Consider the following 137,365-nt stretch of genomic DNA (forward strand, 5'->3'; position numbering starts at 1 on the left):
ACATCAACATGTAATTGTACAACATCTTAAAATCAAACCACACTAAAAGACACATGCATGTTGATGTCTTCTTCCAAATTTTTTCGTGATCTCAAAATTTCTTGAAACATTCTTAAACATATGGCCGAAGTCATTCCCAAACCTTCATAATCGAGGTACATGACTCAGTTTGCCAATGAATTTATCATAACCATTTTGACATTGTTATTGTCCAAGATGCAAAGAGATGCAATACATGCATGAGCTGCTTGTGTGCAAAATAACAAAAGAGAAACCATACATACGTCAGGTTAACCATTTAATTTTACATAACCATAGGGAACTTGCCCTTTTGTGGTCAACATTTTCTCTTGCAATGATGGAGGTGTTTGCCATCTAACGTTGTTTTATCTTTGAGAGTAAAAGAACTTGTCATATTTCTTTACTACCTTGTTTAGGCGTCTTCTTTGCACCTTGGGTGCTACCCTCTCACCCAACCTCCAACCAAGATGGGGAAAGTCATAGCCATAGAAAAGAACTCCCCTACACTCAAAATGGCTCTCTTCTTACTCAAGACAATAGTCTTCTCTTTGATCCTCTAGTTCCCTCCTCCTTTGACTAGATAGCCTTTCCTCTTTGGCATCAAAACCCCCTCTTCTTTGAGTAAGCAATTGGTCTAAGATATGCTCATAGCTTGTACCCTTGCTTTCTTTAATATTGCAACCCTCCAAAGATTGTGTATAGTGCTTCACATGCTTTGCTTTGGCAGTGGATATCCATCCAATAGCTTTCTACCTTGTAGAGATCTACACACACAACTAGCTAGACCTCCCATTTGTAACTTGTCAGATTGCTACCGTTGTCTCTCGCCTTGGGTCTTCGACGCACCACGCATGATCGTCTGTTTATTGTACACTCTCCAATCATGTACGTTTCAATATGATCGTTTGTTTATTGTACATTCTCCAATCATGTACGCTTCAATATACTCTTCTAAGAGCTCTCTTGACCTTTCTAAGCATGACATGACAACCTCCACTCGAATTTTTTTTGATATGCCTCCCCTCACCTCATGGCTTGCTCTTTGGTTTTACTTCTTTTACGTTCGGATAGTAGTGCCTTGCATAGCTCCCCTCCCGCACACCATGTTGCTTGGACAACGGTAAAAGATTTCTTACGAGGGGATAATGTAAGCTTGTTTGTTTAATTAATAGTCCAAATTATGTTAAAACCAAAACTATTGGTGGGGAATCCTATAAATTTTTTTCCCATGAATTATCTATTAGAGGCAAATGCATAGGTAACTTTACTTTTGTAGCTCTTTATTTTTTGATCGGTTAAGCATTATGCAACAACAAGTAGCTACAATGACGTTAAATTTAGGCTAGAAGAAATCTTGAATTATGGTTTGATAGGTGGCAACAACATCTTTACATTGCTTGTAAGGTGTTTGATGCACCTCTTCTAATATTAAACCCCAAAAATCTCCAATCATGGACAATTTATTCTTGTAAAATAAATTTTCATCATGGAGGAATTAAAAAGGTGTACAATTCACTCTTGGATTTTGTGATTTTATGCCAAATAATTCACAGTCATTGGCATATTCTTCTTCGATTAACTTGACTAGATTGGATCATAGGCTTAAAGTTATCAATGATAGTCACCCACTTAATGTGGTGATCCCCCAGTGATCCAAAATGATTGCAAAGTTAAGAAGGCTATTGATGCGGATTACATTTGGATTATATTTTGGATCATCAAAGGTTATTTCCCACTTGTCAACTTGTAATGGTCTCTGCTTTCTTATGATTATCTTTATGTCATCAATCAGAATAATGCAATCTAGACATCAAATTGAAAATTTCTTTGTATTGACATGGAACTAGTTTTTGCATAGAAGAGAAAGATAATATCCACATGTTTCTCATTTTCCTCTCTACTCTTACTAAGTGCTAGGATGTCAAGCCTTGAAGTTTTTAGTCATGTGGCTAAATGTGTTATGGGTATTGGTCAACTCGAAAGGCACAACAAAAAATCCATAAATTATCATCTTGCCTACGAAAGATAGTCCTAAAAACATATTTTTTAGCTATACCCATGTGATGATAGACACTTTTTTAATTTATTTTCATGAAGATTGTTGCACCCTTAAACTTATTGAAAGGTTATTGATCACCTCAAGAATGGTATATTAATTCTTTTTTTTTCCTGAGAAAAAGATCCTTCCATTAGTTAATAAAGCTACCCATAGGGCTACAAACCACCTCTAGAAGAGATGGCGACAACAAAGACATGGGGAGACTCTCCCAATGAGAAAACCTAAATCACAAAATGAGAGGAGGGAAAATCAGAAACCCTCATAGTCATACATAGCCGCATGAACTTGTAATACATGATAAGATCGGTCATTGTGCACACAAGGGGCCTCATATCCTTTGTAGAATTTTGTGGAAAATAGGCACGATACTTTACTTCAAGTGAGATCCAGTTTTAAGAAGTTTATTGTATGTATGTTATTTTCATGTATTAGTTATCGTTTAATCACACATTTTATCATCATACGTTTTGTGGTGTCCAAAGCAGGTATGCATTTGGTTGTTGTCACTTTGTTAAGCTCTTACATTGGTGAGAGAAACATTGGATTTTCTTAGCATTAACACATCTAAGGATTACTTTGTGGTAGCTAATAAGACACACACATTGCTTGCAATTGAACTACCCCATGGCTTTATGATCTCATTGTATATTGCAAATGCATAGGTTTCTGCCCAGGCTTTTGCAGTAGAAAGGCAAGATTTGAGGATCAAAACATGCTTTCTAAGATCAGTCCTGAGACAAAACGTGGATTTCCATGCAAAGACAGGGCAGGGCTGGTGGTATAGAACTTCGCCAATGTTGACTGCATCCGAGATCTTATTAGCCACAAGGTTAATCAGATTGAAAGTATCAACCTCTTTATTGTTTTGATTTTATAGACCAAACTAGATTTCTGTCTTGCATTCTTCCTAGACCCATGATTATGAACAAAGATGATTGTACCTAATTTTTGTTTCCCAACAAAGCAGTGAACTTTATATTAACAAAAGAAGAGAGAAGACAAAAATGACATCAGTGCCATGATCCATCACATATTGCATGACTCTCATGTTCAAGTGCATACCCAAGGAGACTCTCCCTTGAGACAAAACTTGGCTTGTCCATATTGCCAACTAGATATAGCATAACATGGATTGTAATGCCGAGCAGATACAACATAAACTGTAATGCCGACCAGAAGCACATGGAAATGGATGATGAGGATCTCGAGCTTTCTATCAACAAGAGAAAACTATTGGAAATAAAGAACATGCTGGCTACCAAACAGGAAGCCTCTCAGGACGCTTATGAGGCGGTCTCCAAAGTTGGAAAATTCATGGAAAAGATACAGGACATGATCAATGCCTTGATGTACCTATTTTGATACTTGCTCAATGGGCATCACCATTAGTGTGGCAAAGCGTTTATGATTATTTATGAATCTATAAAGTACGGTTTTCACCACCTTCCTTATGCTAAGTGAGTATAGAGGGGTATATTAAAGAATTGAACTGTCAGGAGGAATCGCATTAGCGTCTACATCAGCCTTGCCTTCTTCCTCCACTAGGGATATGGGGAGGAAATTTGCTAGCATGACAATAGGGGCTTAGGCTAATCGAGAGTGGCCGTGCAACGCTCACCTGCGTGAGCTAGTTACATTTTGTCTGGACTCGGACGGTAGATACCAATCGCGGTATAAGAAGTCATGCCATAGACGAAACATTAACGAATGTTGCACAAATATGCATTCGGTATCCACGCACCATAAAGCTGTCACTCGTGGCACAACAACGTCTCCTAATTTCTTGAGCATGTTGACGAACAGCAGTAGCGATCAACTCTCCCGTCAAAAAGACCAGTGCTCAGCTTCGAACAAAATTTGCTAGTATTTGAAACATCAGGTATATATATGTGCTGAGGATCCTATAGAACTCACGCCAAATAGCCTGCTCCTTCAAGCTGCAGCGTTTCCATCTCAGATCCCCCTGCATTAGCACTAGTTTGCAGTATCCCAGCCGACCAATTGTCCGAGATCCTAGTGCATCGAGGAGACGCCCGGTCAATACCACAGTCTGTATATAAGCCGGCAACATGATCAGGTCTCTTGACAATATTCCAAACGTCCAAGAGAAGAGTGGAGTTGTTGCATGCTAAGAAGCATCACAAATTAAGAGCACTTCCTTGACAAGGTGGTTGTAAATGAGGATGTGTAGCAGAACTCAACCATGGCATTTTGCAGCATCAGGTAGGCCCTGTAATTGCAATTGCATATACCTAGTAAGAACTAAGTGAATTGTTGACCTGTAGACGTATATTTGATCAATATAACACTAATTAATACCGGCATCATCAGCAGGTGATCAGCAAGGGGGTGGCAAATGGAACAGAGGAGCTTATAACTCGGTGCGGGGGGGGGGTGGGGGGGGGGGGGGGGGGGGTGGTCCAGCTTATACTTTTGTTGCAGCACCAAGTATACGAAGAGGGGAAACATGACAACAAACAAGATGACAAATGAGGGGGGCAGGTGGAAGCAGCAGGGCATGGTGCCATGCGGCTCCTTTCTCCATCGAAAGTGCAGTTCCTTTCTCCATCTCCCTGTCACCTGCAGCATAGCCTTTCCACACAAAAGGACCTCTAAGTTGCACACACTTCACACCCAGCAAAAATCACAAGAACATTTAGGAATTTTCTCATGTAAGAAAACGGAGTCTTTTACAATGTTTTTCATACAATGCACAACATCATGAGCTTCTGCTCGAGAGGCACCGCATATCTAGCTAGGTACGATTGGGGGCAGGGACCGCCAACCCCCCCACCGGGCCGGCGGTCCCCTACCCCTCGTACCTAGCTAGGTATGGAGTGCCTCCCTCACCAAAGCTCATGTTGTTGAGGTAAGTCACAATGTGGGAATTATTGTGAGAATTTGTCCAAAACTTCTTGGGATCTAGGAATCTCTTCATCAAAGTGATGAACATGGAGCAGCAAATTCCAAACCCATAAGAGACCAAGTGAAGTTTGCGCCGTAAATCGGTGACAGACATGTAGTTATGTCATTCCATTCACAATCTAGATTTTAATCTAGTGAAGCACATGCACACAAATTATAGACTTACACCAAAGGAAAGAAATTGAGACCTTCCCCATTTGGAGAATCTGGAGAAAATGTCTTTCATAGTAAAAAAATAATAATAATGGAACTTCAAATCATACATGCTTAGTTTTAGTTTTTTTCTTTTTGAGATGCACTTTGTTGTCCTATTCATAGGACGTATTTGTGAAGGAAAAAATAGAAAAAAAAACAAAAAATATGCTTACAGGCAAATTTTGGTGACACAATAGCCCCTCATGTGTTCAATATTGTTGCTCCTTTAAACTAGGCAAGCACGGCCGATTCTAAAAAAGTTGAAGAGGCTTCTTGTAGATATGCTTAACTGCAAACCCATGATTCCAAATCTATGCAATGATTTGTTGTCCCTTGCTTGCTAAGCAAAAGGAGGAGGATACACAGGGATTTTGATCCTTTCTCCCTCCCTATTACCTAGTGCATTGCCATTTTCGACATAGAAAAAGACCCTTTAGTTTGCAAACACACTTTCCACGTTTACATGCCCAACATCTACCCAGTGGACCTAAGAAAAATAGTAATTTCATGCATGTCATCCACCTAAAACAATAGTATTTTTCCAGACCACAATTTATATCATTTGCTACCGTGAACCGTCAAGCATAAACTAGTCTGGCCTTAGAATATAAGAGGACATATAGAAATTGACATTTAGCATCTAGCACTGAAGGGAACAAGAGCATGATTAATTTGGAAAGGGCGGCACTGCGTGAAAGGGACATACATTTGAAAATTGCTATAATGTTTCCGGGAGGAGACAAAGTTAAGTGCATCAATTGTTAGAGATAATAGGGATGGTTACAATTGAGATTATATCCAAGTGAAGTTGTACTACTATGTCTACTAATGATTTTTTTTTCTAGTATACGTGCTACATGTAAGTTCTGCAAACAAAAATTATTTCAAAAATATATTTTCCATTGAATGGTTGGTAGCTCGTCTATAATTATAATATATGCCTCTTTTATGTCCAAATATTGCTCATCGATCTCATGAATAGAGAGGGGATACTATTGATTTGTGGTTGGTATCTTGAAATGGTAATGGACTATAGATGCAATGCTGCTACTAAGTCTTGTTATTGTTGCTCCGATGGCAAAAAGAATCCAATATAATACAAAAGTGAGAATAGCAAAAGTGTCTATTTCACTTGTCTACCAACCTCGTTTATCACTATATATGTGAGGTATACCATGACCTAGCATATGGACGATAAGCTAGTTTCAAGTTGGCTACAGTTTTCTCCCTATCTTATTGACGCTTGGACTGTAATCTTCTAGGTCTTCAAAACTTCATACTGACACCTAGTATGGGAGAAACGAGGATATATATAGTATGGCATCAGTTATTTAGACACGTAGTATGGTATCAATTATTTAGAGCTGAAGTAAAGATGCACAAGGTGAATTCACTAATGTGATACACCACATGCATTCACTACTTGTGTATTCACTATTGTAATACATCACATGCATCGGCTAGCAACAGTATGCAAAGAGTTGTGTGTGTAAGTAACATGTATAGATATTGATCAATTGAGTGTATAAATTTGAAAATGAGATCCAAAGAAACCGAAGCAAAAGAAGTAATGCGAAAAAATCTAAAACAAGTAAATAGATAAAGCATGAATAAACTGCAACAATAAATAAGGTGCTTAACTGACCTGCAATATTGTACTGCTGCTTTTCGATTGTCCAATCTAGTACATGCCGATATTTGAGTCAAGCTACAAAAAAGCAATGTGAATAGTTAAACATATCGTCTTGCAATAAAACATCACATACTGAAAGTGCAAAGTATATAGTGCACGTCATATAGAGGTGACATACAAAAGTATGGTGGAGAGCTGGCACTGTGGTCTCTCCAGAAATTTATAAGAAACAGAAGTCGTGCCGTGTCCCATAGCGTTTATGTGTTGCGCCAAGCAAATGCATGCGCATGGAAAATTGGATGCAAATAACGGACCTTGTAGTGTTGTCGAGCTAGAGTCGCACTTGTGCAATTGGAACATGTAGTGTTGTGAATATATGTCCTCCCTGCCACACACAAAACACGCAGATGTAAGTTTATGGTCTACGTCCTCTGATCAGTATTACCTTCTCTCTCTCTCTCTCTCTCTCTCTCTCTCTCTCTCTCTCTCTCGCTCGGGCCTCCAATAACCACTTTCCACGTGGAGGGGACGAAACAACCATCCATTAGAAACTAATATTTTCTAGTGAAAAGATGCAACTTGAAGGATGTCAAGGTGAAATCCCTCCAAAACATGCAGAAGCCAATGCTTACGAGACAGAGGTACTAGTAGTTCTATTAATGATGCAATTGAGGTGGCGGCGTGAAGCCTGCGAAAAAACTAGCCCTTTTTTGCATACAAGCTATTGGACTGTCGCCGCCACCATCCCGTGCGGCCAACTTGTTTTCTCAAGTGCTAGCGGCCTTCCAATCCACAGCACCCCAGCCAACCCCTCTGTCCAGACATCCCTCCTTGAATTTTTACCGATGTAATGGATCTTAGGCCATGGTCATGCGAGGCTTAATTTCCACCTGAGTGCAACCATAAAGCTTGCAACCTCCAGTTAGTAGTGCTACGGGTATCGGCAGCTCTCGCGTGACCATGTAATCATTCAGCCACTAAATTTATTAATATAAATTTCCTTACTCGACAAAATTATCCATTACGGAAAATTATGCCTCGTGTGGCTCTTAGATGCTAAGCGAATAAGAGATGCAAAGAAAGCTGACTCATCTCTAAAAGATAACCGAGATAAGATGTAGTATCATGAGGAATGTACTTGCACAAGAGGGCGCTTGGTACCCAACATATATGATATATTGAGTGTATAACTAAATAAAATAATAATTGAATCTTGAGGTTGCAAAATTCAGTCAACAATAGACAAACTATGTACAATCATCTTGACGCTAAAATTGGTTCCGTGCTCAGACAATATATTAATAGTAGTATGCCTTGCGCTATGTAACGTTAAGTCATTGTTGGTGATAATCTCACTCAGCTTGTTCGGCATACTATAGCTGCTAAATGGAGTTTCTACCTCAATCGTTTGTTGCACAAAAGACCTTTGAGAAGATGTGAATAGATTTTAACTGCCTACCCTAGAGTAGCTTTCCTCCAAGGGAAAATTTGTGTTGGCTACCAAACTGATGTTTGCCATCTACAGCCATCTTAACTTGATTCAATAGCTCTGCGTACATGGACCTTTGTTCATAGGATCCACCCCTGAATCGTGGTTATTGGCAAGAAGAGAGCTCTGAAGCAATAACTATTGTGCGTTAAAATCCACACCACCAGCATTTCTTGCTTCGTATGCAGCTGCTAAAGAGCAACGCTGCAGTATATTGTTGTTGCTAAATATCTAAATACTACAATCAAATCAATGGCCATACACAACATGCAACTTAGACGTGGATGGTCATGCTCTCTCTCTCTCTCTCTCTCTCTCTCTCTCTCTCTCTCTCTCTCTCTCTCTCGGAGACAAACTTGCATAAAAAGCTCCGATCCAAACTGCAATCTACACAAAAAGCTCTACTCCGATCACTCCCCCTGCAAAAAAAAAGCGTCAAACTGCTCTGACCTCGTTCGAACCTGCTTTTGGAGAAGATTAAGCACACGGTGCAAAGAAGTAGCGTGGGGTGCTTTTGACGACGATGTCGATAGCTTTTGACGCCAGTGTTTTTAGGTTGTTTTTTTTCACGTGGTTGCTTTAGCGTCAAGATAGGAAAGAGAGAGCCTTTGACTCACCAAGTAATTATGTCTATATGATTTCTCATACATATAGTTCCAACAACATTTCTAACTAGCAATTCCAATTTTTAATTGGAGGCAGTGCCCTCGTCTGTTGTAGATGACCAAGTGTGCAGCTCGCTTTGGATGCTATATATTAAGCGTCTTTTTTATTGTCATCTTCACAGCACTGACGGTTATCAGATATTCATCATCATTTTATTCTCAAGCTTAGACTTGTGTGTGTGTGTGTGTGTGTGTGTTGGGGGGTCGGAGGGGCGGGGGGGTCTCACCGGAAGATTCCGATTGGGAATGGACCCGTACAGTGGAGGTGGCACCTCCAGGGAGGGGTTGAATCTAGAGGGCAGTGGCCCTTAGGTATGGACTTCGTGTTTACAGCGGAAGGTAGAAAAAGATTCTACCATTGAGATGGAGGTAGGTGCTAGAGCCAGCCAATGACCACTAGACAAGAACTAGGAGATTGTAGATTTTATTGTTTAAGAGTGTTCTCTTATCCCTCCTAGTTGCACCAGACCCTTGACTTGTGCATATTGACTATGATGCACTACACACATACGCATATACTAGAAGCACTTTTTTTATTCAATATTTTTCCCTCTAGACATTCAAGTTTGAAACATTAATATAGGATTTTTTTTTTATTTGTATTTAGGTAATAACTATCACTTCTATGTTGACATATCTTTCTAAGTGATAGTCTTTGTCTTATGATTTTCTAGCATAGATGGACTTGATCTTTCACACAACATGGATATATTGTGTTTGAGCATTGCATGTTTATTTTCACAACTATCAAAGAGACATATCGCATATCTCTAGGTCTACTACTATTTATGCTTCATATTTGTGAACATTTTGTATTCGTGGTTTTTCATAGTTTGATTGAATCAATTTAATTATGTTTTGTTATCCAAAATTATAGATGTATAAACTTATCTTTGATTTGATTAATTGGCTTAGAGTTTAGTCTTATCCATGAGCCTTGAGGTTAGTAAGCCGTGACTTTAGGTTAACGCTGTTAGGCAAAAGAAAAAGTGGGACGCCTCTATAGCTTGATAGCCCAAGAGCATTCAAACTTCAACATCAAAACCAAAAATTATACCAAAATAACTCTTCATAACCCCCAACCAAAAGGCCTATACTTGACTACGAGTCCTAGTTGGTAAAATTACTTGAATGTTTGAGACACCTTAGGAATATTTTAGGCATAGAAAATCTTGCTCACTCATACAACAAAAAGAACACTAGTAAAAATACAAAGGAAATGGAAGCAAAAACAAAAATTCAATAAGCGTAAAGCTTAAGCTAAAAGAGAAATCCCAATTGGGATTTACTACCTCGCTCACATATATTACCTATGGTACTAGAGCATTAAAGTTTCCCTGTGTAGGTGCTTTTCTTTGAGAAGAAAATATCCCTGGACATATAGAATAAGCACACATGTCAAATTATTTTGAATTAATGTGGAAAAAATGAAAAACGAGAAAAAGAAACGGCAAGAAAAATGAAATGATAAAGAATTATATTGAGCTTGTGGAAAAAAATTCAAGCTTTTGTTTGGAGTTGTGTGTGCTACTTGGATATTGGGAAGGAAATGACATATTTTTGTGGGATTTTTCTCTATTTTTTTCATTCCAAAATTTCAAAAGTTGTCAACAAAAAAGTTGTAGGCGTTAAGTTGAACTTTTTGTCCCTATTTTGTTTATATTTTTTGAAGCTACGGTTTGGGAGATATGGCCAAAATGATGGAGCTTATCTGTCCACATGTGGAAGGAGTCGCGATTATACAACTCCACACACACACACGCATCCTCTTCTCTGTCACTCTCATGTCTTTTGCAAGCTCTCCATAGCTGAAAATTAATGTTTTTTAGCACATAAACACGCACACATCCACACATATACGCATACATACATACACACTTCTCTCTCTCTCAGCTTCTCTACCTCAATGGTGAGCTCTGTCTCCCTCCTCTCAAGCCCAATTACCCACTCTCTCTCTCTCCCGTTTTTATTCCGTCTTGGATCAGCCATAAGATGCAAAGAAGCTGATTTTCAGCCACACACACATGCATACACATGCGCACACACCGCCTACACACACACGCACACTTTTCCTCGCATAATCACCTCCAAAAACCTTCTCAAATCAGTCCATAAGTAAAAGAAAACAAAATTTCGACCATTTCTCATTCATATACTTGCACACACTTGCATGAATACGCACTCGTCAATGAAGGTCTCGACAAAGAATGACGACATCAAATTGAATGAAAGCTAAGGGTGTACTTGGATGAGCGTCACAATAACGGGCTTATCACAACCCTCTTGCACAAGTGTTTGGCGTTGTTTTCAATGGCACGATCACTTGTAAATCTCTCGTTTTATCATCCTTACCTTTTCCTCTTTTAATTTTAAGACCAAGATATTTATTGTATATTTCCGTTCTCTCTCTAATGGTGGCCACTCACCGATTAGAAGGCATCTAGTCTGCATCATCATCCCTAAATAACGCCAGGGCAATGGTCTTCTTGGTGGGGTCGGTCCATGTGCCAAGGCCCTCTCTGTCTGTCATTGAAAAATTGTGGACGATTCCTTCTCTCCACACCTATATAAGGAGGGGTAGAGGTCACTATCGGGGCATCAGATCATCAAACAGGACCATCACACCACTATCGTCACACTATCACTTTGAGGGAGAGGATCACTGTTAGCGGATTGATCGAACGGGCATCCACCTGGCCAGACATGTAGCCGAACACCACATTTGCAGTGTGTTATTTTTTCAAGCTAGTGTAGTGGTACTCTGTGTAAATCCTGATTCCAGAGGAGCAAGTCGATTCCCTGAGTTGTAATTCTGTCATGATATTTATAAAGGTCCATGCGAGTCGGCCACTAGCCATTTAGAAAGCCCTAGGTACAAAGGTCAATAACTTTAATGTGAATAGGAGGCTTATCTTTGAAGAAGAAAAGAGCTCTGCAAAATGTACGCTCAAGCTACAAAGCTGCTCCAACTTGTAATCAACTTTTTTAATAATTGGGTAATATGATTTCGATTTTGAAACTTGCATTGTGTTCCTCTATCTTTGCTCTTTCATTCAAGTGTAAGCATTGTTAGTTTTGTTGAAGTTCACGACTACGCGAGTGCTTAAATCACTATTTTTTGACATTTTGACCATAGGAAAGTGTTTCTAGACCATAGGTGACCTTTATGGATTGTTCTGTTACAGTTTTCAGGAGCTTTTTCATGATGGATTGTGATTTTGGGACCTTGTCGGATTGCGACCAAACTTGGTAGGATAGTGCCCCTAGATGTCTTAGACCTCCTCCTACTCCGTTTGAGTGCCGAAATGGCGTGATGACCTAGAGCGGTGAGAGAAAGATATAAGCAGATTTTTTATCATTGAGTGATTGATTTGCTTGTTGAGTTGTTGCATTTGCTTCTTAGGTTCACTTTTTGAGGACTGACGATCACAAAGAGTCTACGTGCCCCATCCGATTCGCTTCCCTGAGTATTAAAATTATGTTAGTACAAGACAACTATGTTGTGCAGGCGTTCATCGTGGAGACCTGCCGCTAACATTGGCTCCGTTGCCAAGGATAATAATCCTTAGATGGTGAGTGACCTAGTGCATTTTTAGAGCGTTCTTTTTCAAAGATTTGTCTTTCTATTCCATTTACACCTTAGCAATGAAGCAAGTAGACATGGGTATTAGTGCTTCGTAGAGTTTAAAAGTCGAGGACTTGCTAGATCTATTCTTGAGGGGTAAAGAGGGGGTGAGTAAGATAACCAAAACCATTTTCATTCTTCAATTTTATCATTACTTTTAGAGTGTTGTATCGTTTTTCATTACTATTTTATTTTGTATCATTTTGTTTGTTTTTGTTTCATGTTCCATTTTAGTACTTATGAGTAGGGTAAGTAGAAACTACAACCATCAAATTTGAGCTAAAGATTAGAGGGAAAAAAGGGTAAAAATCATATTTTGGTCAAAATGACCATAACTCTAAAATTTTGAAAATTTGATGGTAGAAACCTCAAAAGTGATCCAAATTCAAAAATTTGTGGATCAAGGGCATAAGCAAACTCTCTAGAAGCAATCTAAAAAGTTTGAGCAGATTCTGTGGAGGAACATGGATCGCGATCCATGACCCCCAAATACCATTTTTGCTAAAAAGTGACCAGTGACCATGTGTATCAGTGGGACATTGCTCTGATCAAGTTTTCTTGAAAGAAAAACTCAAAAAACACATCAGAATTGGTTGATAGAGCAAAAACTGTAAAATAGGCATTTCATACACAAAATATGGGAATTTTCAACTTTTGGGGATCCAAATCAAAAAATAAGTGAAAATTTGATATCCACAGAGTGCAGAAATACTCCTGACCAGATTTCATGTTCAGAAGTGGTGGAACATGGATCGCCCCTTGACCATATGGAGCTAAGATTTGACCAGTAGGTAGCTGATACCATTTGGAACAACTTTCCCAAAAGGCACCATGGCAAAAACCTTTTAAAAATGGGTCAAAATAGTCAAACACATAAATTGATCAAAAACTACAGGGCAGACAAAAAAACTTGCTTTTGAATGAGAAAAAGTTGTCCAAATTCAAAATTATGTTGTGGAGTAGACCACTGACACTGCAAGGAATCATCATACCAAATTTGGTGTTCAAATTTGATGGAACATGGATCGCGATCCATGATCCCCATCAAGATTTTTGACTGAGATTTGAGAAGTAAGATGCTAAAACATTAACAAACACCTTTTCCAAAAGAACCATTTGCAAAAAAATTGAAAATAGTGGTCAAAAGAGCCAAAAACAAAACATTCTCAAAACCGCCACAACAAACTGTAGAATCCACTTTTAATAGGGTAAAATTGATCCAAATCCAAAAATTCGTTGTGGAGCGAGCTACAAACCTCATAAGCTATCAACGCACCAAATTTCAGATCCAAAAGTGGTGGAGCATGGATCACGATCCATGAACCCCTAAAATTGTTTTGGACAAAAACTATACTAGCCTGTAGCAGAGACCATTGTGAACAAACGTCCCCAAAGAAACATTGTCAAAAAATTTCAAAAAGCGGGTGAAAAGTGCCAAAAACAATGCAAGGTAAAAACCCTAAAACAGACCTGGAGATTTACTTTTGCTTGACCTTATCAAGTCCAAACCACACAAAAACCATATAGCAAAGATCAGTGGACCAAGGGACAGCTGTATGTCAAGTTTCATCACTATCTTACACATGCGATTATGGATCGCAATCCATATCCCCTTGTCTCACAGACTGAGACCAAGACTAAGACCAAACTTACATCATAGGTAGAGCACATCTCAAGGAGTCTAGTCTTTTCAAAACTGAATTTGGATATCAAAAACCAAGCCAAAAGCCCAAAACTAATAAATACTCTGACAAGTACGAGAACTGACCTAACTTCCTATCCAGACGTCCAAATCCAAAAATAATTGATACCACAGCACCTTCTAATCATGTTGATTTTGATGATACCAAGAAAAGTCAATTTGGACTCCAAGCATGGATTGCGATCCATGACCCCATGGTGACAACTTGACCTAAAAGTTTCCAGATCAATAGTGCAAACATAAGAAAATATATCCCTAAGCTTAATTTTGGGAAAGTTTGAGCAAATTTGGGTCAAAAGGGAGAAAAACAAGTGACACAGTAAAAGCCGTAGTGCAGACCTAGAGTTGGGTATTTGACCTAGCAAAACAAGTCCAAATTCAAAAAGAGTTGAGATTTAGCTTGTGGACATAGTGAGGAACAAGCTGCCAAGAGATCATGTCCAGGTGTGGTTGAACATGGATCGGAATCCATGTCCTCCAACCTCAAAATTTGATGAAATTGGTACAGAGCCTGCATATGACCTTGTCTACATACTCAAAATCCGGACAATAAAGTGAAACCCATGCAAACAGAGAAAGAAGAGCCACTTCCTACTGAAACTATTGCAAATACAACAGACGAGGGTAAATCTCTAGAGATGCAACCAATTCCAAAAGTAGAAGAACCATGGCCACAATCCTTATGGGAGATAATAAGAGACCAAAAAGATGGTAGTGCTACTTTGTTGTTAGCACCTATCCCTGATATCAACATGGATCATGAGTTCTATCCTGGAGATATACAATCTCTATATGGAGATGCAGGTCTGTTGCATCTAAAGAGAGAAAACCACACTCTCTACAGACTTTGCAATCTTTTATAGGAGAACTCAAAACAAAATATGAGGTTATAGTGGTACCTTCTCAATAAAAAGTAACACCAAAAATGGTGGATATCAAAAGCTTGCACAAAGTGATGTCCTCCCCTATAACATGCACCATTACTCTAGCAGAGTTATTGAAAATTAGACCACATCTATGGGGCCAATTTGTAAGACATAGGAAACTGGAACATGCTCATCACCACCCAGCCATGCCCTATATAGACCCTTGGCATGCTAAATATAGGGACCCCCTTGACTCCATGTCCATCTAGCCTTTGGCCGTGCCTGGTCCTACCCTTGGCATGACATTACTCCCCCCTTGGAGAAGCATTTTCGTCCTCGAAAACAAGAGTGATGATACACTAATGTTTTCTATAGTGGCATCCTTCATGGATCCAGCTGTTTGGTTGACAGGAACACGGTTCAACAGGAGGTTCAATGAAACCAAGAGTAACATCTTGATTTTTCACATTGTTGTCCATTTGCAACCATCTTCTGTTAGCGATTCCTATCCAATCATAGTGTGAAGACTCCATTTAGAACACACATGAGTATGCAAAATGAGTTATCACACCAAGATGTACCCTAAAGAGTACCTCTTTTCACTTTCCATGAAAGTAACTTGCTAACATAACTCATCAACCAAGTTTAAGTCCTTGACTTGTTTTCCAATTTCATCAGTAAATAACCCCACCATAACTAGTGTTCAAGGTTGAGAACTTGATTTATACATGAAGAGACTACACCTAGTCGCAAACATGCTTTAACTTATGGTAACCAAACTCCAAGTAGAGCAATAAATGCTTACTAATTGGATCGCGTGGTGCTAACGTACGCACTTTGCATATCCTTCAGCACAAGATTACACTTTGTAATCCGCCTATCCCCGTGGATAATTGACACTACTGAGGTGTCTTCCCCTCGATTTACAGGCAGTCTTCCCAGATGGCCCGTAACGAGGATCACAATATCATACAACATTGGTGAGCAAACCACAATGTCTTGATGAATAACCATCTTGGTTAACGTGAAAAATCCACAAGCACCCAAACCGAGCCATGACCTCTATTGGTGATTGGTAGATCCAAAAGTAAGCTCAGAGAGATACTGCACATAGAGTGCAAAATCCTTCATAAGCAACAACTTGATGAATATGCATGCCGTTCCAAATCAGCCTTTGCTAAACACTAGGGCCCATAACACCTAGTGTGCATGCATTTAGCAAAAAACAGATCCAAACCTATATATCCATGATCATCCTTGCCAATACTTATAGCGAATGTGATGTGCGTAGCACACAGTAAAGAGGAATCTAAATTGTTCCGAAAAGAAACTAAATACTTTCTGCTGCAATCATTTGCAAGCCTTGCTAAAACGTTTGAACCATAATAGAAGGTCAAACAGTAATCACTTCTAGGTACAAACAATGAAACTTTTTCATTAACAACTTAGAGCCTTGCTATATGTATAAACAACCATTTGTAATGTTGTTTAGCAGTACTTGTACCTGAACAAGTCATTCTAAGTATCCGAAAAATTTTTGCCATCGAAATTGCTCCTGATATGTCGTGTTGAAAATGGTCTAGAAAACAGATGTGACCAGCACCTAGGGACTTTGACGTGACACATATTTGAAATAGTGGGCGCCAGTGTCAGTCCCAGAGACTCATATTCGCCACATGTGGAATATGTCTCAACTAAGGATGTCTGAAAAAAGAACATCCTACAAGTACAAGATGTACTTGTGTGTGGAGGTAACTGCAAATACTCTACGACGGGAGTGAGAGGGACCCTCATTAGCCTTGCTCCACACTGGCTAAACCAAATTCCTCAAGTCCCTAGACCATGTTGTATCCCATGTGACAACGTGTGCCAAATCGAATCCGACAAGTGGGTTCATAACAGCATAATGTACGTTGGACATTACGACCCAAAATACTTGTTCCGACATGCCCTTGGCATGGCCCTAGGGATTGAATTGAAACTTCAGTTACCCGTATTCAAATGCACAGGAGCACGTCTCCCACCTGTGAAAAAACCAAGCAACATTGCACTAAAAACCCAGGGTGTTGCCTTCGCAATCCAAGCCCGTTGCGTAGAATCTATGTAGTCAAACGCCTTGGTAAGACCCTTTGTAGAAACTGCTCAACTAGCAGGTAACGGTAACCAACATAGTTAACCGTGTACAGAATGATGAGAATCAACTTGAAAAGTTGAATTTTTTCACTACCCCCTAGTAGATTGCTGACTTCTTTCCTTGAAAGTACAACTGGGATAGATCAAACTGTGATCCTGAATGCCTAAACACCCGTTGGGTCGTACCCCAAAACTGTGATGCCATCATAGATACTCGTAGTGCTACAAAGAGAGCACGAAATCCACACAAGTGAGATGTCTAGCTCGTATGAACAGCCATGATGTCTCTAGATTCTGTGGTATAGATTAGCTGATGTGAGTTTAAGATTATCAAAAACTCAACTTGAGCGTCGCACAAAAAACATGTAGTGCAACATTGACACCCTGAACATTTGTAATGACAAGATTCGTGCTTGTCCATTAACATCTATGTGTTCGATGTGTACTCCACCGGGCAGATCTGTTCGATCTTAAGAGCAATCACCCAAGGAATGCGAACAGTTGGGTCTTACCCGAGATCTGACAATGACTCTTAGCCAACGTGTGTGGCTCATAGCCCTTATGGCCATTAGTGTTCAATTAACGAACCGATGAAGACTAATGTAGATGGCATCTTGCCCTATATCTAGCTGAGAGTTAGAGCACCTTGGCTCAGGCTGACTCCCAAACAAACATGTTCAAAAGCTTCTTAGAAAGTTTTCATTATTCTTTGAGAGAAATAAGAAAGAGAGAGAAAAAGAGCATGCGGGTTGAGGAAGGTTTCTTAACCTAATGTAGTGCATACCCAATCCATGTGCTCATGTGCATCTTATGCCTGGGTTGCAAATTATTCTATAAGCATACAACAATCTGTCTGTATGATGCTCTCATCGAGAGAGGCAACAGAAAACACAAGTCAAATCTTGACCATCTACCGTGTATGGGGTCGTGATTGTACGAGGATGACTTGAATAGGGCACTTTGCCAGTGAATCAAGTCCAAGTTTAAGGTTCTTTTTAGTGGTGTTGTGCGTTGACAACAACCAAAAATCATGTCAAACAATCCATAACTTATCTTGTTCGTTCAAAGTGTCTGGTGTTATAGTGGAAGCATATTGCATAAGGCGGTAGAATTGAATCTACCTAGCTAGCATGACGTGCATGCAGAAATTTAAGCCCTTGGCCAAAGTGATGGCCTCAAATGGGAGAGCCAAAACCATAAGTGCCTTGCACAGATGTACTGGTAGGGAGTGATATTCCCTACTTTGCCAGTTCCCCAAACTTGTGTGCCACTGCCCGTGATGCCAAGTCATTGGGCAGTATCTTGGCACAAGGGAGAAGCCTTGCTTCATGTAAAATTGTCAAAGAACTTTGCTTTGCACAAAAGCATTAGTTTCTAATGTAAATGTATAAACATGGAAAAATAAACAATACTGAACATGGTCTAACCTGGTCATCCTGCTGTAACCAGTTGTCTGGAGGTGTCGGAAGAAAAGCTCGCTCAAATGTAGATCATAACCATCTCTGTTGCGCGAGAGAAAGTTGGCCTGAAATATCCTACAAGCATATGGAGAAATTCCCCAAAGGCATGTGCTCATAGCATACCCCAAACGGGAAAATATCAATGCAAGAGTCGTAAATTGAAGCCTTGCTTCACATAAATATGTTTGTGCTGAGAGCCAACGGATGTGGCGGCAGATATCGTGACAAAAAGAATCGACCATGTCGAGCAATTTCAATTGAAATTAACCAGTACTGTGTGGTAAGCATCCTCCATCAGCGTGTAGAAACCGTGACAAGGAGTCGTCCATGCTGAGCAACTTACTTCCTTCAACAAGTCCAATAAGAGGCCTTGCAAAAATTGGCCCTTTCCATCAATGTATGCAACAAAATTTGAGTGCTTATGTGAACTGTCAGAAGCCATGCCTGTGCTTGGAGTGGAGAAAGTGCATCACCTTTGATGCATGTTAGAGATTTGCAATAGAGGTGATACATGCTCCATCTAGGTCAAATGCTTCATAAGCAATTGACAGCCCTACTGTTATTACATCAATTCATGGTCAACAATCAAAAGATGTATGCTAAGTGCCTCATGCCAGTCTCATACATTACGGCCAAAATTGTGTAACCAGTTATGCAGATGACAATAAAGTACAAGCATCCTAATGCACAGACAAAGCCTACCTGAAAGGATTTGCTGCTACATGGATTATCTATTGAAAATCCTTAATGACGGAATACATCTAATCGTGCCTAGCTATGCTTATGCTAACCATAGCAGCACCTTGTGTGTGGTACAAGCCTTGCTTGTGGATGCACTTACACGGCTAGTGCATACGAGAGTTTAACGGCATGACTCAAAAAATTTGGCAAACAAAAACCTAAACTATGCATACCTTACCTTTGAAGGTCAAACACGAATTGTAGTCATGTCATTCAAAAGCTACATCAGTTGTTGTTGCCCTTATTCATTGCCTTTATGACTGCTTACTTGCTTTGGATTTTTTGCAATTGCTACTTGCCTCGGACATTCAGCAAATGCAATTTCTGCTCCTTGCTATCGAGCTTTAAGTGTTTTAGGCCTTGCTTTGCATTCAATCATCTTGCCCAATAGCAATGTTGGAAGAAGATGATCTGCCAATTATTTGCCCAAAGTCGATTTTCCAAAGCTCTGCAATTTCCTTGAATTTGTGGTTGTCGGATGTGTCAAGATGCACGACCTTGCCGTACTGTGTAGGTAGAGGTTGTAATTGGAATGGGGTGTATGCCGGGGTGGGCATGCACCCTATCATAAGTAAATTGCCCAAGGCCAAAGTCCTTAGGGCATTTTAATGTGAAACTGTCGTGAAGCTAGGCGATGGAGTTTGCTGCAGAGCCGTCGCGAGAGAGAAAGGAAGGTCGGGCTCAATGCGTTGCTCGGATGTGCCCACCACAGGGTCGGGTTCTCTCCAGCTCCGCCTCACGCTCCCATGAAGCCTCCCCACGAGCAGATTGGAGGCGGTCGACGAGCCACCTCCTCTTGCCTCAAGAGGCCTTGCACACGCCGCGGCCAACCATCGTCTTCCCCCCACCTGTCTAGGGGTCACTTCCACGGCTCCCTGTTCATGCACATGCAAAAGCATGAGAGGACCACGCCTGTCTTTCCCAAAAAAGTACTTGTCTCTTGACAGCAGTGTAAGACATAGGGAACTGGAACATGCTCATCACCACCCAGCCATGCCCTATATAGACCCTTGGCCTGCTAAATATAGGGACCCCCCTGACCCTTGGCCGTGCCTGGTCCTACCCTTGGCATGACACAATTGGGAAAAACCTAGAAAAGATGGGGTTGAAAATCCCATCACATGACAAATCCTCAGATAACAACCTGGGTAAGACTCAATCCGAGAGACCAAATTTAAAGCCTGTACCGGTGAATAAGGTGGGTGACTATTGTGAAGGCAAAGATGGGAGCACTACCTTACCACTAGAGTACAAGGGGCTAAAGATAATAACCGTACTTGATAGTGGGGCTGGAATAGCCATTGCTACAAAAGGGATCTAGGAGAAGTGGGGAAGACCAGCTCTCACAAAACCACGCATGAAGTTGCAATTAGCTGACGGATATGTAGAGAGACCCTTAGGGATTTTGAAACAAATTATTGTATCCACTTGCGGAATAGAATACGAGCACACTTTTGTTGTAGATGACTTTGGAAAAGGCAATAACTTTGAGGTTATTTTGGGATGACCATTCATGCATGAACTCAAAATAGTTCAAGATTGGAGCTATGACAATCTCTACTTGAGGCATAAGGATTGTTGGAATAAGGGTTGCAGAGAAACGCACACAGCTTGGAGAAGACGAAGGAAGCTCAAGGCACACAGTAGAGAGTGTGTTACTTAGTGTGCAATGGAAATATAGATAGCCCTAGAGTGATGGGCATATGTACAATGCTCGGGGGGGAAAACCTCCTAAAGAGGGAAAAAATGCCCCGGCGGTCCTAGTTTCACACACATCACTACCACATGTATATGGTAACAAATCCCCCCTGGAGTGATGCGGTGAACGAGAGCTGGCACATGAGTAAAGGGAAGTGCCATGCCCTGAGGACATGATCAGTCCACAAAGGGGAGTAACCCCAAATCTTTGCAGAAAGCTTCAAGCTTCTCACGAGACAATGCCTTTGTGAAAAGATCTGCAAGGTTGTCCCGTGTTGGTACATAAGCCAAGCTAATCTCTCCTGTTGAGAACCTCTCACTGACATAGTGGTAATGCACCTCAATGTGCTTTGTGCGAGCATGAAAAACTGGGTTCCTCACAACTGCCAATGCGCTCTGACTGTCATTGTAGATAATGTTGGCAGTGTCCTATCCAACACCCAAATCAGCCATAAGGCGTCTAAGCCATACACACTCAACCGTAGGTGTGAAGACTACCCTGTACTCAGTCTCACAACTTGAAGTGGCCATAGTAGGTTGCTTCGTGCTCAACCATGATATACATGAACTACCAAGCATGAAACAAAAACCACTTGTGGACACTCGTGTGTCAAAACAACCAGCCCAATCTGAGTCCGAAAAAGCATGTAAGTCTGGCGGCAATGATCCCCCCTTGGGATAAAACAAGCCAAGATGTAAACTGCCACTAAGGTAGCGGAAAATCCTCTTGACATCCTTTCAATGCTTAGACCCTGGGCTATGCATAAATATGCTGACCTGTGAGACTGAAAACTGAATATCTAGCCTCGTGTTGCATACATAAATGAGGCAGCCAACAGCAGTTTGGTAAAGAGTGACATCAGCAGGATCGCCAGCATCATGCAGACTCAACTTCAAACCTGTTTCCATTGGAGTGGCAATAGGTTTGCAATCCTCAAGTCCAAATTTACATAGCAATGTTTCTATGTAACTTTTCTGACAAGGCAATACCAACATCACATTGCTTAAACTGTATACCCAAGTAATGACGCAACAGCCCCAAATCTTCATCTTGAAAGTAGCATTCAAATCATACTTAAATTCAGCAATATGTCTCTCATTTGGTCTAGTGATTCGCAAATCATCGACATAAAGAACCACAATGAGAAGTACATCATCCTCATGCTTTACATACAATGTGCTTTATGTTGGACTGTTACAAAAGCCTCGTTTCACCAAATGAGTGTCAGCTTTCTCATACCAAGCACGAGGAGATTGCTTCAACCCATACAAAGCCTTCTTACATCTGCACACTTTGTCCTCTTGTCCTTTTATGACAAAACCGCGAGGCTGCGTTACATAAACTTCCTCAAATATGTCACCATTCAAGAAAGCAGTAACAATGTCTAATTGATGTACATCCCAACCAAAATGAGCTGCCAATGCACATAGAAAATGCACAGTAGTCATACGACAAGTGGGAGCAAAAGTCTCTTCATAATCAATGCCTTTCTGATGTGCATAACCCTTTGCAACAAGTCGAGCCTTATGGCAATCAATCTCACCATCCAGCTTGCGTTTTAACTTGTAAACCCACTTTGTACCAATGGCCTTTTTGCTAGGAGGCAAATCACATAAACTCCATGTGTCATTTTCTATAAGTGCATCATATTCTGATTGCATGGTAGCCATCCAATTTTCTGAATTCTGTGCTTCATCAAAAGACAGAGGCTCCTCAACATCATGTAAGCTAGACACAACCAAAGTATAACAATCTGATGCATAAGATGCATGGCGAGAGCCTGAACGAGTACGACTAGACAAAGGTGCATCCAATTTACTGTCACGCAAAGTGTGCACCAGCCATTTTGGCATACCTCTAGCCTGCTCATTTTCAGCCCTTTCCTCATCAAGTACATCATGTACATCTGCATCAATAATAGGCTGATCTAAAACATTTTCAGAAACCCCCATAGGCTGTACATTTGCCTCATTGGAAATTACATTCGTATTTCCACCACTGAAAAGAGGCAACAAAGTGTCATAAATGTCATGTGAGCTTACATTACTGTATCTAGTACATGACAGCAAGGGCTGAACAGAATCTTCCACAAACACTACATCCCGAGAAACCAGAATACATTTTGTTTGCGGATGATACAACCTGTAACCTTTGCTCTCAGCACTATAACCAACAAAAATACATTTCACAGCCTTATCATCCAATTTTTTGCGTTGCACTTGTGGCACCAAAGCATATGCCAAACAGCCAAAAACACTCATGTGCTCAATAGAAGGCTTTCTATCATGCCATGCTTCATATGGAGTAATAGACTGCAAAGCTTTCGTAGGACACCTGTTAAGTACATAAGTGGCACACATAATGGCCTCAAGCCAAAAAGAATGCGGCAAAGCTTGACTTTTGACCATACATCATGTCATTTCCGTCAATGATCTGTTTTTCCTCTCAGCAACACCATTTTGTTGAGGCGTATAAGGCGCTGTACATTGGTGTTTTATCCCACGACTAGCCAAAAATGCATTAAATTCATGAGACATATACTCCCCCCTCTATCGGAATGGAGGGTGCCCATAGTACATTTCGAGACATTTTCAGCCATAGCCAGAAATTGTTTGAAGCACATAAAAGCTTCGGACTTCGCTTTAAGCGAAAATACCCATGCATGCCTGGAGTAATCATCAATGAAAGTCACGAAGTACAGGTAATTGCCCAAGGACGGAGTTTGCATGGGCCCACAAACATCACTATGCACAAGCTGCAACCTGCATGTGGCCCGAACTGAACCATCCTTTGGAAATTTAGAACGTTGCATCTTACCCAAAATACAGCCTTCACAAACATGTTTGACAGGTGCTTGAAGAGGCGGCAAAGAAGCAACCATATCAGATTTTTGCAAACGCAACAAACTGGCAAAATTCAGATGACCAAAACGTGCATGCCAAAGTTTTGCATCTGAAATAGCCCTTGAATCTGCAACAGCATTTGCAAAATTTTTTCCACACTTGTCATACAAAGTGAGCTTATATAGCCCACGGCACAAAAGCCCAGATGCAACAATTTCATCACCAAAACTGAGATCATGAACTGTACATCTGTCATCCACAAATTTGACTACAAGCCCAAGTCTAGCAAGTGCGGATACAGACAAGAGATTCTTCTTGATCCCAGGTACATAAAGTGCATCAACAAGTGTGCCAGCAGAAGCATTAGGAACAGAATTTTTGCCACTCGCAGCAGAACCATAAGAAGTGGCTGCATTGCTATTACCACCCTTTCTTTGAGAAGCAATAAAATCCTGCTCAACTGCACGATGTCTAGTCCTTTTTTTTTTGGAAAGTGACTCTTGCAATAGCAATGTGCATAATGCATCAAACTTGACAACTTCTGGATTTCCTTGGGTCATAAGTCTCCAAGTACTAGCAAAAGTCTGGTAAGAATCTGGTAAGGCATCAAGAACAGTTTGTACAAGGGAACTGCCTGAAATAACTTCACCTACAGAAATAAGTTGCTCATTGATATCCTTGATACTAGCAAGGAAAGTGTCCATATCATCTTCCTCATGCATAATCTTTGACTCCAGCTCTTTACGCACCAAAGCAATTTTAGCCTCATTGCGGCTTGCATAAAGACCTGCTAGAATATCCCAAGCCTGTTTTGCAGGTTTGGCTGAACGGATGTGAGGAACAATGGTGCGCTTCACAGACAACGCAATCAATGCATGAGCCTGCGCATCCTTAACATCCCAATGAGCTTGTTCTGCCGTAGGCAAAACAACTCTAACAGCTGCAATCCTTGCAGTAAGACCTGCAACATCCTCAACATCGCCTACATCCTCAGAACCAGGACGTACATCAATGCCCTGCACAATATTCTAGACACCCTTTGACACAAGAACGTGTTGCATCATATAAGCCCACATAGGGTAATTGTCCCCATCCAACCTGTTCTCAGCAGCAAACATCTTGAACACATCTGTGTTGCTGTTGTCAGCCATGGTAAATGATGCACCTGATGTGAAAACTACCCGAAAATAGGAGAAACAGAGCGGGAACAACACGTGCTATATAGCACAAACCGTAGAAGACTGTAAGGCACCTGTTATGCAGAAAATGGCGTTGACAAAAATTTTGCACAAAATGACAAAATAGCATGTGCAGTACTGCTTGTAGTGGAAACGGAGGCCGAAATGAGCCCGAATCAGAAATCTGAGTAGACTTAGCTCTACGAGTTATCCCAAAACATTTGTCGACCTACGAACGCTCGCCAAAGCTCACTGAAATCGGAGAAAGTGAGCAGGCGTGTACTGGAGCAGTTGGCGACCAATCCCGGGAGGATGCAACCTGGTCTGATACCAATTGTTGGAATTAGGGTTGAGAAACACACACAGCTTGTAGAAGACGAAGGAAGCTCAAGGCACACAGTAGAGAGTGTGTTACTTAGTGTGCAATGGAAAGATAGAAATCCCTAGAGTGATGGGCGTATGTACAATGCTCGCGGGAAAAAACCTCCTAAAGAGGGAAAAAATGCCTCGGCGGTCCTAGTGTGTTCACACACATCACTACCACATGTATATGGTAACAAGGATGTCATAGCCAAGGTCAACACCAAGGACCATAGATGTAAACCAAACTCCGATAGAAGAATTTTCTGTCACTACGGACGATGGAACACACGTACCTGCTTGGTTAGTGAAAGATACGTATGTTTGGATGCACGGAGCATCTGAATGCAAAAGTCTTAGAAAGGAAGATTTCATCCTAGAATGTTCGGTAGAAGATGAATCTTACATGAAAGATCCATTTCTAGACAATTTATTTGAACCCTGTGAATGGGATCAAATAATACTGGTGACTCTCGACGTCTGTGTAAGTGAGGTGACCAATACTCAGTTTTGTGACAAAAATGGTTACGACATCCAAACCTTTCTAATGGTATCTGTAGTCCATGAAACCAAAAATAAAATTGAAATAACTGAGATTGGACAAACAAGCAATTGCAAACAAATAGTGGACAAACCTTCCTTACAGGATCTTCCACATGATGATGAGAACAAACACCATGATTTGAGGAGTGATGATTTAGGAAACGATGCTGAAGTCGAACTTTCAAATTTTTGTAACATAACTCTCTTATTTGCGATAAAGGTGTTGAAGGGAGCTAATGAGATTTGTGAGTATGACAACAGACAAAGTGAGACAGATAGATACATCATAGACCATGATGCCAAATTGCAAATGAATGAAGTGGAGCAACCACAAGAATATGTCATCATTGACATACCTGAAGAATCGACCAAGATTGTTTCTAAGAAGCTGACTCTAGAAAAGAAGCAAATGAATGCAGATGAAGGAGCAAATTTTCCATGTTCAACATCAAATGTTCAACAAATGCAAGATTAAGAGAAGAACAAGGATAACAAAGAAGATCGATTGTCGCTTACAAAGATTAAATTTTGAATATGTGGAGAAATAGAACTCAAAATCACATGTTCAGCTGTGATAAATCAACATGCAACAAAGAATCTAATGTTTTATGGCACATGGATATGATGGGAAATCCATCAATCACTCAGCTAGAGAAGACTATGTACACAAGTTCTAAAACGGCAATACCTAGCTTTGGAGTGGCAGAAGCCGTACTCAAGTTGAGTATTGGGGAGTTTAAGGATACATTCTACATAGTCAACTCCCATCACATCAAAGAAAGTCTGATCTTGACAAAAAACTGGAGAGACATCTTTTTTCAACCACTAGGAAAAGCTTCAACAAAAACACCAGCACAAGCCCTAGGATCACCTCAAGAATATGAAAAAAAGGAGCAACCAAACATTGAGGAAAAAGATAAAGCTAAGGTAAACACTAAAGTAGATCGACCTCGCAAGACGACTTTACCTTCAGCGAGCCTCCATCAAACTTTCAACATAACCTCTACATCAAGAGCCACACCATCAATAATGCAATTTAGACCCAAGGAAAAAGTATACCAACCAAAGTTTCCATCACAAAGAAAACTCCAAAAGAAGCTGAAGTAAGTCAACCAAGTGTTGGTATCCAAAGAGCACATCAAAGTCAAAGACCCAGTTTGGATACACCAACCACAAGTTCAACTTCAACAACCAAAGGTTATCGGGTTTGTTGCATCAAAAGTGTAAGCATTGTCAGTTTTGTTGAGGTTCACGACTACGCATTAGTGAGCCTAATCTTCATATTTGTGTGCTTAAATCACTATCTTTTGACGTTTTGACCATAGGAGAGTGCTCCTAAACCATAGGGCGACCTTTCAGGATTGTTATGTTGCAATTTTCAGGACCTTTTTCATGATGGATTGTGATTTTGGTACCTTGTTTGATTGGAACTTTGTAGGATAGTGCCTCTAGGTGTCTTAGACCTCCTCCTAAAGTTTCGTTGCATTTCGACTCCGTTCAAGTGCCGAAATGGCATGATGATCGAGAGCGGTGAGAGAAGGACATAGGCAAATTTTTTATCATTGAGTAATCAATTTGCTTATTGAGTTGTTGCATTTTCTTGTTAGGTTCACTTCTTGAGGACTACCAATCTCAAAGAGTCTCCGTGCCCCATTCGAGTCGCTTCCCTGAGTATTGACATTATGTTAGTGCTAGATAGCTATGTTGCAGAAGTCCGTTGTGGAGACCCAATAACAATCACCCAAGAGCACACCACCATAAAGACACCATGCATGACATGAGGTGAGATTAAGGTAGCACAACAACACCATGGATGCATGACCACCCACCACATGCACTCACACAAAAGCTACACTATGGTTGTAGGCAAGTATTGGAAGGCACCATGAGTACTCTAGGGCAGTGAGCAATAACTCCAATCTTTTCTGGGGCACTCCTAGCACTAGTCATCACTCACAATGCTGCCGGTGTTCCCATTGTCATGGTGATTCTTATACCAATCTTTCCGATAATCCACTAACCTGCTAACTCTGGAGATTGACATGCACCGTGTTTCCACAAGTGAAGTATGCTTGTATTTGATTTTTTTTTGTTGACTTCAAATCCATAATGCATAAGATTCTTCACCCTTTCACTATTGACTCTTATTCTTCACATGTAATGATGGTCAAGTAGAATCAGCATTCGTCAATGAAATTTTATTTTTGTAGGGTTTGTTCCTATCTCTCTTTATTTCCAAGATCCAAATGTGTCAAAAACATAGCTATGTACATCTGCAAAGCCTTGGAGTCTTGTGGTCAAGTGCATAATAAGAGAGAGATGGACCAAAAAATTTAAAAAGTGGCCCTCACTAGCATGAAGTGGCTATGGTGAGTACTTGCAATGTCACCTTGGCATATTTGAAAGTCCTAGGCCTCTCAACACACCTATCCCTCTCCAGCCACATAGCTCATTGACATAGCCGCTCCTAACAAAACCTGTCAAAGTGGGAATTTGAACTCAACCACTGTCAAAGTGGGAGTAAAAGCTCAACCACTAAACCATCAAAGAGTAAACTATAGACATGCACAAAGCATGGCAAGAATTTGGGAAAATTTTGATAGAGTTTCCCTTGAATCTTGAGAAAAATCTCAAAAATCTCACCAAAATCACATAAACTATGAACAGACACTCAATGTCTCCGTAGTAAAACCACATATGGTATACATAAACTGCCAAAAGCCTAGCAATCTAGCTCATTCCTGAATGAGTGGCTATGGACAAATGTACCTATCCAAAATCCTTGTAAACTTGTGAATCTGTCACCTACGAGCTGTAACTAACTCACTCAATATTCGCATAAATATACATAGAAAAATCACATAAAACCATGCTCAAACTACTCTCTCAAGTGACCCACATAGTCATACATGAGTGCTACCAAGTGTGCCACATAACTTGTATTGGAAAGAAATGCAACCTGAGCAAAATGTTGAATCTAGCACACTACCTTGTTGGTTGGAAAACTTGTTAACCAAAAATCAGACACTAAGAACAACCAGCCACATGTGGCCGTAAAGACCATCCAAAACCCAAACTTGCTCGTGGAATCCAAATTTTGGAGCCGTATGTGTCTAAAATTTGTTGCCAAGGTAGAATCGTCAAAGCCAAAATCATCGAGGAGACAACATCAGAGCCAATCCACTCCAAATGCAGGCTAGAGGAGAGCCAATGATGCTCTCTCTTGATACGTCTCTTGCTAAGTCAAAGCCAGGATGTTGAGATGAGTTTGTAGGAGCCAAATTGCTGTGGAATGGGCATGGGAGGCGAGCCAATGCGAGGAGATGCCGAAGGAGAATAGCCGATGTTGAGGCTCTTGAGCTATGATCCAATTGTTGAGTGTGCATGCATAGATGCATGCATGCGTGTGGGGGAAGGAGAGGAGCAGGAGAGCCTGTGTTGTCAAAGTCGATGATGCAAAAGTGTACAGACCAAGGGAAGAGAGAGAGAGAGAGAGAGAGAGAGAGAGAGAGAGAGAGAGAGAGAGAGAGTCTCTTGAACGAACCAACCTTGGCAAAAAATAACTAATGTACAATACAATGGGGGCTGAGGGTTGCTTATATAGCAACCATAGTAAAGTGCCCCAGCTAGACTTTGACAAATAAGTAAAATCAATACCTAAAAGCCATAGTAAATAATGGGATCACATTGGGCATTTCACTTGAGATGCCAAAACTCTAACACCCTCTCTGCAACTCATAGTGTAAATAAATAGTGAGACCAAGTCAATGAAGAAGCCACCATGGACACCCCAGCAAAGGATCCTTTCCATTGGATACACCTTGATTATGCTACCCTCAACTTTGTACCTTAAAAAGAATGCCATCTTGAGCATCATTTGCCTTGTAGAAAATTGATATGTAGACCACACTACGTCCAAGAATCCCCATTCATGAACTATGAACACATCATGTCCAAAATTTTCTAGACAATGAACTTTGAAACACATTCTATCCATAGTCGACCAACAACAATGAATTGGTGCACTCATCCATAGTGTTTTAGATACGTTTGTTTGGTTCCTTGCCAGCTGCATGTGCATTGAACTCCGACCTATGGGTTCAAACACCGATAACTTGAACTCCAACACAAGGGTTCAAATTAATTATACGTAGCACTTCTTTTCCCTCTCTGCCACTCACAAGCCTCTCTCTCGCAGAAGCTAGTGGCGACAACTACCCTCTGACTAGAAATATGGTGTTGTGGCCATTGTGGTTGCCATCACGTTGTCAGGCATTTTTGGATGAGTATAAAGTCACTAAGTCGTGCCAAAAAGCTTGCCCACTAGCCTCATGTATATATGTGTACATAGCTCTGCAAGTTTTGGAAGTGGCCCTATAAAAATTCATGTACAAAGGTGTGATTTTTCCGAGCTTGTGTGCTGATATTTTGGATTGTTCAAGTCCCCAAAACATGGTTTTTAATAAATATTTTCACCCGTGCTTTATAGCTCGTGAATCGAACTTGTACATCATGAGTTATGAGCACCCGAAGTGGGCGGTCTCAACTTAGAAAGTGATTACGGGGTGCATGCGACAAAGGAAATTGGGCCAACTTGATAATTGGAATTAGAAATGTTGAGGCTTAAGAATTCTACATGTAGCCGAGATGATGGGCTTCGAGTCGTGTGTTACGGTGTGTCATTCGGTGATCGGAGCAGCAAGTTATGCTTGAGGAAAGTTCTCGGGGGATTCACCTTATATACAAAATGGGACGCCACTTGCGAGCGAACAACTTTGATAAAACCCCTATACATTACTCATAATAGGTAATATGACCCCCCTTTCTATGCTTATATGATAATCAATGCATAAAACTATCATACCGCTATCTTACATATAAAATTTAGGTCTCACATGATCTAACTAAGTAAAACTAGTCAAAGAGCGTGTAGCGTAGTGATTGGAAACATACAAAAGAACCACTTCTGTTGATAACTAGATGTGCCATTAATGTGTCTTAGTTTGACTTTCAAACTATGTGCCCATTCAGCCTGCACTCTAGCTACTCGTCCAATTTGGACCCATCTAAATTACTCAAAAAACATGGTTATAAAGTTGTGTTAGGTTCTCCATGTAAATTTGCATCTATACTAGGCTCAAGATGAAAATAAATGAGCTTCTACGATGTGTCTCTTTGGATGCCATTGCTTGGAGGCAATGACAAACATGTGCATGGGGGATGCTTAAAAGTTTTTCAAATAGCTTCAACTTGGAGGCTTCCTACCCAATGCAATCATTTTTTGCATCTTAAATTACATAGGTGCTCCAAAAACATTTAAAAATAGGATAGGAAATGCAGATGGATGACTCATTGGGTTGTCTTCAAAAACCCAACCATCATCTTCAAACAGAACATATAGAACAAAGAAAAATAGGAGTTATTTATAGCCCATTGCTATTTGCTGTAAACGGTTTTCGTTATCATTTGACTATTTTACAAAAATAAGTTGTCAAAGGGCTAGGCCAAAGTTTCCAAATTTTCGTGGTTTTCGGAGATAGTTTGTTAAAATTACAATGTAAAATACCAATTTTGTCCAAAATTTCAAAATATATACCCCAAATCTTATGCTTCTAGGTTTAAAGTAAGACGTATTTATCAAACTATCTACAGTTAGAAATTTTCAAAAGGGTCATCTTTTTTACGTTATTATTATGGACCCAATAACTTACAAATCCACCAAGCTATGTCACCAACTATAAAAGAGAGCAAAGATGCAACATGCCGAGGATCCAACAAAACTCCTCACAACTCAATCCTTCCCACGTTGGGAGAATTGGGGAGCCACCCTTTACTTCAAAATTTCAATTACACCATAAATCAATGAAATAATACTTAGAGGGTGCATCAAGTATGTGCCCCATAAGCCAAAACCACAGCTCTAAGACATCCAAGGGTAGATCGGTGCTATCACGTGTGCATGTTGCCAAAGAACATAAGGATCCTACGAATACATATAATCCGTGTAGTAGATTGGTGCTATCAGGTGTGCTTGTTGCTAAGGAACATAAGGATCCTACGAATACATATCCCAAAGTTTTTGATTCTCATGATATGGATGGTCCTCAACCATGCATATATAATGGGAGCTTTGATACGTAAAATGGATAGAGAGACAAGTTTCTTTCATGGTGATATTTACAAGGAGTTGGCAACTAGTAAATGAAAACTGTGTTTATGAGGCAATGTCCACTAGGCCATGTGTTACCTAAAACGCATGGTGATATTGACAAGGAGTTACTAGTCAATGAAAACTATGTTTATGAGGCCATGTCCACTAGGCCGTGTGTTATTTAAAACACACTGGAATTTTAATTGATTATAAAGCTAAATGTTGTGGCTTATCACCCTTAGATATGCACTAAAGTGTGATATGCACTTTGAACAAGTGTCTTTAATGCAAATTAAATGGTAGTCAAGGAACAAAGTCGTGCTCAAAAGATAGTGCTTTAAGAGTTTTTCCTTTTCAAAAATGTACATAGATTAAGTAGGTTGACGAGTCTAGAACGCTTTTCAAAAATGTACATAGATTAAGTAGGTTGACGAGTCTAGAACGCTATTAAAATTGAAGCATAACTTGAACTTGAAGTATAGCTATGAAGGAAAAAATGTATAATCACTAGAATAAGAGCATAAGATGTGTAACCTACCAAACTCTCTTTTCTAAATCTCCAAATTAGGTCTCCCTAATCTCAGGAAAAAAAAATTCGAAACATATTAAATGCATAAATGAAGGGTGAGTTTAGAAAACGAAAAGACAAATGAAGATAGAAAGTCAAAAGACCTTTTGTGTCCATATAAATAGGTGTTTCTCTGTTCTTTTTTTTTTTTACATTTTCCTCTCTCTCTCTCTCTCTCTCTCTCTCTCTCAATGTTGTATTCATCTTTCTTAGGTAATATTGTTGCAAATCTATGTGCTTCATCATTGCCTGCCATTATGTGCTATAAATTAACGCAATGTTTTTCTTGTTTTTGAGTGGAATCTTTGAATTAAGAGCACCTTTTAAATTTTTTGAAATTACCTTTTAATTTTAGAGAAAGGTATGTATGTGAGAAAGCCAAAAATAAAATAAAATAGGATGTACGTTAATGCATGTGATAGATAACATATGTAGCTAAAGGGTGTGAGCGAGTAGCTTGTGTGTCTTTGCAAAAGTAACTATATGTGAGCTTAGTATTTTTAGAGTACTTATACAGGAAGTTTGAAGTACATGCAGGCGCATCCAACATACAGATTGAAATATTTTTATAGCTTTGTTGGTTCAAACCTCTCATGTCTTGTTAGGTTAGTATTGCCCCAATTGCATGTTCCATTTGAGTAATCTCCAAATCGTTTGACATGAAAGACATGGGTGAGGCAAGTCATGTACTTGGTATGCGCATTGAGAGAGACAGATCAAAGAAGTTGATTTGGTTATCTCAAACAGAGTATATTGACAAGGTTTTGCAACGTTTCAATATGGAGCAGGGAAAGGCATTGAGTGCTCCATTGCCACCATATGTGAAACTTAGCAAACAAGATTGTCATGTGTCTGAGGAAGAACGGGCTGAAATGGATAAGATTCCATATGCGTCTGCAGTGGGTATTTTAATGTATGCAATGATTGCTACTCGCCCAGACATTGCATTTGCAGTGGGAGTAGTTAGTCGATACATGTCAAACCCAGGCAAGAAACATTGGGAGGCAGTGAAAGGAATATTGAGATACCTGAAAGCTACAAAGAGTATGCGTATATGCTATGGGAGTCAGGAGCTAAGTGTAAAGGGTTTTACAGACTCAGATGCAGGTGACTTAGACAATCGAACGTCTACGTCAGGGTATGTCTTTACATTGGCTGGTGGAGCAGTATCATGGCGTTCTAGATTACAAGACTGTGTTACTCAGTCTACTATAGAGGTTGAATATGTTGCAGCATCAGAGGCATGCAAAGAATCAATTTGGCTTAGTCGACTAGTAACAGATTTGAGAATTGAAGAAGAGATGCCCGTGTTATATTGTGATAGTCAAAGTGCTATACAATTGGCTCGCAAGCCAGTTTATCACTCAAAGACAAAGCATGTGGATGTGAAGTATCATTTCATCAAGGAAATGCTCGAGGATAAGCAACTTCAGCTAGTCAAAGTTCACACCACAAAAAATCCTGTTGATCTACTTACAAAAGGACTTCCCTCAGAGAGCTTTGCGCATTTTTGCAAGCAGTTAGGTGTAGGGTAGTACATCACTTCTCTACATCTCTTGTATATTTGCTTGTATAGTAGCTTCTCTCACACTTAAAGTACCACATTGGACTTTAAGTGGGAGGTTGTTGGGGTATAAAGCCCAATGTGGTCGCCCAGGTAAGTGGGCGGGCCGCCAGGTATGTACATATATTCTTTTGTAAAAACCTAATAAGAAATCACTATGCTCTACACATTACAGTAGAGTGAGTTCACCATATCGTCGTGCTCTTCTTCTTGCACTCTCTCTCGCGTCACACTTCCGCTCGTACTCCTTCAGAACATACATACTCGGACCTCTCTAGATGCTTTGGACATAGTAGTCATCACCAACATAACTTCCTTTAGCATAGGTTGTGAAAGAGGTATCAATCACCATGAACATGCCCACCAATTAGTCAAGGTGCCACACTCAAAAATCGATGTAGCAAGAAAAGGCTCATGTGAGAATTACAAAAGATAGACCTTTGGCTATTGTAAGGAGGAAGAACTTCATGTGTACAGGCTAAAGAATTACAACTACTGTTAGGATCAAGTAAAGCTCAAAATGAAGATTCAGACTCGGCAGTGTATTCAATTTGCAGATTCAGACTCAGCAGTCTGTCAGATTTAGACTCAATAGTCTGCAGAATTAGACCCAGCAATAAAGTGATGGAGATGCACACAACAGAAGTTAGAGATGGAGAGGATAGCTTCAACATAGCATTTGTGGGCACAAAGGGGTTGTATCTCTTTAGGTTTTTTCCTTATAGATATAGTGTAGGATTAGACAACCACCCGATAAGGGTGCAAATATACAACCGCCTCATAACAATGCGAATGGGCACGTGGCCATTTATCCCAACAACCTTCCACCTAAAGGCAACGTGCCTACAGTGGAGAAAAGAATCAACTATGCACAAAGTTGAAAACACCTATATATGTCCAACCCCCATCATGTGTCGGCAATAAGCAAACTTTTGAGCTGGAAGACCCTTCGTGAGAAGGTCTGCATGATTATCATTTGTATGTACCTTGACAAGATCAATGCTCTACTATCAAGTACATCCCAAATAAAGTGATACTTCACTTGTATGTGCTTTGTCTTTGCATAAAAAAGAGAATTTTGAGCTAGCATGGTAGCACTCTCACTGTCAGAATGGAGAATTGAAATTTTTGAGATACCAAGCTCTCCCACCAAGCGTGAAAGCCACCTTGCATGCTTGAGTAGTAACATATTGAGCCTCTGTAGTAGACAATGAAACACACTTTTGTAGCCTAGATTTCCAAGAGGCTGCTACCTCTGTGAACATGAATGCATACCCTGAAGTAGACTTCTTGCAGTCTGCATGACTAACATAGTCTACATTTGTAAAGCCCGCCACATATGGATTTTGCTTGCCAAAGTAGATGCACAAATCCTTTGTGCGCTTGAGATACCTCATGATACCCTCCATTGTTTCCCAATGTTTTTTGCTGGGATTTGCCATGTACTTGTTAACCACTCCCACCGCAAATGCAATAACAGAATGTGTAGCCACCATAGCATACATCAAACTACCAACATATGAAGCATACATAATCTTGGTCATTTTAGCCTTTTCATCATCAGATGTAGGGTTGTTTGTTGCATTAAGTTTCACATATGGAGGTAATGGTACACCAATTGCTTTCCCCCCCTTCATATGGAAACGTCCAAAATCTTGGATACATATTCCTGCTGCGATAGATAAAGGAGACCTTTTGACGTGTCCCTGAATATACGCATTCCAAGAATATGATTGGCCTCACCGAGATCCTTCATATCAAAATTGTTGTGTAGGCTTTGCCTCAACATGTCCAATGTATGAACATTCCGACCTGCAATCAGCAGTGATCAATCTGACTCCGGTTGAACCCTCGAGATTGCATGAATGTATCAAATTTTTGATACCATTCCCAAGGTGCCTGTTTCAACCCATACGGACTCTTTTTGAGTTTACATACCATCTTTTCCTTCCCTTTTGCGATAAAACCTTCAAGCTGCTGCATATAGATTTCCTCATGCAAATCACCATTTAAAAATGCGATTTTTACATCCATCTGTATATGAGTTCCCAATCCCCTGATGCAACCAAGCCCAAAACGATCCGCAAAGCAGTCACCTTGACTACGGGATAAAGATCTCATCCAAATCAATTCCATGTTCCTACTTGTACCCTTTGACAACCAACCGTGCCTTGTACTTTATCAAGGAACCAGAAGTGACTTTCTTTTTGTAAACCCATTTGCATGGTAAAGCTTTTTGCGCTTTTGGAAAATGCACCAAATCCAAAGTATCATTCTTCTCCAGAGATTCCATTTTTGATAGCATGGCCCTATACCATTTCTCATTGTCCAAACTAGCCAATGCTTCCTTGAAGTAAGATAGCTTACTACAATCTATCAACATGACATAATCAACATCATGAAAAAATCTATCCGACTGCCTTGATGGGCAAGTTGAGCTCCACATCAAAGGCTCCATATTTCCAGCTTATTGTCTAGCCTGCAAATCTGCAGCTTGCTATCCTGACATTTCAGACTGACCAATTTTAGACTGACCAGCTGATTCAGATTGTCCAAAGTGTGACTGTCCTCCATGCGGGTCTACCAGTTCCGATTTTCCTGATTTGTGTTGTTCCGACTGTGCACTATGACAGGCAATTTTTGGCTGAGCATTTTCAAAAACATTTCCTGCACTTTTGGAAACATCATCAGCAATTTGTTGTTGACCATTGCGCATATACTACTTACCATTCCCGAAAAATATCTCTCTTGAATTCTTTAGTCCTTTGAGGTTGTTTGTGTATGCAATCCTCCTGAAAGATTACATCATGGTTGTAAACAATTCTCCTCTTTTTGGGATCCCATAATCTATACCCCATTTCACCATCATCACCATATCCTACGAATATACACTTACATGACTTTGGCTCCAACTTGTTGCGGTCTTCCTTACATATGTGCGTTATATCTTTGCAACCAAACACTCTCAAATGAGCGTACGAAGGTGGATTGCCTGACCACACTTCTTGGGGAACTCCCCCACCCAAAGACCTATGTGGTGATCGATTAATCAAATGTACGGCGGTCATAATAGCCTCTGCCCAAAAACCATGGGGTAATGTAGCATGAGATAGCATACATCGGACTATTTCTTGAATAGTTCGATTCACCCACTCTGCAGGATCATTTCGGGGTGGATTATGAGTGTTAGTCAGCTCCCTCTCTATCCCTTTACTAACACAAAAGTCTCGAAAAGACTTTGACACATACTCACCCCCATTGTCAGAGCACAGACACTTTACCTTACTGTTGACCTGATTTTCAGCAAATATCACGAATTGTTTAAACTTATTTAGGGACTCATCCTTATGTTGGATCGGATATACCTACACCTTGCGGGTAGCATCATCCACAAAGGTAACAAAATATTGCTTTCCCCCTAGAGATAGCCCTGGCATCTGACATACATCGGAATGTACCAATTCCAAGGGAGAAGCCTTCAATGAAGAGATTTCTTGTGAGGAGTTTGAGCATGCTTGCCATAGATAGAATGATCATAATGGTCAAAATCAGCATACCTCAAACATGATATATACCCCAAATGAGAAAGCATCTTCATTGCCACAATGATGGCACTCAACATCTCTCCCACGAGATTTGTTGTTGCCTTTGTTTTTTGATTTCCCCCTTTGTTGAGATCTACCTCTGGTATGCAATGCAATTTTTTGTCTATTCAGCTCTTTCATTAGCAAAGAGATCTCCACATCAGAACATAACAGCATAGCATTGGAGTTGCTCATGGTTGTCCTAAATATATCCCAACTTTCAGGCAAAGTGTATAGTAGGAAAGTAGCTTTGAATTCATCACATCAATGTTGAACTTCAAAGCAACCAACTAGCTAAAAACCGAGTTGAAATTATTTAGATGTACAGTCATTGATGTACCTTCCTTCATTCGAATGTCCATCAACTTCTTCAACCAGTAAACCTTACTAGCAGCATTTTTTTGAGCATACAACTCCTCAAGTCTAGTCCACATAGCATAGTCCCTGTAGGTGAAGTAGATTCTCCTTTCAGGGGACTTCATGTTGGCAGCCCTGCGGTTGAACCATGGTGGCCCTAGATTGGCCTAAGAATCCTACGGGCCACCAAAAGTACTATGCTAAACTAGCAAAAAGGTACTATGGTCCCTTCCAGATTCTTAGGCCAATCAATGAGATGGCCTATCAACTTAAGTTGCCCAATCATTGGCTCATACACAATGCTTTTCATGTGAGCCTCTTAAAGCCTTACAAAGGAGAGCCACCTCAAGAACCAACTATTGAAGACCCACCGGAGATCGAGGACCACGAGGAGGTGCTGCAGCCCGAGTCCATTCTCCGACATGAAGACAAGGTATTAAGAGGCGGTAAGACTATCCGACGATATCTTATTAAGTTTAAGAATTATCCTTTTGAAGATGCTAGATGGATGCAAGGCATACAATTAAAGGATAACCTAAACCTTGTCAATGCTTACAATGCTTCCCAAGAGTAAGCAAATGTACAAAATGTTAAAAATGAACAAAAATTTTTGTCTTATAAGACTCTCTTTTTCTTTATTTGTGCACAAAAATGAAGTAGTATGCATGCTTAGATCAAGTTTGCGGAGACGACGTCTCCCGAACACCAAGTAGAGCTTGTCACTCTACTATGGAAGACTGATAGGACTAATGTGCAGACATGCTTGCGGCAGCCTCAGGCTCTCAAGCGCCAAATGGACTAGTCATCCATTATGGAATGATGTCGTAGGGTAACATAGGGATCCTCTACCCGCTAAAGAAAAGGACTCATGCATATGCTTTATCTTCTCTACACCATAGTCGAGGACGACTATGATTTCAAGAGAGAGGTAATGTCATAATAATCAATATCTAATTCTCCTAAATGATTTTCTCATATTAAACTGATCATTTAATGTGGGGAAGTGCCAAGGGAGAAAAAGCTAGAATATTGGTTAAGCTAGCAGACCGGCCACAGTAGGGATCCAAAGGAGGGAAAATAGGGATCCAAAGGGGGGGCCATCTGCAAAAGAGCCATGTGAAACAATGGGCCAAAAAGACCCTAAGGTTCAGCCCATTAAGACTTCCAAAATGCTAAGGTTCCAAAATTCAAAGGTTGTGTCCAAAGGTCAACCCTAGGGAAAATTGGATGCTTAGTGTGTGCCCTAAAAAGTCTTTGCACATCCCTACATGGGAGGGGGCGAGCCCCAAAGCTAGGGGATGAGAGAGAAAGCCACACACACACACAGGCTCCCTTTACACAAAGGGAATGAGGGACACATGTCAGCTCCCTAGGCCAGATGCCCACAAGGTGTGCCCAATTCCTATTGGAAGACCCTTGAAGTGGACCAATGAGAATTAAGCTAGAGTAAATCTAGTTTAATTAATTTAAAAACATTTAATAAAAGAAACCAATGAGAATTAAGTCTCCTAGAAGACTATTGGGCAGTCTCCCAAGGGGTCCAATGAGCATTCAGGAGCCCCATGGCTTGCCTGATTCCTATTGGCCAGGAGGCAAAGGGGTCCAATGAGAGTTTAGTTTAATTATTTAATTACCTGAAGCTCTCACAAAAGGGGAAAGGGGGACACATGTCAGAAGGCTATCACTTATGCTGCTTAATTCCTATTGGCTTGACCTGGGGAGGTCCAATGAGGCAAAAGCCAGACCTAATTAGCAGCTAGGGCTCGCCCAAGAGAGAGGGGGGCTGATTTTTGCTTGGCATTGACACACACACACTCACACTTGACCATGTGTGAAGGAAGAATACTCTATCTCCTCCCAAGATTTAATGGAGAGCTCATCACCTACTCCAAGCTTGTGAGATAGAAGCCTACATCAACACTCTCTTGGCATGTGGATGCAAATCCAACCAAGAGCCAAGCTTCAATGCATGCTCATCTTCTCTACCAAGCTAATTACTAAGCTAAGCTATGCTAATATGAGTGATTATGTGAGGAGATGTACATCTTTCTCGTAAGATACTTCTTTTTCTTCTCAATCTACTCTCATACCCTGCTAGCTCTCACCATCTTCGAAGGTGTGTGAGGTCTTGGGTCTGAGAACGGGGATAATTCAAGTTGTGTTTGATTAAGTGTTTTGCTTGGTGTATGAAGCTTCCATCTTCATTGCACTAGCTAGTCTTGAAGGAACACAAAGAATTGTATTGTACAATGTCTCTCTTGATGGGAGAAACCATAATACAAAGCCTTTTGGAGGGGGGACCGGCTCCATGCAAATCCGGTCCTCAACTGTTGTCAATAGCTTAATTGCTCTCTCTTTTGAAAGTATTGTCGATGCTATCTAACTAGGTGTTATGCTTTTTGTTGCTCTCTCCACCCAAGCACTCTTGTAATTCTCATTAGGAATCTATTCTAATGAAATGCCCACTATGTTCATGCTAATTTCCGCTACACATAAGATTTTAGGCCATTAAATGTTACATTGGTATCAGAGCTCAAGGTTTCTCTTTTCTTGCTCAAGAAGGGAGGTCCTCAAGCTAGCTACAAATGGTTGGTATTATTAATTGCCTGTGAGTAAGTAGAATAGGGATTTTTCAGCCTTGCAGTGCGCCTGCCTTTGTGCAGTTAACGGGGCATCACCGTCGAGAGCTATGGTCTTAATAGTGGAGTCCTACGGGGCTTGCCTATGGCTTAACCACTATTGAGCTATTAGAAGCTTGACAGGAGCCGGTGCTGTCTTGGTGTCGAAAGACCCTCTCTTCTATTCCTTGCAATTAATGGTATTCGAGCCGCGGGTACAGTAGCTTGAGTGCTTTTTCTAAAGGGGTAAAGAGGAGTAGCAACTAGGGCTTGAAGTGCCAAAGTACACCTAAAAAGTTTACACCTAAAAGTTGTTATAATGGCTGACAATAGTAAAGAGAGTGAAATTAATGTTGATAACTTTGATTTTGCTCATGAGCAAGCTACTAATGATGCTTCAATGCTTGTTAACTATCTTGTTTCTAGGCTTCAACAAGCCATGGGCAATCCATCTCTCCAAAGTGAAGTGCAACGGCAGCTCCGTGCTCACGGGATTCTCCAAGCTCATCACCATGACGAGAGAACACCTAGGAAGCCTCCTTGTGAGACTACCAAAAGAGGTCTCTCTCCGATTCGGGAAGAAGAAGAGAATCCATATGAAGGGCTCAAGAACTTACTTCTTGATGATGCATCTCCTTCCCAAAGGAGAACTCAAGAGCCTCCACCGAAGGAACGAGAAAGAAGCGAGTCTCCCGCCACCTCGGCGGAGATGGCTCCACGAAGACGGCGGGCTAAACGCTCTCCATCACCACCAAAGCGGAGAAGACCATCACACTCTTCTCCACGCCATAATTCAAAGAGGGATGATAAAAAGCAAGAGAAGAAAAAGGCGAGAAAGAGGACACCCTCTTCTCCATCTTCTTCATCCTCTTCCTCTTATGAAAGCTATCGTGAAGACGACAAAGATCAAGACAAGAAAAAGGCGAGAAAGAGGTCACCCTCTTCTCCACCTTCTTCAAATTCTTCATCTTCTGAAGAAAGTGATGGTGCAACTTTTGAACCATCAAAAAGAAGAGGCCATAGGAAATCCTATGCCGCATGGAAGAGGTCGTCCAAGCTGAAGAAATTCAAAGAGGGAGGGAAGAGCATCTCTTTCCTTACCTATGATGGCACCTTCGGTGCTACAGACAAAGTTTTGGCCTTTATCCAACAATTCGATGCGGCGTTTGGAGATGAGGGCTTCACAGAGTCCTCTAAGCTACGCCATGTAGCTATGCACTTTCAAAAGTCCGCCAGACAATGGTGGTCTATCCTACGAGCCAACGGTGAAGCTCCACGAACATGGAAGGCTTTAAGAGCTTCCATTATGAAGCAGTTTTTGGCCACCGATGCCAAAGATAAAGTACTCACCGAATGGCGAAGCTTAAAGCTCTCTCCCAATGAATCCATCCACAAATATGTAGACAAGTTTTGGGACCTACAACTCAAAGCCACTGTCTTCAAAAATTTGGATTTTGGAGAGCAAAAGCAACAATTTTGTGCGGGCTTAACCGAAGAAATGGCGGAGTATGTCAACTCCCAAAGGCCACGTACCATATCGGCGGTAATACACCATACTATGGTGGCCTCGCGAATCAATTTCCAAACGGGGGGTAAAAGAAATAATAAGCCCCCGGAAAACAAGGGTTCCAATGAGCCTAAGGGGAAGGACAATGTCCAAAAGTCTCCTAAGGGCAATTCCAACGAAGCTAAAGAGAAGGGAGTTTACAAAGGAAAGAATAAACTCTCTCCTGAAGAGCTTGAGCGTTATCGTAAAGATAACCGGTGTTTCAAGTGCGGCGAACAAGGGCATGCGTACCGCGCTTGTCCCCAAAAGAACAACCGCCAAGATCCTCCTAGAGCTTCTTTGGTTGAAATCCAAGAGGAGGAGATTCATCAAACTCACCACAAAGGATCTCCTCTATGCCATGCTTGGGGAAAGGTAAGAGAACATGATGCTTTTATTCTCTTTGACCCTGGTTCTACTCACAATTTCATATCTATGGAGTTAGCCACCAAGCTAGGCATACAATCCTACGAGATGGGAGATATCCTACCCGCAGACAGTGCCTTCAAGGGGCAAGAAGCTTCAGTCACTCCCTTAATCGGGAAATTGAGGCTTCATGTCCAAGGCTATGTGGACAAAGAGGACTTCTTTATCTCTCCTCTCAAGCATGAGGATGTAATCCTAGGGGCACCATGGTTTGACCGCCTGGCTGCCCATGTTAAATTTCCTGAAAGGAGAATCTCCTTTAAGTTCAGGGAAAAGGACATGTATATAGATGCTAAGGAGATGGGTAACACCATCCCCATTGTACATACACCAGCTTTCAACAAGTCAATAAAGAGCTCTATTTCCGTGTACATGATTTTTGTTAAAGATTCTCAAAATGAACCTAATGCTTTAGCAAAAGAAAATAAAAGCAACCAAAAGGAATTAGAGTTATCCAATTTTCTCAAGGGGTTTCAAGATGTCTTTATTGACGACATCCCTTGTGAGCTACCTCCTAAACGAGGTAATGACGACCATGCAATTGGACTTCTTCCAGGAAGTTCATCGCCTAACAAACCTCCTTATAGAGTTTCTCAAGCTCAACAAGAGGAGATTATCCGGCAAGTGCATGAGTTAGTTGAGAAGGGCATGGTTAGGCCTAGCTCATCTCCATTTTGCTCACCTGTGCTATTAGTGCAAAAGAAAGACGGCACATATCGTATGTGTGTCGACTATAGAGCACTAAATAGGATCACTATCAAGAATAGGTTTCCCGTTCCACGGGTAGAAGACCTATTTGATAAGCTACAAGGATCGACCTACTTCAGTAGGATTGACCTAAAAAGTGGCTATCATCAGATAAGGATAGTGGATCAAGACATTGTAAAGACCGCATTTCGTACTACATTTGGTCTTTACGAATACATTGTCATGCCTTTTGGCTTGACTAATGCACCAGCCACATTCAACCGCTTGATGGAGAAGCTGTTCAGGCCTCATCGAACCTTCACTGGAGTGTTCTTTGATGATATTATCATCTACTCTAATTCATTGGAGGAACACAAGCAACACCTCCAGGTAATATTTCAAGTTTTAAGAGAGAATAAACTTTATGTTAATCAAAAGAAAAGTGAATTTTTCTTGCAAGAGATTCAATATTTAGGTCACATTATCTCTCAAGATGGAATCGAAATGGATCCATCTAAGTTAGAGGTAATAAAAGGATGGCCTAAACCAAGGAATCTTCATGAACTAAGAAGCTTTATAGGTATGTGTGCATACTATAGACGCTTCATAGAAAAGTTCTCACAAATTACGGGACCATTACATGACCTAACAAAGAAAAATGTTAGGTATACGTGGTCTGCTAAAGAGAACAATGCGTTCGAAAAGCTTAAAGAAAAGCTTATCTCTCAACCTGTGCTTACACTACCGGATCTCTCAAAACCATTTGAGGTCCAATGTGATGCTTGTGGTGATTGCCTTGGGGCTGTTCTGCTCCAAGAAGGGCACGCCATAGGCTATGAGAGTCGAAGGCTCGACCCTGTTGAGCAAGCTCTAGGCATATACGAAAAAGAACTCCTTGCAGTTCTACATGCCTTAGACTCATGGAAGCACTATTTATTGGGGACTCCTTTCATTCTGCGAACGGATCACCAAAGTCTTAAGTACTTCATGACGCAGACCAAGCTTTCCGACAAACAAATGAGGTGGGCAAATTTCCTTTCGCAATTTCATTTTCATATTGCTCACATTGCTGGCAAGCATAATCAAGTAGCCGATGCACTCTCAAGACGACCGAGAGTGAATGCGGTTTCCATAGCAACTCACAATGATCTATCTTCAATGATAGATGAGTATGCTATTGATCCCGATTTTAGAGATGTGATTTCAGCCCTTGCATTAGGGAAGAAAGAAGAACCATTTACTTTACAAGATGGTTATCTTCTCTATGGCAATAGACTATGCGTTACTAACTCACTACGTGAGAAAGTAATGTATGAATCTCATGCTCCCCCATATGCGGGGCATAGAGGGATTCAGTCTACCCTAAAGGGAATTGAAACATATTTCTATTGGCCTACCATGAAAGTGAACATACACGAGTATGTTTCCAAATGTGTGGTATGTCAAAAGACAAAATTTGATAGAGGGAAGCAACTTGGATTGCTTCAACCCTTGCCAATCCCTAATTCACCGTGGGAGAGCATATCCATGGATTTTATCTTTGGATTGCCTAAGTCTATCCATGGGAATACGGGAATATGGACGATAGTAGACAGGTTCAGTAAACAAGCTCATTTTATACCTGTCAAAAAGACTATCAAAGCCCATCAAATGGCAACCCTCTTCATTTCACAAATTTTCAAGTACCATGGCTTGCCAATGTCCATAGTGTGGGATAGAGATCCTAGAATGACCAATAATTTCTGGAAGGGTCTCTTTGAGAATTTAGGAACAAGGCTAAACTTCTCTTCGGCCTATCATCCACAAACTGATGGCCAAAGTGAAATAGCTAACCTAACCATTCTTGATCTACTAAAAGCCTATGTAACGGAAGTAGATCAAAGATCCCAATGGGAGAAGTACTTACCTTTAGTAGAGTATGCTTACAATAACACTGTACATACTTCCACAGGAAAAGCACCTTTCGAGGTAATTGAGGGAAGATCAAAAAGTCCCTTGCTACTTAAGGTACATGGGAAGATCTTCGCTGCAGATGAGTATAGCCGAGACCCACAAGAATCTTTCCAAAAGATTAAGGATGCTATCTCTATCTCACACCAAAGGCAAAAGGCTGTTGCTGACAAGCACAGAAGAGCCCAAGCCTTTAAAGAAAACGATTGGGTCTTGTTAAAGTTTCCCAAGGCTCGATTAAGGCACACGACGGGCAAGAATCCTACGGGCCACCAAAAGTACTATGCTAAACTAGCAAAAAGGTACTATGGTCCCTTCCAGATTCTTAGGCCAATCAATGAGATGGCCTATCAACTTAAGTTGCCCAATCATTGGCTCATACACAATGCTTTTCATGTGAGCCTCTTAAAGCCTTACAAAGGAGAGCCACCTCAAGAACCAACTATTGAAGACCCACCGGAGATCGAGGACCACGAGGAGGTGCTGCAGCCCGAGTCCATTCTCCGACATGAAGACAAGGTATTAAGAGGCGGTAAGACTATCCGACGATATCTTATTAAGTTTAAGAATTATCCTTTTGAAGATGCTAGATGGATGCAAGGCATACAATTAAAGGATAACCTAAACCTTGTCAATGCTTACAATGCTTCCCAAGAGTAAGCAAATGTACAAAATGTTAAAAATGAACAAAAATTTTTGTCTTATAAGACTCTCTTTTTCTTTATTTGTGCACAAAAATGAAGTAGTATGCATGCTTAGATCAAGTTTGCGGAGACGACGTCTCCCGAACACCAAGTAGAGCTTGTCACTCTACTATGGAAGACTGATAGGACTAATGTGCAGACATGCTTGCGGCAGCCTCAGGCTCTCAAGCGCCAAATGGACTAGTCATCCATTATGGAATGATGTCGTAGGGTAACATAGGGATCCTCTACCCGCTAAAGAAAAGGACTCATGCATATGCTTTATCTTCTCTACACCATAGTCGAGGACGACTATGATTTCAAGAGAGAGGTAATGTCATAATAATCAATATCTAATTCTCCTAAATGATTTTCTCATATTAAACTGATCATTTAATGTGGGGAAGTGCCAAGGGAGAAAAAGCTAGAATATTGGTTAAGCTAGCAGACCGGCCACAGTAGGGATCCAAAGGAGGGAAAATAGGGATCCAAAGGGGGGGCCATCTGCAAAAGAGCCATGTGAAACAATGCGCCAAAAAGACCCTAAGGTTCAGCCCATTAAGACTTCCAAAATGCTAAGGTTCCAAAATTCAAAGGTTGTGTCCAAAGGTCAACCCTAGGGAAAATTGGATGCTTAGTGTGTGCCCTAAAAAGTCTTTGCACATCCCTACATGGGAGGGGGCGAGCCCCAAAGCTAGGGGATGAGAGAGAAAGCCACACACACACACACACAGGCTCCCTTTACACAAAGGGAATGAGGGACACATGTCAGCTCCCTAGGCCAGATGCCCACAAGGTGTGCCCAATTCCTATTGGAAGACCCTTGAAGTGGACCAATGAGAATTAAGCTAGAGTAAATCTAGTTTAATTAATTTAAAAACATTTAATAAAAGAAACCAATGAGAATTAAGTCTCCTAGAAGACTATTGGGCAGTCTCCCAAGGGGTCCAATGAGCATTCAGGAGCCCCATGGCTTGCCTGATTCCTATTGGCCAGGAGGCAAAGGGGTCCAATGAGAGTTTAGTTTAATTATTTAATTACCTGAAGCTCTCACAAAAGGGGAAAGGGGGACACATGTCAGAAGGCTATCACTTATGCTGCTTAATTCCTATTGGCTTGACCTGGGGAGGTCCAATGAGGCAAAAGCCAGACCTAATTAGCAGCTAGGGCTCGCCCAAGAGAGAGGGGGGGCTGATTTTTGCTTGGCATTGACACACACACACTCACACTTGACCATGTGTGAAGGAAGAATACTCTATCTCCTCCCAAGCTTTAATGGAGAGCTCATCACCTACTCCAAGCTTGTGAGATAGAAGCCTACATCAACACTCTCTTGGCATGTGGATGCAAATCCAACCAAGAGCCAAGCTTCAATGCATGCTCATCTTCTCTACCAAGCTAATTACTAAGCTAAGCTATGCTAATATGAGTGATTATGTGAGGAGATGTACATCTTTCTCGTAAGATACTTCTTTTTCTTCTCAATCTACTCTCATACCCTGCTAGCTCTCACCATCTTCGAAGGTGTGTGAGGTCTTGGGTCTGAGAACGGGGATAATTCAAGTTGTGTTTGATTAAGTGTTTTGCTTGGTGTATGAAGCTTCCATCTTCATTGCACTAGCTAGTCTTGAAGGAACACAAAGAATTGTATTGTACAATGTCTCTCTTGATGGGAGAAACCATAATACAAAGCCTTTTGGAGGGGGGACCGGCTCCATGCAAATCCGGTCCTCAACTGTTGTCAATAGCTTAATTGCTCTCTCTTTTGAAAGTATTGTCGATGCTATCTAACTAGGTGTTATGCTTTTTGTTGCTCTCTCCACCCAAGCACTCTTGTAATTCTCATTAGGAATCTATTCTAATGAAATGCCCACTATGTTCATGCTAATTTCCGCTACACATAAGATTTTAGGCCATTAAATGTTACACAAGGTGTGTTTTGGGCAGTTTTGTTGAAAGCCGTAACTGGCCTATTAACACAAGCAATTGGCAACACAAAGTGTTAGCCAACTTTCAAGAAAAAACTCGACAAATAACATGTTCTAAAGATGCTCCAAGGGATGTGCTCGTGGTTTGACTAGACCAAGGTTCAACAAGAGCACAAGGATTCAGACTAATCCACAGGTTTGAGGTTTCATGTTTTTAAGGTTTTCTCATTTTATGTATGATTTCAATTGCAGGGAATATTCCCGATATTTGCACAAGTTAATTCTTGTTTCAAGAATTATTCTTGTCCAATCAAGGTAGCCGTGAATGATGATACAACGCAGGTTGCTTCTTTGCCGGTGGTCGACCGACATGTTAACCAGGCCTGTGGCTCATTTCGATCATGGATGCAACGTTGTTCTGCATAGCTGGATTGATGGTCGGCATGGCCGATTTTAGGAAGACGGGCAAGAGCCCCGAGTTTGGGGTTGCGGAGAAGCATGGCTTCTATCCCTCTACATCATTCAACCACATTATGTGGTGATTGTTACGAACAATGGCATACCAATCTCGCAGGTAAGATATATCTCCACTCGAAGTATTTTTTCTAACTTCTTAATCAGATATACATTTAGCTACAGTCATTTATACGTGCATGATTGACAAGGTCGACTTCTCTTTGCTATGACATCTGTCATCAATAGCATTTGTTGGCAATGAGGACAGACATAATCAAATCAAGCAAGGCTTGACTATCATTACAACATGGCAAGTATTGAATTTATAATTGGAAAAGCATAATTATAATTGGAAAAGCATAGCACGTTTGCCATGTTTCAGACTCTCAACGAAATTGGCGCATCCTATTGCTAGATTGGATGTAGGGGGGAAGGTTGCTCGGCATGGCCGACTCCTTGTCACCATTTCTCAAAGCGGATCGAGGATGTTTGCCACATAGTATTGGTTACTTTCAGTTGAAATCACTCGACAAGGTCGATTCTTTTCGTCATGATATCTGTATCTTAACAACCGACTCCGTCGGCTAGGATCACAACATTATTTATACGAAGCAAGGCTTCAAGCCAGGCATCTGGCATTGAGACTCCCCACATTCGGCATATGCTATGAGCATACAAACTTGGGAAGGAGTTGGCAATATGCTTGCAGGTTATTTCAATACATGCCAGACGGGTGTATAGGATATACGAGGCGTCTGTGATGATATGGCTATGAGCCGATTTGGAATGAGTTTTTTCCTTCCAAATCTCATGACAATTGGTTGCAGCAACAACGACCAGGTTAGCCAAGTTTTAGTTTTTTTTTTTTTTCCATGTTTACACTTTACTTAGCAGTTACTGTCATTGTGAAAAGCAAAGTGTTTTGGCAATTTTATACGAAGCAAGGCTTCTCCCTTGTGCCGAGATACTGCCCATTGATTTGGAATCAAGGGCATTGGCACCCAAGGACTTATTTCATGGGCAAAGTGCCAATGCTAAGTTGTACAATCACGACCCCTGCAAGGTAGGTGGATCGGAATGAGTTTTATGTTTTTTTGTTACCTCTCTCGATGAGAGAGTCATACCAGCAAATGGGGGAATGCTTATAGGATAAGCTACAATTCAAGCATAAGATGTCTAAGAGCACACACTCTACACATTTAAGGAAAGTTCCTTAGCCCAGCATGCTCTTCTTCTCTCTCTTTTTTTATTTCTCTCAAGAATAATGAAAACTTTCTAAGAAGCTTTCCATACATGTTTTGTTTGGGAGTCGGCATGAGCCAAGGTGCTCTAACTCTCACCTAGACATGGGCATCACATTAGTTTTCATCAGTTTATCGATTGACCGTTGATGGCCGTAAGAGCTAGGAGCCACACACGCAGGCTGGCTCAGAGCCATGGAGGATCTTGGGTAAGACCCAACTATTGGCATTCTTTGGGTGATTGTTTTCAAGATCTACCCAAGGAAGTACACATCGGCGTTAATGGACAAGCAAGAGTCTTGTCATTAAGGATGTTTAGGGTGTCATTTTGGCACTACATGTTTTCAGTGCGACACTCAAGTTGAGTTTTTGATAATCTTAAACTCACAACAGTTGATCTCTACAAGGAAGTATAGATGCAGCAATCAGTTACAAACAGCATGGCTGACCATAAGAGCTCGGCAGTTCACTTGTGTGGCTCTCCTGCTCTCTCTATAGCACTACGGAGTGTCTATAAACATATTATTTTGGGGTAAGACCCGACGGGTGATTGCTACATCACCCCATAGGCATTAAGGATCACAGTGTGATCTGCATTGAGGATCACAATTGATCTCTCCCAGTTATACTTTCAAGGAAAGAATTCCGCAATCTACCACGTGAAGGGGATCGGGGAGCACCACAGACGGAGAGTGTGAGAGAGAGAAGGAGACACACACACGATGTGGGTGGGGAGACTCAAAGAGTGAGCAGCCCCCTATACACTTATGATATGTATAAGGTATACAAGTCAGTGGGCGCCCAGACTATGGGCGGCCGGGCAAGGCACAGACGCCTATACCCCAACAACCTCCCACTTAAAGGCGATTGTGCCTTTAAGCAAGGGAACCTAGTCTAAAGACTACAAAAGGTGAGAGAAAACCGCTCTCAACCGATGCCCACTGGCTGGCTGTGATCGTGTGCATTCGGCTGTCCTGCTTCCGTGTAAGTCCATACACCACCAGACGTACCGCACACGTACTGCAAGTATGTACGCAATACCTGCATATCTCCCTCGTGCACTATGCCATCATTAGTCAACAAACGACTGACAACCCCAACTGCAAATGCTCCCACTGCAGCTGCGATATCCGGTCTCAAGATCAACATCTCATACATGAGACCACCGAATGCCGATGCAATGCTAGCGGGCCCTGCTAGCTCTACGGAGCATGCATCAACATATATATCCCTGCAATAGGCATCTCTGACTGACAAGGCGTGTCAGCCACATGCATCTCCTGACTGTCCGCAAAAGACGCATCAACCTGTCGTGCAACCTCAGGGCAAACCAGCTGCTCTAGGTGTCTGCTGGAAGACATATCCTGCACAACTATATCCCCATGCTCACTGTCAAGCATAGAAAGGAATGACTGCATAATCGCTGACATCTCAGCCTCCTCTGCAATCATCCACTGCAAACATGACCACTCAATCTGTTGTGACTCACTAGAGCTCTCATGCTCTAACTCCGTATGCATAGACTCTTGCACGACGTCCTCCTGTCGTGACTCACTAGAGCAAGACCGCTCTACCTGTCTATCCTGCATAGAAGTATCTCGCACAACTAACTCTCTGCTTTGCTCAGTCACTAGCAAAGCATGCATGTCTGACTCTGTCACCTCTCTGTGTGACTGCTCAAGTCGTGCCCCAACTGTGTGCACAACGAGCTCACTACTCTGTACTCCATGCAAAGTACCCTGCAACCTACAAGCAAAAGAGACTCTCCTGCTCTCTCGCTGTCTACCTGGCTACGTGATCACAGAGACAACACCGTCTCTCCCGTGATCCACATGCAATGGGTAACCTGTACCACTCCTAGCACCTCTTGCAATCACTAGCGAACCCAAATGCATCACAAAATCTCGCTCTCGTAGCGAAATCTAACATCCACAATCTCTAAGCTGACCAATCGAGATCAAACTCACTGTCAAATCTGGTACATAACGCACATGACGTAGGGTAAATCTCATACCACTGGGCAAGGACAAGCATACGTCTCCTGTACCCTCAATGTCATACACAGCACCATCAGCCATGTGCACACAACCAAGTCTCCCACTAGAAAACGTGCTAAACCACTCACGATGCGACGTGACATGGAAAGTAGCATCTGAATCTAGTAACCAATGTGAAGACAATGTGCAATCCGATATGCAATCCGTAGACATAAGATTGTCTGAAGACAAGCTAGATGTAAATGTGACATCGCCGTCACAAGCATACTCAGTAACCACCGTACTGATCTCACGAGCATCTGTCGTGCCCAAATCTGCATCACACATCTGTCGCCTCCATTGTCTCAAACGCCTGAAACATCGACGCCTAATGTGCCCTCTATGTCCACAATGCCAACATGTCAAGTCTCTATGCCGTCGAGACTTGTGTGTGGGACCAATCTCTCCCATGGACATAGAAGTGGGACTAGACTCCCCTGTAGACATGGATGTCGCGTACATAGCATGTAAACTCTGCCATAAAGCATGAGTTGTAGTCTCCCTCGAGACCTGCCAGTAAACAGACTCAACCAGATGCAAACGAATCGTAGACATGGCTAACTCATCAAGATCCTGCCAATCATCATCACGCATAGACTTGGGCTTCGCCGATAAACCACGCAAGGGTTTATCCTGCCCCAAATCCGCCAATGCAACAAGCATATGCTCCTTCCAAGCAACAAAAAATCTGCACCATCAAACTATGTCAGACCATAACGCTGGAAGTCAAATGAAAAATCAGCCATAATGCTCGCAAAAGAGCAACCAACAATGAGTAGCAAATGTCAACCAAATTAGCCCTAAACTGGCTCGAATTGCATCAACAAAAGTCTGCAAATATGACTGTAAAATATGGCTGCAAAACAGCCCCAAAATTCAGCTCTTAAACAGCTGCATAAACAAGTCACAAACGTGTCCCAGATCAGCCTACAACTGAGCCATACATGGACACTTGCAAAGAGGAAACAATGGCTGAAAATTCAGCACCCAAATAAGCCCTCAAACCTGCTTGTAAACTTGTAAACATGTAGCTGAAACCTGCTGAAAAACCTCAAGCCATTAGTGCTCGAATCCGGCTACCTAGCTCGTAGCCACACAAGCATACATCACAATACTCACTCTTGTGAGTGTGCCAAGATAACTGCACGCCTGTCAAACCCGTGAGCTAATCACCAAGCCCACAATGTGCGGTATCGATGCATACACACGCACAAATCTCCCACCTGCAGAGAACACCGCACGCAAATGCTGAGTGCAACCCGCAATCTCTACCTAGATCGCATAAATGATACACATAAAACTCCTGGGAAAATTTCGCCAGAGTTTTGACGCACAATGGCTATCAACACAAAATAACCATTGTCCTGCAAGCTCAATACAATGAGCAATCAATGCGCATCAAACCGCACTCCAAATGCATGCACCAATCTCCACACTTTGCATACATCATTGCAAACACATGCAAATCTAGTACACAAATATCTGCTCTACCTGTGACTGCCAAAAAACATGCTCGAGGCATACATTGCCGAGCTCAAAATGCAATCACATTAGTCTCCCTGAGCATCAAACCACATAAGGCATACATTGTATCCTCCCACCTGTGAGGAAACTTGCAGCAAATATCATTCTCACATCTGAGAGCAAACCATGTGTGGAATCCTCGACACACAATAAACAACTGCTGCTGCAGAAAATTCAGCGTTCAGAATTTTAAAATTCTGATATGACGAGCACGTCCGGAGCGTGCCAAAACCCCAAGGTAGACTCCTGGATCACATGTATCCGAGTCCGGGTGTGAAAGCTATGCCAAAAAACCTTTGTTTCGACTCAAAAACGCAGCATAAACTGCCAAAAGAGGGCTGAAAAATGCAGCTCCTCAACCGTAGCTCGAATGAAGTTTTTGATGGCTCGAATGGCTTCGAAAGGGGGGTAAAACGCCAGGACTGCTGGTGGAAACACTCTCGGAAAGCTGAATTTTTCGATGCCGAAGTCAAAACCCTGTTTGCACTCTTGAAAGTGCGAGCACGCGCGGACGCGATTTCGGGAATGAAACTGGCTCTCCGCTGTCGTCGTGACTGTGCACACACGCGCTCCCTCCGCACCTATGCTCTGATACCAATTGAAGGGGGTCGGGGAGCACCACAGACGGAGAGTGTGAGAGAGAGAAGGAGACACACACACGATGTGGGTGGGGAGACTCAAAGAGTGAGCAGCCCCCTATACACTTATGCTATGTATAAGGTATACAAGTCAGTGGGCGCCCAAACTATGGGCGGCCGGGCAAGGCACAGACGCCTATACCCCAACACCACACGGTAGCGGACGCACACACTTTTCAAGTTGATTCCAATCATTCTGTACACGGTTGACTATGTTGGTTACTGTTATCTGCTAGTTGAGCAGTTTCTACAAAGAGTCTTACCAAGGGGTTTGACTATGTAGATTCTAATCCAAGGGCTTGGATTGCAAAGGCAACACCCAAGGTTCTAAGTGCAACGCTGTTTGTTTTTTCAGGTAGGGGACGTGCTCCTCTCCATTTGAATACGGGTAAGTGAACATTACGTTCAAATCTCCAGGTACGCATCTATGGATTTGGGGTTATTCCCTTTTTATTATGCTTTGCTTGGTTTTTCAAGGCGTATAAGTACGCTTGAATATTACAGAGCCATGCCAAGGGCATGTTGGCACAAAGTATTTTGGGCCAAGGGTCCAATATATCTTTCTGCCTTATGCTGTTACGAACCTACTTGTAGGGTTCAATCTGGCACATGTTGTCACATGGGATACAACATGGTCTAGGAACTCAAGGAGTTCGGTTTAGCCAGTGTGGAGCAATGAATGAGGGTCCCTCTCACTCTTGTCACGAGTGTTTAGAGTTACCTCCATACACAAGTACGTCTTGTACTTGAAGAATGTTCTTTTTTAGACTTTCTTACATGAGACATATTCCACATGTGGAGGATATGAGTCTCTAGGACTGACACTGGCGCCCACTATTTCAAATATATGTCACGATAAAGTCCTTAGGTGCTGGTCACATCTGTTTTCTAGACCATTTCTAGCACGACGTATCAAGAGCAATTTCGGTGGCCAGAAATTGTTGGATACTTAGAATGGCTTGTTAAGGTACAAGTGCTACTAAACAACATTACAAATGGTTGTTTATACATATAGGAAATGAAAAAGTTTCATTGTCTGTACATAGAAGGGATCATTGTTTCACCTTCTATTCTGGTTCAGACATTTCACCAAAGCTTGCAAAGGTTTGCAAATGAAAGTATTTAGTTCAGAACTATTTACATTCCTCTTTAATGTGTGCTAGGTGCATCACATTTGCCATAAGTATTGGCAAGGATCATTATGGATATACAGGTTCGGGTTAGTTTTTGCTAAATGCATGCACACTAGGTGTTATGGGCCCTAGTGTTTAGCAAAGGCTGATTTGGAACGGCATGCATATTCCTCAGGTTGTTGCTTATGAAGCATTTGGCACTCCATGTGCACTATCTCTATGAGATTACTTTGAGTCTACTAATCACCAATAGAGGTCATGGCTCGGCTTGAGTGTTTGTGGATTTTTAAGTTAACCACGACGGTTATTTTGCACATTGTTGATTCCTCAACAATGTTATACGCTATTGTGATTTCTCGTTTAGCAGTCGTCTGGGAAGACTATCTGTAAACCATGGGGGAAACACACCTCAGTACTGTCAGTATCCAAGGGGATTGACAGATTACAAAGTGTAATCTTGGGCTAAAGGATATGCAAAGTGCGTACATTAGCACCAAGCAATCAAATTCATAAGCATTTATTGCTCTTTTTGGAGTTTACTTACTATCAGTTAACGTATGTTGCGACTAGGTAGTCTCTTCATGCATAACTCAGGTTCTCAACCTTGAACACTCGTTAGGGTGGGGTTGTTTACTGATGATGAAAATTGGGACAAAGTCAAGGACTTAAACTTGGCTGATGAGTTATGTCAACATGCTACTTTCATGGAAAGTGACAAGAGGTACTCTTTTTGGTACACCTGTGTTGTGATAAACTCGTTTACCATGCTCCTGAGTGTTCTAAATGGAGTCTACACACTACGTTTGGATAGGAACCGGTACCATCAGATGGTTACAAATGGACAACAATGTAGAAAATCAAGATGTTACTCTTGGTTTCATTGAACCTCCTACTGAACCGGGTTCCGCTCCAACCGACTTGAAGAAGGTGCCACTTGGGAAAACATTAGTGTTCTTAAGAAGAAGTTTCCCACTTTTGTTTTCGAGGACGAAAACTCTTCTTTAAGGGAGGAGTAATGTCAAGACACGGGTCCGGGCCAAGGGCCAGGACGGACATGCAGTCAAAGGGGTCCCTATATTTAGAAGGCCAGGGTCTATATAGGGCATGGCTGGGTGCAGATTAGCATGTTCAGTTCCCTAGGCTTTACACAGGGTAAGATCTATGATGTCCTCCCCTCTTGTATTCTCTAGGAGAATAGCCATAGCTTTCATTGGAAGAGGAGGAAGGTGAAGAAGAAGGAGAAGAGGGTGACCTCTTTCTTGGCCTTTTTTTTCCTTTGTTTTCTCTCTTCCCTTTCGGAGTGACGAGGAGAAGGACTATGGGTTGATCATTTCCTCTTGGGAGGAGTTGGCAACTGTCTAGACCGCCGTCTTCATGGATCCAAATCTTCAGAGGAACTTAAAGATTCATTACTTTCTTGCTCTTTGGATTCCTCCTCTCGTATGGAGAGAGTCTTCTTTTGGGGGTCTCTTCAAGAGGCCTCCTAAGCTCTCTCTCCTCTCGGAGAGGAAGGGAAATTCCATAAGCACGAAGTTGTTGAGAAACTTCGGCTTGCAAAGCAGGGTTGCCCATAGCTTGCTGCAACCTAGTAATAAGATAATTGACAAACATGGGGGCATCATCATTAGCACCTTCATGTGCAAAATCAAAGTTATCAATGCTCATTCTACTCTCTTGGTTATTGTCATCCATGTTAATGGAATTTGAGTGCTTGCTTAGTGTATTCTTTGGCAATTCAACTCCTTAGTTGCTACTCCTCTTAGCCTTTGAAAATCAGCACTTAAGTATCTACACCCAAGGCTCGAATTGGTTAATTATAGAGAGTAATGGAGTGGGTCTAATATTGTAGAATTGCCGAGGGCTAGCTCCTTTTGGATTTCTTATGGCTCAATAATGGTAAAATCATAGGCAAGTCTAAAAAGACCCCATTATTAAGACCAAAGCTCCTGAGGTATGCACCAAACAAAGCCGATAATAGATTCCAGTCCCACTTACCCTAATATAATTAACAAAATCAACCATTAATAGGATACTTAAGGACCTCTCTTCTTAAGCAAAAAATGAGGAACCAAATAATCTGATATCAATGTAATGAAAATGGCCTATGAACTTTGAGAATAGCGGAATTAAGAGAATTAGAGATAACATTTTTGTGAGGCTACTTTGAGAGCATAGAGGGTGAACTTAATTGACCGTAGCAACATAATCATAGTACTTAGTTAACTTGGCATGAACAATACTTTTGCAAGAGAGAGAGTTTAGAGAACATGACAACAATTGAGGACCGGATTTATGTGGAGCTGGTCCCCCCTCCAATAGGCATTTTTATTATAGATTCTCCCATCAAGAGAGACTTGGTACTATACAATCTTTGTATTCCTTGTGACCTAGGTGATGCAATGAAGATGGAAAGCTTCATGCATCACTAGCATAGCATAAACTTTGTAAAAAGCATTAAGTAACTCAAGCCTCGGTCCTAAGGCCTCAAACACCTTCGAAGGTGGAGAGAGCTAGCGGGGAATGAGGGTAGGGAAGAGGAAGAAGAAACATTCTATAGGAGAAAGAAATAGTTCCTCACTTATCATCACTCTTCTTGCTAGCATACATAATAGTATAGTAATGAAGATGGAGAAGATGGCAAGTTTAAGCATTGAAGCATGGCTCTTGGTTGGATTTGCATTCCATAGCCAAGAGTGTTGGTGTAGGCTCTCAACTTCTCTACTAGCTTGGAGATGGAAATGGAGCTGCTTTGGTCGACCCCCCCTTTTAGCTCATGCTTGAAGCTCATTGGACCCTTCCAGGCCTAGCCAATCACATGCAAGAGGCATATCAAGCAACAAGGGTAGACTTGGGACAAGTGTCCCCCTTTCCCCTTTGAGAGAGAGGACTTCATAAATGCAAAAACAATTAATCAAATTAACCAATTTATCATTGGACCCCTTGGGAGGCCAACTAATAGGCTTTAGGCATGCCATGAGGGCAAGATGAGTAGGGACTTGACATGTGTCCTTGATGCCTCTTGAGGCTTGGGCTTTCCTTGTGTGTGTGTGTGTGTGTGTGTGTTCTCTCTCATCCCCCTAGCTTTAGGGCTCACCCCCTCTTGAATAAAGATTGGATTTGACTTTTAGACACCTTACCCTCAAGCACCTTAGTCAGCAAGCATGACAAAGCACCTCAAGCTTGGGTAGTGTTCCCACAAGCACCTCAAGCTCCCTAGTCGGCAAGCACGACAAGCACTCAAGCATCTTAGCTAGCAAGCACGACAAGCACCTTAGTCAGCAAGCACGACAAGCACCTCAAGCTTGGGTCGGGTCCCACCTCAAGCTTAGCCCTAGCTTACCTAAGGTCAAAGGACTTTTAACACTAACCTTTGGAGGTATTTAATGAAGCTAACCCTAAGGCCTTTTAAGCTCCATTGGCTAGCCTTGCTCTTTGACATGCCATCTCTCATTTGGATCCCTTTACCATTGGCCCGGTGTTGTGATAGATGTGTAAGCACATGTCAATATTCTAACCCTTGTTCCCGTTTATTCTCCCGCATTGAATGATCAGTTTAATATGAGAAAATCATTTGGGTTGGTTAGATATTAGATTTTATGACACAACGGCGAATACAACTATGTGTGATGGTGGTAGTCTAGTGCGTGTCTGGACGATAGCTTGCCTATTTGGCTTAGCAATGATTTGGAGCCTCAGTTATCTGTTTTCAATGTAGACCCATTTTTAAGATAGAGACAAATATAGATATAGATTCCTCCAGATCAAGATGCCGGTTGTTTCATCGTTTTCTTGGCATCCACTAACTTGTCCACCAATCAAAAAATTGACTATTTAAAAAGAAAATTCTCCTTTTTCATTAGCAAAAAGGGGAGGCATCACTAAGGGGTAGGCCAAAAATTGTTTGTAGAGATGTTTGGGAGGTCAGCACGAGGGGTACATTCAATTTTTTTGAAATTTGAGGGGGTATGTTGGGAATTTTCACAAATTTCCCTTTAGAATAATATCTTGGCCGCCCATCGCCAAATCGATGGGCAGGAATTGAGTCGGTGGGCACTGGGTATCCAGCCGCTCCATGGCACTAAGCGACACAAAGGTGCACGTGGGGGCGAGTAATGGGATCAACGACGGAGGCAGGCATGTAGGCATTCGAAGGTGGACGTCCCCCCCCACCCCCCCCCCCCAAAAAAAAAAAAGGTGGCGCCCTTGAGCGACCCAGACTGGAACCCACGACCTCATGCCCCATTTCCTTTTGAGGCTTGGGCTAACCACATCGACCATCTGCGTGCATGTAAATGGATTGTCATTTTACTTAATGTTATAAACGATAAACTTGGGCTAGCCTAGAACTAAACCGAAGCAGCCCCCTGTCTGGGTTTAGTTCTTTGCGAGTTCAGTTTTAACAGTCGTCTACAACATAGATCACTTCGATGGCAGCGCGTGGAGTTCCCATCCATAGAATCCCCCCCCCCCCCCCCCCCCCCTCCCCTTAAATGCACTATGCCACTTAGTCATGTCTTGGGGACCTCTCTCTCTTTCTTAAAAGGTCTTGAGCAACTCTCCCCGTCGGATAGATCTTTAATAATTAAGGTCTCTTGGGATAGTTTCCTACGACGTTAAAACAATCTTCCTCTCTCTCTCTCTCTCTCTCTCTCTCTCTCTCTGTGCGACAATTATATGACGAGAGAAAGAAGACGACTTATACTATGGCACAACGCAAGCGCGGCCGTTTTTCGTACGATGAGCCAGAGCCCGACGATGAACACAGGTAATGGTCCCCTTAGTTTACATGGGCTAGGGTGTATCTCAGTTAGGGCATCTCTGCTCTATGCAGATGGTCTCTGTAACAAGACTTGGTATGTTCTCATGGTACTTTATACGCTTTAAGCTCAAACGAGGGTTTCTGGATGTATATAGAGAGAAGAAGGTCCGTTTTCCCAAAGGCAAAAAGGAAAGCCAAAGGTCAGGAAGGAATTTGAGTGTGATATTTGAGGGCGAAGAAGATGATAATCCCATCAAGTCCACAGACCCTCGAGTTGCTGCTACTGAACGAGCTGTTAAAAGGAGTGTAACTCTGGACCATCATGATGACACCTCCATTCCAACCGATGTTTATGAAGCTGAAGAAGATTTTGAGGTATTTGTTCTTGCTGTTAACAGTTTTGTTCTTCCCTACAATTTCCAGTTGTATTGCACACGTCTGGGTTCAAGTCATCATCCTTTAACTGTCATTCTTCTGCATTGTGCAATTGCTGATGCTCAAATTTCAGTGTTTGAGTATGACACACTTCATATTTTTTGTGAGCATTGGTGTTCTAGGTTAGTCACAATGCCGTGCTTTCTCACATTCATTGTGTTCACACACACCCAAGTCCATGTTGTTGCTCATCATCTGAGCAGATTCTGTACTGACATTACCACTTATCATTGCAGGATTCAGATGAAGAAGAAAAAGATGAGATTTCCTTAGAACCTTTCAATCTGAAACAGGAAAGGGAGGCGGGCTATTTTGACGAGCATGGGAATTATGTAGAGTATATCAATGAAAATATTAAGGTGTAGAAGACACTTCCTTTGTTCTGACATGATTTTCAGAATGTCTGCATGTCTTACCACATTCTGTTTTTACTAGGATGCTTGGCTAGACAGTGTCCAAGTTGATACAACTATTGCTGCAAAACATTTAAAGCGATATGCAGAAGAAGAGGTCGAGCACACTTTGCTGTCCAAGGATTTGGCTGCCATCAAACGCAGGATTGCAGATGCTCTTCAACCAGGAGAAACGGTGCACCCTTTGTCTAGCATTTCGTAAGTGAATTTTTGAAAGGAAGTTTTTCTGGTAGCTTTTGGACATTGAAGGTGGTGTCCCAGGTTTGTGTAGAGTTACATTGGAAGTGACTAGCCTATTTTATACTGGGGTTTATTTGTAGTATTATGCCTGTTTTAACATTAATTTTTAGCAAACACCTGTTTGTGTCCTCTGTTAAGGGGGAGATAGACATGTAAATGGTTTACTGGTTAGATAGTCATCAAATGTTCCCCAGGTTTGTGAAAGGTTGCATTGAGAGTGATTATCCGTTAATATTTAGCGAACACTTGTTTATATGATTTGTCAAGGGGAAGATAAATGGCTGGACTCAGGCAGTTTGTGTGTTTCTGAGAGATTTGATAAAGTTCTTGTTGCTGATTTATTTGCCATATGCATGGTGAATGGCTTTGCGCACTCAGGTCTTGAAGGCACTGAGGAGATTGAAATCGACCTCAACTGAAAAGGATAAGCACCTGAGAGAAAAAATGCCTGCTCATACCAAGGAGCTTTTCGATACGCTAACAGAAGATGCTATGAAATTACTAGATCATGGGGAATATAGTAAGTAAAGTGCTCATCTGTTTCCAATCCTCAGATTAAATGTGATTTTTTTACATATTCCATGCAAAATCCCCCCCCTCCCCCCCCCCCCCCCCCCCCCCTTCCCCGGGCCCCTTTTCCCCTCTTCTCCCTCTTTCTACCTGGTTTAATACTATAACCTTCTTCTTTTGGTGAAAATCTGTGTAGATGTCTACTATGAGGAAAAGGAGACATTTGAACGAGAAGCAGGTGAGCTGAAGCGGTTTTCAACCAATTTTTTTCCTTTTTCTTTTGCAGAGTGTCAGCTGGTTGGAGCGTGTAGCTTTCCATTTTGGGTCAGCATCAAGTAGTCATGGTCTGTTGGTTTTGTTGTCGTCTTTAACAGAAGGCTATGAGTCTCTTGAGAGAGCAAAAAGAGGTGTTGAAGTTAGAGCAGCATTCTCTGAGCCTTCGAATGGAACGGCCACAGAGAATCCTTTACCTGAAGATACAAGCACAGTCAGGGACAATCAGGGATCAGGGAGCTCAACACAAGCTTCAATGGATATGTTTGCAGAGGACGACAATCAGAATGCTGCTGGAAATAACAACAGCAATCAAGGTTTTTCAATTCCTCTGTACATGCGATTACATGTGTTCCTGTATCATGTTTTTAACAGTTTTCCTCTTGCCATGTTTCCAGGGGAAGGCCATGCAACTAATGATGCAAATGATTCAGGCTATGTTTTTGATGAGACAAGCGGGTATGTATGTTAGTGTGCACATTCATTTCTGTCAAAAGCTTCCACTGTACTCGACTTGATCCTCCCCCCCCCCCCCATTATCTGGCCTTTTCATGGTCATGTCGCTGTAGTAGGATTTGTTCCCCATAAGTTATGGGCTTGTGACTTCAAATTGACTCTGCATTTGTGAAGGCTTTGCCACTTCTCTTCTCTACTGTATCTGATGCGGGAGTGGAGGTCAAAGCAAAGAAAGAGAGAGGATTTCCCCCCCATAAGTAATGGGCTTGTGACTTCAAATTGACTCTGCATTTGTGAAGGCTTTGCCACTTCTCTTCTCTACTATATCTAATGTGGGAGTGGAGGCCAAAGCAAAGAAAGAGAGAGGGATCTTGAAAGATCCCCTTAATACTAATAGTATTTGGGCCCAAAAGGCACACTAAAAGGGAAAGTTCAAAGTCTGTTTGATTATGGTGCTTATTCCTTTCAAATATTAGCCATGTTACATGGTCAACAAGGGCTGCGTAGCATCGGGTAAGAGCCACACGTAGGCATCATCGTGGCCATCTATTTGATGCGCCACGTGCTGGGAACGACGGCAAGAACTCGTAGCAACCATCTAGGAACCTCCTCCTTGGGTGTTATGTCCCGCTTAATAGGGGAGGGGATCTAGTCTAGCTAGACGTTGTCAGGATGGGCGTCCAATGTCCGGGCGGACGTAGTGTGAACTCGGCTAGTGTGGCCGGCCATTATTAAAAAGGGAGGCCAAGGCCTCATTTGTAGTTATCGACCCCCACTGGCAGAGTGCCAGTGGTTAGCCTGTGAGGCTAGGAGTACGCGAGGTCACCTCACCTCCATGGGACGCTCGGTCTTACAGGTGCACGCTTACATCCTCAGACTTGGCCCCAGCATGGGGGAGCTGTCGGATGGTGGCTATGGTCTGGTGGTTCGCTCGTTGCGTGTCTGTTAGGCGGTCCTTGTAGTTGGGAGATCCACTCTCCGTGTTCGTTTCATGGTATCAGAGCCGGCTTGGCTGCACGAAGGACCGTGTGCACACCTACGGATTGGTTCGAGTCGGGGAACCTCGAGTTCGCGTAATTCATTCTTAGTAATTAACCGCTGAAATTGTGCGTTTTTCTTCTCATACGCTTGTGTGTAAAAGATATGTTACTGATTTTTACTGATTTTTGGACGGAAATCAGATTTTCATTTATATTCGCTGATTTTTGATAGAAAAACAGTAATTTCATTGATCAAATTACTGAATTTTACTGCTTTTGCATAGGAATCAGAGAATTGATTGCTTTGCATGCTATATTTTTCCTTACTTTACCAGAATTTGTGTTGCAGTGAATTTCAGCAGACCATGCCCTCTTTGGTGGAGCGGAGAGAGAGAGAGAGAGAGAGAGAGAGAGAGAGAGAGAGAGAGAGAGAGAGAGAGACTCTCAACAGTGCCAAGAGAGAGAGACTTTCTCAACAGCGCAAAGAGAGAGAGAGCGTTCTCAGAGAGAGAGAGAGAGAGAGAGAGAGAGAGAGAGAGAGAGAGAGAGACGTCGAAGCGGGTATGCTGACCTCGAGAATAGTCCAGCGTGGAGCCTGTGCGTGTGTTGAGGACAAATTGATCTCTCTCTCTCCAGGTGTTGGCACACGCTCTCGTTCTCTCTCCACGCGTTCCCTCTGGAATCGTCAAGTTTTTTTTTCGACAAGTCTCTTGATTTCTTTTCCCTCAAGTTAAATGGCCTTTTTAAAAAATGGCTGGACACTCTAAAGCTTAAGGTATGAAATCTGTACATAATTAATAAGAGACTTGCAGAGACTCCAAAGTTTGGAGGAAATTCAGTTTGGGTCTCCTGCTTCTCTCCCTCTGCTCCGCTCTCCCGTCTGCTTGTGCTCTCTCTCCCGTTTGCTTGCACTCCCGCGCTCCTGCCATCGCTTGCTCGCCTTCAGGTGCTCACGCCGACCCGTAGAGCTCTTCATAGTACAACTTTTTGCAATCGAAAATTGAGAATAGGGCCTGGTTTCTGTTAGAGTTACACCACCGTTGCTTCGCCATTTTGTACGGCTAGTGATTCTCCCGGGTTGGCCACCCATCGCACATCATGTAGATTGCATGGGCGGACACTTTTAGCACGTGTCTGGCCGGTCATTTTCTGAGCTTGGCTGGGTGCACACATTTTTAGCCATTTTTGGGCTTTTATGTTTTTTGCACCAGTTACCCATTTTTGCCCTACCTCAACCTAAGATTCTATAAATAGAATGCTTAGGGTCTTGTAGTCATTCACAGATTGTGTATTGAGAGCATCATTTGCAGAGCACTTGTGTTCTCTCTCTCTCTCTCTCTCTCTCTCTCTCTCTCTCTCTCTCTCTCCAGCTTTTTTGGCACGTGTGGCTCACTCTTTCCGTTGCTCACTCTCACATGGTATCAGTCGCCAACAACGGAGAATCTTCTCTTTCTGAGGCTAGCGCTAGTACTTCTGCTGGTTTCTGTAACAAACTGCTGACGTGTCAAAGCCCTGAAGAAGGGGACCAACTTGCAGATGTCGGCCTAGGGGTGTTGGGTCTAAAGGCCCTCTTATAGCCTCTCTTACTCATTTATTCATTCTTTTATACTTGGGTGTGTTCACACCCAAATGCCATTTAAATGGTCATAAGTTTGTACCCTTACATAATAATAAAACATAGGGCTTTTAGTGGTGTGCCCAAGAAACACACTAAGAAATCGTACGATCTCCTCTCTCCCTCTCTCTGCAACAGCGCTCACGCTCACTCTCTCTCTGCTCGTGGGCTCTTCTACACCCATTGCTAGCCCCTCTCTCACTTCAAACTGGTATCAGAGCCAAGTTCCCTACTCCCGCGCTCATTCCCTCGCGAGAAATCTTCATTTTCTCTCTCCTGCGTAGTTTTCTCTTTCTAAAAACAGCAAGGAAGACAATACCTTAGCCCGCAAGTGCTTATATGCTGAAAACAGGTTGAAAACAGGTCATTTCGGGCTGTTTCTCTTCAAAAACAGGTTTTTTCTGTTAATTACAGCAAGCACAAGTGTTACAGGTACATTTGGGACACTTTGGGCAACACCAATCCACCCGGAGAATTGGGGGTTTTGCCCTATTTCTGAAATTTCAGTAAATTTCAGCAAGTTGTCACTTTAAACTTGGGGGTTTTGCACATTAGTGCAAGATTATTCAAGTCTACGCTTACAGGTGTAATTACAAGAGAAATTCTCGGGGATTCGAGTTGAGAAATTTAGGGCTTTTGCTGATTTTTCAGAAATTTCAGCAAATTGTGCAGTAACTTTTGGGGCTTTTGCAAATGTGATGCAATTCTAGACATTTTGTGTCATGTATTGCAATTTGTGGTACAATTGAGCAGAGTTTGAGACCTCTCTCACATATACAGGAGGTTTATGTGACAATTAACACATGTATTTACTTGTGGATGCTTCCCATTGAGTCTATGTATTGCTGAAAATACATTTTGCAGCAGCTTTTACCTCAGTTGTTGTCACAAAACGAGAGCGTACACGAGCACTTAGAAATCTGAAAAATAATGTACTTTGCAAAAGGAAGAAGATCGACACAGTATTGGGGATCAGAAGATGGGCTGGTCCCCCCCCCCCCCGGTTAAGAGTATTCTTTTATTCAGGGAGAATTCTTATACAAGCACGAGAACCCGAGGAAACCCCTTCGTTCTGTAATCTTAGACCAGAGGGTAGTGCTTTCCCGCAAAGGGCTTGGGCACAAGGCCGTCCTTTTCGTAAGGGACTTAGGCGCGAAGCCGTACTTTCTGTAAGGGACTTAGGCGCGAAGCCGTACTTTCCTGTAAGGGACTTAGGCGTGAAGCCGTACTTCTCGTGAAGGGCCTTCCCGTGAGACGGGAGATTCCTGCAAAACAAACCACACAAAGCAACAATTCTCAATTCGTATCAACACCTTATACCTGTCACTCCTTGCTTGGAGAATCAACCTCCGTACTCAATCGTCACGCGAACACTTGAAGATTCTGTCACCAGTCTCTGCTCCAGAATCCTAGCGCTAGTGCTTTTTTGTTGCTTTTGGCTCTTGTAGACTGAAACGCTGGCTACCCTTTTATAGGGTTTGACACCCGGCAGGAATAGGGGTCCAAAAGCAGAGCTTGGCGCTCCTAGAGAGAGGAGAGAGAAAATCGCGTTTTTTAGAGAGAGGAGAGAGAGAGAGAGATCGCAATTCAGCCCCCCCCCCTGCCTTGGTTTTAGCGCTTGCTTTTTCTATAAGAGCCTTGTCTGCTTTATTTTATTAATAAAGTTTAAGTGATCGGCCACTTTATAAAATAAAGTGTGAACCTGTTCAAACTTTAAAAACTCACTCAGTTAGTGAAAACAATGCTACATGGACACATTCCAGGCGTCCTCGGGGCCCGGGTGCAGGACACGACACAGATGCAATGCTGACACAGACTCCTCGCGGGAAAACATCTGTCCTCCCGCGACTGTTGCTGCTTTTCGTAAAAAGCTTCATTGAACCCATCTTTATTCTTGTGCTTGCGTTCTTACGTGTACTTTCTTACTTAGTTCGGATTTCCTCCTTAGCCTACGGGATGCCCCCTTACTGATGCACCCGTCACCCATCATGTGACGCATCAGGAGCACTCGTAACCCAGCCCTTTCCACCGAACTTACGGAAACTCCTTCGCGATGTTTACCGTCACCCATCAAATGACACATCAGAGTTTGTCCGTTCTTGATGGTAGTTCTTGTAGCTACAATCTTTTAACAATTCTTAGTGCACATAATAACATATCCTAAAAAAGAGATTTAATCATTAAAAAAAAAAGAAAATAGTCAATTAACAACATCCCTCTAGCTGCTAAACAGTTGACCTCAACTGTAGTGCTTGGACATATACCTCCAGTATCTTGGGATAAGCTGCTAATTCCTCCTGCGTCATCCACTGAGCATCTAGATTCGAATAGTTCTTAAACTTAACCAAATACTTCCGTGTTATCTTTCCGGATTTGAGAGACCGCTCCTTATGACTTACTATCTGCTCCTGTTGGAGTATTTCTTCTGTTTCCTAAACCTCAGGAGGTTCCTCAGCACTAGACTGGCTTGGAGGCGGTCCCACATACGGCCGGAGTAAATTGACATGGAAAGCATTATGGATCTTCCAATTAGGCGGTAGCTCTAATCAGAAAGTGACATCATTCACTCGCTTAGTGATCTTAAACGGCCCATAATAACGGGTAGAAAGTTTTACCACTTTCCCCTTATGAGACGCTTGTTTCTTAAGTCTTGCCTTCTCAAACTTGAGTAAGACTAACTGTCCGACTGTTAAGTCTAGATTCCTTCTGTGCTTGTCTGCAGCTTTCTTATGCTTTTCCTGAGAGCGTAGAATAGCTCTCCTAACTTGCCCTTAGGCTGTGTCCAAATCCCGGACAAACTCATCTGCTGCAAAGATCTTGTCCTTAGTTAAAAGAATGGGTGGAAGCAAAGGCTTACCATAGAGAATCTCAAAAGGTGCTTTCCCCGTCGATGAGTGTATGGTATTGTTATACGCATACTCGACAAGAGGCAAATATTTCTCCCAGTCAGATTGTCGGTATGACACATAAGCTTTTAACATATCCAATACTGTGAAATTGTCTATCTCACTTTGCCCGTCCGTTTGAGGATGGTAGGTAGATGAAAAATTCAGCTTCGTACCAAGATTATCCATCAAGGCACGCCAAAAATTCCTGTCATGCGAGGATCTCGATTACTCACAATAGACTTAGGCATTCCATGATGCTTAAAGATCTGTGCCAGGAAGACCCTAGCCATATGATCTGCTTTGATCGTTTTCTTGACTGGTATAAAGTGTGCTTGCTTGCTAAACCTGTCCACAATGGTCCAGATCGCGTCATTTCCAGTCTGAGTTCTAGGGAGGTCCATGATGAAGTCCATCGCAATACTTTCCCAAGGTTCATTAGGCACAGACAAAGGTTGTAGCAACCCAGGCGTCTTATGCCGATCATACTTCACTTTTTGGCAAACCAAGCATTCCCTGACATACTTATCAATGTCTGCTTTAAGGCTAGGCCAAAAGAAATATCTTTCCATTGCTAAGGTCGTAGGGAGAATACCCCGATGTCCCGCATAAGGCGAAGCGTGTGCTTCATCCTTGATCTTCTTTCTTAATGGTTCCGCCACACATATGGCCTGATGGTCGTAGAGATAACCGTCCCGAATGGAATAGGGAAACTCATTCTCTCCACGATGTAGCTTTCCCCAGATGGTAGAGAAGTTTGGATCATTCGGATACAAATCCGGTAGTGCTTCTAATTCTTGGTGATACACCGAAGTGATAGCGTTCATCCTTGGCCGCCTAGACAATGCGTCTGCGACTACATTCTTACTCCCAGCCGTGTGAAGGATCTGGAAGTGAAACATAGACAAAAAGTTTGCCCATCTCATCTGCTTTTCAGATAGTTTCCTTTGCGTAAGAGAATACCGCAAACTCTGGTGATCAGTCTTGATCACAACATCCGCTCCTAGAAGATAGTGCTTCCAGTTGGATAAGACGTGAATCACAGCCGTGAGTTCCTTTTCGTAGATTGATGCATGCAACTCTGGATCCTTAAGTCGTCTGCTTTCGTAAGCCACTGCATGGCCTTCTTGGTTTAACACTGCTCCGATGCAATCGCCTGAAGCATCGCAGTGAACCTCAAATGGTTTCCTCAAGTCAGGCACTATCAAAATAGGTCCATGGCTTAGCAAGTACTTGAGCCGATCAAAAGCTCCTTGTTGTCTCGATCCCCATCTGAAAGGAATCTTCTTCTTTGTCAAATCATGAAGTGGTCCTGCTACATGAGCAAATCCTCGGACAAACCTTCGATAATATGAACATAATCCCAGAAAGCTACGTACATCATGTACCGTAGTGGGAATAGGCCAATCTTCTACCACTCGGATCTTGGGAGGATCCATACTCACTTTATTGTGGGAGACTATATGGCCGAGATAGTGTATCTTAGAGAGAAAGAACTCACTCTTCTTTGCATTCACATGCAACTCATGCTTTCGCAATTCTTGAAACACTAAGTCTAAGTGCTTCCGATGTTCCTCTTCTGACTTAGAGAAGATGAGTATGTCGTCAAAGAATACTCTCGTAAAAGCTCGATACGGGCTGAAAATGCGGTCCATCATGCGATTGAACGTCGCAGGAGCATTGGTCAAGCTGAAAGGCATTACCAAGAATTCATATAGTCCAAAGGTTGTGCGGAAAGCAGTCTTATGGACATCCTCAGGGGCGATCTGTATCTGATGATACCCACTCTTTAAGTCTATGCGACTAAAGACACTTGCACCCTGCAACTTATCAAGTATATCATCAATCCAAGGGATCGGAAAGCGATTCTTGATCGTGATCTTGTTTAAAGACCTGTAGTCTATGCACATTCGAAACGTGCCATCTTTCTTCTGCACAAGTAGAACTGGAGAGCAGTAGGGTGAAGCACTTGGCCGTACTAACCCTTTCTCTAGAAGCTCGTTGACTTGCTTCAAAATTTCCTCTTGCTGAGCAAGACTCACCCGATAAGGGGGTTGATTGGGAGGCGAGCTACCCGGTATGAGATCTATGCGGTGATCTTCCGGGCGTACCGGAGGGAGTTCATCAGGAAGTGTTTCCGTGAAACAATCCTTGTACTTTTCAATAAATTGAAGATGCTTAATTTCCAGACTAGAGAGAGAGTCCCTACTAGTTTTATCCTTTGCAAAAATCAAGTAAGCAGAGACACACTTCTTCATTTCTTTCTTAATGGAGATATGGCTTACAATTGGGAACTGCCAATCTCCTGCATCAGCTTGAATCTTTATTTTCTTACCCCCATGATCAAAAGTGAGGGTCTTTTCCACATAATTGGGAATAGGTGTCATGTGGAAGTGCCATGGCATACCCAAGATGATATCACATCCCTCGATGGGTGCCATAAAAAATGATTTGCGGTCCTTGTACTCGCCAATCCGAAGATTGGGCTGTCCTTGCACGGGAGTTGCATTGGTTGTCAACCCCTCGAATGCCGATCCGGATGTAACTGGTGTGCCAAGCTGAGCCGGTGTGAGGCACAATTCGTTCCGCAGTATCCACTGTCCAGGGAGATGAAGTTATCCGTGGATCCTGGATCATAAAGAATCAGTACTCGCTGGTTGTTCAAAGGCCCCCAGCCCTTCAGAAGTTGACGCTTCCCTTTCTCAGATTGTGTGTTTCCTTGAACATCTGGGATTGAGTTCGAGCTTGGCGGTGCAGGTTCCTTCCTTGCTTTCTCTTGCCTCGTAGAGGCTTGCTCTTGCCGTTGCTGCTTTAGAGGGCAGTCCGGTTTCATATGTCCTTTCTCGCCACAATAGAAGCATCTTCCTTCCTCTCTGAAAGTTTGGAGTTGGGTAGGAGAAAGATACTTGGTTCGCTTGCCAGTGCCCTCTGGCTTCTTAGAATGATCATTGTCTCTAGATGGAGGACGTTTTCTTCCTTGGCCCCCTTGGTCATCGTAGACCTCTCTTTGTCTTGCACGGTAAGTGCTATGCTCCATCTTTCTGGGCGTCCCAGTTGAGTGCAAATCCTCAGCAATGATTGCTGACTCCATCATCCTCTGAAGAGTATCATGCGGATACACCTTCATACTCTTTCGAAGCTGCGGTTGGAGACCCGCTTCGAACTTTCTTTTCTTTTCCTCGTCGGCAATCTTCATGAAGGGAGTGACCTTCAGAAGAACCGACCAATACTTGTCCACATAAGTCGTTACTCTTTCATGTTCCTTTTGGGCAAGCTAGTCCCATTCCTTCCGTATGTCCTGCTTGAAGTCAGGCGGAAGAAATTGTTCATAAAATTCAGATTTGAAGCTCTCCCAAGTTCTGGCCTGAGAACCTTCCAGAATCTTGGCTAACCACCAATTACTTGCCGTTTCCTTGAGGTGCATCCCCACATGGCGTAATTTGGATTTTTTTGTGAAGTGCCCATTGGTAAAGGCGACTTCAAACTGTCTGATGAAGGACAGTGCTTTGGAGATGTCTCTCCGTCCGTTGTAGGTTTCGAACTTGATGTCCTTGTCGCCCGATTTGAAGACTCTCATGCGATGTTGAGACTTGCGACCATGCTTCTTGAATCGAGGCTTATCTTTAGGTTGATGTAGGGGAGTGGCAGTAGTAGCGGCTTCCTTCTTTTGACGAGATGATCGAGAAATAGAAGTATAATCAGGAGAGTAAGATGGAGATGAGATAGAGATGTCCTTGCTGTCGTCTAGCAAAGAGAGCGCTTTTTCCTAGCCTTGCTGTGAAGTAGGCCGTTCATTCTGATCCGAAGATCCTTTGTGCACCTCGGCACGTTCTTCTTCTCTTGCCTCCTGTGGTCTCACGCCAATAGTGTTGTCTGGATGCTTGGCTGCATCAGTTCCATTCGTTTTCTTCATTCCGCCCAAAAGCTTTTGGACGTCTGGCAACAGTAAGATTTGTTGCAACTCCGCAAGCTGAGCTTGCACTTGTTGAAGCTCCTCTTCAACGCTTCTCCCTTGGCTCGACATGGTTCTTCCCGGAATTGTCCTTTTCAGAGAAAGAGAGGAGTAGGAGCTCTGATACCATTGTCACAAAACGGGAGCGCACACGAGCACTTAGAAATCTGAAAAATAATATACTTTGCAAAAGGGAGAGAAGGGAGAAGATCGACACAGTATTGGGGACCAGAAGATAGGCTGGTCCCCCTCCGTTAAGAGTATTCTTTTATTCAGGGAGAATTCTTATACAAGCACGAGAACCCGAGGAAACCCCTCCGTTCTGTAATCTTAGACCCGAGGGTCGTGCTTTCCCGTAAAGGGCTTGGGCACAAGGCCGTCCTTCCCGTAAGGGACTTAGGCGTGAAGCCGTACTTTCCTGTAAGGGACTTAGGCGTGAAGCCGTACTTCCCGTGAAGGGCCTTCCTGTGAGACGGGAGATTCCTGCAAAACAAACCACACAAAGCAACAATTCTCAATTTGTATCAACACCTTATACCTGTCGCTCCTTGCTCGGAGAATCGACCTCCGTACTCAATCGTCACGCGAACACTTGCAGATTCTGTCGCCAGTCTCTGCTCCAGAATCCTAGCGCTAGTGCTTTTTTGCTGCTTCTGGCTCTTGCAGATTGAAACGCTGGCTACCCTTTTATAGGGTCTGACACCCGGCAGGAATAGGGGTCCAAAAGCAGAGCTTGGCGCTCCTAGAGAGAGTAGAGAGAAAATCGCGTTTTCTAGAGAGAGGAGAGAGATCGCAATTCAGCCCCCCCTGCGTTGGTTTTAGCGCTGGCTTTTTTTATAAGAGCCTTGCCTGCTTTATTTTATTAATAAAGGGGCCGGTCACTTAAAAGTGACCGGTCACTTTATAAAATAAAGTGTGAACATGTTCAAACTTTAAAAACTCACTCAGTTAGTGAAAACAATGCTACACGGACACATTCCAGGCATCCCCGGGTGCAGGACACGACACAGATGCAATGTAGACACAAACTCCTCGCGGGAAAACATCTGTCCTCCTGCGACTGTTCCTGCTTTATTCTTGTGCTTGCGTTCTTACGCGTACTTTCTTACTCAGTTCGAATTTCCTCCTTAGCCTACGGGATGCCCCCTTACTGATGCACCCGTCACCCATCATGTGACGCATCAGGGGCACTTGTAACCCGGCCCTTTCCACCGAACTTACGGAAACTCCTTCGCGATGTTTACCGTCACCCATCAAATGACACATCAGAGTTCGTCCGTTCTTGATGGCAGTTCCTGTAGCTACAATCTTTTAACAGTTCTTAGTGCACATAATAACATATCCTAGAAAAGAGATTTAATCATTAAAAAAAAAAGAAAATAGTCCAATTAGCAATAGTTGTGCAGGTTTGAGGTTGTTGCAAATGTACTTTGGTTTTATTGTTGAAGTTGGAGCATTCATGCACAAGATGTATGCTTCATGTGTGTGCTGAAATTTCAGTATTTACTACTGAAATTTATCTCTTTTACTGTTGTACACTTTGGATAAAGTGTTTGTAACCCAGTGTTACGTTTTCTTGCACTTCTATAATGTTCTCTGAGCTTGTAAGAGGCTAAAATTGCAACTTGCAGCCTGCTGTTATAAAATTACAGCAGTGAATTTTTGGTCTGTTTTGCATCGAAATGGCTTCCAATGCATCTACAAGTAGCAGTGAGTCAAAGTCTTTGATGGAAATCAAAAGATTTGATGGCACTGGCTTTGATTTGTGGAAGGAAAGAATGCAAGGCATTCTATTCCTTAAAGATTGCGAAGATGCATTGCTCGCAGCAAAACCTGAAAACTTGTCAGATGCAGATTGGGCAAAGCTGAACAAAAAGGCTATTGCTTATATCAAAATGGCTGTGTCAGATGATGTGCTTACTGATATTAAGCGTCTTGACACTGCACATGCTATTTGGCAGAAGTTGACTAGTTCGTATGAGAATAAAACTCCTATGAATCAAGTTCATCTCATGCGGAAACTTGTAAACATGGAATTGGATGAGGCAAAGCCTGCATCTGAGCATTTGAATGTGTTTACAGGTGTTTTGAGTCAACTTCAAGATTCAGGGCTGCAACCATTTGATGACAAGTTGAAAGCTATCTTTCTTTTGATGACTTTGCCTGACAGTTGGGAAGCGCTTGTTGTGTCATTGTCAAACAATGCTGCTTTAACCTATGATGGTGTAAGAGGTTCCATTCTCAATGAGGAGATTAGGAGGAAAGCCAGTGGTGAAGGCAGTGGCACAACTTATCATGTAAGAGGCAGGTCAGAGAAAAGGAACAATGTAGCTAACAGGGGCAAGAGTAGAAGTAAGAGCAAGGGAAAATCTCAAGATTTAACTTGCTATCAATGTGGACGCAAAGGGCATAAAAAGCCTGATTGTAGATTTTACAAGCAAGAGCTCGAGAGGAAGAAGCAGCAGCAGGGTAAGAAGAAGAAGGATGCAAAAGATGCTAAAGGTGATGATGACACCTCCTCTTCTTCCAAGGATGTTGGCAAGGCCAATGTGGCCTCTAGTGTGGTCATAGAGGAAAATGTTGATGTGGACGAAGCACTTGTTGTAGCTTCGAGTGTCTTTGATGATGTTGTGGCTATGGCAAGTGATATGTATATCATGAAGCTAGATCTTATTGACGCTTTGCTTTCAACACATGATGGGCTGTCCCAGTCTTGGATAGTAGACAGTGGTGCCTCATTTCATGTAACTCCTTCTTTGGAGTCTTTTGCCACATACACTGAGGTAACCTGGGTAAAGTTTACTTGGGTAATAACTATGCATGTGACATTGAGGGTGTTGGCACCATTCACTTGGCTTTGGAAAATGGCCAAGAACTTGTTTTGCATGATGTTAGGTATGTGCCTGGCAATAAGAAGAGTCTGCTATCAGTTGGGCAGCTGGATGTAAAGGGCTACTTCACTACTTTTGGTGGTGGCTCTTGAAAAATACAAAAGGGTTCTATATGGTTGGGAAGGGCAGCAAAAGGGGAACTTTATACTATTTGCATTGCAAGGCCTTACTTGGCAAGTTTGTTGCTATGGCTGAAGTTCATTGTCCAATGGAACTTTGGCATAAGAGACTTGGCCATACGAGTGAGAAAGGATTGCAGGTTCTCTCCTCTCTTGGGAGATTTGATGTAAAAGGTCCTTGCCTTCAATTTTGTAAAGATTGTATCTTTGGTAAACAAGTGAAGTTCTCTTATTCGTTTGGTGTCTCTAAAAAGTTGCATGCTCTTGATTTAGTACATTCAGATGTTTGCACTATGCCTGTGAGCTCACATGGTGGTGCACGCTATTTTGTATCTTTCATTGATGATTTCAGTAGAAAGACTTGGGTGTATGTACTTAAAAACAAGAGTGATGTTTTTGACGCTTTTAAAAGATTTCATGCTTTTGTGACCACACAAAAGGGTCTCAAGTTAAAGGCCATAAGAACAGATAATGGGGGAGAGTATGTATCACGTGAATTTAATGTTTTTTGTGAGATGCATGGTATTAAAAGGGAGTTACCAACCCCTTATAATCCATCATCTAATGGCGTGGCTGAGAGATATAACCGCACAATTTGTGAGAGGATACGTTGCATGTTGTCCAGAGCTAATCTTCTGCAAGAATTTTGGGGAGAAGCTTTGAAAACTGCAGTTCATGTATGCAACCGTTCTCCAAATCGTGCTTTGGACAATGGCATCCCCGAAGAGGTTTGGTCTGGCAAACCTGCTTCATATGACCATTTGCGTTTTTTGGCTGCGAGGCATTTGTGCATGTGCCTGTAGATCAAAGGACTAAGCTAGACATGAAATCCATCAGAGGCATCTTCATGGGTTATGGAGATGAGGGTGAGATGGGTTACAGAGTATGGCTACCTGATTACAGGAAGGTTATACGTAGCCGAGATGTAGTATTTAATGAGGCTAAATTGCTCCATAATGCTACACATGTAGACCATGATAAAAAGAGGGTCAAATTTCATAATGACAAGCCAGCCATAAAGCCTTCCTTGGCTGAAAATATGGTGCCTATTGATGCTGAAAATGAGTAGCAACCATTTGTGCAACAGCCAGAAGAGAATGGACAAATAGATGCACAAAATGGGGTAGAACACAATGACCAGCAGGCTGAAAATAATTTACAGCAGGGTATAAATGCTGAAAATCAGCCGCTAAATGATAACGGAATCATTCCTGAGGATGAAGACCCTTTACCGGCAAATGTAGATCATTGGGTGAGGAGATCTACACGTCAGAGACGTCAACCAGAGAGGTTTCAATCATCTTTGGATTGTGTTTTGTTGACTGATGAGGGAGAGCCTCTTACATACAAAGAGGCCCAGTCTTGTGACGACAAAAGTAAGTGGGAGCTTGCTATGAAATCTGAGATGCAATCACTGTATGCAAATAATACACGAGAGCAAAAGTAAGTGGGAGCTTGCTATGAAATCTGAGATGCAATCACTGTATGCAAATAATACACGAGAGCTTGTGCATTTGCCCAAAGGTAGGAAAGCTATTCCTAACAAGTGGGTTTATAAGATCAAATGTGTTGATGACAAACCCAAATACAAAGCACGTTTAGTTGCTAAGGGTTATGCACAGAAGGAAATCTTCTCACCTGTAGTGAAGATGTCTACTCTCCGTGTGTTGTTTGCTCTATGTGCTATCTTGGATTTGGAGCTTGATCAAATGGATGTGATCATTGCTTTCTTACATGGTGACTTGGATGAGGAGCTGTATATGTTGCAGCCTTAGGGCTTTGTCATTCCAGGGAAAGAGCATTTGATATGCAAACTGAAACGCAACTTGTATGGGTTGAAACAAGCTCCTAGACAGTGGTACAAAAAGTTTGATACTTTTATGCTCAATCATGGTTTCAAACGCAGTCAAGCAGATCACTGTCTTTACACTAAAAAGGCTTCTGATGGTAGTCTTATTGTGCTAGTCCTATATGTGGATGACATGTTGATTGCTGGCAAGCATAAGGAGACTTTGAATGCTTTGAAAAAGGAGTTGAATTCAGCTTTCTCGATGAAAGATTTGGGTGCAGCTGAACATATTTTGGGTGTGCGTATTAGGAGGGATAGAAAGAAGCGTCTTTTATTCCTTTCTCAAGACAAGTACATCAAGAAAGTACTTGAGAGATTTAATATGGCTGATGCTAAGCCTCTTGGTGTGCCCTTACCTCCGCACACAAAGCTTAGCAAGCTTGATTGCCCAAAAGATGATGTAGTTGCTCATGCTATGAAAGGCATTCCTTATGCTTCAGCTTGTGGTTCATTGATGTATGCCATGGTTAATACATGACCAGACATTGCTTATGCATTGGGAGTTGTTAGCAGGTTCATGTCTAATCCTGGCAAACCACATTGGGAGGTAGTGGAGCATATTCAGGTACTTAAAAGGTACACTGGACACATGTATATGTTATGGCAAGGGTACACTATCATTGCGGGGATTCTGTGATTCGGACATGGCAGGTGATCTTGACACTAGAAAGTCTACCAGTGGGTATATATTCACACTTGCTGGGGGTGCTATTTCATGGTGTTCAAGGTTACAGAAGATTGTGGCACTGAGCACTACAGAGGCTGAATATATTTCAGCCACAGAGGCTTCTAAGGAAGCTATTTGGCTTGGCAGGTTGGTCAGAGACTTTGGTCTTCTTGCATATGCTCCAGTGCTTGGTTGTGATAGTCAGAGTGTTGTATGCCTGGCTAAGAATGCCATGTTCCATGCTCGTACCAAACACATTGATGTGCGGTGCCATTTTATACGACAAGTATTGGATGATGGCCTTGTCACACTGACAAAGGTCAAGACACAGGATAACCCTGCAGATGTTCTCACTACTAAGTGTCTTGCTAAAACACAACATCAGCATTGCTTACACTTAGTGGGAGTTACTTAAAGGTACCACATCGGGCCTTTAAGTGGGAGGTTGTTGGGTCTAAAGGCCCTCTTATAGCCTCTCTTACTCATTTATTCATTCTTTTTTACTTGGGTGTGTTCACACCCAAATGCCATTTAAATGGTCATAAGTTTGTACGCTTACATAATAATAAAACATAGGGCTTTTAGTGGTGTGCCCAAGAAACACACTAAGAAATCGTACGATCTACTCTCTCCCTCTCTCTGCAACAGCGCTCACGCTCACTCTCTCTCTGCTCGTGGGCTCTTCTACACCCATCGCTAGCCCCTCTCTCACTTCAAGGGGCCTAAACCCTAAGAAGAACTAGTAACAGAAGAAGAAGTCCTACCAACTTATGGGGACCCCGTTCGATGGGGCCCCAAGTGACAAGGATTAAAATAAAGCAGGACCTGCACACACACACACACACACACACACACACACACACACACACACACACACACACACACACACACACAAATTGATGATGTGGCAGATTTTCGAAAATTGTGATGGCTAATTTTACTACGTCGGAATATCAAGAGTTCCGATTTGGACGAAAGGAGAAGCTAACTCCTTGATCAAAAGAGTAGAAAGGAGAAGCTAACTTCTTGATCAAAAGAGCCGAAAGGAGAAGCTAACTCCTTGATCAAAAGAGCAGAAAGGAGAAGCTAACTCCTTAATAAATAGAGCAAACTGATTGTCCCTCGAAAATTTTTGAGCTAACTTGAGTTGTTTTGCAGATATGCTGTAATCGCGGACGATTACTCTCTTTCAAGAAGGGGAGATGTAACAAACCGTTGACGTGTCAAAGCCTTGAAGAAGGGGTCCAACTTGCAGATGTCGGCCGAGTGGCCTAAACCCTTAGAAGAACAAGTAACAAAAGAAGAAGTCCTACCAACTTATGGGGATCCTGTTCGATGGGGCCCCAAGTGACAAAGGATTAAAATAAAGCAGGACCTGCACACACACACACACACACACACACACACACAAATTGATGACGTGGCAGATTTTCAAAAATTGCGCTCGCATGATGAAGTGGCACGCTGTATAGATTTCCTTATTTTGCGCTGGCTGAGGACGTGGCAGGGTGTACGTATTTCCGTGATTTACTTTGGCAGCTTTTTGGCTTTGCTTTTGGATCGGATGCTTTTAAGTTTGAAGGCTTTTTATTGTAAACTGCTTTTGGGGCCTATGGCCTTTAAATATGAGGTTAGGACTCATTCTCTGGCATGCTTCCTGGAGAAGGTGTAGAGTCTGAAGTACCGGCTTGTACTGAGTTGATGCAATATAAAGAAATACCGAAAGGGGCACCAAGGTTTGGGGCCAATACTCTCTGGGGTGGAATTCTCCACTCCGTGTTGCGTGTCGTCTCTCTCTTTTCAGTTCAGTTGTTAATGAAGTGCTAAAAGTCTGTTCAGCCTGTTCTTTTCTATTGGCACTTGGTGCCCGTCTTGTGACAGTTTTCGATGCGGCAAAACACAAAAACGTTGATTAGCGTTTTTTTCAGCACTAGCGTTTTCTACAAAAACAACAATGTTTTGTTGTGCTTTTTCGTGTTTTGCTGGCTTTTTTGGTGATTTGCGGCGTTTTTCACTAAACGCCGATCTTGTGCACCTATGGGAGCGGCCAAGGAACACCCAGGAGTCTTCTACACTGCCTGGAACTTGCAGATCTACACCTTGGACAGGTATCTACACCCAATCGGCACCATTTTCGGTACTTATTACTTGCTGTTTTCTCTCTATTTCTAGCCCCTCGACGGTTGAGAAGTGCGAGAACCCTCTCCTCTGACACTCTGCGACGCTCCCGCACTGATCGGTGGCTTACAGACACGCTGAAATCTCTATTACAGCAGCGTTATTACAGCAGCGTTTTCAGCACCCTTTGCAGCGTTTTTTGGGCAAACAGCACGCTGAATTTTTACCTCTTGTGCGGTTGAACCATCCCTTGCTCGTCAGGACACCATCCGGTGGTTGTCCGTGCAGTTATCTTGGACTGCTACAGCCTTGGGAACGGTACCTTCATCGACGACTTGTGATCTTATCGATCTACCTTTGGGACTTCTCTTTGAGCACGCGATTCGTCGACTCCGAAGCAGAAGGGATAACAACAGTAGTCTCAAAAGGGGGCCACTACGTCTTCTGCGACTATGGCCATTTCCACTTCTGCGACTACATCGGTAGTTGCCAATGCTACATCCAACAATTATGCCCTCACCCAGTTTGCTGAGGAGAAGAAGTTGGCTATACACAACTATTCTGTGTGGAGGACACTAGTCCGCACAATTATTGCCTACCATCGACTTTGGGAATGGTTGAATGATTTCACCCATTTGGCTACTCAACCTTCCCTTCCCACCGCCACTTAGGCCCAGATCGATGAGTGGGTGGATCGGGACATATGAGTCTACACCTTTCTTATGATGAAGGAAATCCAGTCAGAGGGAATCCAGCGCTAGTTGACTACTCTTTACACTCCTTCCCTGTCACGTGACACATCCAACCCTATGTGTCCGTGGACAAGCTACAGCATGAGTAGGGTTCAGTCAGTCCCGTAAGTCTAGATTAGAAGTGATCTGGCACTTTTGTGAGTCTATTCGTAGACCGTGCATGCCTAGTCACTTAGTATAGATGCATATCCTATGGTTGCACACAACATGATCATCAGAATTCCCATCGAATCCATTAGAATCAGTTAGAGAAATTTTGCAGTGCATTTAGCCAATTTTTCTATTTTTGGTATTTTTCACTTATTATTTTTAAGTGACTTTCCAACAAAAGTAGATAGGGCAATTTTGCTAAGTAATATATAAGCAAACCCAAGCTAGCACTTTCTCGCAGAAGAGGCAGCAAGAGCTCCCCGCTCAACAGGCACCTTCTCAGCAAGAACCCATCAACCCTAGCGTTTGCAGATTCCCTCTCCAAGCCCTGACGTTTTTGGACATCATCAGCAGTACCAGATCCCCTTGGTGTTTTTAGCTTGCATCATCGCCAACAGTCCCCCAAGCCCTGGCGTTTGCAGATCGCCATTAGCAACCCCAGATCACCCCAGCGTTTTACTAACGCTACAGCAGATGCCCAACGTTTTTGGTTTTCAGCCATTCCGCAGTAGAAGAAGCAGCGTTTTCAGCAGTCAAACACAGTGGCAGATTCAGCCCTAGTTGGTTGCAGAAGATCCCCATTTTCAGCCCTCGAAAACGCAGCCAAAACAGTCATTTTCAGCCACCGAAACAGCCCCGAAATTCAGTAGATAGAAGACCATAGATGTCAACCCTAAAGTCGTCGTCGTCACCACCGTCGTTGTCACCGGCATAGTCCCAAGTTGCATCAGTCCATTGCATATGCATTGTACCACTTTGTGCAATCATAAGTAGACGACTCTCGCGGACGAGAGTGGGGCCTTTGGAGGAGGGTTTTACAACGTCTCTGGTGTCGTATCTCTCTTCTCTCTCTATCTCTCAGTCTCATTCACTTGCACGCACAGTGTCCATTCACTTTGTTTGTGATCATAGCATTCTCTCATAAAGAAACGGAAGGCTCTACCTTCCATAAGAACAAAAGGAACCTTGAGCACAGTTCGGAGCACTCATCTTGAGCAAAGCGCAAACAATCATTCCGCTGCACCTTACATTCCTAGAACGGAGTTGAGCGGAAGAATCGAAGTATCATGGAGATGGCTGGCGCGATGCTTGCGCATGCTTCTTTGCCCCGGGTTTACTAGGCAGAGGCGTGCAACATGGCGGTTTACATCCAAAACCGTTCTCCTACCCATGCTTTGCAGGACATGACTCCTTATCGGGCTTACTACGGGCTCAAGCCCTCGGTCTCACACTTTCGAGTTTTTGGGTGTTCGGCCTTTGTCCATGTGCCAAAGGAGAAGCGATAGAAGTTAGACTTCCAAGGCGAAGAAGCTCATCTGCTTGGGCTATTCACAAGAGTCTGACGGATACCGGCTTTATGATCCTGACGCCAAGACCAACACAGTTAGCCGTGATGTGACTTTCATGGAGCTTTTCAGCACACCTGCAGAGGGGGTAACATCCAAGCCTATACCTTCTCTACCTCCTCCTCGTCCACCTCCTACACCTGATCCTATCCCTGTTCTTGTTCCTATACCCTCTACACCAGCCAGTTACTTCACCCGATCATGCATGTCATATTCCGATTCTGATGTGGATGATGGTTCTCCTTCGGTGGAGGCGGTCCCACCTCGCAAGGAGAAGTTAGTTCTTGGTTGGCTCTACTCTACGGGTTCTTCCTCTGGAGTCACGAAGTTATCAGACCCGCCAGATCTTGGACAATCTCGACGTTCTGCACGCCTCAAGGACATGCAAGTTTATGATGGCGCAGAGTTCGTGAACTTTGCACTCATGTCTCAGATTCAGGCTTCACCAGTTGAGCCCCTCCTCGGTGGAGGAAGCACTCCAGCATGATTGTTGGAAGCGTGCCCTGCAGACAGAGATGGACGCTTTCGAGCGGATTAAAACCTGCACTTTGGTTCCCAGGCACAATAAGCGGAAGGTGGTTTCTACGAAATGGATTTTCAAGACAAAGTACAAGGCCAATGGTTCCCTCGACAAACACAAGGCGAGACTTGTTGCTCGGGGTTTCACACCGACCAGGCGTGGACTTTGACGAGACCTTTGCTCCCACCGCTCGCATGACTACCTTATGCACAGTGTTTGCTTTCGCAGCCAACTTGGGTTGTTCTATCTTCCAGATGGATGTCAAAAGTGCGTTTCTGAATGGAGATTTGGATAAAGAAGTTTATGTGGAGCAACCTTTTGGGTTTCGTATACCAGGCAAGGAGGATTGGGTCTATCAGTTGTGGAAAGCATTGTATGGACTGAAGCAGGTTGGACGACAGTGGTACCTCACACTTGACCAAATTCTTGTGAAGTTGGGGTTACGCCGTACCTCATCAGATTCCAATGGTTATGTTGTCTCTGATGGCTCTTGTGATAGTGATTGTCTATGTGGACGATCTCATTTTCACAGGCTCTTGGACCAGCAGGATCAAGTTGATCATGAAAGCTATGGAGACGCGTTTCGAGATGACTGATCTTGGGCTTCTTCACTATTTTCTTGGATTCCAGATTTTTCACACACGAGACGGCATCTTCTTTTCACAGCGGAAGTATGCGAATGCTATCTTGGAGAGATTCCAGATGACAAGCTGCAGACCGATTGGCACTCCTCTTGAGCCCGGAGAGAACGTATCGCTTCACGATCCTTCCCCACGGATTGACTTGGAGCAGTACAAGAATGTTGTTGGCTGCCTCGTATGATTGACTTATTCCCGACCAGACATCTCTTACACAGTTTCTGTCCTCCATTCCTTCAACACCGGACTTCGTCAGCGACATTGGCAGTGTGCCCAACGTACTTTGCGGTACATCAGCGGCACCTTGGACCATGGTGTGTTCTATGGTCGCTCCAAGGGTTGCACCTTACTTGGTTGGTGCGATTCAGATTGGGCATGAAACCCAGATACTCGGCGCTCTACTACAAGAGTAGTTTTCACGCTCGGCTCGGGATCCATTTCATGGAGCAGTAAGCGGCAACCCACCGTTGCGCTATCTTCTACAGAGGCGGAGTACTGAGCAGCTTGCTATGCTACTTGTGAGGCCATATGGCTATGGAGATTATTGGGAGAGTTGTGTTTTCCCTAGACTGCTACGACTTGTCTTTTGCGCGACAATCGGAGTTGCATTGTTGCCAAGAAACCTATCTTTCACGCTTAGACAAAGCACATTGAGGTGTAGTACCACTATGTTTGGGAGCGGGTTTTGGTTGGAGATCTTCACCCATCGCGCATCATGTAGATTGCAGGGGCGGACACTTTTAGCACGTGTTCGGCCGGTCATTTCCTGAGCCTGGTTGGGTGCACACATTTTTAGCCATTTTTGGGCCTTTATGTTTTTTGCACCAATTACACTTTTTTGCCCTACCTCAACCTAAGATTCCATAAATAGAATGCTTAGGGTCTTGTAGTCATGCACAGATTGTGTATTGAGAGCATCATTTGCAGAGCACTTGTGTTCTCTCTCTCTCTCTCTCTCTCTCTCTCTCTCGGTTTCGGCGCGCGTAGCTCACACTCTTTCCGTTGCTCACTCTCACAGTTTTGTATGAAACTTCTTGTTTTTCACGGACTTTGTCACACGACGAGCGCCACGTGCCAATAGAAAAGAACAGACTAGAGAGAGAGAGAGAGAGAGAGAGAGAGAGAGAGAGAGAGAGAGAGAGAGAGAGAGAGAGAGAGAGAGAGAGAGAGAGAGAGAGAGAGAGAGAGACGACGACGACGACGCGCGACACGGAGTGGCGGAATTCCACCCCAGAGAGTATTGGCCCCAAACCTTGGCGCCCCTTTCGGTATTTCTTTATATTGCATCAACTCAGTACAAGCCATTACTCGGTATTTCTTTATATCGCATCAACTCAGTACAAGCCATTACTCAAGACTCTGCACCTTCTCCAAGAAGCATGCTAGAGAATGAGCCCTAACCTCATATTTAAAGGCCCTTGGCCCGAAAAGTAGTTATAGTGAACAACCTTCAAAACTCAAAAGCTTTTGGTCCCAAAAGCAATGCCAAAAGCTGCCAACGTAATTTACGGAAATTCGTACGGCTTGCCACGTCATCAGCCAGCGCAAAACGCGAAATCCGTATAGCTTGCCACATCATCAGCCACTGTAATTTTGGAAACTTCCGTGTAACTGCCACGTTATGAGCTTTGCGTGAGTGTGTGTGAGTCCTGCTTTATTTTAATCCCGTTATGTCACTGGGGCCCCATTGGACGGGGTTCCCATAAGTTGGTAGGACTTCTTCTTTTGCTACTTGTTCTTCTTAGGGTTTAGGCCCCTCGACCGGCATCTGTAAGTTGGCTCCATTCTTTAGGCTTTGACACGTCAGCAGTTTGTGACAGACTTGCCATGGATTCCTCCAGCTCGGATGCACAACGTGACGACGCGCTAGGTAACATTCAAATTCCGTTCACGCATGCTCTGTACACATGGATCACAAGCACCTTCCAGAGCTTCGACCAGCGTGTTACCGCTCTGGAAAACGTAAATGGTTAGACGAACATTCTCTTGACCTCTCTCGAAGAGATCGTGCAAGGGCTTAATTCCCGGCTTACTTGTCACAAACTGGTGACGTGGAAGTGCCCTTGGATACACACACACAGTCCCTGCTGACATGGCAGCAACAGTCGAAAAACGCGCTGTAATTCTCGTCGCAAAACGAGCTGACAGGTTGACGTGGCAGGCAGTAAGGACCTCCGCAATTTGCGTTGGTTTGCTGACGTTGCATTCCGTACGGATTTTTGAAAATTACGCTGGCTGATTTTGGCAGCTTTTGAATTACAGTTGCTTTTGAGATTATGAAGCTTTTAAGTTTGAGCTTTTGGGGCTCTGCTTTTGGAATCCATTGTAACCTTTATAAGTGGCCTTAGGGGCTCACTTCTCAGAGCATCTGGATGCAGAGTTTGAGAGCAAGTACCCGTGGGCTTATTGTACTTTGCTCAAAGATTAATATAAAAATAAATACCAAAAGGGGCGCCAGTCTCTGGGGCCAATACCTCTTGGCACCGAACTACGTCAGGCCGTGTCGACCTTATTGTGAATTGTGAATAAGTTTGAATCTTTGCTGTGTCGCGGTAGAATTTTCATTTGGAGTGTCCAAGTTTGTTACAGTGGTATCAGAGCACAAAAAGATTCTTCTTCTACGGAGGATCCGATCCTTTTTGCAGCGCACACAGCTCTTGGAAAAGAATCTTCGTGGCCCGACCCCGGACTTATTAGCCACTCCCACCCTTCATACATCGCGCATCGGGCGCGCTCCCGTCTTCATTGCTCTTACAGGGCATAAAGACAAAGAATCCCAGATTACGCATAACTTCTCGTGAAGAATGTGACAGAGATGACACCTCTCAGTGGAAAGTCAAAGAAAAGTTGAAAATCCGGCACGGGAATTGAAAAAAAGAATGAAGATTTGGGCAAATTTTTTTCGGACAAGTTTGCGAGAAAAGAGTACAAACGTCAACTGCAGATTGACATATGTGTGAACAGATTGATTAAGTACTCCAAGGACCGAAGATTGCCGAAACACATGAAGAATCACCCAATTGATAAGATTTACTCGAGATGGCGTGTGGCCATCGCTTCTCCTCTCAAGTAGGGAGGAAAGCTGAAAAGACAGATGAGTGCAGAAAAGCGGAACCTGTACTCACAGAAAGACATAGACAAGCACTCTTGAAAAGAAGGACTTCTACAGAGCCAACCAATATGACTTCCTCGAAGACAAGAGCAAGAAAACAAAGAAGGTGGACAATCAATTAAATTTGAATCCTTTTTTGGATTCCGTGATGCTCGAACATGGTGGTCCACTCTTCTTCTGAGGAAGGAAGCTCCAGTTACATGGTTGAAATTCAAAAGGCTCTTTTTATTTTCTTGGCTGACTCGGGAGTACAAACGAGATATACGAACCACTTGAAATCATCTTCGGATGACCAAGGGAGTTTCTTTGGACGCTTATTGAGAGAGATTTTGGAACTCTTTTCTACCCACCTCTTCATTTATGAAGGTCTCTTTTAAGGAACAGATTAAGCAGTTTTGCTGCGGATTCCCTACAAAGGTCCGAGACTACTGCATGGAACAAACGTGAAATTCTATTCAAGAATTGATGGGTCATGGGAAACTGGGTTTTGCGATACATTCGAGAAATTTGACTTACCCCACTGATGAGATCTTGACTCATAGAACCCAACAGACCTCTCGCAATGAAAATAGAAAGAGAAAGAGTTCCCAGGACAAACAGAAGAAAGATACACGTCTGCAATTGACTCTTAGAGAAAGGGCTATCTATCTCAAAGAGGGGAAGTGTTTTGGTTGCGGGAGATTTGGACACATCTCCGCAAAGTGCCCCAAAAAGGCACAGCAAGAGCAGATTGAAGACAGGCCAGAGAGTTGTAGAGCAGCAGAGGAACGTGGCAGAAAAGACAGATGAAAGCAAAACTGGTACCACATTGCGTGGGGCCCAAAACAAATCAGATGAACGAAAGTACAAAACTTTGCCGCACTTAGGGCAAAGGGAGATCAAGAAGCCCTCATTTTTCTTTAATGGAGGAGCCAAGACAAACTTCTTGAATTGGCGGCTCGACTTGGAATTACGCCCGACAGGCTGAGGCCACATGCGGAGGCAGTTCTAGCGGCACCCGGACGGGATGTTGCCATTACACCGATCATTGGCAAACTTCGTTTGCAATGTCAGGGGTATTTAGGGCATGAGGACTTCTACATAATGCCCTTAGGAAGGTTGTGACGTCCTCCTCGAAATCCCTTGGTACCACAAGAACAACGCCGTGGTTGACTATCGGGCTGAGAAAGCGACTTTGACAGCACAGACTTATGAGAAAGAGCTTTTGGTGGTTATCCATGCTCTTATCAGTGGCGACATTACCTACTCGGAGCCTATCTTACGGTCTTCACTGATCATCAGAGTTTACGCTACTTCTTGTCACAGAAGCAGCTTTCGGAAAAGCAGATGCGGTGGGCTAACATCTTGTCACAGTTTCACTTCTAGATTGTCCATGTACAGGGACAAACTTGGTGGCAAATGCTTTGTCCCGAAAGTCGTTAGTCTTGGCTATTTCCGCGATTCATCATAGAAGCTTCGAGGATATGGTCGATCAGTATGCCACAGATCCAGATTTTTCGGATGTATTCACACGAATACAGAATGGGGAGGTAGTAGCGGGATTTTCCATATGGGATGGCTACTTGATGAAGAAAACGATGTTGTGAGTCACACAGCCGTTGAGAGAAAAGGTTCTAATCGAATACCACTATCCACCTTTACACTGCCTTGAAGGGTATGGAGCGTTACTTCTTTTGGCCGAGACTCAAGAAGGACGTGGACGACTTTGTATGCAGCTGCTTGGTATGCCAGAAGGTTAAGTTTGATTGGTATAAAGCATAGGGATTGTTATAGCCTTTACCCATTCCCACTCGCCCCTGGGAAAGTATTGCTATGGATATCATTTTTGATCTCCCGAAGGCACAAAGTGGGCACAATGGTATTTGGACTGTTATTGACAGATTTAGCAAGCAAGTTCATTTCATTTCAGTGAAAAAAACAGTCAAGCCAGACCATTTAGTGAGACTGTTCATTTCCTAGATATTCAGATTACATGGCATGCGTGAGACAATAGTCTCTGACAGAGATCCCCGATTCAGGAGTTTGTTTTGGAAGGCTATTTGGGAGAACGGTTGCAGTTCTCGTCATCTTTTCACCCGCAGACAGATGGGCAATCTGAGATTGCAAATTCAGTCGTACTCGATTTATTGAAGTCTTACATTTCTGATCAGAAGCCTCAATGGGAATTTTTTTTTGCCCTTGGTGGAATTTGCCTACAATAACACGATCCACTCTTCGACGAGGAAGGCGCCATTTGAGATTATTGAAGGTGCTACGAAGGTTCCACCCTTCCTAAGCACGAAAATAAAGATTTTTGAAGCCGACCAGTACACGAGGGACTTGGACACTGCTTTTGCCAAGGTCCGGGAGGCTTTAGCGAAATCTCAGGAAAGACACAAGAAAGCAGTAGATCGACACCGTCGCGATTTGAAATTAAAGGAAGACGATTGGGTGCTCTCACGTTTTGTGAAGGCACGCCTAAGAAAGAAAAAGAGAAAGGAGAGGCTTTTTCCAAAGCTTAGCATTAGATATTATGGACCTTTCCAAATAAAAGAAAAGATAAATGATGTCTCCTTTAGACTGAAGCTGCTCGATACTTGGAAGATTCACAATGCTTTTCATGTGAGTCTCTTGAAGCCTTTTAAAGGCGATGTGCCCGATGATGGGGAGCCAGATGAGCAACCTGAAGTGGAGGAAAGCGAGAAGATACTCGTTTCAAAACAGATATTGGCACATAAAGATAGAAAGATTAAAGGTAAAGTGATTAGGTGGTTCTTGGTTAAATTCAAGAACTATCCTGCATTGGATGCGAAGTGGATGGAGGAAGAGGACCTAGCAGATACTCCTCAGATTTTGGAACTTTACCTTGAAGCATTTGGTTTAGCATAGTCTACTATGATAGAACGCTAGTCTCAGCATGGGTGAATCTGGTGCAACGGGCTTGTACAAGAGGGGAGTTGCTCCGCTCCTTTGTCAAAAGATCACCCCGATTTTTGATTTAGAGTCATTGATGTCCCTTTGGGTTTCAAGGATACTGCTGGACTGACAGTATATGACTTTATGAACTAGAATTCCCGAAAATGAAAATGATACTGATTGATTTGTACTTGACTTGTTTGAGTGCAAGAACTGAAAGACGAAAACACGAAATGACTGCAGCATTTCGGTCTCATAAATCTCTATAGACATGATTGCAATATGGATTCGTTAATCGGGCATCTATGAGGTCCCGATTGGATCTAGATGCGATTACTAAATACGTTGCCGATTAATCATGGTTTGAGATTTGGAATGAATTTGAATGTGATTTGTCATGTGATGTCCTGTGATGTCAAGTGATGTCCTATGATGTCCAGTGATGTGACTGTCGATTGGTACATGTGCTGGATGTGTTGTGTCTAGTGCGTGGGTACTAACAGTCAGTGTCTATTAAGACGGTTCATGGCCTCTGTCTGTTTTGCAGGCGTAATGGAGGGCGATTACAACTCTTTCAAGAGGGGGGTTTGTCACAAATTGGTGACGTGGCAGTGCCCCCGGATACACACACAACCCCTGTTGACGTGGCAGAAAACGCGCTGACAAGTTGACGTGGCAGGCAGTACGGACCTTCGCAATTTGCACTGGTTTGCTGACTTGGCATTCCGTACGGATTTTCGGAAATTACGCCGGTTGATTTTGATAGCTTTTGAATTACAGTTGCTTTTGAAATCTTGAAGCTATTGAGTTCGAGATTTTGGGGCTCTGCTTTTGGCATCCAGTGTAACCTTTATAAGTGGCTCACTCCTTAGAGCATCTGTACGTAGAGTCTGAGAGTGAGTACCTGCGGGCTCATTGTACTTTGCTCAAAAATTAATATAAAAATAAATACCGAAAGGGGCGCCAGTCTCCGGGGCCAATACCTCTTGGCAAGGAACTACACCGGGCCGTATCGACCTTATTGTGAATTGTGAAAAAGTTTGAAGTGAATCTTTGCTGTGTCGCGGTAAAATTTTGACTTGGAATGTCCAAGTTTGTTACATTACCGCTCTAGAAAATACGGTTCAATCGACGATTGCGAATATTTTCGAGGGCGAAACACATCTCTAGCAACTGCAAACGCAGATTGTTGCTTTTGGGCCTTCACAAGGTCCAACTACGACGATTCCGTACAAAACTATAAATTTTTCAGGGGAGAAGAAGAAATATACGGAATTGGCTGTAAATAACTGGCTTCATCATTGGACCACGTATTTTGATCTTCATGGGGAGCATGACGAACTGAGGATTCAAACGATTCCTCTTTATCTATGTAGTAAGGCGCTTACCTGGTGGCGTGATATGATAGAGAAGCCTACGATGTGGGCTGACCTTTGTGTGAAATTCAAGAAGGATTTCGCCAAAATGGATCCTTTGAAAGCTTATGCCAAAATGCAAAGTCTTTCGATGAAAGCTCTGTCTTTTGATAAGTACACAACTGCTTTCAAAGAAGCGCTCACCTTCTCCAAGGTGGATTCCACGCACGCTGTGCACATGTACTTGCTAGGATTACATGAGGATTACCGTTGGGCCTTAATCAAAGACAAAGCCCTAACTGACTTCGAGGATGGAGTGGCAAAGGCCAAGACGTTCCATTTGATAAATGGAGCGAATTATGAGAAGAAAAGAACTTCAGACCATCAATCCGGCGAGGGTGCTTCGAGGAAGCGACCTCGATTCCAGCAAAGGTCCAAATTACCGTCGAGACCTTCTCAAGAGAAGAAGAAAGCCAAAAATGCTTCAATTGCTGATGCAGTGAAGAAGGGGGCTTGCTTTGGATGTGGCCAGACAGGTCACCAAATCAAGGATTGCCCCAAGAAGAAGACAAAGAAACCGCAAGGTCGTACTTCACGAGATCTCAGGTAACTCTGATGTCATTTAAGTTGAAATCCATCATTTAGCGCACAATTTATGCATTGATTGTACTTTTAGCAGCAAAGTGTTTGATAGGCACGTTCTTCTCCGTTTCCCCGAGAAGATCAACGGTCACTACGTGACCGTACTCCTTGATAATGGAAGCTCACACAATTTTGTGGATGCAAAATTGGTTCAGAAACTCGGCCTGCAGACGCGAGACAGTGACCATGAGTATCGCGTGAAGATGGCCGTCGCAAGACGGGCACCACGTGCCAATAGAAAAGAACAGACCGAACAGACTTTTAGCACTTCATTAACAATTGAATTGAGAGAGAGAGACGACACGTGACACGGAGTGGCAGAATTCCATCCCAGAGAGTATTGGCCCCAAACCTTGGTGCCCCTTTCGGTATCTCTTTATGTTGCATCAACACAGTACAAGCCGGTACTCCAGACTCTGCACCTTCTCTAGGAAGCATGCCAGAGAATGAGCCCTAACCTCATATTTAAAGGTCCTAGGCCCCAAAAAGCAGTTTAAAGTAAAAAGCCTTCAAACTCAAAAGCATCTTGTCCAAAAGCAAAGCCAAAAAGTTGTCAGTGCAATTTACGGAAATCCGTACAGTCTACCACGTCATCAGCCAACGCAAAACGCGGAATTCCATACAGCCAGCCACGTCTTCATGTCAGTGCAATTTACGGAAAATCTGCCACGTCATCAGTTTGTGCAAGTCTTGAGAGTTCAGCTTTATTTAAATCCTTTGTCACTCAGGGCCCCATCGGACAGGGTCCCCATAAGTTGGTAGGACTTCTTCTTCTGTTACTTGTTCTCTTAGGGTTTAGGCCCCTCGGCCGACAGTTGCAAGTTGGCTCCATTCTTAAGGGCTTTGACACGTCAGCAGTTTGTTACATCTCCCCTTCTTGAAAGAGAGTAATCGTCCGCGATTACTTACAACATATCTGCAAAACAACTCAAGTTAGCTCAAAAATTTTCGAGGGATATTGCGAGGGAAAATCAGTTTGCTCTTTTGCTAAGGAGTTTTGATGAAGGAGTTAGCTTCTCCTTTCAGCTCTTTTGATCAAGGAGTTAGCTTCTCCTTTCGTCTAGATCGGAACTCTTGATATTCCGGCGTAGTAAAATTAGCCATCACACCCAGACCATACGGGTGTCTTGATGCACTAAAATTACATACCCAAGCAATCTCATCCAATTAGGAATATTTAGTAATTGGCACATCACAATGCAACACAAATGCTCACATATGCATGTTACAAGACATAAAACCGCCGATGAACACTCCGCCCGTAAATAACCATCCAGGTCCGGGCCATGAGTTGTTCAACGACTCCCTCATCACTCCTCCCGCAAATAACCTAAAAAGGTTCGGGCCATGAGATATAGAGGCCTTTTACAACCAAACGCCTCCCAAACTGTAGCCTGCGTCGTTTGGAGGTGTTGAGAGTAACCACTGCTCAAACTTCTTAATACTCCTCCCGCATAACCATCCCGGTCCGGGCCGGGAGTCACAATAACAATACTCCCCCCGTAAATAACCACAAGGGTCCGGGCCATGAGTAAAAAAAAGAAAAGCACTTTTCAATCATTCAATACTCCCCCCGCAAATAACCACAAGGGTCCAGGCCATGAGTATGAACAAGCATTCTCAAACATAATTTCTCACTACTCCACACGAGAGTAGAATCACCAATCAATGAAACCAATATTATAACCAGAGTCAAACATTTCAAATCGGCACCATGACAGGATTAAAATAGATAGCATCCATTTCAAACAAATTCCAATCAGGATCACCAAACAAGATCAAACAGAACTCAAACTTAAAAAGCAATCTCGACATCAGTCGAGCTCGAAAAGTCGATTGACTTTCCATCATGAAACTTGCACCAAAAATTAGGGTTAGGTTCATCCCATAGGGTTGTAGCCGAGCACAGCATGGTCCATCAACTCTTGGACAAACAGTGTTTCTTTGGCTGCGATGGTAGTCCCAAGATAGCAATCGCATTGGACCTCCAAGGTCATTTGATCGTGAAGAGACATCTACTTGGAGATGTCGAGAAACTTCAAGTTTTAATCTGCTAGGATTTCCATGGCAAGCATTTCAAGATACCCCACTCTGCCAGAAGTTGCACTTTGAAGGAAGATGTCAGAAACCATATAACTTCGGGCAAAAAAATAAAACAAATTTCTTGAAAGCTTGCCAAGTCCTTGGAGTGTGCTGCTTGGTAGCTGTAGACATCAATATCTGAAGATGAGAGAGTTATGCATAGTTACCCGGAACGCGGAACGGGAACGGCGACGGGATCCCCGCGGAACGGGGGAACGGCTAGGGGTCCAGAACGGGAACGGCGCGGAACGGGAGGTTAAAAAGCACCCAAATAGTGCATTTTTTAGCTCCTTGTGTTTAAATACAAGGAGTATTAGAGTGCTTTGACTCTAATACTCACAAAAAACTCGTTTTGAAGACCATTCAACCTTGCTATGACTAGATGAAGATGAGAGAGAGAGAGAGCTTGAGAGAGTGAGAGGGAAGAGACTCGAGAGAGTGAGAGGGAGAGGGAGAGATTTGAGAGAGTGGGAGGGAGAGGAAGAGAGCTTGAAGGCTTGAAGCCTTGAGCCTTGAGAGAGTGAGTCTTGAGAGGGAGAGATCTTGAGAGTGTGAGAGGGAGAGAGCTTGACCCTTGAGGATTAGCTTGTGGAGAGAAAGGGGGAGGGGGGTGCATTTTATGAGTCCTTGAGACCTTGCACACTTCAAAAAGAAGCCCAAACATTTACTTCAATTTTTCCAAATTTTGCCAAATTTGTTTGTAGCCGTTGGCCGTTCCAAGGGCATTCCGGAACATTCCGGGGGCGTTCCGGAACCTTTCGGAACGGCCATTCCGGTTTGCACTGGCCACCTGGAACGTCAGACGTTCCGGGACGTTTCGGAACGTTAGGGAAGGGAACTGCCCCCCGGAACGCCGGAACGGGGGCTAGGGGGCGTTCCCCGGTAACTCTGGAGTTATGGCCGCTCGAAACCGGGGGTGTACTCTTTCTTGCTCAAAAAATGAGCTCTCTGGAAAGTTTGCCGGTGCTTCAGCTATTAAAATGGGGGCTTTCTTATCTTTTATCCCCAAAAATTTCCTCTCTCTTCTCAACCGACAAGGCTCTCTTCGTAGGCCTCTTTTAATTGGCTCATTTTTGGCCTTTTTTTGGGCATAAAATGAGGTATCGGTGACCCTTTGACCAAGGGAATGGGGTGGGGGCAAGTGTTCAGTGGACCAATAGTGGACAAGGCGCGTGGGTAGGCAGCGTGGACAGCTGGAAAAGGTGCCTTTCTCCCCCAAGAGCCCACGAGCCCATCATCTCAAGCCTTGCACCAAGTGATACACCTAATGGATGCTCCCCCTTTAGCCTATGTACCCCCATTCTCCCCTTTTCCCTTCTCATGTGGGATAATTCCCTTGCCACATGGCAACTTCCTCCCCAATCCTCCCAACTCCCTTATGTCCAACAAATTTCCAGTTTTTCCCAAAGCAGGAGAACTTCTCGGACACCTTCCCCAAAGCATAACTTGCTGCTCCGGTCACGGAATGACACACCGTAACACACGGCTTGGAGCCCATCATCTCGACTACTACTAGAAACCTTGAATTTTAGCATTTCTAATTCCAATCATCAAGGTGGCCTAGTTGCCTTTGTCGCATGTACCTGCAATCACTTTCTAAGTTGAGACCGCCCACTTCGGATGCTCAAAACATATAAGTCCGATTCACGAGCTATAAAGTATGGCTTATAATATTTATGAAAAACCATGTCTTGGGGACGCAAACAACCCAAAACATTAGCACCCAAGTCTGGCAAAATCACACCTTTGTGCTTGAATTTTTACATGGTCACTTCCAAGACTTGCAGGGCTATGTAAACATATATACATGAGGTTGGTGGGCAAGCTTTTTGGCATGACTTAATGACTTTATGCTCATCCAAAAAGTACATAACAACGCGTTGTTCTCGAAGTACCGAGAATTGAGAAGCTTTATGCTAAGGCTTCTAAGTGTGAATTCTTTAAGAAAGAGCTTCTGTACTTGGGTCACATCATTACTGGCGATGGACTTCACGTTGACCTTGAAAAGTTGGATAAAGTGCGAAATTGACGCATTTTGAAGAATGTGCGCTAAGTAAAGTCCTTTTTAGGCTTTATAGGATTCTTTTGCAAAGTTATCAAGGATTACTCTAAAGTTGTTGCTCCGCTTATGCAACTTTTAAAAGGAGGGGTGAAAGGGCCGAAGACTTTCGGGTCCTCACTCTAAAGGTAATCCTCCTGTTGTCTGGAATGAGCGTCTCGATGAGAGTTTTCGGACACTAAAGCACTTGGTAACTACTGCGCCAATTTTGCACATATCCTAGCAAACCGTTTGTGGTTGAAAGTTGAAACGGATGCTAGTGATTATGCCATTGGTGCGGCATTATACAAGGATGGACGTCCTATTGCATTTGAAAGTAAGAAACTTTCTGAAAATGAGATGCGTTATCCAACGTATGAGAAGGAGCTTCACTCCGTAGTTCACGCCTTGAGGAAATGGTGACACTATCTGTATGGCTCTACGTTTGTTGCATGGACGGATCATCCCTCCTTGCACTATGTCTGTGATCAGGGTGATCGTAGAGGCCGGAAGGCTAGATGGGTTGAGCTTATGCAAGAGTTTGACTTTGAGATCCGTTATAGAAAAGGATCCAGCAATCGAGTTGCCGATGCCCTCAACAGGATTCCCGAGGTTAATGCCTTGTCTATGGCTGAAATCTCGACGGATTTCTATCTCTCTCTCCGAGGGCTATGTCGTTCCGATAGCCATTTTGGCAAGATATGGAACGAGGTCGAAGCAGGACATGACTCGTGTACAGGCTTCGGTGGTTCGGAGACACAAGTGAGTCGTGCTGGAGAGACAAGACAATGACAATACTCCATTAGAGGTGGACTGTTGTTCAGAAATGGAAAAGTCTGCGTGCTGGAAGTCGATGATTTTTGACAAAGAATTTTGTTCGAATGCCACGATGTTCCTAGCGCTAGGTACCCAGGCATCCAGAGAACTTTGGCTTTGGTCAAGCGATTTATTTATTGGCCAAGAATGCTCTCTTACATACAGAGCTATGTGAAGAGATGCGCTCAGTGTCAGGTCAATAAGGCAGAGCGCCTTAAGAAAGTTGGCCTGCTACATCCATTGGAAATCCCAGATGCCAAGTGGCAGAGTATTTCCATGGACTTCATCGTTGGTTTGCCAAATACTAGTCGGGGCAATTACGCCATTTGGGTTGTGATCGATAGAATCACAAAAATGGCGAAGTTTATACCAACGAAGTCGACAGTAAAAAGCCACGAATTGGCGGTCTTATTCGTCGACCAACTTTACAAGCTGTATGGTCGGCCAGAGGATATTGTCAATGATCGAGATACTAAGTTTACTGGGCGATTTTGCCGAGATGTGTTTGCTTACCTTCAGACGGAGTTGATTATGTCGTCTTCTGACCATCCTGAGTCCACCGACGGACAAACTTAAAGGATAAATCAGACATTAGAGGACATGTTGAGAGCCCATGTCTCTCACCGGCAGTTTGATTGGGAAAGGTATCTTCCACAATTAGAGTTTGCCTACAATAGTAGCAAGCATTGTGCTACTGGATTTAGCCCATTCATGCCGATGTATGGATTTGAGCCTAAATCCCCAATTGCTATTGGCTTAGAAAAAGTCAAGGAACGTCAGGCTCGTGATTTCTTGTATGACATACAAGAAATGCTCGAATTGGCTAAGGATAGTATAAGAATGGCTCGTGATCGAGTCACTACTTATGCTAATCAAAAGAGATCTCCAAGGACTATAGACGTGGGACAATGGGTCTATCTGAAGATACCCAAGGATTCCAAGACCATGCGAACGGGAAAGCATTATAAGCTTTCAACCAGATATTGTGGTCCATTCTTGATCACGTCTGAAAACTAAAAATACTGGCATGATCTGCTGGAGTTGCTAGCGCTAGGACTGAAATACGCGAAGGCTGGCTGATCTGTCCCTTTTATAGGTGAGTTATGGGCCTTATAAACTTGATTAGGCTTGGGTAGGGCAAGTATCCTCCATACTTTCCAACAAATAAATCATAAAAATGATTTAAAAAAGAAGTCCAGGGGGTCCAGACCTGGGTGCAATTGTCGCACGTTCGTCCACCCGAGAATTCGATCAACGCAAGGAATGGCTTGTTGGAGTCCTCTAACCTAGAACTACATGCACGTCATGCGAGATGCCCACCGTAGTGTAATAACATCTGTCAAAATGCGTATACAAACCATTTATGCAAGAGGGCTCCAAAACTGGAAAACCTAATCTAGTGGACTTGTCGGTTCATGCAGGTCTTGCGAACAGGCTCACAAAATTGCCGGTACTAATCCTCCTAGGATTCTAGACACTCCTATCTTGGAAGAAGGGGAAAACTTGTTGTGGAAGTCGATGAAGCATGTCTACGTGGCACATAGAGCCATGTGCACGTGACAATATATATATATATATATATATATATATATATATATATATATATATATATATATATATATATATATATATATATATATATATATATATATATATATATATATATATATATATATATATATATATATATTAATTATAGTATAATTGCATGCATAGTGTCATCTGTTGTAGCCACATACTCATTAAGTATAGGTTGCTTTCTGTCAGACCACAAGTCATATGATTAGTGCATCCGGAATCAACATACCAACTTCTATTACTTCCCGATTTGAACAGTCTTCCAAGAACTTGTTGCATAGCAAACAAATGACCATGAGAATTATCACCATGAACACCACTATACCCATCTCTTTCAGCAAAATGACCATATTGTGCTCTTCCACGACCTCTACTGCAACACATTTCATTTTGTTCACGATAACCATCTCTCTTGAAATGTCCATATCTACCACAATAGTTACAATGTTCATCTCTTTGCATAAGTGTAAGGTGCACCGGAAGTGAATGTTGAACTTTGCTCAAGATGAGTGCTCCGAGCTGTGCTCAAGGGTTCCTTTTACTTACGGAAGGGAGAGCCTTCCGTTCCTTTAGTGAGAGAGTGCAAGTGATCACAAACAAAGTGAATGACACTGTGAATGAAGGTGCTGAGATTGAGAGATAGAGAGAGAAGATTACGACACTAGAATGTTGTCAAAACCCTCCTCCGAAGGCCCCACTCTCTATGGCAAGAGCGGTCTACTATTGATTGCACAAATCTCCACAATGCTTGGACTTGCCAATGATGTCGACGACGATGAGGACGACGACGAGGCGGGCTGAAATCTGAAAACGCTAAGGGCTGAAATCTGCAAATCTTTATCTACTGAATTGTGACTCTATGTTGGTGACGATGTCGATGGCGACGATGCGACGACGATGCGTTGAAAACGCAGATGCTGAAATCTGCGTTTTTTGGGCTGAAATTGCAAACTTCGCTAGATCAAGCCGTGCGGCGAGGATCTGCTGCGGGAAGGTGAGATCTGCGAGGTTCGGGGGTTCTATTGTGGAATCTTGATGCTGAAAACTGAAAATGCTTGCGCTAAAGGCGATCTTGTTGCGATGGAATCGCAAAACGCCGATATGCCATGGTGATGCAAAAACGCTAGGGGCTGAATTTGTCCAGATGCAAAAACGCTAGGGGAATCTACTATGTCTTGCTATCGCCGGGCTGATCTGCTGTGCAAAACTCTAGGCTGATGTTGTGGATGAAAACGCTAGGTCTTTAGATGCAAAAACGCTAGATCTGCTGATGTGGGGGGAGTCTTGCTGAGAAGGTGCCTATTGAACCTTGGTTCCTGCTGGCTCTTCTGCTAGAAAGTGCTAGCGCTAGGTTTTCTTATATACTTGCTCTGCTAATTTGCCCTACCCAGTTCCCAACAAAAGTCACTTAAAAATAATAAGTGAATTGGCTAAAATAGGGAAAATAGGTCTATGTATTGTAAAAATGTTCTTGATCATTGGGTTCTGATGGAAATCTGATGATCATGTTATGTGCAACTAGAGAATATGCATCTACTCTTGAGTGTCTGGACATGCACGGTTTGCGAACAGACTCACAAAAGTGCCAAAACACTTCCTAATCTAGGCTAACTGAATTGAACTGAACTGAACCCAACCCATGTCATGAAGTAGCTTGTCCACGTACACATAGGCTTAGATGTGCATGTGACATCCCCTCCTTTTCAAAGTGAGGTACTGGTACCGAACTATATGGCGTCGAGGGAGATTGCCAACTGCGTCTGGAAGGGCCGCGCCGAAAGCGACACAAAGTCATATGTGGCTCCTTCAATGCTTCAACTTCGTCAAAATTCTTGAAACCACTTCCAACACAAAAACATGAACATACCCATTACATGTAAAGTGACTGGAAAAATTCTAGTCTTCTTTAAAGACTGTGCATGCAATGTAAATGAACATAGAGACGGAGTGTCAAACCGTTAATCAAACACACGCAAACAATGGAATCGAATCGACTTACTGATCTAAATCAATTAACTATGGCGAATCACAATGGAAATGTTGATGCTTGATACTCAATCTGTCACGTGACACATCCAACCCTATGTGTCCGTGGACAAGCTACAACATGATCAGGGTTCAGTCAGTCAAGTCAGTCTAGATTAGAAGTGATCTGGCACTTTTGTGAGTCTATTCGTGGACCGTGCATGCCCAGTCACTTAGTGTAGATGCATATCCTCTGGTTGCACACAGCATGATCATAAGCATTCCCATCAGAATCCATCAGAATCAGTCAGGGGAATTTTCCAGTGCATTTAGCCTATTTTACCTATTTTTGGCATTTTTCACTTATTTATTTAAGTGACTTTCCAACAAAAGTAGGTAGGGCAATTTTGCTAAGTTTGTATATAAGTAAACTAGAGCTAGCACTATTTGGCAGAAGAGGCAACAGGAGCCAAGCTTAGCAGGCAACTTCTCAGCAAGACCAAGCCTTGGTGGTTTCCCTACAAGCAGCAGATCCCCCCCATTGCCTAGCGTTTTCAACAAGAACCATCGCCATACACCTTCCCTCACCTAGCGTTTTCAGTCAGCACCATAGCTTGGCGTTTTTGCATCAGTAGGTCCTCGCCAGAAGATCCCAACAGATAGCGTTTTTGCATCAGCATCCTCGCCAGCAGAAAACCTCAGCCTAGCGTTTTTGGGAACTTCAGCCTCTAGCGTTTTTGGTCCCAATTTCAGCCCTTTGCAGATTCAGCCTTCTCCGATTTTCAGCAATAGAAGAGTAGCAGATTCAGCCCATAAAGAAGTAGCAGATTCAGCCCGGAAAGACCATCAGTTTTCAGCCTTAAGAACCTCAGTTTTCAGCCCTAAACCTGCAGAATTTCAGCGAGAAAGACCCACAGAAACAGCCCCAAAAATCAGCGTTTTTGGACCCGCAGCAGATTTCAGTCCATAGCGTTTTTGTACAGCAGTAGAAAGATTGCAGATTTGCAGCCCTTAGGTCGGTCTTGTCCTCACCGTCGTCATCGCCGACATAGCCTAGACTTGCATCAGTCTCATGCATACCATTTGTACCAGATTGTGCAATCATAAGTAGACCACTCTCGCCGATGAGAGTGGGGCCTTCGGAGGAGGGTTTTACAACGTCTCTGGTGTCGTATTCTCTTCTCTCTCTATCTCTCCGTCTCATACACTTGCATGCACATTGTCCACTCACTTTGTTTGTTATCATAGCATTATCTCATTAAGAACGGAAGGCTCTATTTTCCATAAGAACAAAAGGACCTTGAGCACAGTTCGGAGCACTCATCTTGAGCGAAGCGTAAACATTCATTCCGTTGCACCCTACACAATCCTTCTTGCGCTCTTTCTGATACTGTGTCATGCCAAGGAAGAGACATGGAATGTAAATTCCTTAAATGCAAACATTTCATCTTTTCTTGAGTAATCCGCATACATCCGTGCTCATTCATGAGCGAATCGTGTTCAACGTGCAATATATCATGCCTATGAAAAGGGATCACACAAGGACGGTGACTAAAATACAGGAAAGCATCACGAATGAAACACTCGAACAATGCGTGCTGACTAATCATTCGTACACATAATACTTCCTGTGGGGGTTCTTTGGACCTCGACTCGAAAGCCAAGGTCGGTTCTTCGTGATTGATCGAATCTGCAATGAGGTTAGCTTCACTAGAAAAAGTGTCAACTACACCATCATCCTTGTGAACAATCACATCATTATCTTGCAAATCATCATGCTCGTGAATAATCTCATCTTGATCATGCAAATCATCATGCTCGCAACTAATCATATCTTGAGCATGCAAATCATCATGCTTATCATTATCGTGCAAATCATGTGTGTCGTGCTTTGGAAAAGAAGAAACTGAGAGAGTCTCCTTTTCCAGATTCTGTTCAATCTGCCCCTGCACATTAGAAAAGAGTCGCAACAACTCTTCGCTTTCACGTGCTATGGCTGCCATTCTTTCGTGGTACTTACGATCAATTGTTGCCTTTCTTTCGGCTGTTCTTTCTTCGCGTTCTAACTTCCTGTCTATCATCATCTTGTCCAAAGCCTCCATAGGAGTTAGTGCAATCCTTGGCGTAGATAGGGAAGGGGGAGGGTCGGAAAAACCTCCTGGTGGGGAAATTTCTTCTTCTTCGCCTCTTCCATGCTCATCACCTCCATGCGAAGTATCCATTCCGCTTCGGGTGGTGACCATACACTAAGATCTTTGGTTCTTAAGTTCTTGTGGGTCTTGCGTTCTTGTGGGTCTTGGGTTCTTGAGGGTCTTGAGGTTCTTGGGGGTCTTGAGGTTTTTGGGGGTCTTGAGTCTTGAGGTTCTTCTTTAGCTTGTAATCTGTGTTAGAGAAGGATCTTCTCTTTACCCGAGCTCTTCTCTTTTCTGCGGGCGCACCCTTTGGCGACCTTGCGCTCACACCAAGGCTGCTTTTTCCCACCTCACGTCGATTGACCGGCCGCTAAGTGCACGGTCCGCTCTCAATGAGTGAAAAGAGGCACAAGGGGAGGCTGGAAAAGCCCTTCTTTCTTGGGTTTCCTGTCACTCTTCAAAAACACGATTAGGAATCAACACGCCCAAGAGGACTTGGGTTACGTGCGACCGCAACAAGCAAATTTTTTTTTTTTTGTGGTTCTTGTGGTTCTTTCCTTGAGTGATACAGAACACTGCCAAAGCTCTGATACCAATGTAAGGTGCAGCGGAAGTGAATGTTGAACTTTGCCCAAGATGAGTGCTCCGAACTGTGCTCAAGGATTCCTTTTACTTCCGGAAGGAAGAGCCTTCCGTTCCTTTAGTGAGAGTGCAAGTGATCACAAACAAAGTGAATGACACTGTGAATGAAGGTGCTGAGACTGAGAGATAGAGAGAGAAGAATACGACACTAGAATGTTGTCAAAACCCTCCTCGGAAGGCCCCACTCTCTATGGCGAGAGCGGTCTACTATTGATTGCACAAATCTCTACAATGCTTGGACTTGCCGACGACGATGACGACGAGGTGGGCTGAAATCTGAAAACGCTAAGGGCTGAAATCTGCAAATCTTTATCTGCTGAATTCTGACTCTATGTCGGTGACGATGTCGATGGCGACGATGCGACGACGACGCGTTGAAACGTTGATGCTGAAATCTGCGTTTTCTGGGCTGATATTGCAAACTTCGCTGGATCTGACCGTGCGGCGAGGATCTGCTGTGGGAAGGTGAGATTTGTGAGGTTCGGGGGTTCTAATGCGGAATCTTGATGCTGAAAACTGAAAACGTTGGCGCTAAAGGTGATCTTGTCGTGATGGAACTGCAAAACGTTGATCTACCAGATGCAAAAACGCTAGGGGAATCTGTAACAAACTGCTAACGTGTCAAAGCCTAAAGAATGGAGCGAACTTACAGATGTGGCCGAGGGGCCTAAACCCTAATTTTTGCCAGAAACCCTGACTGTTGAATTCCTAATTCTGGAAACCCTAACCCTAAAACTTGCAAACCTTAATTTTGGAAAGCCTAACCCTAAAACCTGCAAACCCTAATTTTGAAAACCTTAACCCTAAAACCCTAACCCTAACCCTAACCGTAAGGGCAGCAGACTGATTTTCAAAATTTGCGTTGACTGATGACGTGGCAGGCTGTACGGATTTCCGTGATTTACGCTGACAGCTTGTTGGCTTTGCTTTTGGACCATATGCTTTTAAGTTTGAAGGCTTTTCACTGTAATTGCTTTTTAGGCCAAGGGCCTTTAAATATGAGGTTATGGCTCATTCTTTGGCATGCTTCCTGGCGAAGGTGCAGAGTTTGGAGTACCGGCTTGTACTGTGTTGATGCAATATAAAGAAATACCGAAAGAGGCGCCAAGGTTTGGGGCCAATACTCTCTGGGATGGAATTCCGCCACTCCGTGTCGCGCGTCGTCTCTCTCTCTCAATTCAGTTGTTATTGAAGTGCTAAAAGTTTGTTTCAGTCTGTTCTTTTCTATTGGCACGTGGTGCCCGCCTTGTGACAGTGGTATTAGAGCATCAGGCGTGTGCTTTTCTGAAAGCATACCGGTCCTACAAAAGAGTAGACAGACTCTTGGAATTTATTCGAGGTATCTTCGGCCTCCAACCCGGACTTATTAGCCACTCCCTCCCTTACTTCATCGCGCATCGGGCGCGCTCTCGTCTTCTCCGCTCATGTCTTATAGGGCATAAGCCATTAAGATCACTTGCAAAAGAAGGATCCCAGATTTGTTTTGAGTCACTGTTTTTCTCAGAAGCAGTGCCATGCAGATGTTGATGTCTATAGCTACCAAGACGCACACTTCCAAGGACTTGGCAAGCTTTCAAGAAAATTTTTGCTTGAAGTTATATGGTTTCTGACATCTTCCTTCGGAGTGCAACTTCTAGCAGATTAATTTCTCGACATCTCTCAGTAGATGTCTCTTCACGAGCAGATGACCTTGGAGGTTCGGTGTGATTACTATCTCTTGGGACTACCATCGTTGCCAAAGAAACACTATCTGTCCAAGAGCTGATGGACCATGCTGTGCTCGACTACGACCTCATGGAAGGAACCTAACCCTAATTTTTGGTGCAGGTTTTAAGATGGAAAGTCAATCGACTTTTCGAGCTCGACTGATGTCGAGATCGCTTTTTAAGTTTGAGTTCTGTTTGATCTTGTTTGATGATCCTGTTTGGAATTTGTTTGAAATGGATGGTATCTCTTTTGAACCTCTTTTGTTGCCGATTTGAATTGTTTGACTCTGGTTTGATACTGGTTTCAATGATTGGTGATTTTACTCTCGGGTGGAGAAGTGAGAAATACACTTTTGGTATTGTTTGAACCTCGGAACGACGCAGGCCAATGCCTGGGGAGCTTTTCGTTGTATGTTTGAAAACCTCGGAACGACGCAAGCCGATGCCTGGGGAGCGTTTCATTGTATGCTAGAAAACCTCCGAACGACGCAGGCCGATGCCTGGGGAGCGTTTGGTTGTATGCTTGAACCTCCAAGCGACGCAGACTGCGAGGAGCGTTTGGTTGTACAGTCCTCTGAGCTCATGGCCCGGACCTTTTTAGGTTATTTGCGGGGGAGTGACGAGGTAGTCGTTGAGTAGCTTCATACCGCAGACCGTTTGTCTCTGGGGAGTGCTCAGTGGCACTGTTTGTTGTGTCTTGTAACATGCATATGTGAGCATTTGTGTTGCATTGTGATGTGCCAATTATTGAATATTCCTAATTGGATGAGATTGCCTGGGTATGTAATTTTAGTGCATTAAGACACCCGTGGAAGATCAGTACGGTCTGGGTGTGATGGCTAATTTTATACGCTGGAATATCAAGAGTTCCGATCTGGACGAAAGGAGAAGCTAACTCCTTGATCAAAACAGCCGAAAGGAGAAGCTAACTCCTTAATAAAAAGAGCAAATTGATTGTCCCTCGGAATGACCCTTGGAAATTTTTGAGCTAACTTGAGTTGTTTTGCAGATATGCTGTAATCGCGAACGATTACTCTCTTTCAAGAAGGGGAGATGTAACAAACCGCTGACGTGTCAAAGCCTAAAGAATGGAGCCAACTTACAGATGTGGCCGAGGGTTCTGCCAGAAACCCTAACTGCTGAAACCCTAATTCTGAAAACCCCAACCCTAAAACCTGCAAATCCTAATTGTGAAAACCCTAGCCCTAAAACCTGCAAGCCCTAATTTTGGAAACCCTAACTCTAAAACTGCAAAAACCCCAACCCTAACCCTAAGGGAAGCAAGCAGATTATCGAAATTTGCGCTGACCGATGACGTGGCAAGCTGTACGGATTTGTGTGATTTACGTTGGTAGCTTTTTGGCTTTGCTTTTGGACCAGATGCTTTTAAGTTTGAAGGCTTTTCACTGTAATTGCTTTTTAGGCCAAGGGCCTTTAAATATGAGGTTAGGGCTTATTCTCTGGCATGCTTCTTGGTGAAGGTGCAGAGTCTGGAGTACCGGCTTGTACCGTGTTGATGCAATATAAAGAAATACCGAAAGGGGCGCCAAGGTTTGGGGCCAATACTCTCTGGCGTGGAATTCCGCCACTCCGTGTCGCGCGTTGTCTCTCTCTCTCAATTCAGTTGTTATTGAAGTGCTAAAAGTTTGTTTCAGTCTGTTCTTTTCTATTGGCACGTGGTGCCCCCCTTGTGACAAAATCTGTTGTGTCTTGCTGTCGCCGGGCTGATCTGCTGTGCAAAACGCTAGGCTGATGCTGTGGATGAAAACGCTAGGCCTTCGGATGCAAAAACGCTAGATCTGCTGATGTGGGGGGAGTCTTGCTGAGAAGGTGCCTGTTGAACCTTGGTTCCTGCTGCCTCTTCTGCCAGAAAGTGCTAGCGCTAGGTTTTCTTATATACTTGCTTTGCTAATTTGCCCTACCCAGTTCCGAACAAAAGTCACTTAAAAATAATAAGTGAAAATTGGCTAAAATAGGGAAAATAGGTCTATGCACTGTAAAAATGCTCCTGATGGGTTCTGATAGAAATCTGATGATCATGCTATGTGCAACCAGAGGATATGCATCTACTTTAAGTGTCTGGACATGCATGGTCTGCAAACAGACTCACAAAAGTGCCAGAACACTTCCTAATCTAGGCTAACTGAACTGAACCGAACCCATGTCATGAAGTAGCTTGTCCATGTACTCATAGGGTTAGATGTGCACGTGACAATAAAAGCGCCACTTCTACTTTGTGACACAATTCTCCCTCTTGATGTATGCATAAAATCAATTCCTCTTTGCATAGGGATTCTTTGAACATAATCAAACTCTACTGACTCAAGGGATGATTGTTGCCGCGGTGACTCCTCCGAACGAGGCACCTCCGGGGCTGATTTGATGTACCTTGTATCCTCCTCGATGTGGGAATGACGGATGACCACCACGGGCTGATTTGCACTCCTGATGTGAGCTGAAAACGTAGACCTCGACGAGGTCGCGATGGACAGCAATGGAGCACTCGATTCCGGCGAGGAAATGGCCGAGGGGAGGTCTCGATGGGCTGCTGAAGTACCGGACCGCAACAGCAATGACAATGGTTGTAGTTCTCGCCTGCTCCGTGGTGACGGTGGGCTGAAAACTGAAATCGCTGGCCTGTTTTGCTAAATGCTGCTAGCGTTGGGGCTGATGGCTGGAATCGCTGGCTGATCTGCTGCGTACTCCAAAAACGCTAGCTGCTGTGCAGGGGCTGAAAACGCCAGGTGGCTGCAATCTGAAAATGCTGGCAGATTTTGCTCTCCAGAGCTAGGGCTTGATCTTCTGATGGAAAATGTTGGACTATGGGTCGCCTTTATAGGTCAGGGTTAGGCCTTTTGAATTTATTTGGCTTTAGGTAGGGCAACTGTTCACCAAGTTGCACATCCTACCGCTCGAGAATCTGATAGATGCGGTAACTGGCTCGTTGGATTTCTCTAACCTAAAACTACATGCACGTCATGTGAGATGCCCACCATAGTGTAATAACGCTTGCCAAAACGCGTATACAAACCTTTTATGCAAGAGGGTTCCAAAACTGGAAAACCTAATCTAGTGGACTTGTCCGGACATGCAGGTCCTGCGAATAGGCTCACAAAGTTGTCGGTACTAATCCTCCTAGAGACTAGGATTCTAGACACTTTTATCTAGGAAGAAGGGGAAAACTGGCTCTGGAAGTTGATGAAGCACGTCCACGTGGCACACATTGTAATGGAATTTGCCTATTCAATTTGAGAGTAGCGGAATTTAATGAGAGTACTTTCAAGAAATGATTTTGTGAGCATAGCGGGTTGACATAATTGAAGATAGCAACATAATCATAGCAATTAGTTAACTTGGCATAGACAATACTTTTGCAAGAGAGAGAATTTAGAGAACATGACAACAGTTGAGGACCGGATTTATGTGGAGCCGGTCCCCCCTCCAATAGACATTTGTATTATGATTTCTCCCATAAAGAGAGACTTGTTACAATACATTCTTTGTGTTCCTTGTGACCTAGGTGAAGCAATGAAGATGGAAAGCTTCATGCATCACCATCATATCATAACCTAAACTTGAAGAAAGCTTTAACAATACCAAGCCTCAGTCCCAAGACCTCAAACACCTTCGAAGGTGGAGAGAGCTAGCAGGGAATGAGGGTAGGGAAGAGGAAGAAGAAACATTTCATACGAGAAAGAGCTAGTTCCTCACTTATCATAACTCTTGTGCTAGCATACATAATAGCATAGTAATGAAGAAGAAATAGATGGCAAGCTCAAGCATTGAAGCATGGCTCTTGGATGGATTTGCACTCCATAGCCAAGAGTGTTGGTGTAGGCTCTCAACCTCTACTTGCTTGGAGAAAGAGAGGGAGCTCTTGCACTTTGCATAGTACACAATGAGAGTGTTTGTGAGTGTGTGTGGGTGAGTATACCCCCTAAGCACCCCCCTAGCTTGCTTGGGTCGACCCCCCTTGTAGCTCATGCTTGAAGCTCATTGGACCCCTCCAGGCCTAGCCAATCACAAGCAGGAGCCATTACAAGCAACAGGGATAGCCTTGGGACAAGTGTCTCCCTTTCCCCTTTGAGAGAGAGGACTTGATAAATGCAAAATCAATTAATTAAATATCCTTTATTATCATTGGACCCCTTGGGTGGCCAACCAATAGGTTTCAGACACGCCATGAGGGCAACATGAGGAGGAACTTGACAAGTGTCCTTGCTGCCTCTTCAAGTTGGGGCTTCCCTTGTGTGTGTGTGTCTGTGTGTTCTCTCTCATCCCCCCCCCTTGTAGGCTCGCCCCCCTCCTTGTAGGGATCTTTTTGACTTTGGATGAGCAAGCCCCTTAGTCATCAAGCATGACTAAGCACTTGAAGTAGGGGGTGTTCCCACAAGCATCTCAGACAAGCTTCTCAAGGCACCTCAAGCACCTTAATCATGCACCAAGTCAAGCACCTCAAGGATGGAGTCAGTCAAGCACCTCAAGTATCTTAATCAAGCACCTCAAGCATGACAAGCACCTCAAGCACGACAAGCACCTCGAGTTTGGGCCGGGTTCCCACCTCAAGCTCAGCCCTAGCTTACCTAAGGTCAAAGGACTTTTACACACATTATTGGAGGTCTTCAATGAAGCTAATCCTAAGGTCTTATGCTCCATTGGTTAGCCTTGCTCTTGATAGACCATCTCCCATTTGGGCCCCTTTACTATTGGCCCCGTGTTGAGATAGATCTATAAGCACATATCTATATCTTAACACTTGTTCTCGTTTATTCTCCCACATTAAGTGATCAATTTAATATGAGAAAATCATTTGGGTTGGTTAGATATTAGATTTTATGACATTACCTCTCTCTTGAAATCATAGTCGTCCTCGACTATGAGGTAGAAGAGATAAAGCCTTAGTCATTAGTCAATTGTACTTAGCGGGTAGAGGATCCCGTTTTTAACCTACGACATCTTTCCAAGATGGATGACTAATCCATTTGGTGCTTGGGAGACATAGCTGCCGCAAGCATGTCTGCTCTTTAGTCCATTTTATTTTCCCAAAGTAGAGTGACAAATTCTACTTGGTGTTTGAGAGACGTCGTCATCACAAACATGATTCTAAGCATGCATACTAGTTAAATTTGTGCACAATTAAAAAGAGGACTAGTCTTATAAGACAAAAACATGAGTCATTTAAAAGAAATTTGTACATTTGCTTACTCTAATGTAGCATTGTAAGCATTGACAAGGTTCATACTATCCTTAAGTTGTACTCCTTGCATTCATCTAGCATCTTTAAAAGGATAATTTTTGAACTTAATAAGATACCGTCGGATTATCTTACCATGCCGTAGTACCTTGTCTTCATGCCGAAGGACAGCTTCGGGTTGTAGCACCTCTTCTTGGTCTTCAACTTCGGGAGGGTCTTCAATAATTGGTTCAGTTGGTGGCTCTCCTTTGTAGGGCTTAAGGAGGCTTACATGAAAGGCATTGTGTATAAGCCAATGGTTGGGCAACTTGAGTTGATAAGCCGTCTCATTGATGGGCTTCAAGATTTGGAAAGGACCATAGTATCTTTTTGCTAGTTTAGCATAATACTTTTGATGGCCCGTAGGATTTTTGCCCGTCGTTTGCCTTAATCGAGCCTTAGGAAACTTGAGTAAGACCCAATCATTTTCTTTGAACATTAAGGCTCTTTTGTGCTTATCAGCAGCAGCTTTTTGCCTTTGTTGAGAGATGGCTATAGCCTCCCTAATCGTGTGGACGCTCCAAAGGAACGGCCATGTGAGGTGTCAGCTTCCGGAATTTGACCATCCTTGTCTTGAGTGCCCTGAAATCCACACAAAACTGAAATGAGTTTGGTTTCTTATGAACAGAGAGAACTAGTAAACCAAAAAACCATACCTTGGGAGGGCGAAGCCTTCTAAACAAGACATCACCTTGTTTGGGCTGCTCTTTATCCGCCGATAGCGATTTTTTTTTACCTACGTGTTTCTCGTCATGCAATTGGTCGGAGACAATGTCCATAGGTCGACGGGGATGGTGTGTAGGGGAGTGATGATCCTTGGAAAACACAGAATTGAGTTTGACAAACCCTTCACTATATCATCATCTTCATCATCATGCGCATCATAGCATCCGTGGGATTTGGTGGCAAAGAGGGTGAGAGAGGGGTAGGACTCATGGCTTGCTCGCCTTCTTCTCGATTGGTGGAGATCTCCACACTGTTACGAGTCTCGACCATGCAAGGATTTCTCCTCTTGGTTCAAGGAAGGGCACATACTAATCTTTGGGAGACTATCTACCCCCTCATAGGCGCACCCCGCATGCAACACCTATTATACAATTGGTTGCCATTTTCCGACGCTCAAGGTGCACGGCTCTACGCACAATGGCAAGCCTACTATTCTAAGAGTGGGAGGAGTATACATCAAAGGACTGCCAACACAACCAAAAGCACGAGAGAAAAAAAACTTTTTGGGGATTAGATGATTAGTGCAAAATCTTTAAAGCTCTGATACCAATGTAAGGTGCAACGGAATCGAAATGGTGAAGATCTAGTTTTACACTTCGACAGAATCCTTTCCTTCTTTCATTGCGTTATTGGTTGCTTTATGCTTGAATGATGGTTCTTTTTACTTTCCGTGAAGAGAGGGCGTGAGAGAATGCAATAGAGATGTGTAGAGAGAGAGAGAGAGAGAGAGAGAGAGAGAGAGAGAGAGAGAGAGAGCGACACTCGATGGGGTCCCAACCAACCCTCTCAAGGGCCCCCCACACTGTTACCGATGTGGTATTTGCTTTAGATTGCGTAAAAATGATACACAATGCAATACCTCAATGCAGACTTCACTGACTCAAGGAATGATTGTTGCTGCGGTAACTCCTTCGAACGAGGCACCTCCAAGGCTGATTTGATGCACCTTATATCCTCCGCGATGTGAAAATGACGGATGACTACCACGGGCTGATTTGCACTCCTGATGTGAGAGGGATGAAGGGCTGAAAACGCAGATTTCGATGAGGCCGACGATGTACAACAATGGAGCACTCGATTTGGGCGAGGGAATGGCCGAGGTGTTAAAGTACCGGACCGCAACGGCACTGACAATGGTTGCAGTTTTTGCCTGCTCCACGGTGATGGTGGGCTGAAAACTGAAAACGCTGGCCTGTTTTGCTGAATTCTGCTAGCACTATGGCTAATGGCTGGAATCGCTGGCTGATCCGCTGCGTACTCCAAAAACGCTGGCTGCTGTGCAGGGGCTGAAAATGCCAGGTGGCTGCAATCTGAAAACGCTGGCAGATTTTGCTCTTGAAGGCTAGTGCTTGATTTTTTGATGGAAAATGTTGGCCTATGGGTCTCCTTTATAGGTGACGGTTAGGCCTTTTGAATTTTTTTTGGCTTTAGGTAGGGCAACTGGCCACCAAGTCACCCAACAAATAAAATGATTTATTTAAAATTTGGTCAGGGGGGGTCCAAATTGGGTGAAACCGTCGCACATCCGGCAGCCCGGGAATCCGATCAATGCGGGAACTGGCTTGTTGGATTCCTCTAACCTAAAACTACATGCACGTCATGCCAGATGCCCACCGTAGTGTAATAACACCTGTCAAAACGCATATACAAACCATTTATGCAAGAGGGTTCCAAAACTGGAAAACCTAATCTAGTGGACTTGTTCGGACATGCAGGTCCTGCGAACAGGCTCACAAAATTGCCGGTACTAATCCTCCTAGGATTCTAGACACTCCTATCTAGGAAGAAGGGGGTAATTGGCTCTGGAAGTCGATGAAGCATGTCCCGGTGGCACACACAGCCATGTGCATGTGACAAAAGCATTCGAAGTGGACTTTCTATAGAGCCAGACCGTGTATCAATCAGACACTATGAGTGAGGGATACGGCCAAAAAACACAATTACTGTCATGCAGTCTACTAAAAACCACTTCACTCTCTTTGCACCGTCGATGCTCGGAATGCTCCACTCTTCACTTCAACCTTGCTTTGATACTACATGTAGAGAATAAGCGAGCCTATACACTTCCACACTCAAGAAGCTCAATCCATTGCTATACTCACTCTTCTTCGTTAAGATAGTGCAGAATACACACTCTTCACTTAGTAGTAGATTAGTTTGTAGATATAAAGCTAGTCATAGTATGTGAGTCACTTATGCTACTTGTATGGCTGATTTAAGTGACCTCCTAGTACACACAATGGCTAAAGTAGAAATCTCTCCACCATAGCATATATCTTTGTCAATCCATCGCCGTCGCTTGTCGAATCGACTATAGTGTATCACATAGTTTCAGTTCTTCACCCATGCTTGCCCAAAAAATACTTGGCTGCCAGCAAGCAAAATTGATGGGCTGCCTATATTGATTAATGTCTTTGAGGGTCTCCACGACTTTGACGGAGGCTCCATCAAAGGATCAAGACTATTCTAGCACGACATGAGAGACGTCTAGTATGACTATTTACAGAGGCGGACATTGACGATGCTCTTCAGCGACCAATGCAGTACATCCTCGGACAATGCCCGAAGCCGAGCATCCTCGGACACTAATATTCATTTTAGCTTTTAGCTTTTTACCTTCTATTGTACTTGGATATTTTGTATCCATACATTGTATTAGATCCAGCAAGATTGTATTAGTTTGGTCTCATAGGTCATTTTGGTCTTTTGCAGACCTTTAATATGAAATTTCATTTCATTTCATTTAATTTCTCTCCTCTACAGTTATTCAAGTTGTTGTGAAGTACAAGTGTTGCCAAGTGTAGATTGTGGCTATCTCTGTCTGTCTATCCGATCCCTTGCTGGAAGTGGTTACAGTTGCACAAGAACAAGTGGCATGCATGTAAGTGAACAAAAGCCTTCACAAAAACAACCGAGTTTTTGTGAAGAACCCAAGAGTCTACAGATGTCCCAATTGCATGACGAGACTCCAATTTGCATTGAGTGTTAAAGCAATGCATTTTGTTGAATTGTGTGATGGGTGAGTGACACCATTGCGATTAAGTTTGGGGGGGGGGGGGAGGAGGGATGCTAAGAAATGTACTCGTCTTTGTTGGACAGTGTGGGAAAGCACATAAAGGTGCACGATATTGTGTGGTAGTGGACACGTGTTTGCATACGCAAAAGGTGGCGAGCCTTCCTACAACAAAAGCCTTTTTTCTTGTGCAATAGAGTCAATTGTTAGTCAATCGTTGAGTGTGCAACTCTTTCTCTTAACGCTGTTCACAAATGGAGTTCTGATATGGAATAATCCACCATGATTATGCTCAGTTGTTAAGTATGTGCACCATGAACAACCCCACATTAGGATTATCAGAACTCGCAAATGGAGTTCTGATATGGAATAATCCACCATGATTATGCTCAGTTGTTGAGTATGTGCACCATGAACAACCCCACATTAGGATTTTCTCTAGGTATATATATTTTCTTCACTCGTACGACTAGAGGTAAAGAAGGACTACCTTTCTAGGGTTTGGTCACTCTAACCGTCACTAAGTCTAACCTCGAGGTTGTTTTCTTGGATTCATGTAACAGACTGTGTCTCTCTCTCACTCTCTTCTTTTGAATGTGTAGGTACTATTACAACAGCTCTTTGGGGTACTTTTATGATGGAAACACAGGACTATTTTGTAACGCATCATCAGGACAATGGTGACCTCTTTTTTTCATTTTTATGGATTTTCCATACATTTTGTTTACTGAAGCAGTAATGGTGATCTGCAGGTTTAAGTACGAGGAGGAAAGTGGCTCCTATACAGAAGTGGTTGAAGCTCAGCAGAATTGTGAGTAGAGAGTTTTGTTGGTCTGCTCCAGAAGTTTGTAGCCCTCAAGCTTAGATTGTGAAGGTTGATGTAGAGCAATTGGTAACAAGGGAGCCCGATATGTTTTGTCGACGCCGCAGGTCTGATTCTTTTGACTTCGAATGAGATTCCAGTAGTGTGCCTCAATAGAATTTTTCTTTAAATCCTGGGTTTTCACCCTAAAATATGAGATGTCTATACCCAGATGCATGACCATGTGAGCCCTTGGTGACAAGTTGCTGGTTTTGCCCAGCTGAAGGCGCCAGTCTTCTGTCTGCAGAATTGTTTAGTGATATGGTATTTGTGGCAGGACATGTTTTTTGGGTTCTAAGTGGCATCAGTGTCTCCTGTAGTTTGTTTTAAAGTTTTTATGGTTTTGGCTTATGATTGAATGAGAGTAGGTGACCGCTGACCCACCTCCTCAATGGAGACCTCATACCTCATCTGCAGCCCTCTTGTGGCCTTTAACCATGCTTCCCAACTCCCCCTACTTCTCAGCCCTTCCCCAGTGCTCTGAGAACCTTCCCTTCAGCTGGCTATCCCAAATATACATATCGTCTGACAGATTCACCTAGCTCTCCTCAAAAGTGAATTGAGATGCTGATCTCGTTACCTACGTAGCTGAGGTGTTAAATACCAGAACTTTGGTTTTTGGAGGTTCATCTTGTAAAGCATCTAGATGTCTGCACAGCCCAGTACAGTGTCATCTGCATATAGCCATTATTGATATCAAAACCCTCGCGCCCCTCGTCAAGTTCAAATAAAGTAGGGGAGATCGGACCTCCTCGCTTCGCTTCAATGGTGCTACTCACTGGATTGGACATACCACTTGGAGCCCATATTCTTCTTGTCACTGTCTCGTACAAGATATAAATGCTTCAATCTATCTGCACAGGGATTTCAATATCTTGCAGCCTCCTCATCAACCTTGTACTTGGCACTGTATCAAATGCTTGCAGGGATCCGTGCTCAGCACTCCTCAATGATTGCTGTCAATGTATTTTGATGGTTTGTTGTGGTGTGCCCTCGTCTGTGCTCTTGAATCCCTGCCTCTAATTTAGCCAAGTACTCTCATTACTTCTTTCGCACAAGTTCATGAAAATTGTTCGAGTATATCCATATGTATGTAGACCGAGTAGTTAAGATTCTTGCCAAGTTTCTTGTGATCTCATCCAATGATGTATGTAAGTCCAGCTGGGTCAGCTCATCCTAATGAGTATCAATGTCCATCTGACGTTTCCTTTGTAACTTCATACTGAGGGGTCTTAATTAAATGTGACGGTGTCCCTTGCCAAAGCTTGAACACCTAAATGAATGTCTGGTATAAAGCTCAGTGATGCAATGAGATAGTTATCTTGAGTGCTTGCTACACTCTTTGTTCCAATGTGTGTAATCATACGTCCTTGGCACTCTGATAGTTCATCGAGAATGGCTTACCCATTATGCTCCCTGTAGAATGTTGATTGGCAATCGTCCATGCGAGCATTAGAATCCCTTGGTAGCAAGACATCCTGAGTGCTTAAATAATATGTGAACACAATGGTGCATATGCCCCCATCCTACCACCACCCTGTACTCACAATGCACATGTTTTTCTCTTTGCCTCTTCCTCGAGGGTAGCGTTCATAATTTCTAACCTATTGTTTGCCATCTCTTTATGCTTCTTTCCCATCTCTACCAACTCGTCATTTTCCTTAACTGTATGTTCAACATTTTCCATTTTCTTTCATGCAACATTAGTAAAAGATTTGATTTCTTTTTGAACATGGGATTTTACTTCTTTCAGCTTTCCTTTCCATGGAGCCGACTCTTCTTGAAGCTTTTGGATCACATACATTTCTTCATTTTTGTCTTCCAAGACTAGAAACTAGAAAGCATCTGATCTATTTTCCCGTAAGCCAATGATTCCAATACATTTATTGCTTGTCTGAAGAGAGATTGCCATTCCCCTTGTATGCTTCCAAACATCTCGGTCTGAATATCTTAACATATCCTTCCTTATTTTGACATATATGTCATTGTTGTGAGCTTCAATGGTTGCATACATATCCTTTTCCATGTCTAGCCTCATGTTGCTAAGTTCCAAGTTAAGCATGATGAGCATCTTTCCATACATGGGTTGATCTTCAATCCTAGGTTATTTTCCCATTCATAGAGGAATGGGAGGCGACGTTTTCTCATAATCTTGTTCAAAATTCGGGTTGTGCTTTGGGAATTTGTTCATCTTTTATTTTGTAAAAATAGGCAGCTGCACCTACCCTCGTTTGTGACTCAAGCTAACCTTCGCTTACATTCAAAAACCTTACCTGTTGCTTGAATTAAAATTGTGGGCGGAGGTTACGAAGGTGAGAAAACCCTTGGGCAATGTTGTCTTTTAGATTGCATTCTCAGTGGGCTCGTGTAGCCACTCTAAAGCAGAGAGAGAGAGAGAGAGAGAGAGAGAGAGAGAGAGAGAGAGGCCGCATTCAACTTGAGCGGGCAGTTATGTGGATTTAATTCCTCCCTCCATTGTTCCACTGCTAACCTCGATGTACTTTCCTAGTGTGGTTTTTTATAGCAACCTATGAGATCTTCAAGTACTACTAGTGTGTGACCATCCTTCTAACGTGCGTGCGTGCGTGCGTGTGTGTGTGTGTGTGTGTGTGTGTGTGAGAGAGAGAGAGAGAGAGAGAGAGAGAGAGAAGGGGGGGGGGGGGGGGGGGGATGCGGCAGACAATGCGCTCCCAACCATTTTTTGGCGGCTCACCGTCGCTTAGTATATAGAGTGAACTGGTATTTCAATGTCTACTATAGACGAAACTGATGTTGAGACAAATTCAAGTGAAGCTAGCTCTATTGATTACCTATTGTGAATGTAGGATACTAGAGATGTTTCTACCATTGCACAATGGGCAGAAAGAAAAGAAGATAACCCATGGAATCCATAATATGTAGTGCAATAGTTATACTCTTGGCGTGAGGGAAAAGATTAGATGATGGGAGAGTAAGATATGAAAGGCTTGCATAGTTGCATGTAAGACAAATAATAGGTGCACATGTAGCCATGCATGAGACATAGTCTATTCAAAAAGTGATCGTACGCTCGTAAAGGCATAGGGCATGTTTGTGGGTCCCATGCGAGGCCATGCACTTGTTTAGCTTTGGATTAGGTGGTGGTCACTCAAGGCATAATTATTACAAACATTTACTAATAACTATGTTTAGGTCATGACACACGACACAATAGTATAATGAAAAAGGTTTGGTGGCATATTTGCACAACTAGGCATAGACGTCGCACTATGAAAGGAGACTTTGGCTACTCATTGTTGTTCTATCATATGAGTTACTGTCCCACCAAGTCTCAAGCCTATTAATCCATTGATTGTGAGTTGAGCCACCCACAAAAACTTTACCATATGGTAGCTCACACGCATGCGTACATGTGCACACATCTTCAAGTAGGTGTCTGCCATGGTCCTCAGATCACAAGTTCCCCAAGAGATCTCATCCTCTCTTTGTGATGTTAGTAAATGAGTCATCTTACTTTACTTAAATCCATTCCTCTCCACCTTCCCACATTGTACAGTGGTTGATCAAAGGTCGCATAATGGCTGCTAAGGAGACGCCTACTCTACCCCCCAAAACACTTTCCCACCTTTACAGAATTGATAATATCTATCAATTGATAATATCTATCATAACAATGGATCTAATTGGTGTCCATGAACTGGCATAGGTCTGTAAGTTGTTTAGGCTATCTATACTCAAAACTTAACAGCTTTAGCTTACAACAAGAAGGCATTTGGAAGCCAAAGATTTTGAATTCAACTTCCTCAAGCAACAAGGAGCTGAATCTTACTTCAATTATCAAAGCATTAAAGGAGTTTTTCTTTAAGATCCTCATGACAAGGGTTGCAAGTTATTGGGATATTTGGTAGATTCTAAAGATAAACTAATCAGGATCCTCTTTTACATATTGATGCTAATCTTTCAATTTCAAGGCAATTGAGCTCTTCTTCTTTTTTAAAACCCAATTATAGTAGCTATGTAAGTAATATTTATAATTTATGATGATGAATTGATTATCCTTTTTATGTAAAGGAGCGAGACACTGCCAAGGTTCTATTCCTTTGGTAAGACCTCTCCTCACTTACATGTCTCTCACCATTAGCCTCTTACAGACACGAGGAAGAACTCACTAGAGAGATTTAATGACTTTAAATTTCACACATAGAAAGTGAAATTCAAGGGGTATCTTATGAAGATGGGTCTTTAAGGACTTATCAAGCTAGAACCACAACAGGGAGATACACCTACTAGTAGGCAACATTATCACAATTTCAACCCAAGGAAAAACAAGATTTTGGCATCCTTGTTACTTCGGTTTGATGAAACTTACGTACACTTTGTTGATGAGCCTTCTACAACATATCAAGATTTAGCCTTGGACCATCTTAGAGAAGAAATATGGAGAGAAAACAAGCACTCAAAGGTGTCTTTGAAGATGGACCTCTACAAAATCATATTGGTGAGAAGAAAAATAGCTCACTTGGGCAAATGAAAGAATGTATAGACAAAAGCAAGATTTCTCACATGAATTTTGTCTTGCGATTGTCAAGTGTGTTTCATATGTGCTAAAGAGGTTTCCTAGTAAAGCGTTGTATTTTATCACTTTGTGTGCTTTTGGTTTCTTGGCCTATGCTTTAGTGTGTGCGAAACAAAACTTGGATGAAGTGTGTTTCATATGTGCTAAAGAGGTGTCCTAGTAAAGCGGCGTTTTTTAATCACTTTTGTGTGCTTTTGGTTTCTTGGCCTATGCTTTAGTGTGTCCGAAACAAATTTGGATGATAAGACTCTGAAATGTATTTTGGTGGTTATAGTATCGAAAGCAAAGGTCACAAGTTGTATCATATGTAAAACAAGTGTATTTTGGTCAGTGAAGATGTAGCTCTTGTCAAATATGCAATTTAGGCTTTCTTGTCTTGTAGCAAAGAGAGAGGGGTGAGCTCGCCAAATATTTAAGATAAATTATTCTACTTGTTTAATGGTGTGAGTACAAGTGTAAGTTCTATTGAGACACATGTTAAACCTATATAGGTTTTGAATAAAGATACTGATCAGCCCCCCATGACTCATGTAGATGTACAAAATGTACTTAATGAACATAAAGTTAAAATGAGCAGGTTAGAGGTATGCCTAAATAGCTAGTGTAGACTTTACATGATAGTAAGTAAGAGCATGTATGGTGTTTGTGTCTTGAGTAGGAGAAATTTTGTAAGAAAATGTCGCTGGATATTATCAAATTTTTTCAAGTAGCGTTAGAGATGATGCCTCCCCATACTTCCATCCATAAAGAGTTAGAGATGATGCCTCCCCATACTTCCATCCATACAGAATTATCGGTGTCACCAAGGCGCCAATGAGGTATTTCTTGAGAACCCAAAATTTAATGTTTCCTAAATTGCACGCTTCCAAGCGTCCTGTACTATAATCATTCCATTTATGGTTGGCCGAAACCTCAAGGCCAATGTACTTGAAGCTCTCCACCAATTCAAGGCATTCTTTCTTGTACACAAAGCTTGGATTCTTCTTGTTGAGATATTTCCACATGCATGTGCCTTCTCTTGAGCTTGGAAAAATTCTTGATTGAAGTCCTGCCTTCTTTTTTTTTTTGGTTGAAAAAGTGCTATGTATACATGTATATGCTTTTGATAGTTATCCTTGTCTTTGTTTACATCTAAGATCACCAAATACTTCTTGCCTTTTTACATTTTGTATCAAACAATTGTTTCTTTGAGCAATCTTTATTGACTCCTTTACCAAACCTGTGTTTCACAGAAAATCATTCCTCCGCACAAGAGAAACTGTTTTGCTCAAGAACTTTCCACTTGCATTCTAGTGGTTGATCATCTAAGGAGCTTTGTCTTATAAAAAAATTTGTTTAAGCATATCAATATACATAGATGCTTGTTTGAAGTCTATGCACAAAAATGAATTTCCCACACTATGATAAAGTTTACATGCTTGGGTCTCTTTGTACATTTGAGATCAATACATAAAGTATCGTGATTCAATTCTGGAAACCATTGACCAAGTGCAAAAATTTGTATGCAATACAAGATGGCTTCCAAAAACTTATAGTCAATCACACTAGCTCTATATCAGTTTGCAAAGTCTTGGTGCATGCATTCTTATCACCACAGAAAATACCCTTGCCCTTTTCCTTGAAGTGAACAATGTCTTCCTCAATGTAACTCCAATTGTTATGCCAGCTTGGAGAGAGAGAGAGAGAGAGAGAGAGAGAGAGAGAGAGAGAGAGAGAGAGAGAGAGAGAGAGAGAGAGAGAGAGAGAGAGAGAGAGAGAGAGAGAGAGAGAGAGAGAGAGAGAATCTTTAAAGGGATTGAAACAATCCAAAAGACCTCACCGGTCTATTCTACAAGTCTTGAATTCGAGAGCTGTTACTTGAGAGAGAGAGAGAGAGAGAGAGAGAGAGAGAGAGAGAGAGAGAGAGAGAGAGAGAGAGAGAGAGAGAGAGAGAGAGAGAGAGAGAGAGAGAGAGAGGGCAAAAGAAGAAAGAGGAGAAGAAGAGAAGAAAAGAGAGAGAGAGAGAGAGAGAGAGAGAGAGAGAGAGAGAGAGAGAGAGAGAGAGAGAGAGAGAGAGAGAGAGAGAGAGGAGAGAAGAGAGAGAGAGAGAGAGAGAGAGAGAGAGCTTTAAAGGGATTGAAACAATCCAAAAGACCTGAGAGAGAGAGAGAGAGAGAGAGAGAGAGAGAGAGAGAGAGAGAGAGAGAGAGAGAGAGAGAGAGAGAGAGAGGTGGGGCAGGGGGGGGGGGGGGGGGGGGGGGGGAGGGGGGAGGTTTAAAGCTATAAGCTATATGAACAATCCCAAAAGACCTCACATGTCTATCTGTTAGATGCACAACCAACACATATATGTGTGTTTTTTAGTGAGTAGTTAGAATGTCTCTAGAAGTACCTATCTAAGATTTTAGGTACTCTTAGAGTACCTTTACAAGGACTTCATAGTCTCATTTGTGTATCCAAAGTGATCTTTGAAATCAATAAACAATTTTTTTAGTTTGATCCCCTTGCATCTTACATGAGCATTGTCTCAATTATGTGTTCAATTTGAGTACTCCCCAAATTGTGTGTTCATCAATCTAATTTTGCTTACTTGTTGCATAGAGGTATTAATATATGAGATTGGTTTATTTAGGGATACATATTGAAATTCACATATATGCAACTTTAAATCTTCACAACAAGGTCACAATGGCTTGTCTTCATTTCTTGGCTTTACGTTTATTTGATGCATCATGCTTCTAAAGTTTCCTTGGGTTATCAACATTGGCACTAGGGCCTCCATGGTAATCTGGCGCTATTTTAGTGAACAAGCCTCATAGATTGGCACTAGTGCATCATACTCACCCTTATAGTAAGGAGTGGTTTGCATTATCTACGTGACTGATTGCTTATGATTACTATCCACTAATCATAGAGTTTACTTGGCCAAGATGGTTGTGCTTCCAAAATTGTCTTTGGTCTGTTCTTCTCTATACTTGTTCCAAGTTGGTATGCTTTTGGATCTCTTGGTTATCTTTCTCTAAAATAGTAGTCATTTTGGCACAGTTTCCCAATCTCTTGCAAATTTTTTCTCCAAAGACCATAGCTTGTAGCCTCTTGGAAGCTATCTATGGGATGGTTCCCTCCGCATATGTCATCAACAAAGGGTGGTGGATATGGATTTTGGACCTCTATATATGGGGTGGTATTCCTAGCCTCTTACCTCATGCATTGATTGATTATATGGGATAGGGATTTAGAATAGACATGTCAGCTTTGTCTCACTTGAGGTTATGGAATGGGTATCATTAGGTGGTGGATATGGATTTTGGACCTCTATATGGGGTGGTTTTACTAGCCTCTTACCTCATGCATTGATTAATTATTTGGGATAGGGCTTTAGAGTAGACATGTCAACTTGCTTCACTTGAGTCTATGGAATGGGTATCATTAGGTGCTCCCTAACAATTCACAATTATTGAAGTATGTATGATCTCTGTAACAATACTAGTTGAAAATTTTGTGCCCCTTCTTGAGGAGATAGGTGTAATTGTTTATCCCTCACCCCTTCTAGGAAGCAAGATATAATGTACTCTTCTAAGGATTGGTTGGGCATCTAGCAATATATATCCTTGTCCTATCAAAACATTGGCTAACAGCCTTAACAAATAAAACTTGTTAATTTTAGGCCACATGGACATAGGGGTCACTTGTTGTAACAAAGTGTTCGCAACGTTTTTGTAAATGGCATGACTAATCTCCCTTGGTTTCGTTCTTGCTTAGGTTCAACGTACTAGGGGTATGTTATTATTGCATTAGGCACATTTGCTATGCCATAGAAATGTCTCTCATGGTCCTTCTTTGGTACTCCCATTCTTGGAATTTTTGGTGGGATGAATTGGTCTATTGCATTGTTTCACGATGATAATGTGCCAAGAATGATGGAGTGGTCTTTGGACTTCCATTGGTTTGGGCCTTCTATCCCCATGGTTCAAGTCTCCTAAGTGCTCATTCAACTAGTCTTAAAAAAAAAAACCTTCCTTATTTGGCTAGCTCGTGGATTTACAAGTGGAACAAACTGAATAGGATTGGTTTGGTTTAGAGGGCTGCCCCTTAGACCCTCTAAGGGTGGTTTTAAGGGGCCTTTTCAAAGAATAAGATGGCCTTCATAGTCCTCCTTAGAAAATTAACAAAATAAATGAAACTTGCTTATTGGAATTTAGGGGGTGCTTCAACCACACCCTATAGTACATAACACCCTTTCATCTTGGTATAGAAGGTCGAAATGTCAAAATTAGCCATTGTATTCAAGTGCACAATAGCCTCTAGTAGAGACTTGATTTTGAAGGGTATACGGGCACATAAACAAAACTGAAAGGACCCTCCACATATAAGAGGTCCTTTTTCTAGGATGCCAAAATAATAGTTGGGGGGTGGGGGGATCTTACACTTAAAGCTGACACATGAAAATGGATTGGTATTTGTTGCCTGGTGAAGAAGCATTAATGAGGGTAGGACAACAAATAAGCTCATTTACCCAATCATCAAAACACTAAAATCAATGGATTTTCCTAAGCTCTCATAAGCAAAGAGCTTTGTAGTGAATGGACTTCAAATCTTGTTAGGCTAGCAGACCCGAAAACCATGCCATCATGGTGCCCATATAAGATCACATTTTCATCGTTGATGTAAATTCTATGAGCAACAATGTGGCAACACAAATTGTAGAACTACTTACCTTTGCCTTTGTCCTTGGACTTAGTGACAATCAAAGTGATGTTGGCGCCATTGGTGGCAGCTCTATCAGTAGAGGATGATTGAGAAACTTTGAGGTTTGCATCATTCTTCCTACGAAACAAAAAGTCTACCACAATGGGGCACCGATAAATGTATTCTTTGGTTGAGAAAGTTCTTTAAAGGGATTTCAAAGCAAGAGTTGAACTTTGCTAGAGTGTTTGGGGGTCAAATGGATTCCATGAGGTTGTTAGGGTTCAGACCAACTAGCTAGCCACCCATCACTAACCATATCTTATTCTTTAAGGAGTGGTGAGAATCATTCTCACTAAGAGCTCCACAAGATTTATGTCCCATGCTGCATTGCACTGCACCATGCACTCACACGCATGCACTCCCACATTGCCTCACAAGTGGTATCAAAGCATACGGTTCTTTCCTTGCTTTGATGCACATGTGCACAAGCTCTGAGGGGAGCTAAGGCTTGGATATTAGTGTGCAATGAATTTTGGAGCTCGAATGTGCAAAGTCTAAAGAAAATGAAGCTCTGAAAATAATCAAAGCAAGCAAAATACAGTAGCACTCTTTTTTTTTGGAAGCAAAGTGTCAAAGATTTTTTAAGATAACGCTAAATGAGATTGCATTAGTGCAAAAATAAGGCAACACTAGTAGAAAACTGCAGTAGCACTCCACAAATTCTACAAAGCAACCATAGCATTGGAACTTGGGAACAACAAGTAGCATTGGATTTTGTAGAAAGAGAGAGAGAGAGAGAGAGAGAGAGAGAGAGAGAGAGAGAGAGAGAGAGAGAGAGAGAGAGAGAGAGAGAGAGCGTTGGGTTCTTCTACTGTGCTACAAAGAGGGAGGAAGCTGCAAGGCATAGTGTCTGTGTACTCAACACACACATACTTTCTTGGCATCAATTCTCTCCGCGTTGTGATTGGCATTGGCGACGAGCAGTTTTTTGGCACACACAGGAATGTGCACTGATGTATGCTCCATGTGGTTCAAAGATTACTTTTCTCTGAATCTTTAAGCATAGTCGTGCTGGCTTACAGATACAAGTGGAGATAGGTTCACATGTGCTTGCTTGCTAGAGGATTTGCCGTCTTCTCTACAATTTTGGGAGAGCTTGTTATTGCATAGCTGTTTTTGGGACATGTATGGCATCAACAGTTGCGTGCTTGGCCTAGTTTTCTACGATCGATAGATTCATGTTCTAGTGGGAGTTTATCTGTTACTTTATGAGTGATTAGGACTTGTGGTTATATGTGCTCTCTTGAGAGTGATTTTCACTCCCCACAGGGAGAGGTCAATTCAGACTTGCTTACATTTTTTTGGCATCTGTTTATGCGTAGATCCTATTACTCTAGTAGTGACTACCGTTACATGTACGTTTTGCGAATACTACCATTGTACAATCTTGTGTAGTTTCTTTTTGGCTTGTTTTTTGGCAGATCCGATCATTTTTGAGACTTGGTTCGAAAGAGCCCTTTCTAAGACCGTGGCTAGTTGTGTCTCCATAGCCTTTTGTGAGGGTCGTTGCATGAGGTTTTTTGAAGCCAAGCACTGGGGATGAGGTTACCCAGTGTGAGGTGAATTAGGTTGTTGGAGAGTTCCCTTTCATGGCCTAGAAATAGGTATGTATAGACGGGTATAGGTGCTCTAACGCCGAGTTTGCAATCATCCCAACAATTTATTTGAACAGTTTATGCCAGTTTATGCCCAATGAATACACTTTGTTGGTTTAGTAACTATTTTTGGATTACTTGCGCTTGAGATTTTGATCTCTGAATAGAGAAGACTCAGTTTTTTTTTTTTTGGCGAGTCGTCCGTACGCATTCTTGGCACACTTGATTGGTCACACAATGATTTTGCTGCCTATTGGTTTGAGGTTTTGCTCATGTTAAAGGGGAAACTTTGTTGGAATTCTCCCAAAAAATTTGCCATAAGTTTTTTGTCTTATTCTCTTGAAATACGGTTGCTAGTAGTGCTTTGGACAAGGATGAGTACTACATTAAGAAGAAGTTTATTGGCACAAACTTTGCAATGTGGATGCAACGTACGCAACATGTGTTGATCAATAAGGTCTTGATAACACCATTGCATGAAAGAAAAGAGAATGCATACACTGATGCTCAATGGGAATATTTGAATGAGCATGCTATGATGACCATTTGCTTACACCTTGGTGAATCCATTTACTTCACAATAATGGATAAGGCCAATGCCAAAGATTTCTTGATGCGAGTGGACATGGTGATGCCTATATGGCTAGTGGCAGCTGTGACAAAACAAGGCAACGTGGTCATAGTTGCGATCATTCTCAAGATCATCCCAATAGTCATAGCAAGAGTCGTGGAAGAGACATGCAGAATGTTGAATGCTACAACATCCATAAAAATGGACACATGAAGAAAGATTGCTGTGATTTACAACATAAAAAGAGCAAAGAAAACTAAGAGCATTGTGAAGATATAAGAACTTAATGTTTTTGAGTCTCTAGCTATTGAGACTGCTTTTGGTATGAATAATGATGTGTTGATCTTCACATCAAATGTGAGTTTTCCTGATGCATAGTTGACTCTTGACGAGCGTGATGCCCGAAATTGGATAGTGGACTTAGGTGCTAGCTTTCATGTGACTTCTCATAAGGAGTGGTTTACACATATACTACACATGGTACAATGAAGATGGGCAATTCTTATCAGCTGGATATATTCAATGTTGGAAACATAAAGCTTTGTATGCATCATGGCATAGAGTTTATGCTGCAAAGTGTCAGACATGTACCCAAATTGACCAAGAGTTTGATGTTTGTCGGACAATTAGATGTATCCCCATGTTTGATTACTCTTGTGAGGACTGCATTTATGGAAACAAACTAGGCTGACCTCAGTGCGTTTAAAAAAGAAGTTAGGAAGCCCTCTAGATCTTGTTCATAGCGACTTATGCAAACCTATGATTGTTAAGCCTCCGGTCGGGGGGGGGGGGGCACTATTATTCCTAACATTCATAGATGACTCTACTAGGACGTGTGGGTTTATCTCTTGAAGTAGAAGAGCAAAGTCTTTAGTGTCTTTTAGAAGTTCTTAGCCATGGTAGAAAAAAAATCAAGTAGAAATCTTAAAGCTTTGAGAACTGACAATGGAGGCAAGTATATATCCTCCGAGTTCAAGGACTTCTGCAGTAAACAAGACATTACAAAATAGTTCACCACGCCTTACACACCCGCTTAGAATGGTGTGACAAAAAGGATGAATAGGACTAACTAGGACCGAGTCACTTCTTGTTTACGATTGATTTACCTCATTAGTTTTTGGGAAAATCTGTTATGACGATTTTTTACTTGATCAACTGGTCACCTAGTACACCACTAAAGTATAAGATTTTGCAAGAGATGTGGACAAGATGATAGGTTACATGTATTTGGGTGTGAGGCATTCTCACATGTGCCAAAAGAGCTTAGAAAAAAGCTAGATCCCAAAGCACACAAGTGCATCTCCATTGGATATGGTGTGGATGGAGAGATGAGATATTGTCTCTGGCACCCAAAATCTAATAAGGTTATATGCAACTCACAGGTGATATTAAATGAGTCTAAGATGTATAGATAGCCAACAAAAGAGATTAAATATCACAAAGTAAGGTTTGAGGATGTTGCCTCACCACCAGTTACATAGAATGCTCGACGTGCTAGTGATGCACCTTCCACTAGTACTCAAACAGATGTTTCTCTAAAGAGAGAAAAATCCAACAGTCAAGCACTCAGAAGATCTACCCATATATCTCATGCACTTAAGCATTTTGAGCCAAGATTTAACTATTTGTTAGTCACTCACTACGGTGATCCACTTGTTATAAAGAAGCTATTCAGATGGAAGATAGCATGAATTGGGAGCATGCTATGCAATCTGAGTATAACTTGATCTTAGCCGATCTTAGCCAATGAGACTTGGGAATTGATAGAGTTACTAGAGGGTTAAAAAGCATTGCCTTGCAAATGGGTGTACAAGAAGAAGTACACGACAAAAGATCCTGAGCCTAAGTATAAGGCTATGTTGGTTACTAAAGATTCAAGTAGAAGAAATGCGTAGATTTTGATGAGATCTTTTCTCCAGTGGTCAAGATGACTACACTACATCTTGTACTTGGTCTAGTAGCCATTGAGGACATGAAATTAGTCAAATTGGATGTAAAGACAACATTTCTTTACGGGGTTCTTGAAGAAGATGACTACATGATGCAGCCAGAAGGTTTTGAGATGAAGCCTGAGAAGCCAACTAGAGTAGAACTGGTGTGTAGACTCAAGAGATGGAAAAGGTTCCATATTTTTTGGCAGTTGACACTCTCATGTTCACCATGATTAGCATGCAACCAGACATTGCATTTGTAGTGGGAATGGTCAGAAAGTATATGGTAAATCCAAGCAAAAAGCATTGGGAAGCAGTGAAACATATCTTGAGATACATCAAGGGTTCAACCAGCAAGTGCCTACGCTTTGGGAACAATAATGCATACACTGATTTTGATTATGCGGATTGTGCAAGCACTAGAAGATCCACATTTGGCTACATTTTCTGGTTTGTTGGAGTGGTAGTCTCTTGGAGATTGCGTCTCTAAAATTGCACTTCATCTTCCACCATCGAGACTGAGGATGTTGCAGTTTCTAGTGCCAACAAGAAAGATGTGTGGTTATCTCGTCTAGTGGGAGACCTTGGTGTACTCAAGATTCCAGTGTTACATTGTGATAGCCAGATTGCGATTGCATTAGCAACCCATGTTTCATTCCAAACATATCGAGGTTAGGTATCATGTGATACATGGGATATTTTGGCTAGCAAATACATCGAGTTAGCCAAATTCCACACGCATGAGAACCCAACAGATTGATAGAGTCTATCTTCAGAGTGGTTTGCACATTGCCTAGACAAGATGGGTATAGGGTGAAGCCTTCACACTTGTATAGTTGTATATACTAACCCTTACACTTATAGTCACTCAGTAGCAACTTCGACCATGTTGGCCTTCAAGTGGGAGATTGTTAGGGTTTAGACCAACTAGGTGCATGCCCATCACTAATCATGTCTTATTCTTTGGATAATATAGAAGAATAAGGAGTGGTAAGAATCATTCTCACCAAGAACTCCAGCAGAGTTGTGTCCCCTACTACACTACTTTGCACCACACAATTGCATGCAAGCGCTCCCGTAGCGCCTCACAAATTTAATGCTGCAAGGAAATGGTTTGTTTTGTGCTCTCAAAATTTATAGTCCTCTTGACAATACCCCATGAATTCATGTACTCTTCACATGGTGTTTTGAGATAATTAGCGCAATCTGAGTATGCGGAATGATCACTATAGTTGTAAGTTTGCACTACAATCCCATTTGGAGCTACTCATAGAACATCCTTCATTTACACTCAAACCTCACAAACATTGACAATTTGTTACATAAATCTATGCACCATAATTGATGCACACTTGCTCTTTCTCATCCATTGAAGTGCAATTATACAGGTGAACTTCCTCCAACCCCTTGAAATGCATAGCATATCAAATGGTTATCACGTTGCAATGTTTTGTGCGAGCATTCATATCCTCAAAGACAATAACATCATATTTTTCTATAAAATAAGAAATTTCCTCTTCTAAATCAAAAAATGGATGATCTCTATCCATGCAAGCATAAAAGGGGGAATCATGATGAGGAATGTGGCAACTGCCTACAAAAATGGGTGCTCTTTTTGTTGTCATAATCTTCAATCATACATAACGTTTTTGCTTGTTATCTTTTACATGCAATTGATACAAAACCTTCCAATCCTTTCTTAATCATTCATGCTACCCCTCCTTTTTCTCTTTGTTGCTTGAGATTATTTGACCACATCAATGAATGTACATTGTAATCCTCCAAACCATTAATCCTTTGTGGTGTATCATGCTCTCAAGTTTCAACAAGAAGTACAACATCGGCTTTGCTTGTTAATTCATATATGCCAACCCTCATATTCCATGTGTATTCATTACACTTCCAAAAAAATATATTTTCAATTGTAACTCAGTCTCCTAGGTCGTGCATTCCTATTTTCTTGAGAGACTTACCTCCTCCTTAGGCACGTTTTCTTCATGAGAGATCCTGTTGTTTTTCTTATTCCTCTCCTCATATGCCTTGTGACACATAGTTTGTTGCTTATTAGTGTGATATTCACATATAAAAACATTTTGTCTCCCTCAAATAAATCCAATTATTATCAAGAATAATCTTTTGCTTGGTCTCATCTGGCATGGTGTATACAATTGGTTGTTATTTTGATTAAGGAGCTCCTTTCTTACCCACTCTATGTGCTCCATAAACCATAACTCCTGAGATGCCAAAGTCGGTTTTGAAGAAATATTTAATAACAATGGCAAGAGAAGGAGGTGGCTCTAACTTCTCTTCTTAAATTCCTCAAATAACAATGTTCTTTGAACGTCACTCTCGTTCCTTCAACTCCTCTACATCCACATTCTCAACATTCTTTGTTTGGGCCATAGTTTGCATGAGAGAGAAATTAGGAACCACATTGTTACCATCTACATCAACCCAAAACTTGTTTGTGCATACATTTTTCATGTCGCATACATCCCGGCTCATGGTGTCAAATTTCTCCTTTACAATACAACGTCATACTCCACTTTGCTCATGCGCTCCTCCAAAGAATTCAAGTCCACAAGAGAGCTTTTACATTCCTTGAAGTCCTCTTCAAGTCTCATCAAATGTGTTGTTTGCATCACAATGTCCTCTTGAGATTCTCATTCTCAACAGCAAGAACCATTAGTATGCCATTCTTCATTGCAAGTGCCCGTAAGTCTTCATCTTGCTTCTTTACAGTCTCTTGCAACAATACCAAGTATGCCATAATCATGGTCTTTGATGTCGTTGGTTGAGTCGTTGTGTTGATATCTCTATAATTGAGAGATTTTGGATCATTTTCTACGATGGTTGTGGACCTTGTTGAAGAAGAAGAACCCTTGCAAGTGTTGAAGATATTGTATGTAGAATAGGAGATGAGAGTCAACTTTCCCGAACCTACTCACTTTAGAAATGCTACTGTAAAAAAAACCATTCATAATTGAGAAATTTTCTCTTTCTACATCAATGCATAGAGGACATTGTGCTCTTTGATTGAGGCTATAGATCACCCAAATTAGAGTTTGGATGAAGAAGTCATTATAAAAAAAGTGAACTATTGCATACTAGGTCAAAAGCGGCTGAGAGAGAGAGAGAGAGAGAGAGAGAGAGAGAGAGAGAGAGAGAGAGAGAGAGAGAGAGAGAGAGAGAGAGAGAGAGATTTTACTATCATCCACACATGTCAAATATGACCTGTAAGACCAGACATACGTGTGATATATTTTTTATGGAATTGATAAGTGATTTTTGATGCTCCAAGATTGCAGTGATGAGAATCGCATAGAGAGCCCACATCGTGGTTGGGAGAGGAAATCCACCACTATGTTTTCTACATGTAAATCTAGTTACACCATTGGCATTGAGCATACCTGTGCTATTGCACATGTATAAAATTAACTTTCCATAGCGATCCAATTCTTTCTCATCCATTGAAGTACGATCATACAAATGCACTTCTTCCAACTTCCTTGAAATGTATGGTATATCAATTTGTTGAGTATCGTGTTGCAATGTTTATGTGCAAGCATTCAAATCCCCAAATACAATAGCCATTGCCTTTAAGTAATGTCCTCCTCTAAATCAAAAAATGGTTGATCTCTATCCATGCAAGCATAAAAAGGGGAATCATTAGAGGAATGTAGCAACCATCTACAAAAATGGGTGCTCTTTTTGGTGTCATAATTTTCAGCCATACATAACGTTTGTGCTTGTTATCTTTCACAATTGATACAAAATCTTTCAATCCTTTCTTAACCATGTGTGCTACCCCTCCTTGCCCTCTTCATTGCTCGAGATTCTTTGACCACATCAATGAATGTGCATTATTGTAATCCCCCAACCCATTGATCCTTTGTGTATCATGCTCCCAAGATTTAACAAGAAGTACAACATTGGCTTTGCTTGTTCGGAAGAGTTTGGACTCATAGAATATCCCATTTCACAGTTAACCAATTTCAAAGACCTTTTATTTAAAAAAAAGGATCTAAATATAGTATCATTCATACAAATCCACCAAAAGTCAAATCTCACCTATTTGTGATGTCCTTAGCCTATGTGCAGTGTCAAAATCCTATTTTCTTGCCAAAATTCAGCCATAGATAATAATCACAATCATTATCCTACTATGAAAACTTTGTCAAAAGTGATTCTTCTGGGTTATATCATGTTTTTTTGCGTTTTAATGATAATGTTTAAGCAACCAAGTTGAATTTGACATTTCCAAGTCCAAGGGGTGAAGTGAAGAGGTGTTGGAACTCTAAAATTTACTCGGCTTCAAAACTGTGCTTATAACTTGCATGCTCAATGCAATCATTGCCAAGTGTAGCTCATAAGAGAAGTAGGGATTACAAGAAGTTCCACCCTACCAACTAGAAGAGGAATTCATTAGAGTCACAAAGAAAATGTATGGATATAAAGCTCATCTAGAAGAATGCCATGTGGCTCTTTTCCTTGGCAGACTTAGGAGTGGAGACAACCAAGCAGTAGATCTACAATTAATGCTAAAAGAAATTTTATGATGTTGCCAAGGCACCAAATACAACCGAATCCAACCATAGACTGGGGTTGCTTCCATTTTATGAGATGACTCTCTTCATACCCATAATCTCAATGGGGACTTAGAGAGAGAGAGAGGGGGGCGGGGTGGGGGGGACAAGGCGGCTTCTATTTTCTCTATGGTCACTTTAAAATACCTCTTTTCACACACACTTTCTATCGTAAGAAAGTGGTGTCAATGACAATCCTTTTTGTACTTTCTAGTCCATGCTTTTAGCTAAGAAGCAATGCATGTGATAGGGATAGATTTATGATGAAGAGTAAGATGAGGGTAAGCTTTGAGAGAATCAGTATGGGATCCCTTGGCAACCCCCCCCCCCCCCCCCCCCCCCCCCCCCCCCACACACACACACACACACACACACACATTGAAGAAACTTCCTTAATCACTATTAATCATTAGGCTCTCATCTATGGATGCTCATTCTAATTTAGGAGTAGTGTAAGTGTAGATGTGTGTGCAATGCACCCAAGCCTTGTGTAGAAGTGTATAAATATGTTTTTGTTTTCACTAAAAAAGGATTTTGGAGGTAAAATCATCAAATTAAAATGAGATTTTTTCCACATCAGCTCTTGGCATGACAAGGATTCAGTGTTTGGTGGAAATTTTGAGCATTTTGGTGTGAAAATAGATCCTTGTTTCATAAGTATATAGATTGCTATAATGTGCAATTTTGTTTATCAATGGTCAAGCATCTACATAAGGGTCACTTTACATTTTCAACACCACGTTTGTATGAAGAATAGTCATATTCCTTGGATTATGCCAAAAAACGTCAAATTGTCAATGCGTGGGCCATAAATAGCATCAAGTGCTCTGTAGTTGCTGAGAATGTGGCATTTAGATACCATATTGAGAAGCAAAGCTTATCAGTGGTCTTTCCCTATAGAAGATGGAAGCTGACCATGGGAGAATGGGAGGCACTAGGCTGCTAGAGAATCAGTTGACCCGCAAATATGCCTCCACAATGATGCAGTGCCCAACATCTCTGTGAATAATGGTTGGCACCTCAGTCATCTTTGTGAGTATATTAATCTCAAATATACCTTGCCCAAGCAATACCTCTTTGTAATCAGCAAAAAGGTTTTTTTGCTCCAAAAAAGAGAAGAGATTTTTGTGTGAGAACATTCCGTTTCCACAATGTATTTTTGTAAAATCTTGTAATTGATGTGGATTTCACACTCGTTAATGCATATGACGTTTTGAATATCGTCTCAATTGCTTATTGATTCTCAATTTGTTCAAGATTTTGATCAAAATGTGTAATTTCTTTGATTTGATGTGGTATCTTTCAATGTTTTGTCGCATGATCTCGTTAAAAAAAAAAGCTTTAAGTTAAATTTATGCTAATTTTAAGTGCTTTTCAAAAAGTGACCTTGGGTATATAAGTGACCTTTTAGGTTTTAAACTTCATTTGTCACATTCACAAAACTCTAGCTCAAAGCTCTTTTCCCATCATCTTCATGAACAAACCCATGGAAACCTCTTGTGATGCACTTCTAATGCAAGCAGAGAAGGTAGGACTTGCAGATCAAGCACATAAACTACTTGGTGTATTTGAGGGGACAATCGACATGCAAGCCACTACAAACCTGCATATAGAAGCATTCCATGGCTTTCTTGACTACATGGCATAGCACATGGAAGAATATGCCATAGTGTTTGAGAGATCCGACATGGCATGATTGCCAGTGGATTTTCTCAAACACCTCTATGAAATAGACAAAAACTTTTGCTATTTCTTGTTGAGGTCTATTAAAGGCTCAATGAATGAGACTGTAGGATTGAGGATGAGGAAGACCTCATAGACTTTGGCATGGGGTGCATAGGTACCCAATTCATTTCTTGGGACATGGTTTTGGTCCTACTTGTTCTTGAGGGGATGGATAAAGGAAAATCAAAAGAAAAGACTAGCCAAAAATCACCTGTGACAATTGTGGAGGAATCAATTGAAGTAATCGAAGAGGTTGATGAGCAGAAAGAGGCATCTATGGCACGTGTTCTCTGTAGGATCCCAGCTCCATTGAAGAGGAAGATCGGATGATAGAGGGAGATGAGGTGTTGGAGGAGGTCCCCGACCGCCAAATTCTTGCTTTGCATGCAGTGGTGGTGGATGGTCGTCACTTTTTGTTCCTTGAGGACATTATCAAGACATCAGGACTAAGAGAAGATGAGTCCCTCTCAGTGCTTGCTATCTATGCAGTTATGAAGGATCCCAGTGGAAAAGAAGAGAAGGTCAATTTCCAAATTGACTTTGAATACGTAAGTCTCCCAACAAGCCTCTCTTTTCTCCCAAATCAAAATGAACAGTAGTTGGTGCAAACAGTGGCAAGTACCCTGGTGGAAATCAAATCATGTGCTACATTTTACGAAAGCGTTTTGAAAGCGCTTTCCATCCACACAAACCTCTGATTCATATGGGTCTAGATGATCGCTCTAGCATCGACCTCACGAAAAAATTTCTACAAGAGATGGATGAGGAAACTGAGGTAAACATTTTTAAACCTAATAGACTGTCTAATTGTTCCTTACAACAAGTGTTATAGTCCTTTACAATGTTTTCTAGCCCGCTTATCATATGGATAAGTTTGCAATGCAAACCGGTGGCTCTCACAATGTGCCTTGGGTAAGGATAGCTCCCTATGGCACTTCCTGAGAAACTTGGGGCCATCGATCATTCGAGTTGCTCACACAGATTTCTCCAAGCATTGAGTACCATTCTTGCTGAAAATTCACTCACCCTTAATGCTCATAAATGCAAAGCATTGAGTGCCATCCTTAATGAAGATTTTCTCACCCTTAATGCTCATAAATGTATATTGGTGGATCAGGAGGCAGCTTTGTATGCCTTTACAGGCAAGCACCCTAGGTCACTCCTGTCCATTGTGCCTTAAGCTTAGGTCAAGGGGTGAGAAACCCTAAAGAAATTGTTGGTGTGAGATCAACCATTCACCCCATACCAATGGATGTAATTTGCAGAAAAACTAATCTGCCATGATGTAATATCCAAAATAATAGAGAATAAATTTGTCTTTTCTCCTATTTTTTGTAAACATTCTCCATTTATTTATTTTAATCAATTCATATTGTCCAAAAAATTCCATTTCTACAATGCGTGCACAATATCTCATCGAATCAAGCACTCAAGGGTTGGGCGGACACTTTCGGTGTTCTCTTTGCGAAACTGAGAAAACCATGGAGCATACGGGGGTGGCAGGGTGCAAAATGTGCACGGAGGGGCCTGACAGGGTGCGAGGGAGCCCAAAACTACTCCCTACGCACCGTGGTGCACATGGCATTTTTGGGCTCCCCCGTACCCCGTCGGGCGCCATCGTGCACACTTTGTGCCCTGCCACACTTGTACGCTCCACGATTTTCTTGGTTTCACAAAGAGAACACCAAAAGTGTCTGCCCCCGACCCTCGGGTGCCTGATGCAATGAGAAGTTAATTTAAATTTAACAACTCGATAAATTCAAAGACTAAAATATGACAATGTACATAATCGACTAAAATTGTTGCACCAAACAGTAGAAATCCGACTCATTGACATTAAATGAAAAAGGTACAAATCTCATAGAGATGTTACATGGGATACACTCTCACACAAGTTGATTTGTTGCAAACACTGACTTGCTGATGCTGCCAAGTCAGTCACTTCTTTCTTTATGACAAATAAAACAAAGAGTATCCCACGGGGTATAGATATGAGAAGCACCATGACAAAAAAAGTACCACGAAAAGTACCTTGGGCATTACCACCATACCAAACAACAGTCTTTCCAAAAGAATCACCAAGGCAAAGAAAAGTACCATGGGTATTCTTATGAAGACACCCTTCATTTTTCAAATTGATAGCTAGAGATAAATCCGTATTATTTAGGTTTATTCGCTTTGCATGCACCATACAAGAGATGCTACCCTGTAACATTTGAACCAACATGTCTTCGGAAACATCCTGTAAGGCCAACAAAGCTGCACGTTGTATACAAGTGACAAAGTCACTATATTATTCCATTATCTCTCTCACCACCCGAGAGAAGGCCGCTTTGGGTATAATCGGCTTAGTGATCTTTTGATACTTTTGGATCTCTTGCAGAGCAACTGTGCCTGGCCTCCATTTCCTTTTCTTTTGTGTTGTTGGTGGTGGTGGAGGAGCCGGTTGCTTGGACCATTGAGGAGGGTCAATTTTGTACTTTTTTCTCCTCTCTTCTTAGGCCCGTTGTTCGTCGGGTGTAAGTTTGTCTTTTTTCTTTTTTGCGCATTGTTTTTCTCTTGGAGGGATTCTTGAAGGTTCAGAGTTCCCAACTCTGGCTTTTTGAGGGTCTCTTGCTCTATCCTCTGCTGCTTTTCTCTCTGCCTCTGTCTGTGCTTGTAGATTTGCCAAATGGGCTCTCTCATCCTAAGCTCTTTGCCACTCCCTTTACTCCCTCTGTCTTCTCTCTTCTTCTTGATGTCTTTGAGATTCATTATTAGTTGCCTCTTTCTTTTCCATCTTTTTGTTCCTCTTATGTCTCTTAGCTTCTCGTGCTTCAGATACAGGGTCACCTGGTATTACTTTGATCACCCGTTGTTTGAAACACCGAGGAGATTTTTTCAGTGTCGATGCCACTGTTGCTTGGTGCCAAAAGGTGGGACAGCAAGTGAGGGTTGCAGATTAAACAACGGAGCTTGGTAGTTTTCTTCACTTTCTCTTGTTTCTTGTGTTTTTCTATTTAGAGATGAGATTGGTGGGGATCCGACAGAGGTGTGTAGCTGGCATGATGGAATGGTTGAAGGTCACCAAAAATCTACCGCATGGTGGATTGATCTTGCTGATTTGTATGATGGGGAGACTGTTGGGCAGCTGGAGCGGGTTGCAGTGTTGGGTTTTGCACATGCGGTTGAGGAGGTGGATTTGAAGCCATGGATTGTGCTTGAGGTGCTGGTTGAGGATTTTTTGTAGTGTGAGTGGTGGTGATGACATTGGTGTGCGTAGTGGTTTTCTCTTGCATGTCGTCCATGTGGTGCAAGATATGAGTGCATGCACGCTGAAGCTCAAGAGTATATTCTAGAATGTGAAATGAGAAATGAATTTAAAGTTGTAACTTTTGACTTATATAGTACTTAAAGTTTTTAAAACAATAAAAAGCTCAGTGAAACTATTATTAAAAAAAAAACCAAAATAGCCAAAACTTGACACACGAGACCACTGCTTGGCCGTCAACAAATCATTTGGCATTACAATGCATGTTAACAGTAGAAATGGTTAGTGTCAAAAGTTTATTAGTTTTCCACCCATCACCTGCCATTTCGTCGCCTTGTCTCCAACATCGTGAAATCGTTCTTTGGCATTCAAATCATGATATGATTCTGATCGCCTCATGCTAACGACTTTTCTTATTTTGCATTTCAAACTTCTTGGCACTCTAATCCTCTATCTCTCTCTCCCTGCCAAAACTCTGTAGAACCAATTGAACATCGTGTGTAAGGCTTTGCTTCTTTTTCTTCCACCTCCATGACGTGTATTTTTAAAATACACTACTTTTGCTTGATACTGTGAGTGCTCCATTCCTTGGCTAATCCAGATGCCCAATGAACCATAGCTGTCGAGGAAAAATGCACCATGTGCAAAACGTATGTGCTGGAAAAAAAAACTTTAGCTCAAACATAGATGCATTTTGAATGTAGAGACCAAGTGTTCAACCCACCATGTAATGCGTAATGTGTGTCTCCCCCAGGCATCAACCATTTGCGTTGTAAAACTATTGATTACAAACTTCAACGTGGATATCTTAGCAGAGGTTAGCTTTGTCTTT

The 137,365-nt window shown here is 42.5% G+C and overlaps 1 protein-coding gene across 4 annotated transcripts; it reads left to right on the plus strand.

Moving 5' to 3' along the window:
* The first annotated feature begins 59,837 nt into the window (after nucleotides 1–59,837).
* LOC147441070 (CD2-binding protein-like protein) lies at nucleotides 59,838–113,868 on the plus strand. Of its 4 annotated transcripts, none has more exons than XM_086482804.1 (10): nucleotides 59,838–59,992; nucleotides 60,142–60,361; nucleotides 60,658–60,780; nucleotides 60,857–61,009; nucleotides 61,453–61,594; nucleotides 61,781–61,822; nucleotides 61,959–62,316; nucleotides 113,333–113,410; nucleotides 113,483–113,541; nucleotides 113,615–113,868. In XM_086482804.1, coding segments are annotated over exons 1-10 (1,239 nt in total). In that variant the 5' UTR covers nucleotides 59,838–59,930; the 3' UTR covers nucleotides 113,617–113,868. The 4 variants fall into 4 exon arrangements, with proteins under 4 accessions (XP_086338930.1, XP_086338931.1, XP_086338929.1 ...); XM_086482805.1 differs by having other exon boundaries at nucleotides 61,959–62,174; nucleotides 62,256–62,316; nucleotides 113,483–113,868; XM_086482803.1 differs by having other exon boundaries at nucleotides 113,483–113,868.
* Nucleotides 113,869–137,365: the final 23,497 nt, after the last annotated feature.

The sequence above is a fragment of the Adiantum capillus-veneris genome, chromosome 15, assembly GCF_014529385.1.
Source record: "Adiantum capillus-veneris isolate H3 chromosome 15, ASM1452938v2, whole genome shotgun sequence".
NCBI classification, from domain to species: domain Eukaryota; kingdom Viridiplantae; phylum Streptophyta; class Polypodiopsida; order Polypodiales; family Pteridaceae; genus Adiantum; species Adiantum capillus-veneris.

Coding starts and splice junctions, on each gene's coding strand:
- LOC147441070 (XM_086482803.1), top strand. CDS start 59,931: ATGGCACAACGCAAGCGCGGCCGTTTTTCGTACGATGAGCCAGAGCCC. Junction 59,993..60,141: donor GAGCCCGACGATGAACACAG/GTAATGGTCCCC, acceptor GGATGTATATAG/AGAGAAGAAGGTCCGTTTTC. Junction 61,595..61,780: donor ACTAGATCATGGGGAATATA/GTAAGTAAAGTG, acceptor AAATCTGTGTAG/ATGTCTACTATGAGGAAAAG.